This window comes from Azolla caroliniana, unplaced genomic scaffold (assembly GCF_043228905.1).
Source record: "Azolla caroliniana isolate FFs.n. ecotype wild unplaced genomic scaffold, voAzoCaro1.0.p SCAF_3, whole genome shotgun sequence".
Classification (NCBI taxonomy): Eukaryota; Viridiplantae; Streptophyta; class Polypodiopsida; order Salviniales; family Salviniaceae; genus Azolla; species Azolla caroliniana.
The window spans coordinates 585,878-729,074 of record NW_028230438.1 but is presented as its reverse complement, the minus strand read 5'-3'; the positions used below and the strand labels follow the sequence as shown (position 1 = coordinate 729,074).

At 40.7% G+C, this 143,197-nt stretch overlaps 11 protein-coding genes across 20 annotated transcripts; 8 read left to right on the top strand and 3 right to left on the bottom strand.

Annotated features, from left to right (window-relative positions):
* The first annotated feature begins 48,810 nt into the window (after window positions 1–48,810).
* LOC147865726 (uncharacterized) lies at window positions 48,811–68,927 on the top strand. 2 transcript variants are annotated; one of them, XR_015529432.1, is made up of 5 exons: window positions 48,811–49,094; window positions 51,017–51,411; window positions 58,181–58,363; window positions 58,616–58,772; window positions 68,380–68,514. XR_015529432.1 is itself a non-coding variant. In XM_087316077.1 (4 exons), exons 1-4 carry the CDS (start codon window positions 48,902–48,904, stop codon window positions 68,791–68,793), a joined length of 1,185 nt encoding a protein of 394 aa, XP_087172203.1. In that variant the 5' UTR covers window positions 48,811–48,901; the 3' UTR covers window positions 68,794–68,927. The 2 variants fall into 2 exon arrangements, 1 of the variants encoding a protein (XP_087172203.1); XM_087316077.1 differs by lacking the exon at window positions 58,616–58,772 and having other exon boundaries at window positions 68,380–68,927.
* Window positions 68,928–70,151: 1,224 nt separating this feature from the next.
* LOC147865725 (uncharacterized) lies at window positions 70,152–73,612 on the top strand. 2 transcript variants are annotated; one of them, XM_087316076.1, is made up of 2 exons: window positions 70,152–70,614; window positions 71,433–73,612. In XM_087316076.1, exon 2 carries the CDS (start codon window positions 71,482–71,484, stop codon window positions 73,531–73,533), a length of 2,052 nt encoding a protein of 683 aa, XP_087172202.1. In that variant the 5' UTR covers window positions 70,152–70,614; window positions 71,433–71,481; the 3' UTR covers window positions 73,534–73,612. The 2 variants fall into 2 exon arrangements, with proteins under 2 accessions (XP_087172202.1, XP_087172201.1); XM_087316075.1 differs by having other exon boundaries at window positions 71,402–73,612.
* A 2,897-nt stretch (window positions 73,613–76,509) lies between these two features.
* LOC147865724 (F-box/kelch-repeat protein At5g43190-like) lies at window positions 76,510–78,157 on the top strand. The gene has a single exon (XM_087316071.1). The coding sequence runs from the start codon at window positions 76,815–76,817 to the stop codon at window positions 77,895–77,897; it is 1,083 nt and encodes a 360-aa protein (XP_087172197.1). The 5' UTR covers window positions 76,510–76,814; the 3' UTR covers window positions 77,898–78,157.
* A 247-nt stretch (window positions 78,158–78,404) lies between these two features.
* LOC147865723 (DNA ligase-like protein) lies at window positions 78,405–82,690 on the bottom strand. 2 transcript variants are annotated; one of them, XM_087316072.1, is made up of 7 exons: window positions 82,455–82,690; window positions 81,290–81,378; window positions 81,018–81,113; window positions 80,513–80,610; window positions 80,025–80,065; window positions 78,767–78,850; window positions 78,405–78,689 (listed from the first exon to the last, which is right to left on the bottom strand). In XM_087316072.1, exons 1-7 carry the CDS (start codon window positions 82,572–82,574, stop codon window positions 78,537–78,539), a joined length of 681 nt encoding a protein of 226 aa, XP_087172198.1. In that variant the 5' UTR covers window positions 82,575–82,690; the 3' UTR covers window positions 78,405–78,536. The 2 variants fall into 2 exon arrangements, with proteins under 2 accessions (XP_087172198.1, XP_087172200.1); XM_087316074.1 differs by lacking the exon at window positions 81,018–81,113.
* A 1,448-nt stretch (window positions 82,691–84,138) lies between these two features.
* On the bottom strand, window positions 84,139–85,938 carry LOC147865722 (uncharacterized). Its single transcript, XM_087316070.1, has 2 exons — window positions 85,781–85,938; window positions 84,139–85,596 (listed from the first exon to the last, which is right to left on the bottom strand). Exons 1-2 carry the CDS (start codon window positions 85,867–85,869, stop codon window positions 84,456–84,458), a joined length of 1,230 nt encoding a protein of 409 aa, XP_087172196.1. The 5' UTR covers window positions 85,870–85,938; the 3' UTR covers window positions 84,139–84,455.
* Window positions 85,939–100,322: 14,384 nt separating this feature from the next.
* Window positions 100,323–101,827, top strand: LOC147865721 (uncharacterized). Its single transcript, XM_087316069.1, has one exon. It carries the CDS (start codon window positions 100,429–100,431, stop codon window positions 101,443–101,445), a length of 1,017 nt encoding a protein of 338 aa, XP_087172195.1. The 5' UTR covers window positions 100,323–100,428; the 3' UTR covers window positions 101,446–101,827.
* Window positions 101,828–104,931: 3,104 nt separating this feature from the next.
* On the top strand, window positions 104,932–108,466 carry LOC147865720 (gamma-secretase subunit APH1-like protein). 3 transcript variants are annotated; one of them, XM_087316067.1, is made up of 7 exons: window positions 104,932–105,104; window positions 106,644–106,796; window positions 106,907–106,992; window positions 107,093–107,218; window positions 107,635–107,762; window positions 107,845–107,999; window positions 108,093–108,466. In XM_087316067.1, coding segments are annotated over exons 1-7 (762 nt in total). In that variant the 5' UTR covers window positions 104,932–104,991; the 3' UTR covers window positions 108,094–108,466. The 3 variants fall into 3 exon arrangements, with proteins under 3 accessions (XP_087172193.1, XP_087172192.1, XP_087172194.1); XM_087316066.1 differs by having other exon boundaries at window positions 107,845–108,466; XM_087316068.1 differs by lacking the exon at window positions 106,644–106,796 and having other exon boundaries at window positions 107,845–108,466.
* Window positions 108,467–111,027: 2,561 nt separating this feature from the next.
* LOC147865719 (uncharacterized) lies at window positions 111,028–112,707 on the top strand. The gene has a single exon (XM_087316064.1). It carries the CDS (start codon window positions 111,043–111,045, stop codon window positions 112,585–112,587), a length of 1,545 nt encoding a protein of 514 aa, XP_087172190.1. The 5' UTR covers window positions 111,028–111,042; the 3' UTR covers window positions 112,588–112,707.
* Window positions 112,708–113,181: 474 nt separating this feature from the next.
* LOC147865718 (uncharacterized) lies at window positions 113,182–121,102 on the bottom strand. 3 transcript variants are annotated; one of them, XR_015529431.1, is made up of 14 exons: window positions 119,479–119,511; window positions 118,906–119,079; window positions 118,600–118,650; window positions 118,173–118,256; window positions 117,988–118,062; window positions 117,848–117,901; window positions 117,369–117,467; window positions 116,906–116,944; window positions 116,713–116,835; window positions 116,531–116,608; window positions 116,349–116,418; window positions 115,943–115,990; window positions 113,576–113,665; window positions 113,182–113,485 (listed from the first exon to the last, which is right to left on the bottom strand). XR_015529431.1 is itself a non-coding variant. In XM_087316062.1 (14 exons), the coding sequence occupies exons 2-14, from the start codon at window positions 119,077–119,079 to the stop codon at window positions 113,371–113,373; spliced, it is 1,122 nt and encodes a 373-aa protein (XP_087172188.1). In that variant the 5' UTR covers window positions 120,969–121,102; the 3' UTR covers window positions 113,261–113,370. The 3 variants fall into 3 exon arrangements, 2 of the variants coding, with proteins under 2 accessions (XP_087172188.1, XP_087172189.1); XM_087316062.1 differs by lacking the exon at window positions 119,479–119,511 and adding an exon at window positions 120,969–121,102 and having other exon boundaries at window positions 113,261–113,485; window positions 116,349–116,440; XM_087316063.1 differs by lacking the exon at window positions 119,479–119,511 and adding an exon at window positions 120,969–121,095 and having other exon boundaries at window positions 113,261–113,485; window positions 116,349–116,440; window positions 118,906–119,089.
* Window positions 121,103–131,892: 10,790 nt separating this feature from the next.
* LOC147865717 (FT-interacting protein 3-like) lies at window positions 131,893–135,871 on the top strand. Its single transcript, XM_087316061.1, has 2 exons — window positions 131,893–132,010; window positions 132,453–135,871. Exon 2 carries the CDS (start codon window positions 132,486–132,488, stop codon window positions 135,633–135,635), a length of 3,150 nt encoding a protein of 1,049 aa, XP_087172187.1. The 5' UTR covers window positions 131,893–132,010; window positions 132,453–132,485; the 3' UTR covers window positions 135,636–135,871.
* A 2,382-nt stretch (window positions 135,872–138,253) lies between these two features.
* LOC147865716 (pyruvate dehydrogenase (acetyl-transferring) kinase, mitochondrial-like) lies at window positions 138,254–142,889 on the top strand. 3 transcript variants are annotated; one of them, XM_087316060.1, is made up of 7 exons: window positions 138,254–138,392; window positions 139,537–139,835; window positions 140,915–141,173; window positions 141,255–141,435; window positions 141,529–141,676; window positions 141,753–141,966; window positions 142,602–142,843. In XM_087316060.1, the coding sequence occupies exons 2-7, from the start codon at window positions 139,587–139,589 to the stop codon at window positions 142,658–142,660; spliced, it is 1,110 nt and encodes a 369-aa protein (XP_087172186.1). In that variant the 5' UTR covers window positions 138,254–138,392; window positions 139,537–139,586; the 3' UTR covers window positions 142,661–142,843. The 3 variants fall into 3 exon arrangements, 2 of the variants coding, with proteins under 2 accessions (XP_087172186.1, XP_087172185.1); XR_015529430.1 differs by having other exon boundaries at window positions 138,256–138,392; window positions 139,197–139,835; window positions 141,782–141,966; window positions 142,602–142,889; XM_087316059.1 differs by having other exon boundaries at window positions 138,257–138,392; window positions 139,197–139,835.
* Window positions 142,890–143,197: the final 308 nt, after the last annotated feature.

Sequence of the window (143,197 nt, the reverse complement as noted above, 5' to 3'; positions counted from 1 at the left end):
TTCTAGAGCGATTTGTTGCAGATCCCCTATCAGCCGTTGGTTTTCTTGTTCCAGGGGAACAAACTTTTCTTTTAGGCACTGTAGCTCGGAGAAAACGGATTGGTATTCTTGGGCGCTAACAGTAGCCATAGTATAGGGAAAAGGGTAGGAGGATGAGGGAGAGTGACAAGTAGGCTAGAGGAAAAATTGGTTCAAACTGTCAGGAATAGTACTAAAACAGAGATGGAATTAGTACTAAGAACAACAGTACTATTAGTACTAAGAGGACGGGACTGCGTAAGATTCCCGAGAGGAAGTGAGAAGAGGAGAAAGAGAGAGATAGCGAGAGTGAGAGAGATGATGACAGCAGCTATATATTATGTGAAAAGATAAGTACAAGCGGCTAGGAGGCTTAAGACTGGCGTTGAACCAATTTGGTTCAAAACAATGCCTTGTGCCTCCTTTTATAGTGTTTTTAGGAATAATCTTGAAGCTTCTAGAATGTTCCAGAGAGATCTGGAATATACATCAATTTTCTATGATAAAGTATAAATGAAAATAATATCCTACAAAATACAATTCCTAATCTAATGGTAAGAGCTCGACCCATGTAGCATAAAGTCATGGGTTCGAGTCTTGCCATGACAGTCGCCGGCCATGAGGTCTATAGCTTAATAGACGGATTCAGCGGGTATAATCAAATCCGGATGCACCCCGAGGACCAAGAGAAAATGACTTTCGTCACCGAATGGGAGGTGTTTGTGGCCGTGGTGATGATGTTCGGACTCAAAATGGCACCGGCAACATTTCAACGAATCATCATGGAAATCTTTGGTGAATATATTCCGGCTTTTATGCAGGTTTTCCTTGACGATTTCGCCGTCTATAACCGGGAGGAGGACCATTTTTAGCACCTCCGTCTTTGTCTAGAAAAGTGTAGAGCGTACTGGCTAAGCTTGAATCCGGCAAAGTGTGTATTTGGCGTGTCCAGTGGAACTTTATTAGGACATATTGTGAGCCAGGAAGGAATTGCAGTCGACCCGGACAAAGTGAAAGCCATATTGGAAGCACCGGCGCCGGCAACGACAAAGGCATTAAGCCGGTTCTTAGGCCAGATCCGGTGGCACAACCGGATGCTCCAATACTTGGCCAACCTGGCTACACCGTTGAATGCCGTCGTACATCGGACACCATTCCAATGGACCGACATCGAGGATAGGGCGTATAGGGCCCTCAAGGTACTATTGTCGCAAGCACCGGTAGTGCAGCCTCCGGATTGGAGTAAAGAATTTCATGTGTTCATGGATGCCTCCGACATCGCAATTGGAAGCCTACTGATGCAGCTTACGGAGCCAATGTGGTACCGGCCAGTGTACTATGCTAGCCGAAAGCTATCCCAAGCAAAACGGAACTACTCTACCACTGAACGGGAAGCTCTAGGGATGATCTATAGTGTGACAAAGTTTCGGCATTATTTATTGGGAAGGAACTTTTCCTTCCATGTAGATCATTCAGCACTCCTTTACCTGGTGTCCAAAGCGTCACTCACCGGCAAATTGGCCCGGTGGACCTTACTGTTACAGGAATTCGAGTTTGAAATATTCCATCGACCCGGTATACAGCATGCCGTGGCGGATTACTTAAGCAAATTAGAGTTCGGAGAGACAGGTGATGGAGTAGCGGATGAGTTTCCGGATGCAGGCTGTTTCGAGTCACTACGGAAACGGCAACAGATGAGACGGTGGCACAGGAAGACAAGTGGCTCACAAATATGCACCAGTTTCTGAGCACAGGACTGCCTCCGGAAGAGATGAACCGGGACGAACGAAAACGCCTGGCGGTGCAAAGCCGACATTTCTGCTTACTGCAAGACACACTTTACCACAAGGGCGCAGACGGCATATGGAGACGGGCTGTGCGCAACGATGAAAAGAACCTGATACTGAGGGAAGCTCACTGCGGAGTTGCCGGAGGTCACTATGCCAGAGATGCGACGGCCAGGAAAATATGGCAAAGTGGCCTATGGTGGCCAACAACATTAAGAGATGCAGTACGGTACGCAAAAGAATGTGACCTATGCCAGCGAATGGGCCAGCCAACGGAGCAAGCTCGTATGCCACACCAGTCGGTACTACCACTCGAGCCATTCTAGAAGTGGGGGCTAGACTTTGTTGGACCGTTCAAACCACCAGCAATGAGAACGGGTAATCGGTACGTCATCGTTGCGATGGATTACTGCACGAAATGGGTGGAGGCCAAAGCCTTAAGAGACAACACCGTTGCGTCAACGGCGAAATTTCTATACGAGTACATCTGGTGTCGTTATGGATGCCCAATCGAATTAATAAGCGACCAAGGGGGGCATTTCTCGGCCAAGTAGTTGAAAGCTTGACGACATTCTATGCCGTTGTCCATAAACGGAGCACACCATACTATCCGCAAGCAAACAGGTTAGCGGAATCGACGAACAAAATGCTCCAGAATATCCTCCGGAAGATCATCAACGAAAACCGAACGGATTGGGATACCAAGCTACATAGCGCGCTTTGGGCATACCGGACGGCATACAAAACGAGCATCCGAACAACACCGTTCCGGTTAGCGTTCGAACTAGAGGCGGTAATGCCGGTGGAATTCCAAGTACCCAGCTTACGGATCCAGCTACAGTAACGGTTGAACGAGAAGGAGTCGGAGGCAATACGGTTAACAGCGCTGTGTGAACTCGAGGAACAACGACTAGCAAGCATCCTGCACTTAGAATTGGAACAACAGCGACGGAAAGCATTTGTCGACCGGCACAGGAAAGGAAACGAAAAAATGTTCGCAATCGGCAAACCGGTGTTAGTATTTCAGACCCGGATGGGCAAGATGCCGGGTAAACTACGGTTTAGATGGACCGGACCATATTGGCTAACACGTGAATATAATGGGTCCTACCAGTTAGGGACACTTGCCGGCGAAGTGCTAGGCAAATGGGTCAACGGATTCCGATTGAAGCCATATAGAGGACCGATGCCTAAGAACCCATTTGAGCAAAGGACCGACACCGATGAGGGAAACGGCAACCACCAAGACAGCAGAGACGGCGAGCCGGTAACTGGGGAGAATGAGGCCGGTAAGGGTCCGAGAGGACCAACGGACAAGTAACGTCACACTAGTTATCATGCAAAAAGAAAAAAAAAACAAAACGAAGTAATCATGCAAAAGCGAGGAATGAATAGATGAAAGAGCCAGGAGCGAAAAGGTACGTAGTGGGCATTTAAAGTGCCACCACAGGACATAATGCTATTTTAGTACACGACATGCACACACTCGAAAAAGGCGCCAGAATGCACAGAGAAAAACCACTGCGTGTGGAGACCCTTTACTTTCGCGAACTTAGGAGCACAGAAGCACCAAGGCGCTGCAAGATCATTAGACGAGAACCTACGCACACAGAACCCCCGCCTTCTGAATTCTCTCTCTCTCAATCTCACTCTCATCACCATCCAACCTCACCACCGCAATCCGACCTCGACACAGACATGGACCCGCAAACGCTGTCGGAAGCCGCCAAGACATGGCTAAAGCAACACGGGCTCGAGGGCTTCTTGATGATGATGGAAGTACCGCCACACAAAGAAGCCGACAAGGTGATCAAAGAAATCGACACAGAGGTCATAACGGCGGAGGCGATTCGAGCGTTAACAGGCCTCCTAGAGGGAGGCATACTCACGATTGACAATCCGACCCCGGAGCAACTCATCAGGTATTTTGGTGAGTACTCCCTAGCCAACAAGGGCTACCGGACACAGGGCGGCGAAGATATGTTGTTCCGCGAGATTGCTCGTGTGCTCCACGAATACGGCCATGTGTACCCTAGACCCCCTGTCATGCCGCAGAACCGGGCAGGGATGATCATCACCACCTATGAAGGGATCAAGGTGGATTGGCCGGTATTGATCGCATACGGGTTGTGTGCGGCGATCAAGATCGTCAGAGGCAAAGACGGCAAAGAAGGCCGAGACGGACGGAGGATATGGCACGCCGTAACGCAGTGGTTCACCTTGCTTGTGCCACCCGTCCAGCCTGTCCAGCCCAAGAAGCGAGGAAGAGTGGCGGACGACACCCCAAAGACGGCTTCCAAACGACCACAGTTGTTGGCCTCTAAGGCCACTAAGGGGCCAACGGATGCGCAGGAGGAACCACCGGCACGGCCCGTAAAGGTTACACTCCGCTGACCGGTGAATAGAGAAGCGGACCCCTTGGAAGCAAAACTCAATGCCAGGACTCAGGAAGGAGCCTACGGAGCACCTCCAGCGATGGTCGTCGGCAAGGACCGTTGAGGCAGTCGGGAAACGTTCGGACCCTCAGACGGAGGGAACACCGGCTCCCCATGCTGAGACTCCCACGCCAAGGGAGGAACCGGAACCGGTGCGCATGGTACCAGAATCAGAAGCCCCGGCACCACCGGCACCACCGGCAACACCGGCAAGTCCCATCCCGCCAAAGCCGGAAAGGTCAGTGCAGCCTCCCTCGGCCAACCAAGAAAAAGCGCAAGGGGAACCAGGACAGCAGGGTGGTCCACGGGCAGAAACGAAATTGCAACTCGGTGCAACCAGGCGGGACCACCCATCTACAAGTGAGCCCATCTGTCAAACCTCCGTGCAAGCACAACAATGCACCGGTAGCCTGTGGCTCCGGTGGATAGGCGAACAGATAGCCGGAGCAGTGGGGTATATTGAGGCGGAAGAAAGAGCACAAAGCGAACGGTTGCTTGTCACAACCGAACAACTAGAGACAGCCCGGTTCAGAATCCGGTGCCTTGAAAAAGACTTGGATCAGGTCACGACAGAGATGGCCAAAATGGCCTTAACGGCAACACAGATCCAATCACCGGTGACTCCGGTAAGTCTACAGAATAAAGAAACAGATCGACCTGTACATACCAATAAGACTCTGGCAACGGAAACCGTTCCGGCGAGAGATGCGGCGCAAGCCCAGGAGCTTGCGGAATTGAGAGATGAACTTGCCGCACAAGAAGCGTTAAGGAGCCGTGAACGGGAATTGAAGACAGCGGCCGAAGCCAAATTAAAGAAGACTGTTGAGAACCTCCGCCGGGCAGAGGAGAGCCTCCGGAAAGGCCATCAAGCGTACGACCGGCTAAGGGAGGAAAAAGACAAAGTGCTGAAGGAAAAGGACAAGCTGCGGAAGACGGCGGAAACGGAAATTGAACGGCTAAAGGAAGAGCTCCGCCAGCAGAAGGACCGCGAGGACCGGGCCCGTCGACAGATCAACGCACGGCTCAAGCAAAAGACAGATGATTTTGAGCACCTACACTGGGACTACAAACGGCTGGAAACGGAGCATAAGGAACGGATGGCCGAGCTCCAGCAGGAAGTTGATCGGGCCGCGACGGCGATCACCGACGAATGTGCGGAAAATACAAGACGCTTGGACGAGGCGGAGAAGGTCCGGATGGAGCTCAAGAGGCAGCAACAGGAAGAAAAGGAGAGAGCGTCAACGGTATTGCAGAAATTACAAAGCACATATCAAAGGCAATTGACGCATTACAAGGAGCAGGCGGAAGACAATGTCAAAATCATCAAGCAACTGAAGGAGGAACGGCAAGCGGCGGAAACCAAATCGCCATTGGGAACGGGCCGGATTTAGTCCATCCTTCGGGCATGGCTGAATCAGACAAAACACTTGATTGACGAAAGCTCCGTAAGATGGTGGACAAAGTGGGCACAAAACGCGGCGGAACTCCAATTGCTACGGGCAGACGTGGCAAACCAGCGGAAGGAAGGAGATGATTGTTATACGTTGACTTCTGAGGACTTCACCGCCATACGGGACGAGCTGGCCGACGACTTCCAAGTCCTGGCGGATGAACAGCTGGCGCAGGTCCGGCAACTCGTAGCTCAGCTAGACGATGATCAAATCCAGTTTGAAAGCTACGAGCGGTCCTGGGTTCAGGAAGAAAAAGCACGGGAAGCGGCAACGGTTAACCTTAGTGATGAGGAACCGTCGCCGGCCGAGGGCCAGCCCGGAACCAGTCAACCGGAGACCACTACGACGGAGGGAGCAACGACGGAGACGCCGGTGTCAGAGCAACAAACGGAGAAGCAGCCGCAGTAGCCACCAACGGACCCGTCGCAGCAGACATCAACAGAGCAGCAACAACAACAACAACAACAACCAATTCCAGATGAACCATTGGAGACTCTCGAACAAAGCAATCTGGATATTTTGGACGAAGAATAACAAGGGTCGGTTGTGGAAGTGTGCAGTATGAATGCTCAAGGGGGCTTACACCCCTATGTATCTACCCCCTCCTGTACTATTTAAAACCCCTTATGGGGGGGAGTGAATGAAACATGAATAATCATTCTCTCTCTCTCTCTCTCTCTCTCTCTTTGTCATCTCTCTTCCTCTCTCTCCCCTTAACGTTGAACCCCCTTGGGAGGGGGGTGGAGCCATTCAAGGCACCACCCCCCACCCCACAATGCTTCTCAATGCTTGTCGTCTCTCTCACCATCGATCCCATAACGCTCATCATCCTCATTAAACACACCATCTCCATCACCAATCATCATTACCATTAACCCTAACCCTAAAACGTACAACACCTTTTGGCGACCACTAAGGCAACCCCCCTTTGAAGACGAAGTCGAAGACTACTAAGTGGCAAAGACATGACAACAACGAAATATGCAAGAAATCAAATGGACGACATGTAGGAAATGGTGATGGTGATTGGAAGTCATCAAGGTCAATGAATGCAACACGATGATGTTGTGCGAGAGGAAGTCTGTGCAAGAGAACCCGCAATGGAATCAACAAGAGTGCGAGAATATCAACGACGTATGTATGAGTGTGCGTTTAACGACAACATGCGTGTGCAGAGGAAACAACACATAAATTCCGGATAGAAGGGAGTTGCTGCCAGCATGACCTGATAGAGACGCCCACCAGGAAACTGTGGAGGAAGATGTAGTGTGTGGAGCGGAGGCCGGCATGATGTGCTAAGAATGCATGGGACCGAAATCGGAAGTGTTCACAGTGTCCAAAAGAAGCAACGCGGTGAGAGTCGGAACCAGAACCAGAGTTGGTTAGCACCGAAGCGGCCGTAATGGCCGAACAACAACCAGATGATTACTGAACAGACCGTCAGACATTAACAGTCGCATGATAACTGGATGACGACTGAAGCGGCCAAGCGACGAACCTTGGCCAAAATAGACGGCCGAATAGCGTCGACAAGGCTGGCGACAGAGACATCTAGAGATGGACCAGACAGACATGGCCGGATGGGCCAGACAGCGGAAAGTGCAGCTAGAATGGCCGGAAACTGGTCGAAATAGTCGGAGAGTGGCTAGAGCAGCCGAAGCGGCCGGAGGGCTGGAGAAGGCCGAGGAAGCAGACATGCCGCTGGGATGATGGACGGGACGCACGACTAGAAATGACGGGTCGTAAGCCAAAAAGACACGACCGAATAGCGATGAGTGGTGACCAATAGAGATGGAGAGATGGAGAGATGGAGAAACGGTGAGAGAAGGCCGGAAAGATAGTGATGGCAGGACGGGCCGGATGGACAGGCACCGGACAGGGATGATAGAGAAGTTGGTGCCGCCGGATAGGAGCGGAAGTGCGATCGACAACAGCCATAATGGCGACATCGATAGATATGGAGGAGAGGCCAGAAAAGCACCGGCCGGAGAGCGACCGAAGAGCAGTCGGAGCGGCCAGACCGAGCGACGACCGAAACAACGAAAAAACATGGCTGGAACAGTCGTGATTGGACAAGCGACAAAGATAAGCGATGGCAACCGAAACACCGAACAATGACAGAATACAGATGACAGAGATGGAGAGAAAGGCGGCTGGGACAACGGCCAAACAAGCCAGACAGAGCGCCGGAGAGATGGCCGTAAGGGCTAGAATGACAGATGGCGATGGAGCAGCGATCGAAGTTGCAATGGCCAGACAACAAACAATCAGTGGCCAAGAATAACCAACAACCAGATCCAACTAGATTGCGACGGCAGAACAGGCGTGGTTGTGAGAATGGCCGAAAATCCTAAAACAGCGGCGAAGGCCGAACAACCAACGGCCATACAGGGCCAAACGAAGAGAAAAACGACACCGTACAGGGAAACGATGAAGCAAAGAGGAAAGAGAAGCAGGGTATCATAAGAGAGAAAAAGAAGAAGAGAAAGGCATGGACAGACAGACAAGAGCACGAATGACAGAGATAGAAGAAGAAAGAGAGAGGAGGAAAAGAAAGACAGGAAGTGGAGAAGAAACAACGGTTAACACCAAGAAGGAGGGAGAAGACCACAGAAACACAAATAAGAAGGAAGAAAGAGAAGAAGACAAAAAGAAGATGCGGACAACACGCGGGAGAAAACGTAAGAAGACAAACACGAAAAACGACCTAAAAACAAAGCTCAAATAATAACAGAACAAAACTTTAAATGAGAGGAAAAAAGAGAAGAGAGAGGCATGCGAGGTTGTGAGTCTATACGTATGTGAACACATGCACACGTGTGTGCATTTGGATGGATACGAGGAGGTGTGAGTGAGTGTCCAGTATGAATGCTCGAGGGGGCTTACACCCCTATGTATCTACCCCCTCCTGTACTATTTAAAACCCCTTATGGGGGGGAGTGAATGAAACATGAATAATCATTCTCTCTCTCTCTCTCTCTTTGTCATCTCTCTTCCTCTCTCTCCCCTTAACGGTGAACCCCCTTGGGAGGGGGGTGGAGCCATTCAAGGCACCACCCCCCACCCCACAATGCTTCTCAATGCTTGTCGTCTCTCTCACCATCGATCCCATAACGCTCATCATCCTCATTAAACACACCATCTCCATCACCAATCATCATTACCATTAACCCTAACCCTAAAACGTACAACATAAAGAATCAAGAGATGGATTCTTGTGAAGCGGAATAGGTGTGAACTGTGTGTGTATGAGAGTGAGTGAGTGAGAGAGAGAGAGAGAGAGAGAGTGACAGAGACAAGGAGTAATACACAGAGAATACGCAAGATAAAATTATATTAGCAAAGGAGAAAGACTCAACATTATACAAGGTGGGAGGAGGGTGCTTTATGTAGTCACCCTCTCTCTTCATTAACTATAAGCCTCATGGAGCATGGGGAATGTGGAAGCTCATAAGTTATGTGTCATAGAATATGATTCTATGACTCATACTAAATGCTAGAATACAAAGTGGTGACATAATGGTGACTCTTGACCGCTGGAGTGTCTCTTCACTCTCAAGGTGAGTTCAAAAGCTAGACTAAGTTGAGCTTGATTCTCAACACGCCCCCTCAAGCTCAAGTCGGGTCGGTTTCATACTGTATCCGAAATCCGCTTCAACTCGCGTTCTAGAGTCTGCGTCAACTCGTGTCGACTCGCATGTATGCGGAGTTGCAGAATCCGCGCTCCAGCTTGCGTTGTGCGTAGTTGCGAAGTCTGTGCTTCGGCTTGCGTCTTTCTTCGCGGCTTTGTTGCGTGGTTGCGGAATCCACACGTTATTGCGTAGTGCGCGGTTGCGGAATCTACGTGTTATTGCGTAGTGTCTTCAGTACTCCCCCTCAAGCTTGGCAAGTCAGGGATCGTCAATCCGAGATCGGTCATGAATTGCCATAACTTGTCGGCTCCTAAGGCTTTAGTGAAGATGTCGGCCGTTTGAAGATTGGTGCCAATGTGTTGTAGGTCGACATCGCCAGCCAGAACGCGCTCTCGGATGAAGTGATAGTGCACTTCGATGTGCTTTGTCCGCGCGTGGAACACCGGGTTCCGAGCCAAATAAATACTGCTCATGTTATCGCAGTAAAGGGGAGTCGGATCCTTGATGGGAACGGTTTAGGGTGGTTGATCTTCTATCAGCTTTGTAGCCAGCCCAATCGGCGTCGGTGTACCCCTCGAGTCGTATTGGCATCGCAGTCTTGTAGAGGATGCCGCAATCCATTGTGCCACTCACGTATCGTAGAACTCGCTTAGCGCAATCCAAGTGAGTATCACGCGGTGTTTGCATGAATTGGCTAAGGAGACCGACCGGATAACTGAGATCGGGTCGTGTGATCGTGAGGTAGATGAGACTCCCGATGAGTTGCCGATACTGAGTCGGCTCACACGCTTTGGTGCCGGAGTGCGCATCTAGTTTGAGATTACGATCAAGCGGGGTTGCCACGGATTTGCACTCTGCCATCCCGAATTTGTATAACAAGTTGAGGATGTAGTGCCGTTGAGAGATCATGATTCCGGCCGGAGTTCGAATTACCTCGATGCCGAGGAAGTAGTGGAGCTCCTTCATGTCCGTCATCTCGAACTTGGCAGAAAGGAGGGATTTGACCTTAGTGATTTCGACGAGATGCTCACCTCCAATGACTAGGTCATCCACATATAAGATGATGACGATCAGACTTGCGGAATCGCTTCGTATGTAGAGGGAGTTGTCCGATTTTGATATACGGAAGCCGATTTGATGAAGATATTGTGTTATCTTCGAATGCCAAGCACGCGGTGCTTGCTTCAGGCCGTAGAGTGGATTCTTGAGTCGGCATACGGCTTTTGGAAGAGTGCTCGAGTTAAAGCCGGGTGGTTGGATCATGTACACCTCCTCTTCTAATTCGCCTTGTAGAAAGGCGTTCTTGACGTCCATTTGATGGAGGTGCCACCCTTTCGCCGCGGCAATCGCAATTACGGTCCGTACCGTCGTCATCTTTTCCACCGGGGCAAAGGTCTCTTCATAGTCAACGCCATGCGTCTGAGCGTATCCTTTCGCTAGGAGTCAAGCTTTGTAGCGGTTTACGGAGCCATCGGCGTTATACTTCACCTTGTAGATCCATCTGCATCCGATCGCCTTTTTGTGTGGTGAGGTGGGAACGAGATCCCACGTCTCATTCTTCCGTAGTGCCTACATCTCCTCGTTCATTGCTTCGATCCATCGCGGGTCCTTCGCGGCTTCCGAAAAGGTTTCCGGTTCCCGTACTGTCGTAACCTTCATCATAAAGGCGTAATGGTACGCCATGTAATCGTTGTAGCCGAATCGACTTACGGGGTTCTTTTCACGAGTGGATCGGCGGAGCTTTTCATTTGCAGAGATGAGGGCCTTCTTTGCTCCGATTGGTACCTCGAAACCGCCAAACTCACTGTCGAGTGAGTGAGTTGACTCATCGTCGGTGAAGCGATCGTCTTCGTATTCCCCCATTTTCGCCTTGCCTTTGTCCATCTTCGGGCTAGGCCGTGATATGCTTTGATCGCTCAAAGGCTCTTGTGGTCCGCTCAGTCAGGTCGTGATCAGACTTTCTTCGAACATGCGCGTAAGGTGATCTTCATCCTCTATCTCTTGTTCGGTGGATTCCGGGTCGAGCGGGGTCGGAGTCGAAGTTGTCTCTAGTGCGTACCAGGATGCAGACTCGTCAAAGACGACGTCTCAACTTACCCGTAATTTTCGAGTTGAGGGGTTGTAGCACTTGTACCCCTTTTGTTCCAGTGAGTATCCTACGAGGATACATTTCTCCGACTTCGGGTCAAGTTTTTGACGCTTCTCGTCGGGGATGTGCACGTACGCTATCGTGCCGAATATTCGGATATGTGATAAGTTCGGCTTCTTTCCAAAGAATCTTTCGTGCGGAGTGACCTCGTGCACGCCGGATGTTGTGCACCGGTTCATTAGGTAGACGGCCGTATTTGCCGCTTCGGCCCAATATGACTTGGGCATATGCTTCTCGTTCATCATGGCCCACGCTACTTCGAGGATGTGCCGATTTTTGCGCTCGGGTACTCCGTTTTGTTGCAGAGTGTGTCGGCAAGTGAATTCTCGCCGAATTCCTTCCTTTCAGAGATACGCCGTGAAATCGTCCAAGAAGTACTCCTTGCCGCCATCCGATCGAAGGCATCGTACATGTCGGCCCGTGGCTTTCTCGACTTCATTCTTGAAATTTTGGAAGTGTCCGAACACTTCGCTCTGTTGCCGCATCAGATAGATCCAAGTGTGCCTAGAAAAGTCGTCGATGAATAGCACGTAATATCGGCATCTGCCGAATGTCGCCGTTTGAGCCGGACCCCATACATCGGAATGAATTACGTCGAGTACGCCTTTGCTCACATTCCGCTCTTTCGGAAATGGGTGTCGGTGTTGCTTGCCGAATTGGCACGCTTCGCATACACCTTCAATCTCCTTCTCTTTGAATGTCGGGAGTCCGATGACGACTCCTTTCGATTTCATTGCTTTGAGTTTGTTGAGATTGATGTGGCCGATTCGCTTATGCCATAGCTCTATGTCGGAGTCGGCTTTCGTGCTTTTCGCGAACATGGCGGATTTCATCTCGTGCGAATCGAGAATGAACATCCGGCCCTCTCTTCTTCCGCGTGCGATGATTCAACCTTCTTTTTCGATGAAGCACCCTTCTTGGTCGAATCGTACTTGCATCCCTTGCTCAACCATTTGGCCGACGGAGACCAAATTCTTTGTGATGGTGGGTACATGCAAGACATTTTTAATGTATGTTTGCTTACCTCTTTCGCCGAACGGAACATTGCCGATGTGCCGAATCGGGTGCGTAGTGTCATCTCCGGTTTCGACATAACCGGGTCGCTCCGGCTCTCGAAGTTCGAGAAACCATTCTTTGTGGAATGTCATATGGTTTGAGGCTCCGGAGTCAACAAACCATACGTCCTCCGGATTGAGGGCACTAGTTGAGGTAGAGGCCGACATAGACTTTGCTCTATGTTTCATCATGAACATTCCGCCACGGTCGGAGTTGTATGCGTACATTCCGCCACGATCCTCATAGTCAGAGTTGTGCCCGTACATTCCGCTATACTCTTCGTAGTCGGAATTGTGCGCGTAATTCGTGAGTTGTCGGCTTGTGGAAGCCGATTCACGCATCTTCTTTCGGCACTCTTCTTCGTGGTGGCTGAGCTTTCCGCAATATCTACATTCGGTTGCATTTTGACGGCTCGGGCCAGAGTGGAAGCTCCCCCTTCTTGCGAAGGTTCCTCGTTGGCCTCCATTTTGCGGCCGAAATTGGGAGTTGTTGTCGTAGGTCGGACCTCGTCCGCCTTGTCCTTGGCCGAATCGGCCTCTCGCTCGTCTGTGTCCTCTTCCTCCATTAGAGTGCGTGTAGAGCATGTGACCTTCCGACTCATTGCTCCTTGTACGCACGTGGTTTTCTTCGACCAATAGCATTGATTGGAGCTCAAAGAAGGAGGGAGATTTCTCCCGTGCTAGAACGGCGGTTCGCATCGCGCCGAACCGTGGTGCGAGGCCGTCGAGGCATATTTGCACCATCTCATCATCATCTATACTTACTCTTATTGAGCCGAGCGAGTCGCAAAGCTCCTTGATCTTCAAGGTGTATGTCATGATGGACATGTCCCTTTGTTGAATGTTGTTCAACTCTTGGCGGAGTTGAAGCTTCCTCGCGGTCGTGTTAGCGGCGAAAATCTTTCATAGATTTTCCCACGCTTCCTTCGGCGTCTTGGCTTCTCGAATGTAACCGAGCATGTGGTCGTGAACACATGTTGCCAAACAATACATCACGCGGCTTGCGGCTTGCTCCCATGTCGTGTATCCGGGAGCCGCTTCGGCGGGTCAGTCTTCATGCGCTCCTTTGATGTAGCTCCAATAGCCTTGTCCGACAAGGTATTGATGCATCTTGTACTCCCAAGATGCGAAGTTGTTTCGATCCAACTTCTCGGTAGGGAGAGCGCTCCCCATTTGAGTATTCATTATGTCGATTCTTCTTCTTCTTCTTCTCTCTTCGAATGCGAGCTATGTAGCGAAGCTACGATAGCTATGAGCCGGTTCTTGGTCGTCGGCGTAGATCACAACGCACGATCACAATGAGGCGAATGGGCTAGATCGAGCTACCAAATCGCTCTGATACCATGTAAAGAATCAAGAGATGGATTCTTGTGAAGCGGAATAGGTGTGAACTGTGTGTGTATGAGAGAGAGTGACAGAGACAAGGAGTAATACACAGAGAATATGCAAGGTAAAATTATATTAGCAAAGGAGAAAGACTCAACATTATACAAGGTGGGAGGAGGGTGCTTTATGTAGTCACCCTCTCTCTTCATTAACTACAAGCCTCATGGAGCATGGGGAATGTGAAAGCTCATAAGTTATGTGTCATAGAATATGATTCTATGACTCATACTAAATGCTAGAATACAAAGTGGTGACATAATGGTGACTCTTGACCGTTGGAGTGTCTCTTCACTCTCAAGGTGAGTTCACACACTAGACCAAGTTGAGCTTCATTCTCAACACTATCGAACAAGTCATAGCGCGGGTTCTCGCCCTCGATCGGACCCAGCACGGCGCGGCCTTCTCGATGACATCCTTACAAAACGCTCTTCCCCAAGAGGACAATCGCTTTCGCCAAGCTCTCCAATGCACGTCGTGTTCAGGATCAGGGCACCTGGCCCTCGAATGTCCCCACCGACCACAGTGTCCGATCTGTCAGTCTCGAGCTCACACTGTCGAGCAGTGCGAATATAATATGCTGAACCGCACAACGGCGGCACCGGTCCGCCAGATCGAGCCAAGAAATACATACTCTCGGCAGGACGAGCGATATGCCTACCGAGACCAGGATAACAACCGACCGCGATTCCCGGATCGACGGCGCCGAGACGACAACTACCGACGTGATGACCGTCGTGATCACTATCGCGATGATCAGCACGACGATTATGCTCGATATGATGACGATCGCGATGACCGGTATGACCGACAGAACTCACGCAGTGATCGGCGAAACGGCAACCGCAACTCACGCAACAATAGAAGACATAACGACAACCGCCGACGAGACGCTCCTCAAAATGACCAATGCAACTCCAACGCACCTTGGACCAACCCACCACCAAACGAGACTGGGAATCAACAGCAACAACTTCCACTCACAGACCGAGCGGACACCAGCAGCTCGGCCAACGTTACGTGTTTTAAATGTAACCAACCAGGCCACTACGCCACGCAATGTCCAACAACCGACTGTGGCAAGGCACCCGCGGTGAACAGTATCATGGCCGATGTTCAAACCGTCACTACCCGGAGTAAAGCTCCTACTCCAACTCCAAGAGTTTGATTTCCTACTCCAAGAGTTTGATTACCAGATTCAGCATCGACCCGGGGTACAACACGCCGTCGCCGACTACTTGAGTCGTCTTGAGTCAGGGGAACCGGCGAAAACAACGTATGACGAGCTACCGGATGCCAGCCTATTTAACCTGACCATGATGCCAAACGATAACGAAGATGAATGGATCACGAAGATGACCCATTTTCTCACTACCGGTTTACCTCCCGAGCACATGCCCCTTGACACGAGAAAACGCCTAGCAGTGCGTAGCCGGAATTTTTGCCTCGTCTCGGACATTCTCTACCACAAAGGCTCGGACGGCATATGGCGCCGAGCGATTCGGCAATTCGAGAAGAACGTCGTTCTTCAGGAAGCCCACCAGGGAGTAGCTAGGGGGCACTACGTCGGGGATTCCACGGCAAGGAAAGTTTGGCAAAGCGGATTGTGGTGGCCGACAACGAAGAGAGACGCTCACGAGTTTTGCCGGCAGTGCGATTTGTGCCAATGATTGGGGCAACCAATGGAACATTCACGCATGCCACACCAGCCGATTCTTCCGTTGGACCCATTTCAAAAATGGGGTTTGGATTTTGTAGGCCCTTTCAAACCACCCGCGGCCCGTACAGGGAATAGGTATATTATCGTTGCCACGGACTACTACACCAAATGGGTCGAGGCTAAGGCACTCCGAGACAACACGGGGGCATCCACGGCTCAATTCATGTACGAGCAACTTTGGTGCCATTACGGATGCCCAATTGAGCTCGTTAGTGACCAAGGTGGGCACTTCATCAATCATATAATACGTGAGCTTACACACCACTACGCGGCGGTACACAAGAAAAGCACACCATACTACCCGCAGGCGAACGGCTTGGCGGAATCAACCAATAAAATCCTCCAAACCATACTGAAGAAGATCGTCAATGAAAACAGGACCGATTGGGATGACAAACTCTAGAGCGCGTTGTGGGCGTATCGTACGAATTTCAAAACAAGCATCCAATCAACCCCCTTTCGAATGGTGTTCAGGTTAGAAGCCGTAATGCCCGTCGAGTTCCAAGTCCCGAGCCTCCGAGTTCAAATCAAAGCACGGCTCCCCGAGGCCCAATCCGAGCAATACCGGCTGGAACAACCCCTCGAACTCGGCGAAGACAGGATAGAGAGTATGGCCCAGCTCGAACAACGCCAACGACAACGCAAGGCTTTCGTGGATTGACATCGAAACGGGCTGGAGAAGGAGCTCACCATCGGCAAACCGGTTCTTCTTTTTCAAACACGACTCGAGTCAATGCCGGGAAAATTAAGATTTCGGTGAACCGGTCCATTCTGGATTATCGACGAGTTCAATGGGACGTTCCAGCTCGGCACACTCGCCGGCGACACTGTCAAAAGTTGGGCCAATGGTTTCCGACTTCGACCATATCGAGGCACTACACCACCCAACCTGTTTACCGAGCCACACGGCACAAACGAGTTTCGGGAGACCCCCACGGAGGAGGCCACGTGTCTCCCTTAATAAGGACTCACCCACTTTTTGAAATTAATAAAATAGGTAGGAATAACCATAGTTTAGCCGCCGATTAGCTACACCTACACCACCCACCTAGGCACCCACAATTTAGGAGCACCCCTAGCCACCTCTCATTTAGTACCTATTTAAGCACATGCAAAGCACTCGAAGCACCCCACTCACCTTCAGGACACGTGGCGCTAGTCACTTATTATGGCACCCACAACTCAGAATCTTCAGGATTCGCTTCGGGCACAAAACCCTAGGAGTAAGTTACTAAAACTGTTTCCAAAACGCAGCACATACACAAAAGTGCATTATCGCTTCCAACCTCCATCGCTCCCAAGCTCAGAAGCCCCTTCTCGCTCTCATCTCTAAACGCTCTTGCTCTCAAGCCCTCTTTCACTCTCATAGCCCCTCTTCCGAGCTTCCCCTTCGTACTATTCCTCCTCTGTCTCACCCTCGCCTCATCACTCTTCCTCACTCTTCCACACAATCAAACCCCGTCTCCATCTCCACCATGCCTCTTACCGCTTCAACAGAAACCCGCGCCTGGCTCCAGTAACGAGGAATGGGCGGTTACCTGAAGATCATCGATGCCCCCGCGCACCCGGATGCCCAAGGAGTGGCTAAACGTATTTGTCCCGAAGCCATCACCAACAACGTGCTTCGGGCTGCTTTGGACCTGCAACGGGGAGGGAACCATGAGGTCGACATACCCCCGGTATCGAAGCTGAAAGAGTACTTTGGTGAGTACTCAGCCTCAGGGAAGGCATATCGCACGTATGGCGGTCCCAACAGAGCTTTCGGGGAGATTGCTCGTATATTGATGGAGTATGCGTTCGTGCATACGAACCCAACGAGCATGCCGTAGAACAAGGCAGCCATCATCATTAGCGCATATGAAGGAAACAGAGTCGATTGGGGAATCATCACAAGTGAACGCCATCGCCGACCCGGTGGCTCTTCCTTTGTCCGCCTTGTATATCCTCCGGATGCGCTCCCAGTCGCATGCCGGATTCCGCTCTTTGCCTGCCGCACACCTCGGCGTGCCGACTCTCTTCGCTCCGTGCTTGCCTTCCGTAGGCTTTCCCCGTATGTTGATGCTCTCCTCCGAATGCATGCTCGTGCTTCGGTCCTTCAATGACCCCATCACGCGCTTTTCGCTTTCCCCTTGTTCGTCGTGCTCTCTCGCGGTAGAGCGTGCCATCACCCCGTCCTTCTTCGTGGCTCTCGTTACCGCTTCGCCTCGACCCGCGCCCTCTTGGCCCGATTGGCCTCACATGTCCTTCGGGACACCGCATTTTCTCTTCCCGGTCCGTAGCCCTCCGTTCTCCACGCACCTCCTCCGTTTTCCTAGACACGACTCTCTGCTTATGCCGATCGCGCTCGGCCCACGTCGTCGATCTTGGTGTTTCGCCGCGTCGTCCTTCGTCTCGCACTTGCCTCTCGAAGGCTTGACCCGACCGTCATCGTCGGTCAATCGTTGTCGCCCATTCGTCGTATGCATGCTTGTGTCTTGGCCCTCCACCAGCCGTATTGCATGCGTCTCGTGTCGCGCTTCCGCCGTAGACCCGACCTCCGCTTCGGTCTCCAACTCCTCGCCGCCATCCACCGTTTCTTCAGTCTCCCTTCGATCCGCGACCGCTGATGCCTCACGGGTAGGTGTGGAGGGTTCCTCCCACTCTTGGTCCACCACCGAGTCCTCGCCTCTCAAAGGCTCAATCGGTCCACCGTTTCCGGTCACTCGTTGACGCTCCCCCGAGTGCATGCTTGTTCCTTGACCCTCCACCGGCCGTAGTGCATGCTTCACTTCACGCTCATCCGCCGTAGACCCGACCTCCGCATTGGTCTCTTCATCCTTCCCACACCGGGCATCCGCTCCGGTACCCGATTCCGCATTGTCTTCCAACTCCTCGCCGCCACCCGCCATCTCTTCGGTCTTCCGTTGATCTGCAACCGCTGAAGTCTCAAGCATAGGTGTGGAGGGCTCCTCTTGCTCTCGGCCTCTCACTGACCCGTACTCGTCGTGCCCGGCTACGAATCGATCAAGCAATCCCGGTCTTGCCGGCTTCCTTCGGTTCGGGCCCGGTTGACCGGCCCCCGCTTCACTCTTCTTCTGCTCCGCCTCCCGGTCAGGTCGGATTACCGACCGGCTCATCTTTCGGTCGGGTCGGTTCCCGACTCGCTCCTCGATGCCGCTCCGGACCTCTCCTTCGGTCTTTTCGCACGTGCCCACTCCGGGCCTCTCATCCTCTTGGCCACCGCCCATCTCTCCGGGCTTATGTCTGCGCTTGGGCGCAACCACCGAAGTCTCCGGCCCCGGTGTCGAGGGATCTCGCCTCCGTCCGCTACAAACCTCCTCTTCGTCATTTCGGTTGCCCGCCTTGCCGCCACCACCGTCCATCTCTCTAGGTCTCACACCGGCTCTCGGGCTGGTTGCTGGAGTCTCTAGGACCGATGTCTGGAAGGTCGCGGCACCGCCGCTCGTCTCTTCTTCTTCCTCGATTTCGCAAGCCTCGAGTATGCTCGCGAAATCCTCGTAGAACGTTTCGGGCAACCGCGTCCCGAAACTTTCACCCACTCTCGAAGTGGCGTCCATTGCTCCGTAGATATCGGCCTCATCCATGGCCATCCTCTTTCCACAAGTCGAGAGGGTCGCTCGCTCCGCACCCTCTCCCACGTTGTCGCCGTGTTCGCCCACCTTGCCGCCGCCACCACCATTCGTTACCGTAGGTCTCACGCGGGCACTCGGGCCGGCCGCCGGGGTCTCTTGAACCGGTGCGTGTAAGGTAGGAACGCCGCCGCTCGTCGATGCTATGCCCGTAGCCACCTCCATTCAGACATCGTCGTCCGTGGCTACCCCGCCTCCGTATATGCAAGCATCAATTATGCTTGCCGCCTCCTCTTCCACGGTCTCCATACCGTTGTCTCGGTTGCCCGTCTCGCCGCCGCCGCCGCCGCCCGTCGCTCTAGGTCTCACGCCGGCAATCGGGCCGACCGCCGGTGCCTCTAGGGCCGGTGTGTGTAAGGTCGCGGCACCGCCGCTTGTCTCCTCCTCACTCGATGTTGCGGGCCGCCATGTCCCGAATCCGTAGTTACCGGCCTCCATGGCCGTCCATTCGCCGTAAGACGAGAGAGTCGCTCTTTCCGCACCCTCTCCCATGTCACCATCGTGGTCGCCCGCCTTGCCGCCGCCACCGCCCGTCACTCTAGGTCTCACACCGGCTCTTAGGCCGGTTGCCGGAGTCTCTAGGCCCGATGTGCGTAAGGTCCCGGCACCACTGCCCGTCTTCTCCCCACTCAATGTTTCAAGCCTCCATGCCCGAACTCCCTTATGTCTGCTCGAATCGGCGATCGCCGCCTCACCGTTCCCGACCTCGTCCTCAGTCGATCTTTCTCCGCATGTCGAGAGGGTGGCTCGCTCCGCACCCTCACCCATGGTACCGATGTACCATTCTCTTTCGGCCTCCTCATCCTCCGATCCGCTCCGGCCCGACTCCGCAATAAGCCCTTCTTCAGCTTCGATTTGTGCCTCTACGATCTCGTACGCTTCCCGCACCAAGGCTTCGATGTCGAGCTCCTCCGAACCGATTTGCGTTGAGCTTTCTTCCAACGGTAGTGCGTAGTCGGTCGCCGCTCTCTCTTCTCCGCCGCTTGCGGGCCGCGTTGTGGCCAACCGCCTCTCATCGCATTGTATGCACGCCCATTCCACCTCGTTCCAATCTTTGGTGAGGCCGTACGCCCCTTCATCGTCTTCGAGGTAGGGAAAAATGGTCATTCTCCCCCTTTTGTTGACCGACTTCAAGAATAGTGGGACCTTGTCCGCCCCCACCGATTCTTGATCCCGGACCGAAAGTTGGCAAAACCGGAGATTGAACTCCCAGAATGCCTTCATTGCGCTTCGAGGAGCCTTTGCCGACGACACCCATAGATCGAACTCGTGTCGATCGTACTTGTACGCCTCTTCCCGTCTTTCTCTCCTTCTTGCGTAATCCCTTCCCATTCTCGTAATTACTTCCGCGATGTCTCCGTCTTCCATCTCCTTCCTCCCTTGCTGCCTCTTCACGTCGGGTTCACCAAATATGTCGCGTTGCTACGCGCGTGCGTGGAGAAGGGCGGGACCACAGGGGTCTTGGACTAAGGAGTAGAGGAGAAGGAATCGGACATGGAATGGAAGCTTTGTTCAAGAAGAAGAAGAATGAACAAGAGATTAGATCGAACAAGAGGAAGATGGAGACAAGATGATCAACAAGATGTATTAAAACGAAATGAACGATTACAAAATGGTGGCCGCATAGGCCGCACCAAACAACTACTCGAAACCCTAACCGACGAAGATAAAGATAAAGATAAAGATAAAGTAACCCTAACCCTAACCCTAACGCTCGACCTATGTGGTATATCTCGCACACTCAAAATAGGCAACCCCCACAATGGTGCCTTCCCTCTCCTTTTATAGCACAAGGAGGGAAGACCGTTTACAAAAGTGAGACTAAAATATCCCCTTTCATTCAAAGGGGATATTTGCCTTGATTTGGGGAGGGTGAGATTGATGGACCCTTAACTCCCACCTCCACACAAACAACTAGGTACCTATGTACCGCATAGTACCTCTCTCTCTCGCGCGCGTGGATGTGCGCATAAGACCACATCACCTTTATACCTTAGGGATCCTATGGGGCATTTCTAGCACCATACACTTTACCCTTATTACTATTACAAATACATTATGTACGTGTGCAACGTTGCACATCGCTCTTTGGCTCTCGTTGCTCAGGTTTCCGCTTGTGGACGAAAATCTTCACGACAACGAGCAGCCAAAGACATGGCCCGAAAGATAAAAACATCCCAAAAACAGGCTAAGGTGGCTACGGAATTATGGCACGCTGTGAAACAGAAACTGGCAGCCTGGGAGCAAAACTGGCCGGAACAACAACTCTTGAGCCTTCTGGCCACGACCACCGAGGCCCTCCCAGCCCCTCCACGCATAACAATGATAGATGAAAGCACCGTCACGGATTCAATCCTGACGATCCAGACCAGCACACTAACGGACTCGTTACAAATGGTCGATGTCTGCACAACAACCGAGGCGGCCATGCCCAGGGAGAAGACCGAGATACCACCCCCTCGTCCACCCAAGGAGGTGGCAACCCAGACAGAACCCCCGCTCCAGGATTACCGAGCGGAGCTTAAAGAAGAACAACAGTGGACCGAGAGACACGAACAACAACATCAAGAGGCCATGGCTCGCTTTAAAGAAGAAGCTTCCAAACAGATGGCCGAGATTAGAGCCCAGGCCAACCAAAGGATACACGAGCAGAACGAAGCCCTGGGCCGGGTACAAGCGCAAGCCGCGGGCAAAGAAGCAGAACTCAAAAGCAAGTTGGAGGAATACGCGGCCACAGTGGCAGAGAAAGAGAAGGAGGTCCTAGACCTACAGGCCGCACTCGACAATGCGAAAGACTGGAACCACCGGCAAGAGGAAAGAAATCGCCAACGGGAGGAGAGAATGATCGCGGAGAATGTCGAGATGCAGAGTTAGCGTACGACCCTTAAAGAAATGGCTGACGAGTTTTTCATCAAATGCAAGCTACTTTCGGAGCAAAAAGACGAATTATCTGATTCCTACTTCGCCCTACAAGAAGAGAGAATCGTCGAACGGGAACAAGTCCGGGCCGCGTGTCAAAAAGAATGGGAGAAAGCTACCGAAGAGCTCACCAAGCATTACGAGCAGTCTATCCAGCTCATAACCGCAGACGCAAAGAACACTCAAGCCACCTATGAACTACTCGCAAAGAAGCTTCAGACCGAGGTCAACGGCTTAAAAGAGGAATTGGCAGCCGTCCGAGCACAACCTGGCATGGATGAGACACGCATCAGAATATTGATCGAGAAACAGCGCCAGCATCTCACCAAAAAGGTTGAGGAAACATTATGTCGCACAAGAGAAGAATGGGCATCCCAAGCTGTTGAATTGCATATTTTACGCGCCGACGCCGAGAACCAACGGAAGGAGGGCCGCGACTTTTACAAAATGGACGAAGCCAGCATACAAAACCTACGTGCAGATTTAACCGAGGATTACCAGTCCTTGGCAAAATCTCACACCACGGCAATCGAGCAAATACTGGAGGACTTCAATGACGATCAGATGTTGTTTCGCCTGGAAGCAGAAGCCTTCGAACGAGAACGACTCGCAGCCATCCCAACCAGCCCTCCAACGGCCACAGAGCAGAAGGAAGAACCTCCCAGCGAGGAGATCACAGACACGGCACAGGAGGAACTCGCCCCGGCCAACAGACCTCCCGAGGACTCCCACACAATACCAGATCCAGTCGAAGTAGAGGTCAGCGCCCTCGAACCCACACCACCACTAGAAGAATCGGTCGCACCTGAGGCGGACGCCCGAGAGGATATGACACCCCCGGACCAAACTCAACCCCCCGCACCGACAGTCTAACCAGACCACCTTGCCACCACCCCGGACCCTGAAAACATCCTCGACATCTTAAAAGAGGAATGAAACGAGGATCACGCCTAAAAGGCAACTTTTGTAATGTTGTTAGTATTTTGTAAGTCATGGGTCCGACGGACAAGGTCCTGTCCCACAGGCGTGCCAGGTGTTGTCCAGAGGACAGAAATGTAAAATTAGGAAATTAGCAAACAGCGGTAGTGTAACCGAGTAGGAAAGAATGCCAGCGAGCGCCGAGTCCGAGTATCACGGGCCACCGACGGCTCGGTTGTGTATTAGGGGAAACGTTATTTAAACGAGGTTCAGTACCTCAGAGCGAGAGCAGAAAATATAGGCGGAAGCACTAGCTTAGTCCATCGTAACTAGATAATCCTGTAAGGTCACCGGCCGTAGGCCGTGTTCTGTAATCCTTTTGGTGTTGCAGTAATATATCTGATTTGTGCCCATTTTGCTCCATGTGTCTGTGCTTTGTGTTACGGGCATGACCATATAATATCCCGTGGTGAGAATTGTCGTAGTATTCTATACACGTGGATAAGTGTGAGGGTTAAACAAAGAGTCTAAAGAAGGGGAGGATTACTTTTAATCCTCGGGATTGAGACAACCCATGAGGCCAAGTGTGAACATGGCTGGGGGCCTTGAGAATTACTATAAATAAGAGGCCTAGCTACCCTCATTGGGGCATGCATCGACTACGTCGAGACTCTGTCCGTGAGTGGAACGACTCTTGTAGCAAGCGCGCTATCGTCCAGGTACGACTCGACGCCAAGGCGGTGGTATGGGACGCCGATCGAGGCTCGAGTCCGTCTCGATCCCTTCGCTTGGGGGTGGTCGGGTGGATCGGCACCCTTCTTTCTCTCTTTTCTCTCTATTCTTTCTAGATCTATCATTGATATATCCTTATTTTATGCTTACTTTAGTACCTAATCTCTAATATTTGGTATCAGAGCCTATGTACTAACGTTTCTTTTGGTTTTCTTTTTGTCTTCGCGTGGGATGGCGATTGATCGTTGTGCGGTCGCCTTCATGCAGACAAGGATTAGCGAAAGAACTTCGGTAAATTTTCCTTAATTTTTTATCTAATTTTTCTTCTCCCTTCTATACATGTGTATACTTAATATGTAGTTTTTTTTTCATATATTCAATGATGTTGACGTGGTATTTAATTGGTTATCTTAAACATTTACATATGTCCACGAGGTCAATACCTCGTTTGACATATAAATCATATGTGATGAGTGTCGTATGCGTACGAGGTTATTACCTCAATTGCGTATTACGTTCACGAACATATGTTACGTTCGCGTACGAGGTCAATACCTCGCTTCGTTCGAAATGATATGCGTTGGATTTACTATGCGTAAGAGGTCAATACCTCAATTGCGAATTACGCTTAACCTTATTTTCGGATGTTTCGTGTGCGTAGAGGTATATGCCTCGATTACGTATCCCGAATACATCATTGTTGGCTATATAAAAAAAACGATTCATTTAGTATACGCATATGTGGTCACTTATATACGTCTCTGATCGTATATATGTGATATATTGACATATGTGTATATTTTAGATTACGTGATCCATATCAAATGTTTTCCTAATTGGGGAGAGGATTTTGGTGGCCGTCCTCACATTTTTGTGAGAATGGCGTTGTCACCATCCCTTTTATCAACAATTTTTATTGTTGAAATTCCCGTTGGTCACTTTGATCTTTCGTTACGTAACGAACCTCGTATAGCCAAAATGATGTTGAATACGTCGGGCTTGATCCACATCAAGTAGGGTCGCTCTAATGACACACGTATCCAACATCTCCCCTCGTTACATGGATACGATGCCACCATGAGCTCGTTCTTACGAGCGCCATTCGTAATGACGTGACCATGTGATGGGCCACATGAGCCTACGAAGACACAAGGGCTCATTCGGCTTGACCATTAGGTTACACTTTGGCATATGCCATTGTACTTACGAGGCTTGAGGGTAGGTAGCGTACAACCATAGTGGGTAATAAATGAGGGAGAAATAAGGCCACTTGACCTATATGTTTCTTTTAAAAAAAAACATATAGGGGCAAATGCCTCGCATATCTCGAATACGCCTCAAACATTAAACATTCAAGACGCGCAATCTACTTGGTTGGCTCAAGTGTTTAATGTATTTGTCCTCGAGGTCTCGAGTTCAAATATGACCAACACCATACAACATCGTTGATACATATGACTATAATACATGTTTAGACTTTAGGTCTAAGTGCACTTTGGGGTCCTCGTAATAGGACTTAAAGAGCCGAAACCACATATGTGGGCACAGAAACATAGTTATTGTTAACATTTTTTTCGTGTATAAACTATTCATGACGCGAACATACATGGTTGAGCCTCGGGGAGCCGCCATGAAAAAAATCGATATAGAGATCAGGGAAAGGCATTCATTTGTCACCCCCATGGTTTTTAAAACACCTCTGTGTTACCATAGTAACCTGATCTTGAACCTCATCTCATACGTCTAGAGGGGTATTGACGTGAGATCATGATATCGATTAATGTTTGCCCATGATATGTTTACACCACGACAAGATGTTATGACTATTTGTCTGACCTTATCTTATTTCTTTGCCAGAAATAATCATTCAATGGCTCAGAATAACGACCCGATGCCCTCCGCTCAAGCGGAAAGACCTCAAGGAAATCCTCCTAGGACAATGTCCATTGAGGCGTATATTTTACAAGTACAACATTTCCTTAGTTCAACCGCGCAGCAGTTGACCGAATTTCGGCAATCTCAAAGTGCTCTCGAGGCACGAGTCATTAGTCTCCAAAATGAGATTAATAGACCTGATGAGCGTCAGGGTGAACCATCATTTGTCGTAAAGCCATTTACGGGAGATAAAAAGGAAAGAACCGAAGAAGCAATCTGCACGTGGCTGGGCCGATGGGAGTCTCATTTTGAGCTCTATCCCACGCCAGATAGTACGAAGATTGCATATGTCGGCCGAGAACTAGGGGGTAAGGCCGCCGCTTGGTGGCGTGGGCTCCGAACTTTGGGGAGATTGCCCGAGACCTGGACAGACTTTGTCACAGTTTTCAAGGGTCAATTTCTACAACCTCCCTCTCGAACCGAGGCAGCACAAGCTTTAATGAACCTCTCTAGCAGGAAGTTTTCCTCGCTAGAAGATTATGTCCACCATGCTAGAACCCAAATCCAAAAATCGGGTCTAGAAGGGGACAATTGGTTAATAGCTTGTTTTGTCAATGGCATCCCCAATTCGGACTATCACTGGATAGTGCACGATAAGGATCCAAAATCCTTCGAAGAGGCCGTTGAGATAGTTCTTCGCTATCAACGCACTTCGAAGAAGGACCATAACAAACCCAACGAAGCGCCCGGGACTAAGCAGTCGCAATTCGTTGGGAAACGCAAGACACCCAACGAATTCATGGATCGCGATTATAAGCGACAACATCCTTTTTGCGTATTCTGCAAAAAGAAGGGTCATACAAAAGAGCAATGTCGTAAGCTCCAACGAAAAGAGCACGACGCCAAACCTAAAGCTACAGACCATAAAGGTCAGATTCCTAATGTCCTTCAGGTCTATACACATCATTTGAGTAATTGTCAATGTTCTTTCCCTCATTATGTATTGGGTCCCAATGATTTACTACGTGCAAACGGGTATATCAATGGATCTCCCGTACAATTTTTATTTGATTCGGGAAGCTCACACAATTTTGTGAATGATCGTTTGGTACAGATATGGGGAATCCAACCCACCGTAAGTGATCACACCTACACGGTGCACTTGGCTGATGGAAGAGTACAACACATCAACGGGGCGATTCATTCTTTAGGAATTTCTATTGATACCTATATAGAGGAAGTAGACTTCCATGTAATGAATCTTAGTACCACCGATGTAATACTCGGTTATCCCTGGTTTTATAATAAAAGCTCTTCTTTATTTATTGATTGGGTTCGCCATTCCATTTCTTTTGTACTCAACGATTGTACGCATTTTATTCAATGTGTAACAAAACAATCCCTCTCGATTGTTTCCTCGTGTCCATCAATATCCGAGTTGTCTTGTTCTACGTTATTTTATTGTGTACTTGATCCGGACATTCACGTTTACAATATCGATAATGTCTCGGGTCAATTAACATATTTTGAACAAAAACAACTTGATGAAATCGTAAACGATTTTCGTGATGTTTTTCCGAGTGAACTACCCGATGGTTTACCTCCTAAACGTAATATAGACCATCGTATAGATATTGTACCTGGCATTGCACCCATTAGTATACCTCCGTATCGCCTAAGTCGATCTGAAGAGGATGAGGTAGCTAAGCAACTTAAGGACTATTTACGAATGGGTTATATACGTTATAGTAAATCTCCATGGGGTGCACCAGTTCTCTTGGTTAAAAAGAAAGAGGGCACATGGCGTATGTGTATTAATTACCGACGCTTGAATAAAGTGACGATCAAGAATTCGTACCCATTGCCCCGGGCTGACGATCTAATTGACCGTCTCCAGGGAGCTCGGTATTTTACGAAACTTGATCTCCGTACTGGCTACCATCAAATACGAATAAGTGAGGACGATGTTCCTAAAACAACATTTCGTACGCGCTACGGCCATTATGAGTTTTTGGTTATGCCTTTTGGTTTGACCAATGCTCCGGCTACATTTCAACAAGAAATGAATGACATTTTCCGAGAACAACTTGGAAAATTTGTCGTTATCTTCTTAGATGATATTTTAGTTTATAGCCGTACATTACAAGAACATGCTAGACATGTCCGCTTTGTTTTACAAATATTGCGTGACAAACAATTTTACGCGAAGATCTCAAAATGTGAGTTCTTCAAGAAATCAATTACTTATCTTGGACATCTCATAACCGAACGAGGAGTTGAAATTGATCCTTCTCGCATCGAGAAAATCAAGCTTTGGCCCACTCTTCGGAATATTCGAGAAGTTCGATCATTCCTTGGTTTTGTCGGATTTTTGCGAAAATCTCTTCGTAATTACTCACAATTGACGACGCCGTTTACTGATCTTCTAAAAGGTCAAACGCGTAAGTCTACAAAACCTATTGTGTGGAATGCTACACTAGACCTCGCCTTTAAGGAACTCAAGGACTTGGTATGCAAGGCTCCTTCACTTCTTTTACCCGATCCTTCAAAACCTTTTGAGGTTGAAACCGACGCAAGCGATTATGCTATAGGTGCTGTCTTGTATCAAGATGGTAAACCAATAGCATTCGAGAGTAAGAAACTTGATTCTGCTCAATGTCGGTATACCGTTCAAGAAAAGGAATTATTTGCGGTTATACATGCGCTCAAAACATGGCGCCATTATCTTTATGGAAATCGCTTTGTGGTAACTACGGACCACGAGTCCTTGAAATATTTTTGTGACCAACAAGACCTGAAAGGTCGTAAGGCACGATGGGCTGATCTCATCCAGGACTTTGATTTTTCCATACGATATCGTAAAGGTTCCATGAATACTGTCGCTGATGCACTAAGTCGCATCCGTGAAGTTAACATGCTTAGCTTCACTGAAATAACATCAGATCTTTATGATCACCTTCGAGGAAAGTATCTTGATGACAATTATTTTGCAAAATACTGGGCAAGAGTCGAGTCTGGAACAGACACCACCACACCCTCGAAGGAATACTTCCACATTGCTAACGGTCTGCTCTACCGTAATGGGAAGGTTTGTGTTCCAGATTTACCTGAGGTCAAAAAGAGAATTCTTTTTGAATGCCATGATGCACCCTCAGCAGGGCACCCTGGAATACATCGTACACTCGTTCTCATCTCCACTCAATTTTATTGGCCTAAGATGCGTCCTGACATACATAGCTATGTGACTAAATGTCACCAATGTCAGGTTAACAAAGCCGAGCGACTTAAAGCCGCAGGACTTTTACATCCCTTGGACATTCCCAATAATAAGTGGGAAAGTATATCCATGGATTTTATTGTTAGCCTTCCTCGCACCCAAAAAGGTCATGATGCCATATGGGTTGTGGTTGACAGACTAACTAAAATGGCCAGATTTATTGCTACTAAAACCACGGTAACAGCTCCTGAATTGGCTTACCAATTCGTTGATGAGTTATTTCGTTTTTACGGGTTACCGATGGATATCGTGAGTGACCGAGATCCGAAGTTTACTAGTGACTTCTGGACGCAAGTCTTTAAGAAGTTAGAAACTACGTTGAGCATGAGCTCCACGGATCATCCTCAATCCGATGGACAGACAGAACGAGTAAATCAAATTATTGAGGACATGCTTCGAGCATACGTTGGTGCAAAACCAACAAAATGGGAACGTTACCTCCCAATTTTGGAGTTTGCTTATAACAGCTCCAAGCATACGTCGACGGGATATAGTCCTTTTATGTTGATGTATGGATTTCAGCCACGAGCCCCGATTGATGTTAATATACATCATGATGAGTTGCGAAGTACGCAAAACTTTCTTCGGGATATGCAAGATATGTTGCATATTGCACGGGATAATATAAAAACAGCTCAAGATAGAGCGCGTTTTTATGCCGATCATCACAGGCAACCTCGTGTATTCAGCCCTGGACAGAAGGTATTTTTACGTGTACCTCACAATTCTAAGACATTGTCTACGGGTAAGTGCGCTAAGTTAGCCCCACGGTTTTGTGGACCTTTTACAGTCCTCAAACGCATTGGATCATCAGTCTATCGTCTCGCTCTTCCCGATGGTGTTGGAATCCATCTAGTCTTTCATGTAAGTCGTCTAAAAGAACTTCTAGGTTCTGGCGACAATACAGTTACAACTGAAACTCTGGTTACTTCTGAAGATTTATCTTCTAAACCACATGTACCAGAAAGAATTCTCGATGTTAAAACAAAAAAATTACGTGCTAAGGAAATCCGAGAATTTAAAATAAAATGGATGGATAAATCAATCAAAGATGCCACATGGGAATGCGAAACGACTCTCAGAACTAAATTCCCTAACTTTCCATTGCAAGAGTGCAATGTTTTAAAGAGGGGGAGTATGTTACGGGCATGACCATATAATATCCCGTGGTGAGAATTGTCGTAGTATTCTATACACGTGGATAAGTGTGAGGGTTAAACAAAGAGTCTAAAGAAGGGGAGGATTACTTTTAATCCTCGGGATTGAGACAACCCATGAGGCCAAGTGTGAACATGGCTGGGGGCCTTGAGAATTACTATAAATAAGAGGCCTAGCTACCCTCATTGGGGCATGCATTGACTACGTCGAGACTCTGTCCGTGAGTGGAACGACTCTTGTAGCAAGCGCGCTATCGTCCAGGTACGACTCGACGCCAAGGCGGTGGTATGGGACGCCGATCGAGGCTCGAGTCCGTCTTGATCCCTTCGCTCGGGGGTGGTCGGGTGGATCGGCACCCTTCTTTCTCTCTTTTCTCTCTATTCTTTCTAGATCTATCATTGATATATCCTTATTTTATGCTTACTTTAGTACCTAATCTCTAATACTTTGGCTCATACTTATGATTTCAGCGCCGCCCACGCCTATCAAGATCTCGCTAGTGTTTTATCTCTGATCATTTTCTCCCTCACGACGCCTCTGTTACGAGCCTTCACGTACCACGCCCTTGGATACCGATAGTCGCAGGTCTATTGAAGGTGTTCACCCAAAGGAACGGGTAACACATTGCAACTATGAGAAAACGAATTGATATTCTTGAGCGCTAACAGTTGCCATAGTATTAGAGAAAGGAGGGACAAGTAAGAAGATAGAAGGAAGGACAAAATCGGTTCAAACTGTCAGGAATAGTACTAAGACAGAGAGGGAATTAGTACTAAAAGATGAGGATTAGTACTAAGAGGGGTGTAGAACTTGGTTGATGTGGAGTGAATGAAGAAATTTTTTCTGTGATAAGGATGAGTGAAGATGGTGGGGGGGTCGAAGCCGACTATCATTAGTGGGTGAGGAAACTTTTAGATTAAATTTTTGTTGTTAATACAGGATTTTCGTGGACATTGGCAAGATGCTAATTAGCGAGATGGCTGATGTGGACTGAATGAAGAAATGTTTTCTATGATAAGGATGTGTGAAGATGGTGGGGGGGTCAAAGCCGACTATCATGAGTGGGTGAGGAAACTTTTAGACTAATTTTTTGTTGTTAATACAAGATTTTCATGGACATTGGCAAGATGCTAATCGGTGAGATGGCTGATGTGGACTAAATGAAGAAATTTTTTCTGTGATAAGGATGAGTGAAGATGGTGGGGGGGTTGAAGTCGACTATCATGAGTGGGTGAGGAAACTTTTAGACTAATTTTTTGTTGTTAATATAGGATTTTCATGGACATTGGCAAGATGCCAAGATGGTATACAAAGAGTCTGACAGATCATCCCTAGATGAACGTATGTTGTTGCTATTGGAACATGCCATGGCCGTAAATGGAACTGTTGATTTACATGTTAAGGCATCAAATGGACTTCTAGTTGTTGCTGCTCAGTCACCAAAGAAATTTGCAGAAATGTGTATGTTGGGAGAGTAAGTTGGTTAAGACAAGTACACGTGAGATAACAAGAAATCCTCTCCTATCAGGAACTGTAGTGGAAGCAGTTGGTCATATTGGTTTATGGGGTTGTTTACCTCTATTTTTTGATGGTGATGAGTAGTATATAGGTGTAGAAACAGTATTTTCTGGGCATATCTTCCATGATGGCCCTGAAAAGTTACTTTTGGAAGCAGCGTTGAATGCGATATTTGCATTGAGCAACACTACGGTGGAGGAGGTGTTGTTTTCTGTAGGTGAAGCTATTTGTTTTATATGGGGTGGTCTTGATTAGGCCAAAATCTTGAGCCCAGTGTTGTTGAGACTCTTAGAGTTGTATGAGTGTTCAAAAGTTTTCTAGTTAATTATGTTGCATTTTTCTTTGTAATACTAGACTTTTTTGTAAATTGCCTTTGGCCACTTTATGTTAATACCAATGGAGGATATTTTTTATGGAAAAAAAAAAGAAAAAAAAGAAAGAGGGGTGTAGAACTCTCGGGAGAAGGAGAGAGAGAGAGAGAGAGAGAATAATGATAACAAAAGATATATATTATATGAAGAAAATATACAGGAATAGCTAGGAGGCTTAAGATTGGCGTTGAACCGATTTGGTTCTCAATAATGCCATGTGCCACTTTTTATAGTGGCTTAGGAATACTCTTGACATTTCTAGAATGTTCCAAAGAAATCTAGAATATACACGGATTTCCTAAGTGAAATAATAAATGGAAATAATAATTTTTGTATTACAACATATAGCTTAATGGTAAGGCTTCAACCCATGTGACACAAGGTCATGGGTTCAAATCCTTTTGATGCCGTAACATGCTATATCATGACATGAAGAAGCAAAAGTGGAAAAGTTATCATTACACCTTCCAAATAGTGAAAGTCCTGGTCGTGATTGTATTACAAATGAAGTCTTGAAGAAATATGGTTACATTCTTAAGAGGCCAATATTCACAGCAAATGTTTCAACAATGTGGGGATTTTAGTTTCCAGCTTGAGTGTTGGAAGGTGGGCCTAATCAAACTAATGCAAAAGGTACCATCTCCTTAGTTGTTTCATCAATGGAGGTTGATTTCATTAATAGGAGGGTTGCATGAAGTGTTTGCAAAGACATTATCCAACCTACTTCAGAAATACCATCTCAATTTATTCATCCATCCCAGTATGGTTTGATTCATCCTAAGAAATACCGCAATTTATTCGTCCAGCTCAATATGGTTTTATTGTAGCCAGAAATATATTTGATAACGCATTGGATGTTCAAATGACTATTGATTATGCTCAACATACACTGCAAGAATCCATCCTAAGAAATACCTCAATTTATGTTAGGAAACATGTCCCTCCGGATGGGAAGAGGAGCACGAGTTGAAAAAAGAACTGAATCGGTTGATAGCAACTCGGTTGGCGCTGAAAAATCAAACCGATTGTTCGATTCGGTCGTGGCCGAATAATTGAATTTGAATCGATTCGGCTAATAGCTGAATCGGTCGAAGCCAACTCGGGGATATATTTGTAAATAGCCTAGATGTGCCTATTAAGGCTATATTTGTAAATAGTCTGTTATTTATATGAGTATATATATACTTAGGGCAAGTAGTTAGGTTGTGGTTGTTGATCATTATTGAACAAGTTATTGTTGGTCGATGCCACTGTAACTAAGGGGGTAAGAGAGTGAGAGTGAGTAACTTCTCCATAGCCGTCTGTCTAGATGAAGAAGAACTCAATTTCGGTGCCTTGTAGGTTCTTATTATATTCCTCTTACAGTTAGTGACTTACTTCGGAGTCAGTGGGCTCCTGTGGTTTTTCCCTTTCGGGTTTTCCACGTAAAACATCATGTCTTTCTATTTATGTTCTCTTTTGTCTGTGTACTATGATCACACGATCTTTGCACCCGCATTCACATACATATAAACCGGTAGTGGTCGGGTCGATTCTCAACAATTTATTCGTCCAACTCAATATGGTTTTATTGTAGCCAGAAATATATTTCATAATGCGTTGGATGTTCAAATGGCTATTGATTATGCTCAACATAAGCTACAAGAAAATAGTAGGGTAAAATTGGATTTGGAAAAGCACATGATTATGTTAAGTAGTCTTTTCTCCAATGAATGATATATATATGGGGTTTGGTCCACATAGGTGTTGACCTTTTTTTAAGGCAAATTGCAATGTCTCAAGTGATGCTTAGTCCATTGTTATTTACTATTTGTACACATCCTTTGTCAATAATGTTGTCCAATTATGCAGCTAGGGGTGATATTATGGGTTTGCATCTTGCTTCTGGTGGACAAATAGTTGCTCAAGCCTTTCCTAATGATTCAATTATGTTTTTACAAGCCTCAAAAGAAAATCTTGGAAGGACTATGCAAATTTGGGATCAATTTGCCTTAATTTCAGCTTACATATAATTTGGAGGAAGTCTCGCATTATGTCTTTTTACAAAGAGTCATTTGGAATATTTGGAATGGCAAGGGTTGGGATTACATGAGGCCAAGGTATACATTGGGTGTTGATGTTGTGAATGTTCAATTAATTAACTGGATTCGTACTATATTTAAGAACAAATTTATGTATCGAAAGTCTCAATTATGGTCAATTCATGTGCGACTCAAAGTGGTGCAATGTATCATGGTACCCATGTTATTATATTTTTTACCATTGCTCCCTTGTACTACGAGGGATACAAACATTATCGTAACCTATTCAATCCATGTTATGATAGAAGAGAGAAAAGATCGGGGTTACATGAATTTCATGGGATCATTTGGCTACTCCCAAACGGTTAGGTTGTGTTGCAATATTGAATTTGGAAACGCATTTGATTTGCATCATTACAAGATATGTGTTAACAAGATCAACCATGGATATCTATGATGCAATGTTTTATTCATCATGAAAGATTGGTGCATGGAGAAACTAAGATTCAAGCATCATGGTGATCATAGCTCAATAGATGTAATCCTCTTAAGATTCGACATTTTGTATGTACTCAACAATTGGTTAGGCCTTGGCAAGATGTCTTATCATTTTTTGAGTGGGCACCATCAAGTAATTGAGAGCTTTGTAATTCATTACAAACTAAATTACTTGTTTATTCTTGATTGTTGTATTAGAATGGAAAAGAGAAGTTGAAATAAGGGGTGTGGTTGATTTTATTTTTATTTTATTTTTTTCCCCTAAAAAGATGCGCCTTGGTATTATTAAATCATAAGAAATACAAAAGTTGTGTTGGATAAACAAATATACCAATTGATTCCCTTGTACCCTCATCATAGCCGATTTGTTGAGCATAGCCAACAATAAGGGGTGATCAAGCAATAAGGAGAGATGCCCTCGTTTTGCATCTTTTTGAAGCTTTTAAAGCTTCATAAACTCGGCCTTCTTGTGCATAAGCTTATCAATGGCTGTTTTTTCCGAATTACTGCTTGATAAAACTGACATAGAAACATTATCATTGTAACAACATCTGTAAGAAGTGCTTCACTTGAATGCCAGAAAGTAGAAATGTTTTTAGTTAAACTTCAAGCAATTTGCTATTTTTGTTTCTGGATTTCTGCTTTTCAAACTTTGACGGATGCCCCTCTTTCATAATCCATCTTGCAACTTGTGCAACAATAACAACTTTCCAGCGTCATTCCTCATAGTCAATTTGATGTGTATATGCAAGAACTACACATATTTGTACACCATATCTCCAAGATTTTTATCATCTACTCCCCCCAAACTGCAATTGAGAATTCAATGTAACCTATAGCACCCAAAATTTGTAACAATAGGATGTCCATAAACAAAGTTAGTAGACATGGTTTCCCAAAATGACGGGAACAGTATACATCCAAATTATGTGATCTCCATCTTCCCTAAAAATGAGCATAGAGGTCCATATCCTTTTAAAATGCATTTGTTTCCTGAAAATGGCATCAACATTGCCTGTGAAACTTTCATATTGACCGCGTAATGTATAAACAAGTAACAACCAAAATTCAGCAATTATAACTTAAGCATCTTGAGTGACATTATCAAATATTGATGTGCATTGCGCCTTCCAAATTACCCACATCAGAATAGATGAAATTGTCTTCCATATAATATCATTCCTAAATTGCAAACTATCACTTATAAAAGGTTGAACCATTTGTATATGAGGAGGAACTATGTGAAAAGCTTCCACTATATCCTCCTTTTCATATAACAAGAGTTGTCCCTCTAGAATTCCCCACCTAACCGCACCCCAAGTGACCACACAATTAGCATGTATCAATATCAACAACCTTAATACTCTCTGCCATATTTGCATAATTTTAGGAAAAGACCACAATACATGCTTAATTGATTCTATCATACATCCACAACCAAAACCACATGACTTACTATCTAATTGCCGCAACCAAGCCCGAACCGGTAGTGCATAATGGATCAATAACCAACGAAAAAGGACAATCTTCTTGGGAATCTACATACTCCATAACCACTTCCAATCTTTAGATGCATCCATTAAAGATGCCCCATTCACCAACCACACTTTCATAGCGAATGGCGAATGAAATTTCCTACTTAAGAGCAACTTTCGTCCCAACTTCACAAAATATTGAAAGGATTTGTATGTTTCCAAAGATAATCTAATGGATCCCAATGCAAGTCCGACAATGAATTTTTTTTTAAAACCCATAGTTGGCAAAATAACATACTATCAGAAGGAGAAGGATCTAAAATCCATCTTTTACCCAATTTACCAATCACTCTCACCGGATGTTGCAATGTCGTTTGCCAAATTGACGATTCCACATCAGTTTGCCATAATCTTCCTTCCTTAGACATATCAAAATAGTAACAGTTTCCTTGAGATGTTGTTCCTTTTACTCCTATAATAACACCAATCGGAGTAAAATATCCAAACCAAACATGCTCAAAAGAAGGTGACCAATTAGAGAGAAAATTCCCTAAAGATATTGAATCTCAATAGTTTTCATAATTTGAAGGTTTTAATCAATGATTATGTATTCCCCCACATTATGGATTTATTTGGGAGAAATTACAAGATGTGTCATTGTTGCATGGATCTTTGGCAATGAAAGTAAGTGATGCCCTTAGGTGGATTGGGAGTTAAAGGATGGTACACTCTTGTTATATGTTACTACAAATATATAATTGTATCATCATAAAATGGCATCATTTTCTTAGCTATTACCTAAAAAAAGGTATGTGACTCAAATACAAAGTAGTGGCAAAATATTGCAATGTGATTGGCTTTCACATTTGTCGTTCCGTGCAAAGGTATTCATATGGAAAGTTATGATTGGTGAGCTCCCATTAATTTTCTCCTTAGTTAAACAAGGAATGTGGTTAGGTAAATGCTTCTTTTGCACCATTTCATTGGAAGACAATACACACAGGTCTTAAATGTCCAATATATAGATCATAGCATTTGGAAGTAGTTATCAAGGATTTGGCAAGTACTCATCTATCTAGCTAATACTTCCATATGAGTGTATCCCCCGACTGCAGCATTGGGTTTGAGGTGGCACGGTTTGTGAAAAACTAGCCAAATAGACGAGAGCACACCATTGTGAGTAACGTAAAAAATTGACTAGGCTCAATGATGAAAGAGGGGGTAGAGTGTGGGTTGAATAGGGACGTGTGGTTGATTTGTTGTGAGTTGGCGATGGAATAATGACCTTTAGGTGTTTTGGTGAAGAATGGGAGATGCAAATGTGGTTGCGCCCACCGAGCCTTAAGAAGAGGGTCGGTGATGGTGTGAGACCAACCTTGAGGCATATCATTTTTGTCTCATTGGGGTTCCAAGTGGAGTTCCAATGCTTCATGTTGGCTAAATTGCTTGAGTCATCCTAGGTTGGGGTCTAGGACCTGCGGTTGATTCTGTTCACATGTTCCCTCAATGTTATGCACAAGCGTCTCCAGTAATGATTCTCATTGGAGTCAGTTAGTTGTTGGGAAATAAATGGCATGACCACTTGATGATATCATTCATTTTCTCTCTTAGTACTAATCTTGTCCTAAGGTGCAAGATTCTTTCAAGAATTCCCATGGCATTACTCTTGTGTGGACAAAGGTTTATGTTACCCACATCTCAATGGACAAAAGTACCTTCATCCCACCAATGTCCACAAGGTTGGGAGGTAAACATTTGAGACTCAACAAGTTAAGTAAAGGAGTTTGTGTCGCTTGATTCATTATGTTGTATTGTTTATAGGATTCCCATGATGTTTGAGCTTAGCACATTTATTTGTGTTAAGTCTATGTTTAACTATGCCACGATTATTATTGCATTGTCTGGATTTTTTTGAATCTAGTCTTGTCAAATGGAGAGTAAGATTTCAAGGGCAAGGAACCATAATACCTCTTCAAAGTAATTCCATTGACAATAGGAAGATCTTGCCCATTGAGGTTCGTCAACTAACAAGCATTAATCTTTGTGATGGGAGTCACTATGTGTGGGCCTTTGCCTCTAAGCCTTAGTTTTTCCTTATGGCACTTGGAAGAGAGCATGACTGTCATACGCCCTTCATAGAGTTCCTTATCCTTAATTTTGTTTTCATGTCATAATTTACGATGTTGTAGCGTTTGTGATTGGTGCACTGAACTGCTAGGGTTATGAACGAGGAGAGTTCATAAAAGAAAGGAAGAAAAATAAACACAAGCAAGAAATGGAGATAACGTTATGTGAAAGAAGAAAAAATATAAGATAAATATAAGCTCTATTAAATTAGGAATACAAAATTTTATATGCTAGAGTACAATAATCCACCATAAGGATGACATCTTATCTTAGCCAAACTCCGGCCTGAACCTCATTGACACCCATCTCACTTCTTAATTTTACGAGAGGATTTTGTGTCATTGACACTCATCTCACCTCTTAGTGTAGCTCTGCGTATCTAAAAATATTGTGGCCCACCATAACACAACTCATAAGACCTTGCATGTAGTAATTAATTTGCGGTTCATGAATATAAAAACTCACCATCATTGTATATGGCTAAGAGATAGAAAGACACCACAAAAAAATGAAATAACATAAAGATGATGGAATAGTATAGATATTGTTGATGTACTATAATGATCTTTGTATAATCAAAGTGAAACTGCACAAATAGCCAAAGAAGAAAGGAAACACCATTATAGAAGCTCCAATCACAATGGGATATACTTTGTATTAAATATTAATAAGCTTTCATGCAATTAAGTATAGATTGACCCATGCATGAAATTCGTAATATTCGACATCCGTAATATTCAGAATATTCGAGAATACAAAATGACCCCAAGAATATTACAGAACCATTCGTTTATTTATTTATTATTTAAAAAAATTATTTTATATATTATATATAAAAATATTATTAGGCTAACTTATAAGGTCCCCTTTTTAATGAACCTTTTATTTTATTTTAATTTTTTTATTAAAAATAAAACAAATACTTTAAAGTTTTTCATTTATCTATTATAAGAATATTATTAGTGTGAGGTCCCCTTTTTAATGTGAGATAAAAATATAAAATTTTGTGAGAACCTTTTATTTATTCTATTTATTTTTTTTTTTATTAAAAATTAAAATATATACATCTAAGTTTGATAAATATTATAAAAATATTATTAGTGTGAGTTCCCCTTTTTAATGTGAAATAAAAATATGAAATTTATGGGAACCTTTTATTTAGTTAATTTATTTACATATATTTATTTATTTTTCGTTTTATTTAAAAATAAAACAAATACATTTAAGTTTTATATATATTATAAAAATATTATTAGTATGAGGTTCCCTTTTAATAACAGATAAAAATATCAATTTTTGTGGGAGAGTAAAGTGGGAAATTAATGAACCTTTTATTTATTATTAAATATTTTTTATATTTATTAAAAATAAAACAAATACTTTTAACTTTTAACTTTTCCATTTATTATATAAAAATATTATTTAGTGTAAGCCTCCTTTTTAATGTGAAGTTAAATATCCCATATTTAATGTGAAAATCTCTTTATTATATGATATATATATTAGAAACTAAAAAGTACGAACTCTTTTTTTTTTCTTTTTTTTTAAAGAATATTTTTTCATGTATTCTTATGCGTATTCGACTGAGGACGAGGTCGGGAACGGTGAGGCGGCGATCGCCGATTCGAGCAGACATAAGGGAGTTCGGGCATGGAGGCCTGAAACATCGAGTGGGGAGAAGACGGGCGGTGGTGCCGGGACCTTACGCACATCGGGCCTAGAGACTCCGGCAACCGGCCTGAGAGCCGGTGTGAGACCTAGAATGACGGGCGGTGGCGGCGGCAAGGCGGGCGACCACGATGGTGACATGGGAGAGGGTGCGGAAAGAGCGACTCTCTCGTCTTACGGCGAATGGACGGCCATGGAGGCTGGTAACTACGGATTCGGGACATGGCGGCCCGCAACATCGAGTGAGGAGGAGACAAGCGGCGGTGCCGCGACCTTACACACACCGGCCCTAGAGGCACCGGCGGTCGGCCCGATTGCCGGCGTGAGACCTAGAGCGACAGGCGGCGGCGGCGAGACGGGCAACCGAGACAACGGTATGGAGACCGTGGAAGAGGAGGCGGCAAGCATAATTGATGCTTGCATATACGGAGGCGGGGTAGCCACGGACGACGATGTCCGAATGGAGGTGGCTACGGGCATAGCATCGACGAGCGGCGGCGTTGCTACCTTACACGCACCGGTTCAAGAGACCCCGGCGGCCGGCCCGAGTGCCCGCGTGAGACCTAGGGTAACGAATGGTGGCGGCGGCAAGGCGGGCGACCACGACGACAACGTGGGAGAGGGTGCGGAGCGAGCGACCCTCTCGACTTGTGGAAAGAGGACGGCCATGGATGAGGCCGATATCTACGGAGCAATGGACGCCACTTCGAGAGTGGGCGAAAGTTTCGGGACGCGGTTGCCCGAAACGTTCTACGAGGATTTCGCGAGCATACTCGAGGCTTGCGAAATCGAGGAAGAAGAAGAGACGAGCGGCGGTGCCGCGACCTTCCACACATCGGTCCTAGAGACTCCAGCAACCAGCCCGAGAGCCGGTGTGAGACCTAGAGAGATGGACGGTGGTGGCGGCAAGGCGGGCAACCAAAATGACGAAGAGGAGGTTTGTAGCGGACGGAGGCGAGATCCCTCGACACCGGGGCCGGAGACTTCGGCGGTTGCGCCCAAGCGCGGACATAAGACCGGAGAGATGGGCGGTGGCCGTGAGGATGAGAGGCCCGGAGTGGGCACGTGCGAAAAGACCGAAGGAGAGGTCCGGAGCGGCATCGAGGAGCAAGTCGGGAACCGACCCGACCGAAAGATGAGCCGGTCGGTAATCCGACCTGATCGGGAGGCGGAGCAGAAGAAGAGTGAAGCGGGGGCCGGTCAACCGGGCCCGAACCGAAGGAAGCCGGCAAGACCGGGATTGCTTGATCGATTCGTAGCCAGGCACGACGAGTACGGGTCAGTGAGAGGCCGAGAGCAAGAGGAGCCCTCCACACCTATGCTTGAGACTTCAGCGGTTGCGGATCAACGGAAGACCGAAGAGATGGCGGGTGGCGGTGAGGAGTTGGAAGACAATGCGGAATCAGGTACCGGAGCGGATGCCCGGTGTGGGAAGGATGAAGAGACCAATGCGGAGGTCGGGTCTACGGCGGATGAGCGTGAAGTGAAGCATGCACTACGGCCGGCAGAGGGACAAGGAACAAGCATGCACTCGGGGGAGCGTCAACGAGTGACCGGAAACGGTGGACCGATTGAGCCTTTGAGAGGCGAGGACTCGGTGGTGGACCAAGAGTGGGAGGAACCCTCCACACCTACCCGTGAGGCATCGGCGGTCGCGGATCGAAGGGAGACTGAAGAAACGGTGGATGGCGGTGAGGAGTTGGAGACCGAAGCGGAGGTTGGGTCTACGGCGGAAGCGCGACACGAGACGCATGCAATACGGCCGGTGGAGGGCCAAGACACAAGCATGCATACGACGAATGGGCGACAACGATTGACCGACGATGACGGTCGGGTCAAGCCTTCGAGAGGCAAGTGCGAGACGAAGGACGACGCGGCGAAACACCAAGATCGACGACGTGGGCCGAGCGCGATCGGCATGAGCAGAGAGTCGTGTCTAGGAAAATGGAGGAGGTGCGTGGAGAACGGAGGGCTACGGACCGGGAAGAGAAAATGCGGTGTCCCGAAGGACATGTGAGGCCAATCGGGCCAAGAGGGCGCGGGTCGAGGCGAAGCGGTAACAAGAGCCACGAAGAAGGACGGGGTGATGGCACGCTTTACCGCGAGAGAGCACGGCGAACAAGGGGAAAGCGAAAAGCGCGTGATGGGGTCATTGAAGGACCGAAGCACGAGCACGCATTCGGAGGAGAGCATCAACATACAGGGAAAGCCTACGGAAGGCAAGCACGGAGCGAAGAGAGTCGGCACGCCGAGGTGTGCGGCAGGCAAAGAGCGGAATCCGGCATGCGACTGGGAGCGCATCCGGAGGATATACGAGGCGGACAAAGGAAGAGCCACCGGGTCGGCGACGACGTTCAGGAGGACCGAACGGGGAGGAAAGCACGGGCATCGGATACGGCGGGTCGGATGTAGTTGGTGGTTCGAGGACCCACGGTGGACGTGGCGGATCGGGTGGAGGCAACGACTCGGCGAACATCGTCGAGTGTGGCGGATCGGATGGGGCCGACGGTTCGTGTGGATGGGGTGGTCTTGCTCGAAGTGGAAGACAAAACCGGGCGGGCCCACGAGGACACTAAGGACTCGGTCGGTCGTCGTGGCCGAAAATCTCGTGTTCTCTCCCCTATGTTTGGCACATACCGGTGGATGTGCGGTTAGGTGGGGGCGGATGTCGTGAAGATTTTCGTCAACAAGCGGAAACCCGAGCGACAAGAGCCAAAGAGCGATGTGCAACGTTGCACACGTACATAATGTATTTGTAATAGTAATAAGGGTAAAGTGTATGGTGCTAGAAATGCCCCATAGGATCCCTAAGGTATAAAGGTGATGTGGTCTTGTGCGCACATCCACGCGCGAGAGAGAGAGAGGTACTATGCGGTACATAGGTACCTAGTTGTTTGTGTGGAGGTGGGCGTTAAGGGTCCATCAATCTCACCGTCCCCAAATCAAGGCAAATATCCCCTTTGAATGAAAGGGGATATTTTAGTCTCACTTTTGTAAATGGTCTTCCCTCCTTGTGCTATAAAAGGAGAGGGAAGGCACCATTGTGGGGGTTGCCTATTTTGAGTGTGCGAGGTATACCACATAGGTCGAGCGTTAGGGTTAGGGTTAGGGTTACTTTTTCTTTATCTTTATCTTCATCTTCGTTGGTTAGGGTTTCGAGTAGTCGTTTGGTGCGGCCTATGCGGCCACCATTTTGTAATCGTTCATTTCATTTTAATACATCTTGTTGATCATCTTGTCTCCATCTTCCTCTTGTTCGATCTAATCTCTTGTTCATTCTTCTTCTTCTTGAGCAAAGCTTCCATTCCATGTCCGATTCCTTCTCCTCTACTCCTTAGTCCAAGACCCCCGTGGTCCCGCCCTTCTCCACGCACGCGCGTAGCAACGCGACACCGCGTAGTGCGATCCAGGTCCCTATATGCCTCGATAAGGGCCGTGTTCAACTCGGGGACCTCCATGAGGAGAGCGACCTGTTTTGCTTGCTTCTTCCTCCCTATTTTTTGTAAAGCCCTGTCATCTTGGGGCTCAATTTCACCTAATAGCGCGTGTTGAATCATTTTTGTTTCGGCGTGCTCTTCCACCATTCGAGCGGCTACCGCGACTTGGGCTCTGGCGAGGAAGTCGACCAGCTCAAATGTTGTACCGAGGCGTAGGAGCGCACTAAATTCGTAAGCCTCCGCAGGGAGGTATTTATAACCGAGGACTTTATCCTCCGAGATCTGCGTTGTCTGCCCATGCTCGATCTTTCCCTGGTTCAACGATGCCTCCTCAGGGATGATGGCCAGGTTGCTCTGGCTGACAACTAAGGCTTGCTCTTGTTGTGGCTCTTTCTGTTCTGCCGAGGACTCGCGATTGAGTCTTCTTCTCTTGCTCGGCTGGGTTTGCGGTTCCGGGGCCAGTAGTGTCGTTTCCTCCGCCTGCTTCCTTTTCTGGGTCGTGATGGTGCTGCTTGCTGTGTGTTGGGGCGTGGGCTAGGCCCTGGGGGAGTTACCGCGGGGCGCGACGTTGGTTGTCGAATGGTGACATCGTCTGCCGTGTTGTCCTCTGTGGCTATCTCCTCCTCCCATTCTTGGCAGGTTTCGGAAATTGCCCTTTTTTGTTGGGGTTGGGTGGGTGGTGGTGCCGATGCGGGGTTTTGGTCGGCGGCAGGAGGTGAAGGCGATGTGGGCTCCTCCCATGCTTCGTGGCTGATGGCAACCAATTTCTCTCTCTGCCTGACTGGAATGAGGCTAAGGCGGCGCGGAGTCCTTCACTTGTGATGATTCCCCAATCGACTCAGTTTCCTTCATATGCGCTAATGATGATGGCTGCCTTGTTCTACGGCATGCTCGTTGGGTTCGTATGCACGAACGCATACTCCATCAATATACGAGAAATCTCCCCGAAAGCTCTGTTGGGACCGCCATACGTGCGATATGCCTTCCCTGAGGCTGAGTACTCACCAAAGTACTCTTTCAGCTTCGATACCGGGGGTATGTCGACCTCATGGTTCCCTCCCCGTTGCAGGTCCAAAGTAGCCGGAAGCACGTTGTTGGTGATGGCTTCGGGACAAATACGTTTAGCCACTCCTTGGGCATCCGGGTGCGCGGGGGCATCGATGATCTTCAGGTAACCGCCCATTCCTCGTTACTGGAGCCAGGCGCGGGTTTCTGTTGAAGCGGTAAGAGGCATGGTGGAGATGGAGACGGGGTTTGACTGTGTGGAAGAGTGAGGAAGAGTGATGAGGCGAGGGTGAGACAGAGGAGGAACAGCAGGAAGGGGAAGCTCGGCAGAGAGGCTATGAGAGTGAAAGAGGGCTTGAGAGCAAGAGCGTTTAGAGATGAGAGCGAGAAGGGGCTTCTGAGCTTGGGAGCGATGGAGGTTGGAAGCGATAATGCACTTTTGTGTATGTGCTGCGTTTTGGAAACGATTTTAGTAACTTACTCCTAGGGTTTTGTGCCCGAAGCGAATCCTCAAGATTCTGAGTTGTGGGTGCCATAATAAGTGACTAGCGCCACGTGTCCTGAAGGTGAGTGGGGTGCTTCGAGTGCTTTGCATGTGCTTAAATAGGTACTAAATGAGAGGTGGCTAGGGGTGCTCCTAAATTGTGGGTGCCTAGGTGGGTGGTGTAGGTGTAGCTAATCGGCGGCTAAACTATGGTTAATCCCACCTATTTTATTAATTTCAAAAAGTTGGTGAGTCAAGGGAGACACGTGGCCTCCTCCGTGGGGGTCTCCCGAAACTCGTTTGTGCCGTGTGGCTCGGTAAACAGGTTGGGTGGTGTAGTGCCTCGATATGGTCGAAGTCGGAAACCATTGGCCCAACTTTTGACAGTGTCGCCGGCGAGTGTGCCGAGCTGGAACGTCCCGTTGAACTCGTCGATAATCCAGAATGGACCGGTTCACCGAAATCTTAATTTTCCCGGCATTGACTCGAGTCGTGTTTGAAAAAGAAGAACCGGTTTGCCGATGGTGAGCTCCTTCTCCAACCCGTTTCGATGTCAATCCACGAAAGCCTTGCGTTGTCGTTGGCGTTGTTCGAGCTGGGCCATACTCTCTATCTTGTCTTCGCCGAGTTCGAGGGGTTGTTCCAGCCGGTATTGCTCGGATTGGGCCTCGGGGAGCCGTGCTTTGATTTGAATTCGGAGGCTCGGGACTTGGAACTCGACGGGCATTATGGCTTCTAACCCGAACACCATTCGAAAGGGGGTTGATTGGATGCTTGTTTTGAAATTCGTACGATACGCCCACAACGCGCTCTAGAGTTTGTCATCCCAATCGGTCCTGTTTTCATTGACGATCTTCTTCAGTATGGTTTGGAGGATTTTATTGGTTGATTCCGCCAAGCCGTTCGCCTGCGGGTAGTATGGTGTGCTTTTCTTGTGTACCACCGCGTAGTGGTGTGTAAGCTCACGTATTATATGATTGATGAAGTGCCCACCTTGGTCACTAACGAGCTCAATTGGGCATCCGTAACGGCACCAAAGATGCTCGTACATGAATTGAGCCGTGGATGCCCCCGTGTTGTCTCGGAGTGCCTTAGCCTCGACCCATTTGGTGTAGTAGTCCGTGGCAACGATAATATACCTATTCCCTGTACGGGCCGCGGGTGGTTTGAAAGGGCCTACAAAATCCAAACCCCATTTTTGAAATGGGTCCAACGGAAGAATCGGCTGGTGTGGCATGCGTGACTGTTCCATTGGTTGCCCCAATCATTGGCACAAATCGCACTGCCGGCAAAACTCGTGAGCGTCTCTCTTCGTTGTCGGCCACCACAATCCGCTTTGCCAAACTTTCCTTGCCGTGGAATCCCCGACGTAGTGCCCCCTAGCTACTCCCTGGTGGGCTTCCTGAAGAACGGCGTTCTTCTCGAATTGCTGAATCGCTCGGCGCCATATGCCGTCCGAGCCTTTGTGGTAGAGAATGTCCGAGACGAGGCAAAAATTCCGGCTACACACTGCTAGGCGTTTTCTCGTGTCAAGGGGCATGTGCTCGGGAGGTAAACCGGTAGTGAGAAAATGGGCCATCTCCGTGATCCATTCATCTTCGTTATCGTCTGGCATCGTGGTCAGGTTAAATAGGCTGGCATCCGGTAGCTCGTCATACGTTGTTTTCGCCGGTTCCCCTGACTCAAGACGGCTCAAGTAGTCGGCGACGACGTGTTGTATCCCGGGTCGATGCTGAATCTGGAAATCAAACTCTTGGAGTAGGAAATCAAACTCTTGGAGTTGGAGTAGGAGCTTTACTCCGGGTAGTGACGGTTTGAACATCGGCCATGATACTGTTCACCGCGGGTGCCTTGCCACGGTCGGTTGTTGGACATTGCGTGGCGTAGTGGCCTGGTTGGTTACATTTAAAACACGTAACGTTGGCCGAGCTGCTGGTGTCCGCTCGGTCTGTGAGTGGAAGCTGTTGTTGTTGATTCCCAGTCTCGTTTGGTGGTGGGTTGGTCCAAGGTGCGTTGGAGTTGCGTTGGTCATTTTGAGGAGCGTCTCGTCGGCGGTTGTCGTTATGTCTTCTATTGTTGCGTGAGTTGCGGTTGCCGTTTCGCCGATCATTGCGTGAGTTCTGTCGGTCATACCGGTCATCGCGATCGTCATCATATCGAGCATAATCGTCGTGCTGATCATCGCGACAGTGATCACGACGGTCATCACGTCGGTAGTCGTCGTCTCGGCGCCGTCGATCCGGGAATCGCGGTCGGTCGTTATCCTGGTCTCGGTAGGCATATCGCTCGTCCTGCCGAGAGTATGTATTTCTTGGCTCGATCTGGCGGACCGGTGCCGTCGTTGTGCGGTTCAACATATTATATTCGCACTGCTCGACGGTGTGAGCTCGAGACTGACAGATCGGACACTGTGGTCGGTGGGGACATTCGAGGGCTAGGTGCCCTGATCCTGAACACGACGTGCATTGGAGAGCTTGGCGAAAGCGATTGTCCTCTTGGGGAAGAGCGTTTTGTAAGGATGTCATCGAGAAGGCCACGCCGTGCTGGGTCCGATCGAGGGCGAGAACCCACGCTATAACTATTATTAGTGTGAGTTCCCCTTTTTAATGTGAAATAAAAATATGAAATTTATGGGAACCTTTTATTTAGTTTATTTATTTATTTTTCGTTTTATTAAAAAATAAAACAAATACATTTAAGTTTTATATATATTATAAAAATATTATTAGTATGAGGTTCCCTTTTAATAACAGATAAAAATATCAATTTTTGTGGGAGAGTAAAGTGGGAAATTAATGAACCTTTTATTTATTATTAAATATTTTTTATATTTATTAAAAATAAAACAAATACTTTTAACTTTTAACTTTTCCATTTATTATATAAAAATATTATTTAGTGTAAGCCTCCTTTTTAATGTGAAGTTAAATATCCCATATTTAATGTGAAAATCTCTTTATTATATGATATATATATTTGAAACTAAAAAGTACGAACTCTTTTTTTTTTCTTTTTTTTTAAAGAATATTTTTTCATGTATTCTTATGCGTATTCGTATGTCTTCGTATGGTAACCCCCGCGAATATGTCAATCTATATTAAGTTTCTTATACTAAGATACACAAGTTCATTCATTATATGTGGGCAAATGGGAGTATTTTTTTACGCATGCCATGTAGATTAACTTAGATCTACTCACTAGCCACAATGTTTTCCATGCACACAAGACGTTAGAAATGTGTGCATCTTATTACAATACCTTCTTGGCCTAAATGGCAATGTCTAAATCCTAGCTAGTAAAATCGATAATATGCTATAACTTCCATGGAACCCAGTCATTTTCCTGATAATTTGTCAATGAGCAATATGTTTGGAAAATTCATTAATCATGTGTTTATTAATTTGACATTAGTGAGTCAATGATAGTTCATGGTGTGATACCTACTCATTCTCGTGTCACTTTCCATGCAAATCCTGTGATATCAAAAACCAAAAACCTCATCAATAATATCGAGCCCGCGATTTCTTGGTTTGCACCTTTACTTTAGAAAGACTTTGGAGAGTTAGTTGTGAGATATTTGAAGGCCGTTGTGCAACATAAGTTTGGACTCATAGATAAAAAGACAAAATGAAGGCCAAGACTAATCGAGTTCCATGTGAAATATCGAGCACACCATTTGTTGGTTTGCACCTTTACTTTAGAAAGACTTTGGAGAGTCGGTGGGATAACCAGAGGCCATTGTGTAGCATAAGTTGGACATGTAAACTTCCAGGCCACGTGGGCCAAGATTTACAACCATCACATCACACCTTTTACCTTATGGTTGAGACAACAACCACTGAAGAATCATTATGCTCGTGGGCCAGAAGATTAGCAAGGCATTTATCGGAGACTTGTACCCCCACGTTGAGAGACGTGAAGAGAATGGCCGATTCATTCGTGGTAGAGACAAAGTTGGACGAACCGTTTAAGCCTTAAGCGGTTTAGGAACTGGTGTGACCTTAAAAGGTTTGGTTTGTCTTGAGCCTTGCCAAACCGAGCTCGAACTGGTTAAGGAGGCTCACGCTTGAGCAGAGCCTCCAAACCTCCAAACCGCTCAACTCAGCTCAGCTGATCATGGCTATGGCCGCATAGTGGACCCATCATACCCTAGTGAGTGATGGGTCCTTACGGCCTTACCGCCACAGACGCTGCTGCTGGTGATGCCTCGAAAGCCATCTGGCAAGGCTCCGTCTATGAGTTCGATTCCCTTCATGACCTTCTCAGCGCTCCCCACATCTACCGCAGATATGGTTGCCCTAATTCTGATGATCTTGCAGCTTCCATCGCCTCCTTGGAGGGTGCGGAATCAGGTTTTTTTTTCTATCCTTTCTACCTTCTTACTGTATTATATGATGTAAAGAAACGTCCGAGTTATCTGGTTGTGTTCTATTTTGTTTATTTATGAATGAAACAAAAACACCTATTATGTGCCACAGCGATGTACATAGCGCATATATGCATAACAAAATTTTGTGATGAACAAGCAACAATGCATGCAATATTTTGTTATATGTGTCAAATTTGTTTGACTAATGGAGCCAGCGTGCATAATGCGCATGTGCAACACCACAGATATGAGTAACCAAATTTTGCGATGAATAAACAACCAGGCATGCGATATTTTGTTATATGTGTCAAATTTGTTTGACGAATGGAGCATGCATAATGCGCATGTGCAAGTTGCAACACTAAGTATGCTTGCCTCGAGTCACATACATGACACATGAGATGGTGCATTGCTATTCTCTAAATGTTCTCATGCATGAATGAAATTACATACATCTACACACATATTCCATGCAATCCATATACATGAATCTGTGGTATGTGCTAATGTTGTAAATGAATTCAGCAAAATGTATGAATCACACATGCCACACATTATGTGCATGGTGCCTTTTGTTATGTACACAACTGAAAGATGGAAATTACGTCTGCTGCAAGAGGAGAAGTTGTAGGAGACATGTATGGTAATGCTAATTCATGACGACCATTAGAAACTTGATTTCTTTTTCCTCTTTATTAAATTGGTTAGAAGAGAAACTTTATTCTTTTTTCCTTTCTCAGTAACTTGTGAAGAACATAACATTAGAATTGGCTCTCCATACAACAGATAGAAAGAGAGAGAATTATTTTATTAACTTGGAAAACAAGATAACAAGGATCAGCCCCAAAATACCACTTGGTACAAAGATGGCCCACTATAAGACGCACTTCTTACATACATCGGAGGATGGATTCGTCATCAAGCCACCTTATATGGACATACATCTACCCTATGCGCTGCGTAGTGTGATAGGGCCGCTAGGAACTTCATCATATCAGCTACAGATTGAAGTAGGCAGATATACACGACTACCTCTAGAAGAGAGAATTTGCCAATTGTGTCATCAAGGAGTGGAATCTGAGGAACACTATGTTTGTCATTGTAGTGTCTTTTATGAAATCAGAGGGAGATACCATTGCCTCTTTAAACAAGGCTTTGGCCAACTACGCAAGGTAATGGAATATGAGGACCAACGATGCCTAGGACTTTTCTTGCTAGAGCTCAAGAGACATCGGGAAAAGTTGAAGAATACAGCCACACAAGCTCATCCACAAAGAACAATCACAACTTTCTTTAGCCCCATCACTCCTACTACTCCTATAAGTTCATCACGGGATACACAAATGGGCTCCAGACCAGGACATAACAAAGGGGTTACAATTGATCGGGCAATAACAATTTGTCGTGCACGTAGGCCCCGCCCCCATGGACCACGACCTCGACACCCTTGTCATTGACAAATAAAAGCCATTATCTCCTGCCATCGTAGGTGCTTCCCTCACTTCGGAGACATTTCCATTCTGGATCGACCTATGCTAGAGATCTTTTGAAGACAAAAGCTACAATATACCTAACTTGAGAATCTCATATGTGCCAAAAACCAGATTCCCTCATTTCTTCTCTTTTCATCTTATTTACTTTTATATTTACTATGTAGTATTTATTTTATTTTGATTTTTTCTCAAAGACGAGACAACACTCAAGATGTAATCTCTTATTTGGTCTTATAGGCCATTTTGGCCTCCTAAAAAAAGTTAATATATCTTTCTTTCTTCTTTCTCTCGTTCTGTCTCTTTCTTTCTCTCTTGTATGGGAGAGCCAATTCCAATTCCATAATTGGCCATATTCCCTTGCTCAACTCTTGTTTTTATTTCAATAACTCTTTATAATGTACCCTAATTACAGGATTCGCAACTTCTTCGGGAATGGGGGCAATTGTTGCTGCAACCATGTCAAATTGCAAATCCGGAGACCTCATTATTGTAAACTCTGGCATTTATGGTGCCACATATGAATTCTTTAATGTTGACATGCGACGCCTTGGAGCTGATGTAATACTTGAAGATGTATTTGACGTAAATGTGCTTGAGAAGATTCTGAAAGATGTTTCAGGTTATCAAAGGTATATGGAGAATGATACATCGCAGCGGAAGGTAATGGTTTTCCTGGAGTCAATAACCAATCCTTTGGTGAAGGTCGCAAATATATTATGTATAGCTGAGATATGCAAAAAGTATGGAGCAATGCTTTTGGTGGATAATACTATGGCAACACCCTTGAGGATGAAGCCAATCCTGGAAGTAAGTTGAATTTGTCTTATGATAATTTTTTGCAATAAATGATATTAACTGGACAATATCGTTAATTATTTCAATTTGAGGCTCAAATGGAGTATCATCTTGATGTTTGTTATTTGCTAATTTAGAAAGCATAATCAGTTGGATGACTATCCTAAACATTTAACATCTATAGTTTAAACTTAAGGGCCTCAAGTTCAAACCGTGGTTCCATTAACACCGAAGCAACAATAATGGGTTATTCACACTCTCTTCCATGATGATAATTTAGTTATGGACATGGATGTAACACCAATATGCAATGATAATGCATCCTCTTATCCTACATGGGCATATATAATGAGATATGTATTGGCAGCCAAACGGAATTGAAACATAGTTTTATGGGCATTGTTGGCTCGTTAGATGTTGTGTCTTCTTCATACACTTGTCCTTCTCCCACATGACATCCTGCAATAGAGGAAGTAGATTGGATTGGCAGAGGTTTGCAAGCACTTTAAACTTTATAGATTGTAGAAAGTTATTCCTCACATATGGTTATGTGCAACAGTTTAACAGATATTGGGACACACATGTGCATATGTGTCCATGATTGCGTAAAAAATTGAACATTGAAAGATGTTAGGTGATGATAACATGGATTTTCATGACAAAATAAAGGATTCAAAAGGAAAACTTACTATCATTGATGAGATCATGCATAAAAGTCCAACTACATCCACCATTGTCAAGTGGATTTGCTGGTCTTTTCATGGAACCAGAAGTGATCACCTTGAGATATACTATTGATTTGTCAACTACATTCTTATTGCAGAATTTGATTGGCGTCCTTGATGAATAATCATCATGGATAGGTAAAAGTAGAATTAGGTCACCATCAAGGGACACTTTCTAAAGAGAAGTAAAGAGAAACTAATGATCTGAAGGATAATGCTTGAACTCTCTCTCTCTCACACACACACATATTGCTTGTATCTTCTAGGAAATATGCATTTGTTTTATGCTATAAAGATTTCCATCTCATCTCTTATTTTAGAAACAGAGTGAAGATGGGTCAATGGTGCTCCTGAACACATCAACTCATGATGAGATGTTTTTGCATAATTGGCTGATATATTTAAAGTATACCTTCAGGTCTGAAGAGAATCAGGGGCTTGTTAACAGACAATGTAGAGCTTAGGCTAGTAAGCTAAAGGGGCCTCTGCCCTCAGTTTCAGGTGTTTTTTATATTTCTGAGATTTGATTAGCTGGATTAGGATGACCTAACAGGTGGTTCTTGGAATTCAAGGAAAGCAAAAAACTCTCCATTTGGATGATTGAGACTGGATAATTGAACCACTCGATTTACACTCTCAGATTGATGACTGATTAGTGTAACCTGGCCTTTTCAACTATTGGAGCGTGCAGTCTTTCGTTGTGTCGCACTCAGATTGATCTGGTCCTGGCTGTACAGGTAATGATGATGCATCAAGGGCCTAAATTAGGCTGACCCAACTTGATGAATTAGGCCAACCCGGTTACTACCTCATGTCCACTATTGGTTTTCTTTGATTTTAAGTGGTTACGGGCAAGCCTTAGAATGCACGTTAAAAATTACTGTGTAGATATTATTCTATGTTAACCCTTTACTCCGAAATGGTCCTAAAGATTCGGATGAGTAGGTTCAACAGGATGTAGCACACCTCCCCAGTTTTCATCACTCCAACCTTCATAAAATGTTTGAAATATCTATTTAAAGGATTATAGTAAGCTTTGATTGGGGTTCCAATTGGATTTTAGTGTCTACAAATATCTCTGTACAGCTGACAAGTGGGAGAGACATTCAAACTTCCATCTCTCATTACACTCCCTAATCCACAGATTGTCTTTATGCATTGATTGAAGGATATGCATGGTTTATCCCATTATTTTCAATCTCATTTAGCGTATATTTAGTTTAGTTTAATGCAAATTCTTTGTCTTGTGTCAATGATAAGGAATAGGTGTGGATGTGGTTTAAGGTCAAAGGTCAAAATTAGGTTAGAGATTCAGGCTCCCTATGCTTTGTCTTTGACAGATTATGGGTGGATTGAGCTTGCTGTCCATGGATTCACAACGTCCCTATTAATCTAGGTATTTGTATGTCAGGGTTTAGATTTTTTTATCTCCATTGTTTTCTAATTTATCTTTTTTCTTGTAACTTCAATCCTATTCCTGCTTGGACGATGTTGATCCACGAATGACACATGAATTTGGTGTAATGGGGGGACTCCATAGTAATTCTAATATTTCTGCAGTCACTCAATTTGGTTCTATATGCAAGGGGTTAATGACAAGAAATGGTGGAAGAAGCTCCAATTGAGAAGTATGAATGCCGAGTAACAAAGGTATCTAATAGAATGGTTGATACATAGATGAAGTTCTTGACACGAAAAGAGAAATATGAGAATGAAAGACAACGCAGATCACAAGTTGTAAAGTTTTGATACTTATTTCAATGGGAATACTAATAGAGAAGAAGCGATAAACATATGACAAAGACAATGGACAACACTTTGCTGTCCATTGTGCATGTTCACATCAATATCTTGTATATCAAGGTGTGTTTGGGTGTCAGACTTTGTTATTGCTTTAACAGATCAAAGAGGTAAAAATGTGCTCTTAGGGAAGTGAAATTACAAATATCACAAGTCACTCTATTTGAGATTGTAAGTCATTCATAATTTTGAAGAAAGTTCCAGAAGGTTGTGTTATGAATTGAAATACTAAGATCAGCCATGAATATTTAGATTAACAAAAGAATAGTTTAAGGGTGCTTAAACCACAAGGACCAACCCCGGGAAAAGGACAAGAGACAAACATAAAATACAATTAGTGTCCCATACCACCAAAGATACCTTATGTTATTCCTTGGAAGTTGAGATGAACAGATTCGAAAGAAGAGAGTTAAGCCTTACCAATGGAGTCTCAACATCTCAAGTGCCATAATGAAGGGGGTAGTTAGTGCCCTTTGTATAGCCTAACTCTTAGGCTCCTAGACCACCATGTGTCATAGGTCCTTATGGGTTTGTCTTAAGTCCTAGGATAACTAGTTTCCCACTCATCCTACACTTTAAACCATTAAATTGGCTTTAGTTTGGCCCATAAGGTTATAACTTATACCTGTAATAGGCTACATATTAGTTATGCACTCAGTGTAACTTTTTTGATAATGATGCAAGAGACTTATAATTTGCAATAAGATGGAGTTTGAGTCTTGATTCAAAATCACATATGGTAAACAAAAATGTTACTTTGTGTGCTTAAATGATATATTGGCTATTTGGCGTTCTTTATAACAAAAAATTACCTTGAATATCAATTGCTCTATTAAACAATGGGATCCTTGAAATTTGCCACATTTGTCATCCATACTCATAATTGTGATACTTATGATTTAACCAATTCCTATTAAATCTTCCATCCCAAATGTATCACATTGGAGAATTAATTAAGAGTTGCCATATGTCAACATGAGTATCCAGGGGTCATATTTATGCTATCCAAGCTCGGGGATTGGGAGATTCCCAAAAAACATTGTTGTGTTAACAAGAGTGCATGTGCTACTCGAATGGGACCATAGGTGACCTGAATTGGGAAGATGCGATGTCATTGGAGAGGTACTTGTAGTTGCTCACCCTTTTTTGTAGGCTCGTTTTTGTTTATTTCTCTCATGCAGTGGCCTCTGTGCAATCCTGTTGTAGATTGCTTCCGTGGAACGACTTTCCTGCAATGCCTTTGTGGATTGTTCTTGTGGAAGGGCCGTCGTTTGATCAGTTCACGGATTGGCCTCGTGTAAACCCTTTCCGAATTGAATAGGCGGTTGGGGAATTCTCCTCGTGGAATGAACTGGCGCTCAAGGAATTCCCTCGAAGAATCTCTTCGGGGAATGAATGGGCACTTGCAGAATTTCCTTTGGGAATCCTTCTCGTGGAATGAGTGAGCATTCGGAGAATGAAGGGGCACACATGCAACGAAGGGTTCTTGTAGAATAAAAGGGGTGTTCAAACAATGAATGGGCAATCACGCAACGAAGGGGATATTGTGGATTTGGCCTCCACTTTTTGGCCCTCTCTCTCGACGATCTCGCGAGTCAACCTCTCTCCCTTGGTTGCTCAACTTAGTTACATGATGAGATTAACAAACATAAGATAACAATTTAATACTTTCACAAATGTAAGTTAAGAACAAAAAAAAGCTTGTTTCGATTACGAGAGACCCATATAGAATAGGGTAAAACAATGGTGGTATTACAAGAGGTGAAGATAATATTCAAGGAGGAAGGTCCTCGAGTTTGGTGGTTCGAGCTCCTGATTGATGGTCGTGCACCTTTTGTCAATGTAGCTTCTCACAAATCTTGTATTTGAAGTTACCCAATTCAAGTGTCTCCTCTCACTAATAGTTGCACTCCCCTCCCAAGCAAGAACTAACCTCCATATTCCCTCTTAGCACTAATAGAAACCTTTAAACTTGACATCCCATCCTCTTTGGTTCAAGTCCTCGGTGCTCTTGCTTAATTTTCACACGCACGTGCGTACCTTTGCGACAACGTCACAAAACCAATGACATGATAGACCCAATGGTAGAATGAAGAGAAAGAGAAAAGGGACAACCATAAAAACAATGTAAATATGTAAATATAAAAAGAAAGATAGAATAATAAAAAGTCAATGGCCAAATGATTAAAGCTATTGATAATGGGAAAAGGTGAAAGGTTTGAATCTAGACAGATGCATATATAGGAGTTACTTACCCCTTTTTGTATCTTGATGAGAAGGGGGGGTAGGTGAGCATTTATTACAATAGGTGGGCCTCTTCTCTCGTTATAAAAACTGGAGAGGAGAGTTTATTTTGGGGTTTGATCATTTTTTAGGGTTTGATGTTTTGGGGAGACTTATGAGAATAATTTTCTTCTTTTTCTTGAGGATTTGGGGTAGAGTAACATCATCTTCCTCACCATTTCTATTAGGGTTATTATTTTAGGGCTTTCTAAGTGTTGATTGCCCGTGTGGATATTGGGCCACATCTCTCCAACTTCTTCTTCAAGGGTTGGGTTCTGGGGTCATTTTTTTCTCCTTTACTAACATTCTTTTAGAGTTGTGAGAGATGATATTTAGGTTTCTTCTTGGTTGAAAGAGGGGTGGAAGAGGACGTGAATGAGGGAGTGCAAATCCATGATGACAAAAGGCATGCCGGTTGTCATTCGTGAGCTCTGGCCACTGAAACTTGAAGATCTTCCCCCTAGTTTATTTCCCCTTCTTTTCTAATCCCGCTTGTTTCTACCCTATGTAAAAAAGGATTCGTGGTTGTAATCAAAATTGTGTTTTCAATCTAGTATTTGTTGTACAAGAATTTGTTAATCTTAATCTTCATTGATCTCGTCAACATTATTGTGTCAGATGACCAATAGGAAGATGTTAGCTTGCAGCCTAACTAGATGGGAACGCTCAAAAGGGCCATGCACCTTAGGATGCATGAGTGGATGGCTCGCACTATCTAGAGGCTGACAAAGTTGAGATGTTCATGAGGGACATATTGAGGTGAGGCGGTTGAGTAGCTTTGCAAGGGTTGTAATGCTGAGCCTACATGTAGAGATCCTCAAGCTGCAAGGAGAAAGCCGCAATTGAAGGAGTTCGAGAGAGGGTTTCTTGAAGTATATGGCTTGGATGACTCCTCAAAGATGACAAAAAAGGATTTAATGGATTCGGTCAAGTCACCCAGAAAGGCTATGAGCATCACAACACTAGTTCAAGAAACAATTTGGGCTTCTCTTGACACTTGATGGGACAGTACTTGACTTGAGTAAATTCCTATTATTCCTCAAGGCAGTGAATGAGAGATAGGAGGGAGTCAAACCTCCTTCAAAATGATGATGGGCTCACATCAGATTGGTCACCCGTTAAAAGGGCGTGCATTTGCTTTGACAAATGGCTGCAATGGGATGACGAGGCCTCCTCAAGCGGCCAAAATCCAATGGAAAGAATGCCTTATGACATGAAGGTCATCAGAATGACGGAAAGAAGTGGCTGAATGTGAGCTTGGAGATCCTTGATAACCTTATTTGATGTCAAATGATTTGATGCTATGGAAAAACTGATTGTGCACCTTGTTTAGAGTTGTAAATAGGAAACCATACAACAGGAAATGTATACGAGACCATGGTCAGAATGGTAGAGGAGCTGCAAAACACAGCCTAATGAGAATGAGTATGGAAAGAGATCCTTGATAGTTGACAAGAGTGTGGTAGATACTAGGTGTGAGATCAATGTCAAGGTCAAGTTATGAACCAGATTCTATTGCCATTCAGTTAATCATACATGCATAGCAGGAGAGCTTCAGTGTTGAAATATCAAGTTCTTATGGCCAGGTTGTTTTAAAGAATTGATGGTACATTGTCTTCTCAAATGTGCATCCTACTAGTGCATTGCAATGGTTCATCAGCAAAAGAAGATCCCACATGGACAGGGATCATAGTGTTACATTGCCTACTTCTCCTGGACTATTATTGTTTACCTTGTCATTATTGTGATTTTGTGATTCATGTTGAGTAAGAAATTGATTAAGTAATGACATCTCAGATTGCAGAAACATTGAAATGTGGAATTTCATATTTTCAGGCAAGAGAATCTCCTATACACATGATGATTGCATCAATGGCTCATATGAAAAGCCCCTGTGAATAAAATGTTATTTTTGCAGCTTTTAAGAAGCTTCACAGAGATTAAATGAAATAATTTTGGAGTTTTAATTACAGGGCGCAACTTTGGTGATCCACTCAGTTACAAAGTACTTAGGAGGGCACGATGATCTAATGGCTGGTGTGATTGTGGGTTTTCCTGATTACATTGATAGAGCTAGAAGTCTTGCAACACGGTGGGGTCTAATTGCAACTCCATTTGATGCATGGCTTGCAGTTCGAGGACTTCATACATTACAGGCAATGAATGTTCAATGTTCTTTTTCTTTCTAGCAACAGGTTATTCTATTGATGTAAATACAATGTGAACTGGCAACCTACAAAATTATTACAAGAAAAGAAGATATTAACGTCTTTTTTAAGAGGCCAAAATGGCCTATAAGAACAAACAAGAACAACAAACAAAATAAGATAAAAAGTGATTAAAGAATCTGGTTAACGGTACATGTAAGATTCGGAAGTCAGACATATTGTGATTTTTGTCTTCGAAAGATTTCTAGCATTGGTTAATCCAGAATGGAGAGGTCTCTGAAGCAAGGGAAGCACCTGCAATGGTGGGAGATGATGGCCTTTATTTATCAATAACAAGCGTGCTGCGATCATGGTCCACAAGACTGGTGTATGACAAATTGATATTGCCTAGTATATGGTAACTCCTTTGCAATGTCCTGGTCAGGAGCCCATTTCTGTAGCTCTTGATTTACTTGTAACATGAGGAGTGACGAGTCTATAGGGTAGTTATGGTTTTTTTCGTTGATGAGCTTGTGTGGTTGTATTCTTGCCTTTTAATGTCTCCTCGTGGCTCTTGTGTTCTAGCAAGAAAAGCCCCATGCACCATTGGTTCTCATATTCCAGTACTATGTGTAGTAGGCCAAAGCAATGCTTAAAGAGACAATGGTTTCATAAAAAATAGTACAATGAAAACCATAGTGCTCTTCAGATTCCACTGCCTGATGACACAATTGGCAAATTAATTCTTCTAGAGGTATTCATGCATATCTGACTACCTGAATCTCTAGCTGATGTAATGAAATTCACAGCGACCCGATCACACTGTGCAGTGTATAAGATAGATGTATGTCTGTATAAGAGGGCATGATGATGAATACCTCCTCCGGTGTGTGTTAAAAGTGTCTTATAGTGGGCCATCTTCCCTATCAAGTAATGTTTTGTGGCTGACCCACACTATCTTGATTTCAAAGTTAATAATATGATAGGGACTTTTCCACTCTATATTCTTTTCCACTTTGGTAGATAGATAGATCTTTTTAGCGTCCATAGAGAGGCCAACCCATAGGACCTAAGTACAAAAGTTATCTTGATGTGTGTCGCCTACGAAGGAATATTCATACTTTGAAGCACCAAGTCTCGATGTGTGAATAAGACATACACATATGAACTCAATCTTCTAGGTATTCTCTTTAGTATGACACTCTTAATATATATCATTATAGCTGTCCCAAATTGCACTATATGCAGAGCATGTAAAAAGCAAGTGCTGCCCATCCTCTACTAGCCCTTGCATACCTTACATGACTATATATTTGGTTGACTTTGATTCCATAATATAACTTCAATACCTAGGTTGTTAGAACTTTGTGTGATCGAGTGGGAAGGGGTGTTAGGACTCTATGAGAGTAAATACTCATATTAGTAATGAGGTAAGATTGAATACAATCAAGAGGCCTTCTTGGCTTATATAGAACCCAACATTCAGGATTGATGTTTGCAATGTAATATTCTAAGTTTGTCTTTTTAGCATCTTTCCACTCTTCCTTAGTGGGTCCATTAATCTTTCCCCAATAGCTCCATGTTTCAATACCTAGGTTGTTAGAACTTTGTGTGATCGAGTGGGAAGGGATGTTAGGACTCTATGAGAGTTAATATTCATATTAGTAATGAGGTAAGATTGAATACAATCAAGAGGCCTTCTTGGCTTATATAGAACCCAACATTCAGGATTGATGTTTGCAATGTAATATTCTAAGTTTGTCTTTTTAGCATCTTTCCACTCTTCCTTAGTGGGTCCATTAATCTTTCCCCAATAGCTTCATGTTTCAATACTTAGGTTGTTAGAACTTTGTGTGATCAAGTGGGAAGGGGTGTTAGGACTCTATGAGAGTTAATACTCATATTAGTAATGAGGTAAGATTGAATACAATCAAGAGGCCTTCTTGGCTTATATAGAACCCAACATTCAGGATTGATGTTTGCAATGTAATATTCTAAGTTTGTCTTTTTAGCATCTTTCCACTCTTCCTTAGTGGGTTCATTAATCTTTCCCCAATAGCTTCATGTTTCAATACCTAGGTTGTTAGAACTTTGTGTGATCGAGTGGGAAGGGGTGTTAGGACTCTATGAGAGTTAATACTCATATTAGTAATGAGGTAAGATTGAATACAATCAAGAGGCCTTCTTGGCTTATATAGAACCCAACATTCAGGATTGATGTTTGCAATGTAATATTCTAAGTTTATCTTTTTAGCATCTTTCCACTCTTCCTTAGTGGGTCCATTAATCTTTCCCCAATAGCTCCATGTTTCATAGCATCACTTGAAAGCTCTAGGAAATCTTCCATATCTCATCTTTTGAACCATTTTTTGATGTCGACTACCCAATCAAATGAGAGTTTTTTGTTCTTGTGATTCTTTTGTAGTTTGTATCCAACATTCCAAGCAAAGATGTGGTAATCTATGATTTGGCATATTCTTGACTTTTGTAATGTATCTATATGCTCTGTAGTGCCAATATATCTATAGACCGAACACCTGTTTCCAAGAGCATAACTTGATAGGAGGTGGTGGATTTAACACTAAATTTTCTCCTTAAAAACATCTTTTGAATCTTCTCAATCTCATTCCATGCATTAAGAGAGATAGTGCCTCCCCACACTTCTACTCCATAAAACAAAACTTGTGTTACCATGGCATTAAATAACATTAGTTTCACTTCCCATCCGTGAGTATCACTTTGGTTGCATTTATTTTCCAACATATAATAACTTTTCCAACCAGCTTGAAGTCTAGACTCAAAGCATACGCTCCATTAATTTGTGGCAGGTACATTGATACCACGATACTTAAATCTTTGTACAAATTGCACATGTTCTCCTTATATGTAAGCATAGGGTATTGGTGAGGCTGGCTGGTTCACACCACCTTCATTTTTGTTTTATCCACATTTATAGTTCGCTACTTGGCAAAATGCTTCTATTGCTCCAAGTAAACGTTGCATACCATCAACGTCATATGAAAAGTTAACCATGTCATCCGCATATAAAAGCAATAAGATAACTTGTTGCATAAGTTTAGGGGCATTTAATCCTTCTTCTCTTGCAACCCTATTCACCACTTCTTCCAATTTATCAATCATAAACCAAAGAGTGTAGGTGATAGTGGACATCCTTGCTTAACCCCCATGTTAAAAAGTGTTTTGAGAAACCATTAGATAGGGACAATCCAAGCTATATTGGAATGGGTATGTTACGGGCATGACCATATAATATCCGTGGTGAGAATTTACAGTAGTATTCTATACACGTGGATGTGTGAGGGTTAAATGAGAGTGTAAGGAAAGGGGGAGGATTACTTTTAATCCTTGGGATTGAGACAACCCATTAGGCCAAGTGTGAACTTGCCTGGGGGCCTTGGGTATCGCTATAAATAAGAGGCCTAGCTACCCTCATTTGAGCATCTAGTTGTGAGAAAAGCTGTTAATAGCAGCAACTGAAGAGTTAGAACAAAATAGACACAGCCAAGCTGTGAGAAGGCTGTTAGACAACAATAGAAAAAATGGTTGCAAAGAGTAGAGACACAGCCAAAGAGTTGTGCTTGTTTCTAAGTAGCAGCAAAAAATAATCTTATTACAAAAGAGGCTAGTATAAGCCTATTTATACAAAATTGGGAATGGTTATTTGGTAGTTAAGAGACTCTTGTACTACCAAACAGGTACAATAAACTAGGAATAAAAAGGGAATATCTTGGAAAAAGTGGAAGAGACAAAAGGCATTTAAAGCATTGCAGATTCTAGAGAGAGAAGGCATTTAAAGAGTTGCAAATTCTAGAGAGAGAATGTAGTACAGAGATAATAAAGTTGAAAGAGAGTGCAGGTCTGGAGCTGCCACCCTCCAACACCTCTCAGCTCCAGAACGGCCATCAAACATTGAGTCGACCGAGGAGCTGATTAATGGCATGCCTTGGAAGCGGGAAAAAAAAAACATAGAGATTGTTGTCAGCATAACAGTTCTGAAACCCAAGAGAGATAAAAAAGGTGTCAATTTTTTCATGCCAAGCTTTGGGAACTTGCTTTAAGCCATACAAGGCTTTGTGGAACCTGTGGACCATGTTTTTTTGCTCTGAAATCTCAAAACCTATAGGCTGTTCAACATCCTCTTTCAAGTCACAATTAAGGCAGGCTGACTTGACATTCATTTGAAAGATGGTCCATTTGTTGTGAGCAGCAAGTGCAAGCACACATCGGATAGAGGTGTACCTTGCTGTTGGAGCAAAAGTTTCCTCATAATCCACTCCTTCGACTTGTGAGTAGCCTTTTGCCACTAAACGTGCCTTGTGCTTATCCAAAGTACCATCAACATGGTATTTGGTCTTGAAAATCCATTTCAATCCAATGACTTGTCGATGTAGAGGCCGTGGGACTAGCTCCCATGTATGATTCCACTCAATGGAATCAAGTTCAACTTCCATTGTTGCTTGACACTTTGGAAGAACAAGGGCCTCTTTTGCTGTTGTGGGTTCTTTTGATTGCACAACAGTGCACAATAAGGCAAAGTTGCATGAGTGAGGAGGCTGTTGTGACTTACGTGTTCGAGAACCACATGTATACTCATGAAGTTCAGCATCGTAGAGATGAGAATCACGAATGGTGGCTTGAAGCCACTTGGGAAGTGGTGGAAGCTGGTTTGTAGAGGGAGTGGAAACAAGTGGAGTTGAGGGAGAGGATTGAATTGTCGGCGAAGTTAGAGATTGAGTAGGAGGAGATGGGGGGCTTGAAGATGAGACATCTTTGTCTAAAATAGGAGATTCCGAAGGAGCTGGGATTTCAATCATGAACTCAGGTGAAATCCTAGAATCATCCGATTGAGACTCCACAAAATGAACATCCCTAGAGATGACTAGGGACTTTGACTCTAAAGCCCATAACCTGTATGCTTTAGATTGTGTGTTGTAACCAAGAAATTTGCATTTCTTGGTTTTGGACTCAAATTTCGTCCTTTTATGATCTGAAATGTGAACATAAGCATCACAACCAAAGACTTTAAAATGAGATACTGAGGGCTTTACACTTGTAAATGCTTCTTCAGGCGTCATTCTAGCAACTGCTTTTGTTGGGCAGCAGTTGATGATGTAGACTGCTGTGTTGACAGCTTCACCCCAAAACGAGAGAGGAAGATCAGATTGAGATAGCATCGTGCGAGCCATCTCTTGGACTGTCCGGTTCTTCCTTTCCACGACTGCATTTTGTTGAGGAGTATTGGGTGTAGAAAATTGGCGAGCAATGCCTCGTTGAGAGTAGAAATGGTGGAAAGCTTGGGAGATAAACTCTCCACCATTGTCCAACCTGATCTTTCGAACTTTCTTCGATGTCTCGTTCTCCACGAGAGCTACCCATTCTTGAAATTTTGTGAAGGCTTGGGATTTTTCTACAAGAAAATAAACCCAAACTTTGCGGGAGAAGTCATCAATTATAAGCATGAAGTAGCGTGCATCACCTAGAGTAGTGGTTTTCATGGGACCACAAAGATCCATGTGCACTAACTCCAAGATAGATGTTGCCCAGTGAGTGGCTTCATGAGGGCAAGGCTCTCGATGTTGCTTTCCATGAAGACAAGCAACACATGGGGTATTGGGAGATTTGAAAATAGGAAGACCCTCAACTAGTTGGGAAGAGGATAGCTTTTGAAGAGAATCATAGTTGAGATGACCAAACCTAGCATGCCACAACGTGGGATCTTCTTGTGCCACCAAGGCATGAGAGCCTTGAAGAAGATGAGGAAGATGAGATTTGGAGTTTTCCAAGGGGCTATGGGAGCTTTTTAGGCGATATAAACCCCCTTCTTGTGTGCCACTAGCTACAATTTGTAGGTTGTTGGTGTCAATCACTTCCAAAACTGAGCTATCAAAGTAGACTCCATAACCTTGCTTGGTGATTTTGTAAACTAAAAGTAGGTTGGTAGAGATGCGAGGTACATGTAGCACATCTTGAAGAACGATAGGTTCTTCACTTGACGAATTGTCAAGAAACACATTACCCACACATGAAGCCTCAATGCTTGAGGCATCTCCTATAGAGATTTGGGAAGAGCTAGGCTTCACATCATGCAAAATGGATTTGTCATAGGTCATGTGTGAAGTGGCACCACTATCTACTAACCACTCATCGATGGTTGAAGTAGTTGTTCCAGCCAAATGTGAAGTATGTTCCTCAATGCCAAGGAAAACTGTTTCTTTGGCTGAGTGGGCCGAGTTGGATTTCGGTGTAGGTTGATTTTTGGTAGAAGAAGAGTTCTTAGCATTGTCCCTTTTCTTTTTCCGACAATCTGGCTGAATGTGAACTTTGTAGCCACAATAACGACAAGTGAGCTCCTTGTAAGCTGGGTTGTTTGGCGGTCTTGGATTGGGTTTGTTGTAGGAGTTACCATTTTGCTTCCACTTGCCTTTACTTGTCGCATGTAGAAGCGTCTCATTGGAAGTTTGAGCACTTTTCTTCCTTGTTGCCCTATCTTGTAGCATACCAAGAAATGTATTCATATCAGGTGTGTTGGGAAGAAGAGAAATTGTGTCACAAAATGCTGAGAATGACTCAGGCAACTTTATCATCAGACGATGCACAAACTCAACTTCAGTTGACTTGCTTCCCAAAGAAACTAGTTCCTTTTGGAGAGTAACAAATTGCGTTATTTGATCCATGATGTTGGGAATGTCATGAATCTTGAGATTAACTAGTTGGTTCTCAATAGCTATCATTTGAGCATGATTAGCTCGATGGTACCTCTTTCTGATGGATGTCCATAGTTCATTGGCTGTCTCTTCATCTGTATCTTGAAATTGACGAGCGATGCTCGGTTTAATATTAAACATGAGGAAAGCATGGGCACGAGAATCCTTATCTAGCCAAGCTTCAGTCTCAGTGTTAGATGAACCAGCAACTGATTTGGTTGAAGAGGATGAAGTTGCTGGTGGTTTCTTGTCAGTACCATTGACTACATTCCATAAACAATGGTATTGTAGCAAGGTCTTTATTTGCAGCTCCCAATCCAAGTAATTGTTCCCATCCAAGATGGACTCTTTGGGGAGTTGGGGAATGGTTGATGAAACAATGGTGGTATGTGAGGCCATGGATATCCTCCTCTTGAGCTACAACTGGACAATTTGCAGTTGTAAGTAGATGCTCAGGGTCGTTCTACTTCTCCCTAGATGCTAGGTGAGGCTCAAATGAGGGGAAAAGAAAATAGAAGAACCTCCTTTGGAGGTTGGGAGCATGGCTGCTAAGAGAACCTCCTCTATAGGGTTGGGAGGGAGGGATAAAAGAAGATAGGTTTGTGTGCTCTTTGGCAAAAAAAATCAGGCTGAGGGTATGGAGACCTCACTGCTCTGATACCATGTGAGAAAAGCTGTTAATAGCAGCAGCTGAAGAGTTAGAACAAAATAGACACAGCCAAGCTGTGAGAAGGCTGTTAGACAGCAATAGAAAAAATGGTTGCAAAGAGTAGAGACACAGCCAAAGAGTTGTGCTTGTTTCTAAGTAGCAGCAGAAAATAATCTTATTACAAAAGAGGCTAGTATAAGCCTATTTATACAAAATTGGGAATGGTTGTTTGGTAGTTAAGAGACTCTTGTACTACCAAACAGGTACAATAAACTAGGAATAAAAAGGGAATATCTTGGAAAAAGTGGAAGAGACAAAAGGCATTTAAAGCATTGCAGATTCTAGAGAGAGAAGGCATTTAAAGAGTTGCAGATTCTAGAGAGAGAAGAATCTGGGAAGAGAGAATGTAGTACAGAGATAATAAAGTTGAAAGAGAGCACAGGTCTGGAGCTGCCACCCTCCAACAAGTTGACTAACCACAAGGGTAGTGCATTTATGCTTAGGCCATATGATTCAAACCATTGTTGCATTTCAGCATACCAACAATGAACATCTCCATGCTCAGCAAGTTCTTTTGATCACGTAAGTGCCAACCTTGAGTACCTTCATAGCCATTGGATATAGGTCACTGATCAGAATAATGCCTGAGTCAAGACGACAGACAACATGCAGGCAAGGAAATGACCAGAAGGTCATGATATTCAAAGTAGACAACCTGACCTATTAGACCTAACAAAGATTAAAGCTTTGTATGTTTACTTGTCAAAATAGCAAAAGGAAATTTTGTTTTAAATCTAAAAAAACAAATTCTGGAATAGGATGATGTTAGCCCTTACATTGATCAATGTAGGGACCAAAATCACTCTGATCTAGAATTGTTTTTATTTTTGTTATACATATATAAACTTGTACATAAATGATGTTTCTACAAGTTTTACGCCTATTAGGTTAAACCAAAATGCAATTCTGGAACAGGGCAAAGTCACCATGTTCTAGAATGATATTTTTTTGTTGTAACATACTTTGATGTAGGGATTCTGGATTATTATTGTTATTTTAAAGCTATTATAATCTAAACATGGTTAAACAAATGTAAATATATGTTTGCAAAACAAAAGTATAATTCAACTGAATTGTATGATATTTATAGAAAATTATAATGCTATTAATCCTGGAAGTACAAAAAGAGGATAAAGCAAACTGAAAGAGCGATGGCAACCTGTTTTGCATGAATGACACAATGGTCACTAAAAGTGCTCCCGTGCTTCTTGCAATGCCCCCTAGTGCAAGACTTTGCCTCCATAGGATCTCACTGTAACCTTGTGGATCTCTTGCACTAGTTGTGGGAAGGACATTTTCAGAAGTAGGAGATCCACTGGCTTCTAAAAGAAGTGGAATTGTCTCAGAGCTGTAATCTTGTAGCTCTTTTTTGCCTATGGTCTTCGAGGTGGTATGGGTACAGACTTTGCATTTTGTAGATCAATAGTAGGGTTTACAGCTTCCATCTCCTCACGCCAAATGTTGTGTGTTGATTCCATTGGACAACCAGTTGGGGGACATTGATGATTGCATGAGGTGATGAGGGGTTGCATTCCCAATTTAACATTTAGAATCCCAAGTTTCTCCATTGGCTGGTGCTCTTGCCCTTGTATTTGTATGTACTTCTCTTCATCCTTGTTGGATAGTCGAAACTCCAGATCTTGGAATCCAGATTGTTGTGGACCCTCTGCTATGCTCTTGTTTGATGATTGTAAACTCATCTTCTTCTGATTCTTGATTTGTTTCATCATCATCTGATTCTTGATTTGTTTCATCATCATCTGATTCTTGGTTTGTTTCTTCACTTGCATGCCTGGTGGCTCGCTTTCCTCATATTGGGGGTGCAGTGTCTGTAATGATTTCAATCAGGACAGAGGACGGTCTGATGATCCCAAGATGAACCCTATAGAAAGGGATTTGGGATTGGGTTGTCTTCCTGATGTTAATTAGGTGATGTTAATGTCCATTCTTCTTATTATGAGCCATTGCTTGGAGAGAAGAAAAGAGAAAAAAATAAAGCGAAAAGAAAAGGGATTAAAAAAGTATGAAAGATAAAATGTAAAAGCAAAATACAAAGTAAACCAATTTTATCATTTGCAAAGTTGGCCAGACATGACCACGATATGCAGAAGTTGTGGATAGTAAAAGGACATGACCATACTAATTTGAAACATAGTAAGCCTGTAAAAGATTACATGATTAAAATCCTCAATTTTCATTCTGGGCTGGAAGTAGGTTGAAAATGTGTGTTTAATCTAGCTTGCTACAAATAAGGGGACACTGAAAGATAGCAAGCTTGTAAAGATTGTGTGATTGGAAACCTGAACGTTCGATTTGATTGGGAGTATGTAGACAGATAATCAAAGGTTAATCAAGCTACTCCTCAAGACACTGATTATATGTGCGGTATTAGGTCTTGCTGATCTCTTTGAAAGAAGACTGTATATATGGTCCTCAGAATCCCTTCAAATGAGTGGAAACGTCAATGTTCGATATGAATCCATTGACAATAGTGAAGTTTCAATTACAAATGAATTGAGCTACTCCCTGAGCCATGATGAACTGGTGGGAATATGATTCTAATTATGTGTGTAATTTCTTTATGCGGTTAGGTGCGGATGGAGCGAGCATGGGCTTCAGCGAGCACACTTGCATTGCGTTGTAAAGAGAGTGGACTAGTTTTACACACGTTCTCAGCACCCTTGTGTGCAATCATATGCATTGAAGTTTATGGAGAATTAGAAGGGGCCAAGAAAGCTATTGAAGTGTTCAGGCTAATCAAACTCTCACCAAGTTTTGGTGGCACTTCAACTACAGTTTCACACTCAGCAACAAGCTCACATAAATGTTTAAGTGTAGAGCTGCGACAAAAGCTTGGTATTAAGGATGGCATTCTTAGGGTATCAGTGGGGTTAGAGGATGTTGATCAGATATGGAAAGATCTTTATAGTGGGCTATTTGCAGCCTTCCAAATTGCTCATACATGTGGTGAGAAGACAAAAATGAATGATATAAGTTCTATATAAAATAGAGTGAAACATTTTTCTCTACCTCACATTAATGTGGTCAAAACTCACCATTAATTCCTCTCCTTAGCCTTGGTAAGGCTTCTGTAACCTTTATTTATTTATGCATCAAGGTTTATTTCTTATGTTCATGATATAGGTAATTCATCTTGATTGTGATTTCCCTAAATCACTACATGAGACCTAATATAATTGTAGGTGTTATTTGTGGACTGGACATCGTTTAGTGTACTGTGGACATCATTCTCAATATCTTTCCAACAAAAAAAATTCCATATTGTTTAGGCCTTACATAATTCTAGGTTTTTTTGCTTGGTCCAAATGATCTGCTATGCATTCCATATCCATGTGTTAATCCAATGTTCATTTTATGATTTATCTGGCTGGTAGAGAGTAGTTCATTATCTAGATTCGATGTAACAAGTGGGAAATGGATGCGTCATGATATAGAGCATGGTATGCATTGCAACTATTGTCTATGCCAACGCCCATTATTGTGAATTTGCCTCAGACTTAAATAGGTCACAAACAGGCATTTTAACTTGAGGATGACCATCTATTAATGGACATTAAAATTAAAGCATGGGACTTCATATTACATCAATTTGTCCTAGTCTATTTATGCATGGATTCATGAACGATTGACCATTTCAGCTAAGGATAACTCTTGTTTTGTAAACAAACAAAAAGTAGATGAATGGCTTCAGTCTACAAATGTTTCTGTACCTAATTTGTTTAATCCATCATATATGCTAGATGTGAACACCAAACTAGAAGAGCAAGAGCTCATAAGGAGCTTGCAATGGCGTGTTAACAATGTGCATTAATGACATTAGAAATGTAATATAGTTCATGGGAACAAGAAAAAAGCATTTTAGATGGTTATCTTCCATATAAGCTTAGTAAGCATTGAGCACAACATTGCAAGATGCAAAAGATTGCTATTAATCATTAGAATTGATTATTACACAGTTGTAATGGATTGAATTTTATCCACTTGCAAATACTTGAACGAAGATTGACATATGCTTCCTCACTTTCTCAAGATTTATTTCCTCTTTTTGAATGGGAGCAATCAAATGATTACATTTCTTGAGTATAGTATAATATCTTATCATTAAGAGCGAAACATTATTATCTTTCCATGTTACATGAGTGGGAATACTTTTATTTGTTTGAGAGTATGCAGATGAAAAGAATATGCACTTTATACAAGTGCCATTGTTAGGAAAAACCAAGTAGAAATTTTGAGTAAGTTTGTGTGAAGCATTATTAAAGTGACGATGTGTTAAAGACTCATTCAATGCAAAGTCTTTAAAATATTGGAGTTTTAGATGTACATATTGGAGAATCTTTTAAAATCAACAACAATTGACCATTGATTGGATTTGAGTTTTATCCAAAAATGCTCTAATGTTGTGCTATATTTGCTTATTGTGTCTATGACAAACGGTGTACAGAAATTCATTGTTTTGTTAATAATATGCATCTAGGTTTTGTCCCAACTGACCACTACTTGGAAGAAAATATGGGACATGTAGTTAGAAATTTTTTAATACAATACAATTATATATTTACAATTTCCAATCTTGACAAACTACAAAACCTGTATGTTTCCATGACATACTCGCATTCGTGGATCCAACGAATTCATACGCATACGAATGCATGAAAACGTTTTCGTTTTTAAAATTATTCATTTGGAGAGCAGCGAGCAGGGAACAGGGAACAGCTGTGCGTGACGCCTACATCCTCGCCTCCTCCTGCATCTTGTTCCCTGAAAATTAGGGTTTGGCTGAAATTCATGCCACTTTGAAATCAGTAAGTCTTTCTTCTCATCTCATCTATTTCTTCTGTATCCAATCTTCTATTCGGAAATTGTTGTTGTACATTGTTGTTAGTTTTTATCTTCATTAACTGTTGTCTTTTAGTTTCCTAGAAGGAGCTCAAGAGAGCTAAACAGAGGTTTCTGCTGATTATTGACACTTACAATTTTACCTCGCTATTATTAACCATTTCACCCTTCTGCTGATTATTAACCATTAAATTCCACATCCCAACTGAAGACTATCTTGTTTCAGGTTGGATAATAGATTCTGTAGGTGTCTGAAACTGGGATGTATCTGACTTGCATCTCATGCCCTTGGCATGCTTTGTCTTACACTTAGATAGCTAATCAATAGAAGAGAATCTACTAGTAAGAGGATAAATTATTATTATTGTCATGCAATTATGTGAATCGTTTCTTTGGAGCTTCTGAAGAGTCCTGGAAAACTCCTGTGTCCATTCCATTTGTGTTTCTCTTATTCAAATGCATAGATATATATCTTATCTAGTTATAAGTGACATTATGAGTGTGACTGGAGAGATATTTACCGTGATAATCTTTTGGAATGTAAGTGTAAATCTAGAGTAACTGTAATTATTTGGAGGATGCTATTGGAAATGTAAATTTGTGTATACTTTATGTAAAGGAGCTAGAAATGTGAGTGGTGCAACAGAATCAATTGTATAACATTTCTTAGTAAAGTTTGGTGATTGAGATGACATTTCCTTGAATCTCATGTTGAATTTTATTTTTTTTATGTATCAAATTAATCTCTTCCAGGATCATCTGAAGGTAATCATTTTATTAACAGGGTGAAATTTCTGCTGATTATTGACACTTACAGAGGTTAATTTACTGAAATGGTGAAGCAAAAGGGCTTTGAATGGGATCATGTGACCATTGTGAGAAAACCTTATAAGGGTATGCCTGTCGTTCAATGTAAACATTGCCACCATGTATTTGTTGGTGGCCCCTTTCGAATTAGAGCTCACCTATTGGGCTTGAAAGGTTCAGGTGTTGACAAATGCCGTCGAATTGATTCTGTCATAAAAGCTGAAGTACAAAAAATGGTATCTGCTATTAGTTGTGCAAATGTTGACGTGAATGTGAAATCATCAATGGAATGCAATGCTGAAAATAGTAGTGCAAATGTTGATGTGAATGTGGAGTCAACATCTATCATTGAAATGCCTTCATCTTTTGTTAATGCATCAACAAGTAAAAAGATGAAAGTAGACAATGCCAAACCCTTGAAAGTGTCATGTCAAAAGCAACTGGATAAAAATGCAGATGAAGCTATCAGGAGGTTTTTTTTTGTAGAGGATGTACCGTATGTAAAAGTGGGAAGTGCATATTTTCATGACCTAATAAAAGCAGTAGCACTTGCTGGGCCTTCTTATAAGCCACCATCTCCTAATCAATTACATAGAAGGAACTTGAATGAAGAGGTGAAAGATGTTGAAAATGAGATTATGCAAATTAGAGAAAAATGGAAAACTGTCGGATGTACTATTGTCAGTGATGGTTGGTCAGATACCAACAATAGACCTATAATTAATGTCATGGCTACTTCTGCATATGGCACTGTGTTTCTGAAATCAGTTGACACCAGTGGAGAATGTAAATCAGAAGAGTATATCTTTAAAATTTTAAAGGATGTTATTCTTGATATTGGCCCACCAAATGTTGTGCAAGTTTGTATGGACAATTCTACAAATTGTGTGGCAGCTGGGAGGATGATAGAGAGAGAGTGGCCCATGATCTTTTTCACTAGATGCACATGTCATTGCCTTGATTTGTTGTTTGAGGATATAGGAAAATGTGCTTGGGTTCATGATGTTTTGAAATTAGCTACAAAGATAATCATGTTTATAACACGAAAACAATATTCTTTGGCAATGTTCCGTAAGTTTAGTGAGAAAGAACTGTTAAAGCCTTCCACTACTAGGTTTGCCTATAGTTTTATCATGCTTTCAAACTTATTGGATGATAGAGTCAAAGGTGGATTAAGAAGAATGGTGGTTAGTGACCAATGGTGTCAATGGAAAGGATCGAAAACACAAGAAGGAGAAGAAATAGTTTCAATTATATTGGATGCTTCTTTTTGGGCAAATATAAAGAAGATCGTAAATATATGCAAGCCAATCCTAAAAGTTCTAAGATTGGCAGAAAGAGAAGGTGCAACCATGGGTTTAATTTATGAATGTACTCAACGTATGATAGAAGAAATAAACCACATTGAAGATGTAGATCATATAATGCTTGATGAAATTAGAGGAATATGTATGCAAAGATGGACAATGCTACAGTCACCATTGCATGTAACCGGCTTTATGTTGCATCCAATTTGGAGAGAAAAAATTCAAGATATTGATGACAAGGCCAATACAAGTTGGATGGAAACTATTACACGTTATACTAATGGTGATGTACATCTATGTGGTGTTTTATTGGATGAATTCTATGCTTATAGAACTCAAGAAAAGAGTACATTTCAAGTTCCTATGGCAAACGATCCAACTAGAATGCACAATGCAATTAAGTGGTGGGAAACATTTGGAGCATGCACTCCAAACTTAAAAAGACTTGCAATTCGTGTGCTTTCTCAAGGTTCATGTGCATCTTCTAGTGGAAGAAATTGGAGCACATTCTCATTGATACATACAAAAAGAAGTAGATTGACCGATGCTCATGTTGAGAAATTGGTTTATATACATACAAATCATTGTCTCCTTAGACAAATAAGGGAAAGGGGATTATGCCTCATTGAAGTAACATTAGATATGATCAACAAAGAAGATGATGATGAGAGGCTTTTGAGATTGCAAAACCAAGCTATTGATGAAAATGATGTTCATGAGGATATTTTTCATGAGCTTGAAGATATGGATGATGAATATGATAGTGCATAGACTCTTCAATTTAGAAGTGTTACTTAGAAGTTACAAGTTACAACTCTTTAATTAAAACTTTTCTTATGTTGGTGTGATTTTGAAGCCCTTTCGTATTTCTATAATGAGTGATTATTCTAGTGAATTAATTAACTTTTATTATGTAAATTTATTTTTCAAAATGAATGGTTTTATAATATTCTTGGAATCCATTTCTAATAATTTATTCTCAAATATTGTTAATATCAACATGTCAAATATCATGCATGTGTCAATCTATGTTTGTAATGGAGCATTGTTAATATTATCAAGAACAACCATATGACTTTCTATTTAGATATATTCGAATTTGCTAAACCACAAAGCACTTGTATTGAAGTTATTTGAATACTAGGTTCTTGGCCACTTGGAGTTATTATTTTAGATGATGAATGAAGACTTGTCCATAAAAACTTAATGGTTTGAATACATTTATTTATTGGAAACATGCCTTATTTGCTTTATGGTGCCCATTAAGCATTTAAACCATGATAATTCATATCCAAGCATTGAAGCTATTTGAATACTAGGTTCTTGGCCATTTTGAAGTTATTATCTTAGATGATGAATGAATGCTTGTCCACAAAAACTTAATGGTTTGAATACATATATTTATTGGAAACATGCTTTATTTGCTTTATGGTGCCATTAAGCATTTAAACAATGATATTTTAAATTTTGATAATTTACCTTGGTAGGCCCTTACTCATTTCGTGCTTTGTTAGGTTATTAATTTATTTTTGTGTTCGTTATGCTATTAATTCATTTTCATGTTTCTTATACTACTAAACGTGTTACTAAAATTAAACACACCAACTTCTTAACCAACATCATATGTGTGAGCAATAACGACATCCAAGGATTTGTATTCATAATGATACTCTCGAGTCTCAACTAAGACCTATGAAACTAATTGCAAAAAGAGCTTGAGTGCTAGAGCATTCTTATGTGCCAATGACCATCGTATTAGTTGGTGTCCTCATATCAAGATGAAATAGTTGATACAATTAATCATACAATAAATCATGGCACGACAGTGATTTACCTTTTCTAGGTAAAACATTAATATCATGATTTTAAATCAAAAGCTCAGTTGGAAAACTTTTAAACGTGTTCATCTTCCTAGCCATGGTGCATCCGTTCATCACCTACATGCACGACCCATGCATAAGACACCTTCGACACATGCACGATACACCCATGACCATATATACCTTTCCTTGTCAACCATGCATTCTCCTAATCATACCATATCTTAGTCGATTAATTAAAAAATGTTGGTGTTTCAATGAATACGAAAAAAGTAGGTTTTGCTATTAATAATTAATTGATTATGCATGAATACCTAAGGTCTCACTCAGAGCAATGTTTTTTCTTAAATTTAGTTATTTGGAGAGAAATACGTGAAACCCAATCTTTTTCTAGGTTCTCCTTAGGACAGATTGAGATTTTTTCTAGTTATTTTTTTCTTTAGAAAAGCACCATAGAACCCGAATGTATTAACAAAATACGAAAATACCTCTATTGTTTTACAAATTGCCAAAATACCCCTACCAAACAAACAAAAACATTAATGCTCCCAAGTTTTCTTTATGCTACACCAATTCAAACTACCTGAATCTTATATATTTATGCCCCTCAATACGATAATATAATATTTTAACAAGCACCTGTACAGCAAGTACATGTGGTATTTGCGCATTTATATGGTCAATTTGTTAACCTTTTCTCAAATGTATGTGCTAGTTCAACATGAAGTACATTGATAAATGATGCATGGGTCATGGAGAGAAGAAACACTCACTCTTAAAAGATCGCAAACACAAGTTGAAACCTTGCTATCATGGAAACAAAACTCAACTGCTTGGCTGTAAAAAGTTGATCCCATTTTACATCAAAACTATTTATGCTTTCATCATGTACACCCTAAAAGACCACTAAAGGCAACTTTGAAATTGAGTAGATATCAATAAACCTTGAAGTTGACTTTGAAGATGCCCAATAGTGTGTTCCAATGCAATATTTGAAGATATTACATGCAAGGCTTATTTATATGAGGGGATGGTGCAATTGATTTGAAGTACAATTCCTTTAACCCCAAGCCTTGGCATGATACAAATATCATTTGGAAGTTCACTTTGTTTACCACTAAGATGTTAGGCCCACGTACAAGTTATCTAGAAAATAAAAAAACAATCCACATTGGCACACGTTTCAACTCTTGATGCTCGTGTTATTTTTTTTGCTTTGGGAATCATTCTTTATGCAAATCCAATAAGACCATGTAGCGCCATAACCATCTTTCAACCCAATCTTATATATGCTCATGGGATCTTTCAAAAAATATTGTTCATATTATCTATAGGTAGGTAGATAGATATGATTTGTCAACACAGCCAACATTTGTCTTAGAAGAATATTTACGTGGATGAACTAAGTCACAATTGACATGTAACATTGGTAGTTCCATGTTGCAAAAGCACAAACAAGTGGATTTGAGGCTCGTAATGTGAATGGGAAGACCTTGACGATAGGGCTAGTAGTAACCTTATGGCCAATTTAGAGACAGCGGGCAAGAAGATGTCTTCTATTGGGCAGAAGGGCTACAACACTCACTTCTTAAACATGGATGCCAAAGCAATCAAGAAAGAGGAAAGCAACCCCTAAGCACCAATGAACACTAAAACTTTGCAACTATCTCTTTCACAAGAATGTAGTAAGCAAGCAAATTTGCATAGCTAGGTTGGATTATGCATGTAGGGCATAATACATGTTTGGCTATGGATTCCTAAGTACAAGAGGCTATGGCTAAACTGTGCGGCCAAATGCCACAAAACATTATCCCTTATGGTTTCTCTGGCATGAGGTCCATTCATGGGCCTTTCTTCAATTTGATAAAACGAATAAAGGGTCAAGTTTGCATTAAACCAAAACGTTTTTATTTATTTTTTCAGCACTTCCTATAAAATAAGGCTGAAATATCTTCCGAGGAATTTCCGGAAATTTGCGACAATCATAAAGAGATTGGATCGATTCTGATTTACCAAATACTCCAAAAATATCGTACTTCTAAGTCGCCCAACTATACATACAAGAAGAAGAAAAAGACGTGAATTCTATCGATTTCTTCTTCTTCCTCCTCTCCAGCAGACTGTATCTGGGTCTCAGTGCTTAAGAATCTTGCGAAAAAGACCAATCTAAATCTCTTATCGGGCGATAGAATATCCAACAATAGATCAGACCTTATTAAGGTTTCTCTGAGCATGAATCCTAATATATGGAAAAAGCTCCCAGACCACATACTAGAGGTGTCAATTCTACCATATCTTCCCACCCAAACCTTGCTTCTCTTTAGATCTATCTGCAGAAAATGGAAGAAACTCATCGATTCTCCATCTTTTCTCGATAATCACCATAGCCGACAAAGCTTGAGAAGATTTGGGAAACAGCCATGGCTTTTGATGTTCAAACAACAAGACAAAAGCTGTTGCAGAGTATATGATGTTCTTCTAAATAAGTGGGGAACTCTCTCCTTATCATTTCTACGAACAAATCAATATGTATTAGAAGTGGTATCAGTCTCTCATGGTCTTATTTGCTTTAGATATGCCATCTCTGGAAGCTTGATGATCTGTAATCCTATCACTAAGATGTGGAAAATGTTGTATTACAAGCACCCGAGGAAATCACCCATTTCCATGGTCTATGAACCTTCCTCAAAATCATTTAAAATACTCGTCACAGGCAGCGAAAATGATAGCTTTAGCACTGATACCATTTTGTACGATTCCATTACTGATAGGTGGAAAAAGGCGGCAAATCTTCCTTTCAAGACCGAGCTAAAATCTGAAGCACCATATTGTGATGGCACCTTCTATTTTACAACATCAGAGCCAATCCTCATTTTAGCTTATGATGTCAGCACAGACATTTGGTTGGACATCCCTGCCCCAACATGTCCTGGTCAACGCCTCACATATGCCAGTGTAGCTGCAAATGGGCGCTTTGTTTTCCTCATTGCCGGCCTTGGTGTCCATGGCATCGTTAAGAGCCTTAGCATTTGGAAGCTTCATAAAAGAAGCATGGAATGGATAGAGGTCCTTCGCATGCCTGACACCATGTGCAAGAAATTCTTGTCCATGTGTTATCACACTTACAAGCACATTTGTTGTATCAGCCATGACGATTACATTTGCTTGTTCTGTTCAACCTCACCGGAGGTGCTTCTATATAAGATTTCTAGGGGGACATGGCATTGGCTTCCAGAATGCCCTTTCCTTTCGGCTAAGAAGAGTGGAGGTTTCAGCTGGTATTCATTTGATCCCGATTTGAGAACTTTTCTCTAGTAAAGAATGCAAGTTACATTAGAGGAATTTCAAATCGCCATAGTATGCTTGGAAGTTATGAAGAGGAAGTTTCTTGTGAGAATTGCCCCACAGAATATATGGTATTGGCTTCCAAAATTTCCATTTCTTTCTGGTTTCAGTTAGTATTACCAACTTTGAGCTGATTTGCCTCATGCCTAGTTCTCATCGTGATAAGAATGATTTTGTTGTAACCCTTTCTGTTAATTTATTTATAACAATGAAATTCTGATTTTTCTTTACCTTTTGCATAATGGTATGTGCCATTTGGGGATGCACAGGGTGTGGAGATGCTCATCTTGTGTTTTTCATCATGTCTAGCCATCTGTGGATGAGCATCTAGGCATCTGAAATGCACTGATTGAGATCACTCAAAAGAAAGAGAAGTCTTATTTTAAAGATCATCTAGAAGATCTTATGTAGTTTTTTTAAAGACGTCATTGCTTTCACCACTTGTTTTGCTTGGAATTTTCATCTTGCGCAAAAACCTTTGTGCCCAAGTAAGTCACTTTCTCCATACATAGACTATTATTTACATAGTGTTTCCTTGATTCACGTTTTCAGAAAAATGCTCAACGAGGATTTATATACATTTATACAAAAACGAAAATGCATAGCATGTCAAGGGTTAGGGAGAGGTGTCATGTAATGATCAGGATCATTGAAGAATCTTACTATTGCATCAGCTTTCTCAGCAGATAAATCGGTGCATTCAAGTATATCTTCCTTGCTAGCTTTAGAAATCTCTTCTATAGAACCAATGCCTTGTAATAGCTGTACAGGATAGGTATGGAAGCATTTCATCAAAACATCCTCCACAAAAGAAAGAAAAATTACAAACAAATCTTTACCGTATATGCTTCATGAGGACTGATGCCCCTTATAGAAGATATTGCTGCAATAAATGCCTCTGAAGAACATACTAATTCTTCTCTCTGAAACAAATGAAAACAAACAAATGTGAAACAAAATATAAGAGAGATTAATAGGGGATGGAAGTCACATAAATTGAAGAAAGAAACAATTCGCTAATTGATAGAAATCATTCCATGGTAGACAAAATAGAAAAAAGTAAATGGTAGAGTAAGAGAAAGAAAGAAAGAAAGATATATTAACGTCTTCTAAGAGAGATATTAAAATAGAAAAAGAGAGATTAAAATAGAAAAATAATAAGGAAAATGGAAATTCCTAGTTTCACTAAGAAAGTGACTGCAGAGGAAAGTTCTATACTTCTAGTGTAACCAAATACTTATCAAAGGATTTGGCAGTGATGTCCTTTCACTTCTAGGTGAAATCAACAGGATCCTTCATAAACTGAATGTTATTAACATGCCCCATCTATGAAACTTGTGTACTAAGTAGACATTCTCTAGCAACACACATAGATGTAGGCACACATACAAATATATACAACATCGATGTACATGTGTGCGATTGTGTATATGAACACATGCACACATAAAAACAAAGAAAGGGGAACAGACATCGGACAACAGTGCAACAACATTGACAAACAATAGGTTATCACTAACCACAGATCTTATATCTAATGATAAAAATGAAGACCAACAAACCATTTTTATCACAGCTGAAGGGTCGAAGATATGAATGACTACTAGAATTTGACTTTAATATGAGACTGACTAAAAAGCAATTAACATTGAGAGTGCTAGGAACCAAATACAACATAAAAGTGTTGTTTACCACAGCCTACCATGGAAATATAGACAAAATAATTACCCTAAAAAGATTAAAATAAGATAATTAATCCTTATATTCCAGCAAAGCATATTATGTTAATTAAACAAAAACTAATCATACAGAAATATATCGAAGGGATGTAATGTGCAGACATGGCATTCCAATACTCTCTTTCATTGCATTACAAGACCAATTAATATTTTTTATTCAGTTCAACCTTACTAGCGATGCTTTTCTATTGACAACCTACTGATCAGGTGAAGATGTTAGATCATTGCCTGATTATGTTCACCTTTCGTTTTCAAAGCTGTTTGTCTGTTCTATATTTGAATATTATCAGACAACATTAAGCAAGATAAAAATCAATAGAAAGAGAACATCAATTATCCATACAATAATCTGGCATACCTCTCGATCAAATTCTTTAACCATTCCTTGTCGTTTACATTCTGAAAAAAGAAACAATTGGCTTTCAAAAACAATCTAATTTGAAGATACTGCTTTTTTTCAATTGATTGTTTATGATATATGTAAGCTGGTTAAATGGTTGAATCAGTTAAATTATGAAGAGTATCCATGTTTATTTTTAAATAACACAATTTCACCAAGATCATGCTACAACATTATTCATATAGTGTTTTATGTAACTGGGAATAAAGGAATAAAGCACACTATTCACCCGAAGGTACACACTTACGGAGAACTGTAGGTATGAGAAGCCATTTTACAATCTAGATGATGAATTAATATAAGATTAACTATGAGGAATATCGACTTAGTATATGTAAAGTTTTACTAACCATATTGTTTACAGCCAATAGATGTATCTTTCTCAACTTGCAATCATCAACACTCCAAAGAAAAAGAGAAAAATATGTGTTTATGACATTAACTACCTGCATGCATGTATGCAAGATTTAGCATCCTTTCAAGGGCCATGGGCCCATCAGCTACAGGAACAAAAGGTGGTCTCGAAATAGCAACTGTGTTGCTCCTATATAGAAAATGATAAGATGAATTTTTCAAATAAAACAATCAACTGGATTCTCCAGTAGGAGTTTATGAAATATGAACAGATCCACTTATGATCAGGCTAAATGACCACGATACATAATTTCAATACTGAAATGTTATAAACATATTTTGATTCAAACACAATTGAATCAATCTAAATATTTTGACCAAAAGGAATAATAAAATAAATATATAAATAGATCATGATTCAGTACCAACAAGATACTCTAAAATAATCTAGCAAAAACAGCTATCCAGGTGAGTTTACATTTCAAATCAGAACGACATGGATCTTATTACTTGAGTATCTATGTTTGGAACCAAAAAAGTCAAAAAGAGGATCTAGTTTATTTGCAAATCTATGTCATTTTATGTGAGGATTATTACCTGAAATATGCATCCAGGAAACATCGATTGGCCTCATGAGACGTAACAGTGAATATGACATAGCAATTCCGGAAAATCTTTCTGAGCTTTCCAATTCTGATGCAACAGGGATCATCTTTACATTCTTATCGAAGTTCATAATGTATCTTTGTATGCATATATGAATGCATGGAAGCACATGGATGCATGTGTGTATGTATGCATGACATGCACACATAATTGAATGTATGCATGCATGCAAAATTGTGTGTGTGTGCGTGTGTATATAAAACCTGTCAAAAGCAGCAGCTATGGTGTCTTCGTTCCATTCTGTCATCAGAACAAAGGCCACAGACACTCCCATGCTGTTGAAAATGAAGTCCTAAATACATAGAAAGAAATTTGTACAGAAATGGTAATTGAAAGAAGATTACTCGTTTTTCTGTGGATAAATGATAACAAAACAAGCCTGTCAAAGAATTGTATTCATTTTTTTGTACAGATATGGGCACTAAATATGCTTCAGATGAAGTTTATATTTTCTTCATGTGGAAATAGCAATAAAGGAAATGTTTAAAGAAGTCTATATGTGTGTTGGTTCAAAAATTACAACAAAACAAGCCTGTGAAAGAATATTCTCATTCTTTTAACAAACATTTGAAAGAAAATTATACATTATTTGAAGCACAAACAGTAAAAAAACAACATTGAAGGAAGAACTATAGATTCTTTTGCACAGAAATGGTAACAAAACAGCCTTTGAAAGAAGTTTATGAATATTTTAGAGCACCAATGATAGAAAACAAGACCTTTAGAGAAAGTTATACATACTATCGTGCAGAAATAGTGGCAAGGGAATAAAATTTATGATTTTATGCAGAAATGGTAAGAAAGCAAACATCTTGCAGGAGGTTAAACACACTTTGGTATAAGTCAAAACAACCTTAAAGGATATTATACATTCTTTTTGTTTTACAGAAATTGTACCAAATGCAAATTCCACATTATTTCCGGTTAATAAACAAAGTTTTGAAATGATATACATTCTTTTGTGAATAAATAATAGCTTAAAACAAGAATGATAATAATAATAATAGTAGTAATTGGAAGAAGATTACATATTCTTTTGTGCAGAAATAATAACAAAACGATTCTTTCGAAGAAGAATATATATTCACAAAACAAAGATTTGAAAGAATAACATATTTATTTGTGCAAAAAAATGGTATGCGCAAACAACAACTTTAAAGAATTTAACAATCTTATTATGCAGAAATGTTAGAAACAATATACTGTACACATTTTGCGCAGAAACGTTAGGAAGAAAACAAACTTTCAAAAGAAGCTCATACACTCTCTTGTGCAAAAATGGTAAGAATACAAGCATTTGAGAGAAGATTGTACATTCTTTCTGTGCATAGATGACTAATATCAAAGAGGTAAGACTTAATTCTTAACTGGATCAATGGAGAGGAACCTGAGGCGATATCCCGACGATCCAAGGATTGAACTTAAGAGCTGAGCTAGCGATGGATTCGAATTCTTCCAGTGAACATTACCGAGACACACTCCCGCCATTAATCTCTCTGCGATGAAAATAGAACTGCTCTCGAGAAGAATGGATCGACTTGACGATCATCAGACGCGTGATCGATTCTTTGAGCTACTGTTCGTAGAGAGAGAGAAAGAGAGAGAGAGATTCGGGAAAATGTTTAGCATAATTACCGAAATACCCCTGTCCAGGATTTTGTCTGAATTACCAGATTACCCTTCTCTATATTTTCCAAAATTACCATAATACCTCTCTCTGTATATTCATACTTACCAGGATACCCTGTATTTTCCATTACTACCAGAATACACATCTAGTCATACATAAAAACAAATAGGGAAAAGTACCAGGATACCCCTGGAAGTTCGTCTATTTACCAGAATGCCCCTGGAAGTTCCAAATTTACCAAACTACCCCTATGTCCAAAAAATTACACTTTATAAAGTAATTATACACTCAAATCTTTGGTAAATAGGGCTAGTTCGGGTCCATTTCTTCCATCTTTAGTAAATAGGGCTTGTAGATTTGAGTTTATAATTACTTTATAAAGTGTATTTTTTTGGACATAGGGGTAGTATGGTAAATTTGGAACTTTCATGGGCATTATGGTAAGTAGACGAACTTCCAGGGGTATCCTGGTACTTTTCCCAAACAAATATACCCTCCTCCCTTTTTGCAACCATGGAGAGGGGTATTCCCACCATTTGTTGTATGTATGTATGTATGTATGTATATGCAAGTACATACTGATTTATGTATGTGGAGTGTGTGTGCGTGTGTGTGGGCATCTGCAAGTACATATGTACATGACCTCCTCAATTCATTAAGAAAGACGTTCTTGTGTATCTTTCTTCGGAAAAAACCATACACATAAATATACAAATATTGTACGAGTTGTTGAAACAAGTGAACATGTGGAGACTCATAGGCATGCTTCAGTGTTTGTTGACAAAACAACCACTCCTAGGCATGCTTCAACGTTTGTTGAATACAATGCACATAATTTTCCTACTCATTCACTCTATGATATTGTTTAATTACTACCCATGGCCTAACTATCCAGACAATAATTTCAACTTTGGGGAATATAAGTTTTAAGTTTGTCTCACTCTCCTCTAATGTAAGAAGAGATTGATCCACATGTTAATGAACATATTGTGGCCTAACTAATGGGAAAGTAGCTTCTTTTTGGGAAAAAAAAATGAACACATTGTGGAGAAGCGAACAACTTATTGTACTAAGTAAATTCCTCACAATCAAATATTCTCCACGACATTGATAACAAGGGATAATTATAAGTTTTCATTCTTCAAAGTAGTGGGTACTTACTTATGTATATGATATACATATCATGTACTATTTCTTTCAACTATGCCCTAACGACATGTCACCAATACGCCAAGCAAGGATCATTCCACTCGTTTCTAGACAAATCATTTGATTCTAAAAAACAAAAAGAAGGTATAAATCTACAACAACATAATTGTCAAACTTTGCATATGATATGCTAAAACATCACATTCTCCTCCATGTGAGGATTGCATATATATTTGTATTTTAATGAGAAAAAAATACATATGAAAAATGCATAAGGGAAACATGCAAATGGCTCACACCTAAATGACATTGTTTACGACATGCACTAGCTCACATTTAGGTGTCCTTTTGGACACATTAATAGGTCAAACATAAAAAAATAGCACAAGATGTTGAAAGGTTTGATTGATAATTACAAGTTACAACATGTTCCAACCATATCTTTCAAGGCACAAAAAGCCTAGTACAATTGTATGTAACAAAAGTGGTTAAAGATATCAAAACATTTTCTCTTGTTTGATATGTTACCCTTTATAGGTACACCCTACATTACTTAATGGGTCTAGCTCTAACTTTAGTAGTAGCGTTATTTATTCTTCATGCCATAGTCTGTCCTCGTGAATGTAGAGATCATGGCACATATCAAGAGAGGAGTTAGCAACGAGAAATGGGAAGGTGGTATTAATATTATATTCATGAGGGTCACAATTTTGCATGAGTGTGTATATTGAAGCATCATTGTCAATCATGTTATTGTAAGAGGGCATTAATAGGTTATCATCTTGAGCAAGGTACTTCAAAGCTGCAGAAATAGAGGCCAAATGAGGAGTTGAAGTGGGAAGTACATCGTTAGTAGTATCATGGTTACTTATTATATAATGTTGGTCACTATTATCATTATGATAACAATGTGGTGGTAGTGGTAGTGGATATATCGCATCATCATGATCACCTAGAGGTAAGTTAATGAGATGATCCTCCATACTTGTATTTTCTATATTGTTATAAGATGAAAGTGGAGAATCAATTGAGTTGTAATTATATTGATCAAGTTCGGAATCTGGCAAGGAATTATCATTAATCGAGTTACTAGAACGATGAATATTTCTGGATGAGGGTGGACTATAATTTGTAGTTGTAGTAGTGGTGGTGGTGGATGGGACGTGAAGCATTGTGACCCAATGAGGCATTGGGTCTGAGCTAGCATGCCACATCACACCCAAACGATCTTCAACATCATCGAGCCGAAGACAAACCAATGTCTGTTTACTAGTAGTCTGACTAATGAGTTGTCGACCAAGCGTATTGTTGTAAACCTCTGGGTGGTTGTCTGTTGAATTGTCATCGTGAACATCATGATGGCCATTTCCACGAACATTGCACCTAGTAGTAATCAAATGGCTGATATTTGACCTCCCATGACATTGTAGTGATGTAACCTTCGAACATTGTGCATATGTAGTTACATATTTAGCCTTGGATCGCGTAATATTACTATTGTTATTAGATGTTGGGCTAACTAGTGTATCAATGCAATTATTGCAATGCATTAACTTTGCTCTCACCGATGGAGAGAGCAAACAACTTGATGATGATGCATTACGAGATGATGATGATGAGAGTGGAAAATTCGTTTTTGCATTTATGCCATCCATTAAACGAGCAGCCTCATCATATGCTTTGGCTGCCTTTTTTGCGGTGTCAAATGTACCCAACCAAATCCTCGTCTTCCTACATTTGCACAAATTAGAAAATGGAACATGATTAATAATATTTCATTGTCACAATGAAACTTAAATTAAGGACACTACGGTATATTAACAAAAGAGAGAAACAAATTCTCATGGAAATGATTGATGAGTACATTAGATGGGTAGCAATAAAAAAGAGTTAGACTTGAATCTCGAATGCTTACGAGGTGGTGTGCCGAATTTCGGAGACCCAAGAGCCCCACTGCCTTTGCCGAACGCCCCGATACCTCTTAATTCCAATAGAAGAAACCATGTTGTGTTGGAAGGGAGATGCTTGATTAGTGTTGAGTTGGAGGGGTGTGAGAGTGAGGGAGGGAGAGCAATTTGTTTTTGAAGGGTGAAAGAGTTAAAACGAGAGCTTCTTATAGGTATAAAGGTGGGGTTGGGTTTGATAGAGCGGCCCTTTACCACCCTCAAATCCCCATAAAAAAAAGGAAGTTTTTTGGCACAAATTTTTGAACATCCAATTGGATGCTTACAATTATAACACCCCCTCCCAAAACTACATATATTTCTTTCTCCTATTCAATTCCACATAGCATATAAGCACTACTCCCTTGACACACATGCACATTTGCCACACCAAGTATTCGTAAATCAATTCTTTGCAAATCCGCCGAGTTCCACTTTTTTTGTCCATGAACTAAACCGTAGGAAATAGCGAGGACATCCACCAACCAATTACATGAATTTTAGCATAATGTTTTTTATCTGGTTATTTTGGGTTTTGATGTTTCGTTTGATCATTAATTTCAATTGACAAGGTCGATGAATGCTTTAGTGAATAGTAGAATATTTTTCCTAAACATTTCACACACACACACACAGAGGCTCCAAATTCATACATGATCTACAACATGTAATTGTGTTGGTGTAGCACCGCAACCTTATAATCCTCTCAAGCATCTTGCTCCTATAAATATTCCTCAAATATGTTTGTTTAGTGAGTGTCCTTCTCAATCATCTTTAGAGTTGCACATAATGATATACATGCAAGTTTGCAACAATGAAGCATGTTTTTCAAGTGGGATATTTTTGTCTAATATAGGTACACATTCAACTTATCTAAATTTATATTTCTCATGCAACACAATATTCAATGTACACCAAGAATTCCAATGAGTTATTCGTGATCCTTACACTATCTTATTATCACGATATTTTTTTTGTGAGTTTATTGGTTGTTGAATGTTCAATGCACATAAGATATCCTATAAGCTCTACATATTTAAAGAGTCCATATTAACCACATAGGTTCATGTCTTGCATGGACAAAAATACATCAACATGCAAATGCGGGGACTCCCAAATGACAAAGTTATGTTTGTGCACTAAACACTTGCAATATTCAAATTAAGTCTTTATGTTTTCGAACATAGTGAGTTCAACTCATAAACAATTACTACACGCATACCTAGTGTTTGGGGAAACTTTGCCTATCCTATTGACCTAAATCCATTTCCATGCATGATTAAGTATGAAATGATAGAGAGAATGCTTCACACTATAAGATTTTTTAATCAAATCAATGTATTATTTTGGATTTGGTTGTGGACCTAAGTAAATATTTCCAACTAACAATAACAAGTATTTGACTAACATTTTAGTGCATGAGGATACCTTTCCGAGAACAATGCACATCAATGTGTGTGACCTAAGGATCCCAATTGTATGGTGTTATATGGTTCTTCAAACTCATAATTTTCCAAGAAAAGTTCATGATCAAATTGTTTAGATGAAAAGTCCTCATATACCACTTTTTTGTACATTTGCATGTTTAACCTATAGAATTGAACACATTAGTCATGTGCATGCAATCATGGAATCCGTAAGACAATGATTGTTGAAATCTGTAATGGATATTCACTCTATATTATACGTACACATTCAATAAATCCAATTTATTTGAAAGTTGCAATTCTTATGTAAGACTATATCATCAATGTAATAAGGAAAATCCCAATAAATTCTTCTTAATAATTATCAAATGGAACCTCTTCAAACTTACTCTTTTTCTTAGTTTATTTGTGGGTGTGTGCACACATAGTTGTATGGTGGAGGAGGTGGTAGATTGCGTGGTTTGTTCAAGTTGGCTAGGGTAGAGATAGGTTTTGGAGTGTGGAAATCTTACAGCTAATGTACAAGCTTAAAGACAATACATGATACAGTGACCTCTAAGGAAGGTTTCCCAACTATTCATATAAATGTGATGTTAAATTATGGATCACTTATTGATATGTTTATATGCCTTTGGACCAATTAAGTGTTTCCCAATCTTTGAGCCAAGCATTAGACAATGGAAAATCTCGTTGAGCTCCCTCCCTTTCGAATTATGACATGATAGCGCTCATAGTTGTGAGTTTAAGTGTGTATGTGTGGAATTTAGTGTGTATGTGTCTGTGAGTTCAAATCCTCACGATGCATAATTCAAATGATGTCGATGCTTAGACTAAGAAATGTATATTATATCACGCAACTAAAGTAATTGATTGCAAACATCTTATCTTGGAAATCATGTCATGATTCTAACTAAGGATATATAGTTTTGAGTTATTGGTCATCTGTTTTATTTTCAAATTTGATCAAAGCCATAAGTTTGAAATCTTTGTGCCTACTATCTGTCCATTTTATGATGGTACACACGTCAAATGATGTAAAACTCCATAATTAGCCAAAAAGAAAGAAAGAATATGAAAGATTTTAAATTCTCAAATTATTGAAGCAACTTTGTATATTGCAACTCTTGGAGCAACTCCATGAAGGAAGCACACAAGCATGATCTATTTCTATATATACTTTTACTATATATTGGGTCATGGAATTGTAATTATGAAAAATGAATGTATAAAAACATTGTCCGACCTATCCAAACTTCAAGGATAGGGTCATTAGGTTAGCAATAACTTTCATAGGAAAAAAGGGGCTTCATTTTCATGGTTTTCTTATTTGAATAAATCCCAACATCTATATGTATTTCTTTTGTGATGTCCTTGGAGTTGATTTTTCTTAGTAAATAGAAGTAAATAAATAGAACTTGCAATTTCTTTAAATATCATGTAACCGGAATACTTCAATGCACAAGATTTTTCAAATATTCCTCATTTGCGAATATACCCTTTTTGCCTAGAAGATGTTGCATCGAGCATCAATGTTCCAATTTTAGTGTACAAGAAGATTCATCACATCTCCCTCATATAAAGACTTATGTGTTTTCTTAATTTCTCTTTCTTTCTTTGAGCTCTCATACTAATCCATAGGGATATGTATATAAAGTTTCATTTACATTCAAATCTCTTATCAATTTAATAAGCTTTTTTTCCAAATTTTACACTGGTCGATACTACATAGATTTGATTTGATTAGCATTGATTGTCTTTATAACTACCTGATATCTAGACCTATGGTTCTTTTATTATCATCAATGTTTGAAGCCAACAAGATTTTCTACTTGTTGTATAATTAATAACATTTGCTTTTTGTACAAATAAACATTGTGTTGAATAAGATCCATCTTGGACAAAAATGTTTACATAACTTCCATCTCCACAAAATATACGGACAGCTAACCATTACATGCTTTTTTTGTGAAGAAGTATATCAATAATACCCATGCTCACATCGATCAATGAAGAGCTCTCCTTCACCCAACCAAGACCTACATTTTTGGAGTCTTACCACAATCATCTTTGTACTACGGATTGACATTACATGTGCTATATGTTTGAATGCTATGGACATCCAGCTTGACCATATCCATTGTTGAGCAGTAACACACTCTAGGTGCACATAGTCATACATGACTTGTAATGTTTGACCAAGTAGTAGGCGAATTTTGGACTCAAGTTTGGGACATGTTGTAGAAAAGGCAATAAAAAACTGAAGGAAATTGAAGTAAAGTGATTATATATTATTGAAAATAGAATTGGAGATTTAGTAGATTAAGCTTAAAATGTAGATTTTCATGCTTTAAATTAGATTTTGGAGCATTTAAGCTATGATACATTATATTGAAAAGGCATAATTATAACATGTGCCAATCATCTAAAGTGTCAATGCACAATTCTCAAAATGTCATACGGTTAATGGAATCTTCCAATTTTGCGGTAAACTTAATGGCATGTATACAAGTAGGTCCAAATTCTTTTTTTTGCCCACGCTATACATCAACACAAATAGATATTCTTTGTGAAGGCAATTTCAAGATGTGGTTGTTTTAACCCACCCTACCTACCAACAAACAAGTGACATTATGTTTGGTTAATGAAAAATTATTACTTTGCAGTCCACTTTTACCGAATTGATCAAGTCCATCCAACCTTTAACATGAAATAACTTCAAGAAAAGTAATATTGCAATAATACTTCATGAGCATTTTACAAGTTAACTTATAAAGGTCTTCATCCTCCCACATAATTTGTTACAGCTATACACTTACGCTCAATTATCAACATCTACTATGTCAAAATGATAACCATATTGTTCAAAGGATGCATCCATTTCATATGTTTTAAAGTGAAATTTTGGTTAGGTAACCTAAGCCAAAGTTGATGCACAATTTCATCTTCAATACAATCCCATACTTGATTATATATTTTGTAAAATATATATTTTGCAAACTATTGTTTATGATTCTTGAGTTATGATGACAAACCAAATATCCAATGCAACAAATCATGGGCACATGGGAGGCCCATGGTGACCATGATATAACTCAAAGAGTTGTAATGTCGTTGTAATGTGGATTGTGGGAAAGGGAGAAAAGTGTCTAAAGGCCAAGTTTGAGATAATGGTCAAAGTGATCAATGGAAGAAAAACAAAGGAGATGAAGATTAAATCAACATTATCATGTATCTCAAATGTAAAGAGCTAGCCATTAGAACAATAGCCTATAGGGTCAAGAGTGAACCACACTAAGGGCAACACAGGAAAAAGACAAGTCACAATGCATAAGGGATGTCAACAAAGTGAGAGGTACATATAGACATGTCAATGAACATTTTGTTGGCATTAGGCATTCCTGTGAGGATAAGGTTAAGTGCATGCTAAAAGAAAAAGTAGTGATGCACATGAAAAGAGGCAACACTATTGTTTATATGAAAAGAGAGTTCTTGAAATCAATTGAATGACAAAGACAACTCAATTTTTAGTTCAAAAAATGTGGGAGTAGAGCGCCTAAACTTTGTTGACAAACAAGATTATGGGATAATGAATCACAAGGGTGTGTGGGAGGCCTATGATGACCAAGGTGACTTGTTGTCAATTGTAGACTTGCCATGCCAAAACTCAAGGATATTCCCCTAATACATTTCTTCCTTTCAATTCCCTCACCTTCTGTAAAAGACAAAAGTACTATAAATTGTGTAACTTGGATTTAATCCCCCTTATTGTAATTTGCAAAAGCTATAACTACCTAAATGATTTAATCACAAATTTGGAAGGATTTGCAAACCATGTGCTTGATGCAATTTTTGATGCTAGGAGCCATTTTTTATTTTATTTTATTTTATTTTTTCCAAACAAAACTCCTTCCATTAGTTATAAAATTTTACATATGAGATTAATATATACAAATTCATGGAGGGACGCGATAGGTCCACCTTATGTGGATGCCCATCGACTCAATAAAGGGGGAGGTCGACCATTTCTGGATGAAGGCTAGTCGTTGTCTTTCAACTCTATCGGAGTCGCCCTTGAGGCCATCATATTGGCTTTTTAGAGTGGCTACAACTTCACTCCATATCTCTTGCATTAACATTGTTGGTTGGAGAAGACCCGTCTACATCGCTGTTTCCATAGAGTCCAAAGAGTTATTGGGTTGACCAATTCCAACACAACTTGAGATTTGACATTGATAGGAGTTGAGTGGACATTGTCGATGGTGGAGAAAAAAATCTCTTATGCTTTTATCACCAAAGCCATCCCCTCTTGATGCTCGTATATGTCAATTGGGGCCTGTCATGATAACCAACATATATTTTCCCACATGATTAAGCCTTGCACTTGGCATAATCGCAATAAGTGACCAACCCCCTGCCATATTCGATGGGCCTCTAGGCAGTCCCACAAAGCGTGACAGATTGATTCTATTGCATTGGGGCACACTGCACAATTAGGAGAGCTAAGGTTCCCACACTGCCATGCACCAACCGGTAATAACCTATGTATTAATAGCCATTGGAAAGTGGTGATTTGTCGTGCGTGTTGTTGTTTCCATATTTTTTTCCAAAACTTGATGATAATTGTGTGAGGAACCTAATATGTGTGCCAGACCTTTGCAACATCCGGCTCTCGGGCGGTTTGAGCAGCTAGAATATGGCGACCCAATCTAGTTGTGAATTGAAAGAAAGGGATGGGTTTGCTTCCTTGCCCCGCGTAAGGATCATGCCATGTCCATTGCAAAGGGTCCCAACTAACCTTACGTGGCCATGTGTTTTTGTGAGTACATATGTGCCAATCTGGTTGTACTTTGACAGGATCAAGATCTACAATCCATTTATGCCCAGTAAACGCTAGTACTCGAATTGCCTTATTATGTGTTGGTGTCTCATTGTCTTGCAATTCAGAGCTTGCGATCCTGTCTGGTGTTTCCCTACCTCTTGGGGATCAAAGAACCCTCCTCCTCGTAGCTTATCCATTTCTCTATTGTCGTCCTTTGATGAGCAGCTTCCCTAATCAGTAAAGCATTGATGATTTCAGATCTCATAACCCATCCGCCCCTGATTCCATGGAGTATGTTGGCTTGGTCTTGTATTGGCAATGACATAAACCGTCTCCAACATTCTATACTTTTTCCTGGACCTTCCGTAGTGTATCCCCATGACAACCCCTTACTTGATCCAATTAATTGATTAGATAATTTCATCTCTGATACATGGGTTCCATAGGATACGTTGACTGAGCCAAGAAGGTTCAGAGTTAGGTTGATCGCACTTGAGCCCTCGTCTAATGTCACACCATGCCTTCCACATGGATGCACTGAATCTATCCTCCAATTGGTAGGAGAAACTAGGTTTGAGCTCCATGTTTAGAATCCATCCAGTTTGGGGGTCCTAATTGGTCCCTTTTCTTTGCTTAAAGTAAGCGAACCGTAACCGCAACAACAGTTTCCAGCAATCATTCCCTGGTTGGAGTCCTCACACCACAAATTTGGCGAGTAGGGCTTTTGATTGTGAGAGGGGATCAATAAGACCCAATCCTCCTCTCGACTTAGGTGATATGAGTATAGGCCACGCCACCTTGGCCCGAGTTGCATGATCTTCCTTACCAGACCAAATGTAGTTGAATACCAATCGTTGAATCTGGTGTATACTTTCCTTGGAGATTGTCCAACATGATAGGTTGTACCACGCTATTGCGAGTAATACCTGATTTGCCACTATGATGTGCCCCGCTAGCAAGAGTTTTTTCGAACTCCAATGTATTAGCTTTTGTCGAATGGAGTGAATAATTGGTGCAATCATAGTCTCCGGAGGTATGCTGAACCTAATTTGGAAACCCAAATATTTGGTGCTCGCTCCTTGATTAATCCACTTGAAAGCGGGATGGGGGTGCCACACAAGATGTGCTTCATGAGAAAGCCATATTGCACAGGATTTGTGCCAATTGATCATGGCATTGGATCTCTTGCAAAATACATCTAAACCACTTTCTAGCTTTTGTAGTTTTTCCAAGTCCCCTTGTAGGTAGACTGCGGTGTCATCTGCAAATTCTATATCTAGGAGGCTTTGGTGAGAATGCCGCACACGAAGACCGCATAGGTTTAGTTGTCGCGAGTTGAGAAAGCTAGAGCGTGCTTCGGCGTATAATAGAAATAAGGATGGAGTTAGTGGGCATCCCTATTGTACAGACCACGATAGTCGGAAGAAGGGGCCCCTTTCACTTGCTAATAAAACACAACTGTTGGTGTTCCTATAAAGTCTTGTAATGCCTTGGATCCATGACTCTTGAAAGCCGAGTTTCCCCATCACACTTTCTAGAAAGTTCCAGCATACCCTGTCATATGGTTTCTCAAAATCTAGGAGCACCATAGCTACCTTGTTGTTGGTACACTTAGCAAGGGCTACTGCTTCCCAAAACGAGAAAAGGTTGTCTAGGATACTCAAATTTCTAACGAAACCTGTCTGGGACGGATGAATGAGTTGAGGGAGAAGTGGTGCTAAGCGGCGTGCCACGGTTTTTGCAAGCAACTTATAGACAGTATTGAGAAGAGTTATGGGCCGCGACTTACTAATGTCATTGACACTCCCACCACTTTTAGGAATGAGATGTATCATCCCCTGTCCAAATTCCTTCGGCATGTTTCCAGAGGTGATTATCTCCTCATATGCCTGGAGGAGGTCTTCTTTAATAGTGTCCCAAAGGCACGTGAAAAAGTGAGGAGTGAGTCTATCGATTCTGGAGCAACTATCTACATCCAAATCGGAGAGGGCCTCCCATATCTCGATGTTTGATAAGGGACGCACGAGCCATGTATTCATTTCCATCGTGACTTTCGCGGGTATGCTCTGGAGGATAATATCTTCTCATGTGTCATCCCTTGTGGCCATATTATCTTCGGTAAGTAGTCGCTTGTAGTAACTTGTGACAATAATCCTCATTTCGTCGTCATCCTCAGTGATCGTTCCATCCTCTCGGTTGAGGCTACACATCATTGTTCTAGCGTGCCTTAGTCCCTTGGATCGGAAGAATCCCCTCGTGAATTTGTCCCCTACTCGAATCCATCAAGCCATGTTTCCATGAAACTCCATGTCATAGATTGTCTTTTCCACCATGATGAGTTCATGTTTGGCCATGACAACTTGTCCTGCAATCCAACTACATGACGAGTATCTTTGTTGGAGTCATTGTAAGATTATTAATCCCCGTTTTGTTCTTTGTCACTTTTCCTGAGCTTCCTTGCTTCTGGTCTTGACAATCTTGTGTAGTAGAGTTGCAACTCTTGTTAATTTAGCTAGAAGTTTGTCAGATGCTAATGAGGCATTGACCAGTAATGACCATTGGTTGGCGAGTTGTTCCTTCACCTCTATGACTGCGTAGATAGTGTGCGGGATTTGAGGTTGAAATGGGCCCCACTTTCCGTGTAATTGAAAGTGATCAATTACTTGGTAATGGTCAGAGAAAGTTGTGCCAAGAGTTATGCGGCACCACCCTCCCTTCGCTTCTAGGGCCTCGCCTACAAAAATGCAGTCAATGTGAGATATGGTGGGTCCACTATTTCGCCCATCTGATCAGGAGAATAAGAGTGAGTCCCTTTTTCGTTGGAAGTTGTCCGAGTGCCATAGATCTCTCAGGTTAAGGTGTAGACATAACTTCTCCCATTGTTTTCGTTCCCTTCCTTGTATAACAATGGGATTGTTGCTAGAGCTATCGTGAAGGGATTCGATCATATTAAAATCCCCTCCAATGCACTAGTCATCCACACCTGCTACTTGTAAGCGACTGCGCTCCCTGAATGTTGCCATTTCTATGCTACTATTTGGAGCATAAAACATTCATGAAATTTCAGTGTTGCCCTTGGATGGCCAACATGCAAAAATGTGCCCTACCAGGTATAAGTGATTCTTGATGTATTAAGCCTTGGGCTAGATGTTCTCGAATCAAAGTGCAAATACCACCATGATTTCCATCCTCCCCTATTGTTGGCTCCCAAATTGTTCGCCATGATCATGGTAGAAGGTCTCTGACTTCCTTTGAACGAGTATTATCGAGGTGGTGTTCTTGCAACATGATTATGTCAGCAACACCCCCTAATATATATTCCTCAAGATCCCTTCTTAGTTTCCATTTGTTTTGTTGGTCTAGTCGATTCATGAGTCCTTGGACGTTCCATGTTACGATTTTCATACTCATGGAATAGGATGGGGGAGTGCCAGTTGTTCCTGATGCTTTTCACAACAGGTCGTGAGTGGAGAGCACTCACCATTTAGGCATCTAGTCATTTTCACTGATGGGATGATGGCCCAAATCCATGAGTGGAGTTTGTGGGGTATCCGGTGAGCTTCAATCGCCCTTTCCTGCATCTCATAGAAATAGAAAAAACCTGGAGTTAGATGGGTGTCTATAATAGTCCGCAGGTGGATGTGCTAGAGATGAGGTTCCTCTTCATCCATGGTGCACCAAAATTCAGTGTTATTCCAATGCCTTTTTAGTTCATTCATGAGGTCTTCGTCTCTTATTTTTGTTACAAAACATGTTGCTTGTCTACATAGAGTATCATTAATCTTGGATTTGGACCAGTCTTCTTGTGCCAATAGCAAGAGTGGAAAGGATATTGAGGTCGTTGGTACTCCATTATTGTGTATTGCCGATACATGTACCCTTATTTTTTTCCATTGTCTTATGCCCGATACCTAACCATTTCAAGGTGTTTTGTGGGTGTCGTTCAAGGTCCTAACTAGAGGTATCACACTCCGTTCAAGGTCATGACTAGGAGCCATTTTATACTCTCGAGAGTGACAACTTTGAGAACATATTTCTATTTGCCTAAGGAATTATGGGATCATTTAAAGGTAATTGGTGGAAGGCGTGATCCAAGCCTGACTTTTGACCTTAATAAGGACTCCACTAGTGCCAATTGATTGAACTCTCCATCAATGTTCACATGGAATGCCACACGCTACTACTTCGCAAGCAACATGACCGAGTTTTCCAAGGATTCTAGGCTAATTGATGAAGAGATTTGGAATGATATAGAAAAGGGCATTGTGTACCCACGAGTGTGAAAGGGGACAAAAACAAATGCTCATAAGTTGTGAAAAGATATAAAACCTAATGAAGTAACTCCTCTCAAGGATTCTTCTTCTTATCTTTAGACTTGAGCTTTTCTTAAATTTCTTTCTCTCTCACGTTCTTAGAGGATTAGTGCTAAGTGATTTACTCTAAGCCTTTAAATAATATAGTTTTCAAGCTTAATCTCCATAATTAATAGAAATTTGTCATTTCTAAAGTATATGTCTTACGTGTTTAATGGGTTTAAGTTCATTAAGTAAATGCATATTTGAATTAACTTGCTATTAAATAATGAAGTGTGGTGACACACTTTGGAGTGATTTTTCTTAGCACTTTTTGTAATCATTAGTTAGTTTAGAGTGATTGACAATAGTTTTTGCTCTTGTCACTAACTATTGGGTAGAATGGTTCTAGATAAATCATTGGTCATGAAGTCTAGCATGTTCTACTTAAAAGATGAAAACCATTATTTTAGATAGAATTAAATATACTCCATTTTGCATCACATTAGAGTGTGTGACATCGTATTATTTAAATGCTAACCAAGACGTCTTTCTTATAAAACTAGGTATTCAAAAAACGCCAATTTGAAGCACATAACATTCACATTAGTGTCTATTTTCTTTAGTAGAATATTTCTTTGTGCTTAATGGGATTATGTTTACGCATTCTTAAAAGTTAAGATTAAACAAACTAGAATCTCATGCCTAGATCTAAACATTTCTAAATGTTCATTTTCTTTAAAGAATATTCTATGTGCATGATATGATCATGCAGGTGCATTCTCAGGATTAAATGAACTAGATTTGATACTACGATCTAAAAAGTCTCGCAACTCTTACTTTACTTCTAATTGCTTTTCTATCATGTATGTATCGCTTGCTATCAAAATACAAATAATATCGAGTCTCTATAACATATTCATAGGTGCCCCACGAGACAACACATCTAAATTATGGTAAACAACTATATTATGATGGGAGTAAGAGGGTCAAATAGATGGTTGGATTAATTAGATGGCAATGTTGCAAAGAATGCATGGAGTTGGCTCAAAGAAACTTCTCCATTCCTAGGAGCCTATTATGAACATATTGTTAGAGGATCATGTGTTGTTGCAAAATGAAAAGGGAGGCATTATGTGGTGACTTACGTAGGGCTTGAGAAGCATAGAACACTACACATAGGGCAGCCACAATGTGATGTTTGAAATATAATGGTCCTTCATGGTTGTGGAACCAAACGATGAAAAATAATTCTCTCAATTAAAAGCAAAAATCTAGTGAAGGAAATGGACCTCGATCACTTAGAGCATGTTTGGTTTCTAATAAGATAGCAACTAATACTTAAATCTTCTTCTGGTTTGGGCTAAAATCCTAGCTATTGTGAATTAATCTTCATAACATGAAATTTGTTTAAAGGTATGCTAAAATCCTAGCTATTGTGAATTAATCTTCATACCATGAAATTTGTTAAAAGCTATACAAATATGTATGCATTGAATTTTAAATTATAAGTAACTAGGGTCATATATATGTACATGATTCTCAAAACAAGCATGCATGCTTTTTGAATTTTCTAAGCCCATAACAATGTGTTATCAAATTCCCCAATCATATGACACAATAGATATAACACCTTGCAATGAGGGGGTGTTGATGGACAAATGTTGTTTGTTGAAATTTATGAACGCTAATCATGTGCAAGAGGAGCATATGGGGGAAATCACCTTGATGGAGACATGATGTAGCAAAGAATCAATAATGATGTGCATGCATGAGTGCGAAAAGGATACAATCCGGTAAACCAAATGTCAAGAATGTATAGATATGGAGAACAAAACTTGGGGCAATCGGTAATTGAATCTGTTTTGATGTTTACAAGTGATGGTTGAGAGTGTGGAAAGAGTAGGCTAGAGTAGGATGTACATTTCATTACAAGCTATAAACCAAACATGAATTATACAGCCATTACCACTCGGGAATCGAACCAGTTTCGATGTTTGGAGGTGCGATGGTCATGACTCATGTGTGTGCAAAGGATAGGCTAGGATAGGATGTACATTAAATTATGTATATAACTAGACACCAATTGTGAAGTGTCTCTAGATAGCCCTGACGCATGTATAACTAACCATAAACCAAAAGTGAAGGAGCCATGGGGATCTACCTCCCCCTCACACGTTGGATGTTAAGAGATTGTGGTGATTGAGAGATGATAAGGGTGGCCTTTTCTTACAATTGGGCGGATCATGAACACGAGGCCGTGTCGGGGATCGAGGCTCATTCGGGACGAACACCATGCATGGATTGGGGGAGTAGTAGGGTGAAGAATACCCCAAGTTCCCGACCGCACCGCTCATATCACACATGAACCGCACATACGAATCCGAAAGGGCCGATAGTGGCCTCCAAATAAACGATTCGTGATGAGGATTGTGTAGATTTCCTCCGTGGTCGTGAGATCGAATCCCACCAGATTCCAATGTCTTTTTCTTTGGATCTTCATGTTTGTTATGAGAAGACTCCTTCCTCTCCTCCTCCTCCTCCTCCTCCTCTTGAATGGTTTCTAAGCCATCTGCCAGAATGCTATCTATCCTGCGCATATTATTGATGGGCTTTGTGTGGAGGCATGGTGCAACCACATTCAAGATAGCTCTCTTCAGAGTCATGGAGAGCTCACAATAAGATTCGAATCTCCCTCTAACTTCACGTGGTGATCTAGAAGTAAATATGGATCAATCGTGATCTAGAATTAAATATGGATCAATTGTGATATAGAATTAATAGGAATCAATTGGAAATCCAATGTTACAAAAGAAGAGATTGAACATTTTTATTTTTTGTATTCAAACCCTCTGTTCCTTCACACACGTATATATACACGCACACAAATTGATGGTATTTGGTTACCCTTATCCTAGAAGTCAAGTGTCCACCTTTGTGGGTCCTCATCACATCATGGTTTCTCTAAACTTTTACCTCTTTGTTTGTTTGTTGCTTTTTTCTAGCACTTTTCCCCCACCCACTTGATGCTTATCGCGATTGCGCGCTTTCGGGGGGCGTCGCGTGCTTGTTTTATTGTCGCCACTTGCTTTTTGTTGGTCTCTTTCTTGACTCATTACCATATGCTTTCGGACAGTTTTTATCCATCTTTTTCGGGTGCCATCGTGTGCTTCTTCTTCTTCTTCTTCTTCTTCTTCTCGCCACTTGGTTTTTTAGATCTCTTTCTTGACTTCATAACATCTGCTTTCGGACGGTTTTTATAAATATCTCTTCCCCCACTCTCGCCCCGCACCTTGGTTTCCATATCACTTTGCATGATGTCACTCTAACTCATCCCCACCACATCACCAACTCATTCCTTTCACTTCCGTAGGGAAAAAAGAAGAAGAAAAACTCACGGGTTCTTTGACACCCCTTTTGAACCTATGCTTTTCGCCCTCTTTTGCCCATATTGTAGTCCCATTGAATTATTTCTTAAATTTGCTTTTTTTACTAAAGAGTTCTCGGTAAATCGAAAACATGCACTTGCTATTATATTTACTCCACAAAACTACTTCTTGCTTTTTTATTATTATCCAGAGATGGGATGTGTGCGCTTTTTTTCATGAGCAAGAATAGGACAAGAGGGTTCTTGAGAAACTGAGTCTACTATGCTAGGTAATTGAATCAAGGGGGGCTATGGCACTATGATAGAGCCTGACGGAACAACGAAGAAACTATTGCGAAATGTGGGTAGAACATGCACTCCTAACTCATGGAGGAAAACTTACTCATATGTAACCCTGAGAGAGAGAGAGAGAGAGAGAGAGAGAGAGAGAGAGAGAGTGTGTGTGTGTGTGTGTAGAGGGGTAGATTTATAATTAATCAAAACATAAGGGTATATTTACATCAACACGTAAGGGCATTTTTTAGAATTAATACAAAGCCAGCATAACTGTCTGTTTTTCGCAGTCTCAACTTCCTTTCGTATGTTTGAAACGACGATGATGCTCTCTGCAGGAAGACGAGGAAATGCTAACACATTGTCAGAGATCGCATGGAAGCTTCATCTCTAGTCGCAGGGGAAGAAGACGGAGAAGAAGATGAACGCGGAGAAGAAGGAATTGAAAGGAAGAGAACGGAGAGTTACGAGTGAAAGAGGGGAGGAGGAAGAAAGGAAAGAAAGAGAAAGAAGAGGCCTTTGCGGAAGCATTAAAGAGTGCCATTATTGCTTGCAGAGAGGTCATTGGACCTTTGAGTGCAGGAATTCTAGGGTTTATGTCTCTCGATCCGTCTTTCTTTTCCCAAGTTTTCATGAGAATCTGCCATCCTTGCCGAAGGAGGTAACGAAAGAGACAAATTTCCCAAAAAGTAAGGTAAATCAGAGAAGGATAAAAAATTCTGACGCTTATTCGATTCATTCTTCTCCTTCTTCTTCATCATCCTTTTCTTCCGTCAGTAGTTTCTCTTACTCGACTGGCAATGGGAATGAATCTTCTTCCTCTTCTTCATCAGAGTTTGTATTTTTGAATAGATATGGAATAAGAAGAAATCGTCATGATCAAAACAACGTTTCGTCTTCGTCTGAGTTTGAAGGTTCCCAGAGATGCGAAAGAAGTAGAAGAGATCATTCTTTACGAAACAATCTTATGTCATCATCAGAGTCTGAAGCTTTGAAAAGATGTGGAAGAAGAAGAAATAATTTATTTCATAGACAAAAATACGGTTCAGCTAGTAGCGGTAATAGTTTAGTGTGTGATAGTGATTCAGAAAGAAGCATTTACTCAGAATCAGGCTCAGAAGCAAAGTGTGGAAGAAGAAAGAAAACGTTTCTTGAAAATAAGTGGTTTGTAGAGAAGAGTTCTGATTCAGACTCAGAAAGCGGTGGGAAAGTTTTCAGGATCAAAGAGAGAAAAGTAAGAAAATCTCAACGAGCAAGATTTTCGTCTTCTTCTTCTTTTCCAGCAAGAAAAGATTGGAGAGCAAGTTTTTTATCCACAAAAATAACTCAAAGACCACGTTTTTCTTCTGCAACAGTAATTAGAAGGCCAACTTCTGCCTCACATAATTCAGCATCTGAGGATGATGATAGTGATGATGCAATTGACTGCTCTTCATAGAGGTAGATCTACTGGTGACACCAGTTTTCCTGATAAATCAATAATCATCTTTCTAAAGATGATTTGAGCTGACTATATCATGTGTACATGGAGTAAGCTTAATCATTCAGTGCTCAACGTTGCAACATGAAGAATGATTAAATTTTAGGTATATCACAACATGATGATTATGATAAAAAAAGAAGCTCTTCATTCATCTCAGATGATAATAGTTTGCAAGATAAATCAGTTATTTATTTTTGTCAAGATGATTTGAAATGAGAAATGGGCAAAGGGAACGTTCATGAATGATTGAATGATTGAAGCCTCAGATTCTGTATATCTCAACATTATAAGAAGAAGAGGATGACTGCAAAAAGCTCTTCAAAGCCTAGCCTTCACCCAGATGCATTTGTCTTGGATAAGATTAATTTACAGATTTGATTCTTGTTAAGATGATTTGAAATGAGTGAAATGTGCAAATGGGGTATTTATGGGTAACCAAAACCATTCATTTTTTATGGTAAGGAAAATGTTGAATGATCAAAACCTCGGTTTCCTTGTGTAGCTTCAATATTAAAAGAAGTGGAGGAAGAAGTTGATCTTCGTAGCATTGGCTTTATCAAGATGCATTTGTCGTATCCATCAAAAGAAGATGATCTTCATAGCATTGGTTTCACTGAGATACATTTGTCTTGGATAATATTAGTTTAATGCACAAACCCACAACTTTACAATAAATAGCTCTATGTGGTGCAATAGTAAATCTTATGCTTGATGACCTTGGCTTTGTTAAGAAACTTAACGAGAGCTTTTATGTCATAGAAAAAGATTTTGTTTTTATGACCTTGCCTTCCTATGAGATCTTAGGAAGCTGATTTGAGGATTTTTTTGAACCTTAATTGTTGTCTAGATAGCCCTTTCCATGAACATGATCTCAACGCAATGGAAGTGATTCAGTCTAGAGAGAAAAAGAAATATGTATTAACATTTACTAGAGGCCAAAATTTGTGTAAGGTAAATCAGGATTATAAATACAGTTAAATTCATGTGATCCATACCAAAACAAAAATAAAAGCTTTAGGTTGCCTTCTGCAATATGATCATTATTTGAATGCATGTGGTGGAATTATTTTGAGTTAGTTTGCAAATATAAAGTGCATAGCTAATATTTATGGAAGTGGTGATTGGACTTCATATCTAATGGTGGTTGATGTGGTGAAATAACGAGGTGATGAAGTTTAACAAGTCCATTTTCTATTCTCGTGTGGATCAACCATGGTGGGCAATTATCTCCACAATTTTGTGATATCTTGTTACTTGCAGAATTCTCCTTCGTCATCTGCTCTGCATGTTTCAAGGTTACTCCTTGCCACATTATCTGTGGAGGTAAGGAGCTATAGAAGAAATCATTGATGTACGGTTATCATCACAACCCACAAGTTAATGGAAGGGTTCATTCCCTATGCCGAACAACATTTGGCCAAATGTTGTGGATTAGACTTCTCTATCATTTGTCAAATGATGGAGTTTGCGAGGAGGTTGCATGCTTCTTTCTAATGTGATTGAAAGTTGGGAACTTGTACACGAAAGTTTCATCCCTTTCAATCTCTCCTTCACATAATTTGCAAAATCTTTCACCTCTAGGTATGCAAAGAGCTAGCTGGCCTTGGCCTTGATTTGTAGTTGGTGGGAGGAAACTTTGAGTTGGCCTATTGCTTTGCAAACATAATGGGGCATGTAGACATCCATGTACCTTGGTTTCTCTATATAAATTCATCCTTTGTAATACCTTATTCATTTCGTCATTTGGAAGAGGTGTACAATATTGAAAGGATGGCACACTCTCGATATCAATGTCATTGTTGTTGAACCACTATCATGATCCCTTTGTATGCTTTGTGTCGGCATTTGCTTCAATGCTTCAAACACCTTGTAATTCTTTTTGGGGCGATGAGTTAATTTTGGTTGATAAGGTTTATTATAATGTTTCCTTTGATTATTAGGGTGGCTTCCTTTGAGCCGAAGATATAGTCAACTTTTCTTGCATTGTTCCCTAGGGGGGAACATATAGGGCCACATAGAATTTGGTCATTAGTTAATATGATTGTAGATAGTGGGTGGTATCAAGACCCTAGCTATAATAAATGTTTTCCATATCTCATGTTGTGAAATGTTGAGTTGATCAAGCTTCTACATGTTCTAAGTCCTCCAAAGATATCAAATACACGGTTTGGGTCTTTTGATTCATAGGTATCACATTGTCTATTTTGTGCCATGACTTTGAAGTTTCCCATTAGGAATACCTCATCTACACTCGAGAATTGCATAATGCTCTTAGGTAGGACGTTACTATAGGGTGATTCAATTTCTTTGACTCTATTAGCTCCTTGATGTTTACTTCTACATATTTCGATCCGAATCCACATGTATATAGCCATTGCATCCCATTCCGCTACTTGTATTATGTATAGTAATACATTGTCATGCATTGCTTCATGACGACGTGGATTAAGGTCGATTATAAGAAAATTGTGATCCCACTCAATACAATGTACTTTATCTAGTGGTTTGCATGTATAATGGCTTCCATTGAAAATCCTCTACATTTCTTTGGGTTTTAGTGTGCCTCTATAATGAGGAGCATATCATCCCAACATGACCTCTTCCATTTTTACTAAGTGGTACACTTTTAATGTTTATAGTAATTGCCGATGAAACATCATGAATGTGATGAATTGGGTTTGTAGTGTCATCCGGTATCTCCACATAGCCAAGTCTTCGATGTCTACAAGCCATGAAACCATTATTCACGACTTGTCAAATGATTGGATGTGCTTGAGTCAAAGAATCGCATATGTCTACGCCATAAGTGTGTTCTACCATTGAGTTTTCCTCCTAATTCTCATTGTCAGTGTTGGTAATATCACTCATTTTCTTGAGATGATCCATTTCAATGTGGTCGACATTACTACAATAGTAGCATTTTAGTTTGTTATGACAATATATGCTTCATCACTAACTCCCTCTTTTTTTAAAGTTTTCTTCTCCACTCAAGCTTAATCATCCACTAGATTCATGATTTTGTGCCACATCAAATCATTTTTCTAGCCTTAGTAACTTTTCTTTCAACCAAAATTTCCAACGTTAGTAACTTACAATTCATGACGGAAAACACTACAACCTCATCTAAATTATCTTATGCTACCCAAAGATTTACATATTGAATGAGGAGAGTAGATTTGAAATCGATAATGGAATTGTGACCGAGTTCTTCTTTAATGCACGTGACATAAGTTTTTTTATTTTTACGAATGGCCCCAAGTCAATTGCCGTCTCTCAAAGTATATGCTCAATTATATGTGCTACTTACAACAATGATATATAGACTCATCTCATACATATCCTACAAAGTTTCTTCTCTTTGGGAGGAGGGGGCATTGGGGAAATAAGGACATGTGTAGGGGCATCCGTTGCAATTATGGAAAACCCATTCATGTTTGTTTCGGGAACATCTTCTCATTCTCTCGAGACGAAGGCGACCTTAAGGAAAGCAAAGTTCTAGCGATGGCGATCTCTGCTGGTATTGGCTATGCCTTGCTGGCCCTCGGACCTGCCCTCTCACTTTTCGTATCAGTCATTGCATTGAAGCCCTTCCTTGTCCTGACTGTTCTAGCCAGGTATGTTTTATGTTGATGATCGAGGAGGATGCCAGAAATAAGATCCTTACTTGCCCAATTGCTAAATCCATTTGGGTTTTCATGTAGCGATTTTAGGCATCGTTAATTGGGAATACTTTGTCACTTTTTCAGTGGATTTTTAGCTCAATGAGCCAGATTTTCAACCTATCCGTTGTGTAAGGTTGTGTTTGACTACCTTAGGTATTATTGTCTATGTTACAAACAGACGATTACAAATGGGTTCTTGTTTTATGGCCTCCAGAAAATACCACAACATGTAGAAGCTGAAAAGAAATTTGATTTGGTTGTTTTCTCACTGATCTTGCAGCCACCTTGTCTTGGAGGAGTTTCTGTTATGTCCAATGCCTTAGAGTGGTTATCTTGCCATAACATCCTCATGATTGCTCTGTCATGGCATGTTAATATATAAACGAATTTAACAGAGAGATATGAGATGACATAAAATATTATGTTACATCTCTAAAATGATTGAGATTGGGTAGTAAGATGGAGAAATAGAAAGTATGATGATATTTGATAATAACAAGGAAAAATAAAGGAACGAAAACAGTGTGTAGAGGAAATATATCTAGTCAAGAGGCCTGGTATAGTTCTACTAATTCATTGTGGAGATGCCTATCTGAGATCTACAAGAATATGAATGAAGGGAGATCACACTCGTTAAGTCATCTCAAAAAGGTTTTCATGGGTCTCTCTAGAATGACATCAGTATCCTTGTTTCAAATTTCCCACCTAAGAGTCCTCAATTAGCCAAGGGCCCAGGTGAAACACTGCCCTTGCTTTTACTCAGAAAAATAATGATGTACAATTGATGCACAGCATTTACAATGCTATATGGTGTGGCACATTCTGCTCTCCATACTGTAATCCCTCAGAAAAACCCAGTGATATGTTTCTTGGTTGGATCTTTGTGTATCCACCTCTCGCGGTGAGAGTCATTCTGGATGTTAGCATGGTGGTTTATATCGTAGCAGAAAAGACATAAAATTGAGGAAGTGAAGCACAGCCCTTGCTTTTACTTGGAAAAGTAATGATGGACAATCCACACACGATACAGCCACTATATACTACGCTTTTCAGTCAATCATTTTCTTGGTAACTCGATTTTCTAATGCATCTGTATGAGCAATGGAGGTAAAAAGGATTTTCTCTGAGCTATCTTGTATCAGATACCATTTCCTAGTATGATTTCCCAATCCTGTTGCAGGATATTTTCTCTGAGTAGGTAGATACCTATATGTAGGTACTTGGTCATGATGTCTCACATATGATCATCCCTTTATAAATCGCGATGCATCACTGGACCATCCATGGAATTCCCCACCTCACACTCCTGTGCTCTCTCATACATAGCTGACTCTGTTTTGAAGTTTTGAAGTTCTTTTGTCTGCTGCCAATGTATATAGTGTGGCACTAAAAGATCCCAACGGTTCATTGAGCTTCATAGAATAATTGACTAGATATTGTTTATCCTTTCCTTTTTCCACTGTTAATATGCTACATTTTTTGATATTACAGTGCTCTTGTGTGGCTAGTAAGTCTTATCATCTTGTCAGCTGTTTGGAGAGCATTCCTTCCGATAGAATCTTCTCCTGGATTGCTGTTCGTGCTACTGTTTACTTGTATTGCTTTCCAAGAAGCTGTTAGACCACTTTTCTGGAAACTCTACAAGTATGCACATGGTCTCTTTAAGTCCCAAGCTTAGCATTTCTTTTGTTGATGTTTTCTGTAAGAGTTTCATTTAATGTCTTAGAATTTCGTTTGCTTTCAAATATTGACAGGAAAGTGGAGATTTTCTTAAATCTGCTGGCTGCAAAAATGTTGAAGCCACAACTCCAGTTCACAGAAAAGATGCAGATCGCGCTTGGTAAACTAAAAACTTTATGCATTATATCATATTAGAGCTTGATCCCAGTCATAGATAAGATAAAAATAAACATCGGTCATTGGATAATTTGTCATTGCAGCTGGTGGTTTAGGACATGGAATAGCACATGCAGTTTTCTTCTGTCTAAGTCTTCTAACTCCTTCATTTGGACCAGCTACATACTATGTGGATTCCTGCAGTCAGATGCCTTTATTCATGGTGGCAGGTAGTTTCCCTTATTCCCTCTAAAATAGACGATTCATAAATGTAGAAAAGGGGCTTTATAACACATACTATGTCATTTATTTAGAGATATGGCTCAACAACTGTTTGGCTGCACATTTCTTAGTTTACATAAATGGAAGGCAATAATTATCTTCAGGTTTTTGTTAGTTTTACTATGTGATGGTCCAATTGTGAATGGAGACATAGATTCAAGCTTATGACTTAAAGTAATTTTATTACAGTTAGGTATGGGCACAAAGATCACTTTTCTCACATGCAACTTATACGAAACTTGCGAGTGAATTAGGCCTATAGTATTTATAGCATTCAACATTCTTGGTGGTGATTTGAGAGAGAGAGAGAGAGAGTGAATGATAGTATGATATATTGATTTGTTCCTCTGTTTAATTTTATCAGCACTCATATCACTAGCCTTCCTCGTGATTCACACCTTCTCCATGATTATTGCTTTCAACGGCTATGAAGATGGGAAGAAAAATCTCCAGTTGTTTCCTCCAGCATTGCACTTCACAGCCTCTTTTCTCGTGAGTCAGAAAGATGGGAAGGATTATGTGCTATGTGAGGTCTTCTTATTGGTTAACTATCTTGTTTATGTTTCTTATGCAGACACTTGTGAATCTTCTTCCTGGGGGTTGTGTTGCTGGAGTTCCATTGACTCTTTTGTGTGCATCTGCGGCTCTATTATATTGTGGAAAGGTTGTTTGGGATAAAACAGGGCAAGAAGTCATCACTTTAGGTGGACTTGACATAGTGTCATCATAGTATGTGGCTTTAAATTGCTGACAAAAAATGTTGTATCATAGTCAATCTATATAATCATAAGCATGCATCAGATCACTTGTCTTTTGTCTCAGGAGGTAGGTCCACATATCCGTAAAGATGGAAATCTAGAAAAGAAGAAACAAAAGATCTTCTTGAGTCCAAGAAATTTTCATATCTGGTGCCAAAGAGTGATGGTGGATATAGGGGTACAGGGATTCATGTTTGGGGAATGGAAAGTCTATCCATTTTCTAATTGGCTTGTTGCCTTGAAGGGATTTGTATAACAAAATCTTTTAATGATGTATAACAGGTGACCAGATCCTTACAAATATTACAAATGATTTCGTATTCTTCAAATGCAAGCCGAAAGATCAGCCATGCTGACACATTAAAATGTTGTAGTGGACCATCCAACTTTGATGGTCATAATATTGCTTTGATCTATATGGTAGATGAGGTTTATGGATGTTAATTTAGGAAATTTAGGTTCTTATCATATATAATTAGTGCATTACTCAAGTGTTTGCTGAAGATGAATTTTGCTCCAATGCTTCTTTCCTATAAGGTTGCTTAAAGATGCAGTCGGAGAGTTCTTAATTTAGGCTTTGGGTACAAGATTTGTGTCAATGAGGCGGGACACCTCACACATTTGTTTTTGCTTGAGATGATGATTCGGTCCAAGACGTCTTTTCCATACAGTTGCTTTAAGATGCAACCAGGGAGTTCTTAATTTAGGTGTTTGAATGTATTTGGGTACAAGTTGTATGTCAACAACGGTGTGGTATGCATCACATGTTTATTTTCGTTTGAGATGGAAGATTCATTTGAGCACATCTTTTCCTCAGGGTTGCATTAAGATGCAAGCAGGGGTTTTTAATTGAGGTTTTGGATGAATTTGGCTATAATTTTTGTGTCAATGGTGTGGGGCTGTATGCAACTTTTGTTTTGACTCGGGATGAAGATTTTGTTCCCATACCTTTTTTACATGTGGTTGCTTTAAGATGCAAGTGAAGTTTTTTGGATGAATTTGAGTACACGTGTTACTGGTGTTTGAGAATAATTTCAAGACCACATGAAAGTTGCTATCCGTGCTGAAGTGTGCAGTGCAGTATCTACAAGCCCTTAGCCAACTCATTAACAAATTGCCAAGGATCATGACTAAGATATTGGTTGAGACCGTAAGGATGCATTTGTGATTGTATGCACACTATGCCACTTGCCTAGAAGGCAATGGTAATAACCTAGAATCTAGGTCATTGTCACAACCAGGAGGAACCTCCTTATATGAGGTTTAGATTGAAAATTTTCATAGACATTTACCTATAACCACATTCAAGCTCATGATATTTTAGCATTAGAACTTTGGTCCATTTCCATAGTTCAAATACTACCCTCCATGATGTTAACACATCCACATTGAGCTATATTTCGGATCTAGGTATTGTAAGGAATCTTTGGATGATAAATAAATCAAGTAAATCTGAGTTCATGTTATGCCAACTCATATGCCTTGTCTACAATCATTTTAGCCTCACAAATGCTTTGTTTATTGGTTTTAGTAACTAAAACAAAAACATATATGAACTTATGGCTAAGAATGCATTGTTTATGATGTGCCCTCCATATTTTGTCACTGGTTGACCTATATATTAAAAGGAAAAATCATGCAAATGGGTTGTATGATATATTCTTATGGAAGTGATAGGAAAAAGGATACCATGCATGTAAACATTAACAAGTATGCAATTGGCAAGACTTCTAGCTGAAGATAGGCAGTCTTCTAAAACTATCATACAAGATCTACATATGGAGGGTGTACTTATGCCCTTGTTTCTTACGAGCCCTTTATTTGTACACATGCAAACACCCTAAATTATTCTACCATTGAAAATAGAGATATGCATGTGCATTTAACGTGCTTGTCTAGCTATACCAACTTAATGTTTTTAATTCCTTTTAATGTGGAAAGTCCTTATATTGTAGTGTACCAACTTAAAGTTTTTAATTCCTTTTAATGTGGAAAGTCCTTATATAGTGTGTATGTGTGATGCATATAAAGTTGAAAGGGTCCACATGAACTATTACAACCTTGGTTCAACGGAGGAATAATTTGCATCTAGGCCCATGAACATATTCTATACTACACAATAAACAATAACATGGCCATTCAACTTTTCATATTGAATTTGCGATAATTTGTTGGATTTTGGGGGTTGATGATTTTCAACTCTAATAAGGATTTATTTATGTACATACTAGATTTTGAACATTCTAGTATGTAACTGACTAGTCTTATAAGGATAAAGTTGAGAACCATGGACATGTTGATTAGCAAAACTCGAAGCTCCTCATTTCATGAAGATGGTGCAAATCACAAACCATCAAAGGCCTTTTAGGTCCAATATGCATGTTTGACCGAGAAGAGATCATTGAGAGATGAGCGCCAACCAACTTGAAGTTCATGTGGTTGTGCAAACGATGGTGAGGAAATAAAAAAAATGGCACGAATCTGTGTGTCAACTTGTGGGATGGGATTCCTAACGGCATGGGGTATTAAGTCTATTGTATTGTATTGTGTTGTTGTATTCTATTCTATTCTATTCTACTATATTGTTCTTGTCTTGTCTTGTCTTGTGTTGTATTGATTGTGGGTATACATAGTATGTATTCTATTCTGCGCTACTATAATGTAATGTAATGCAGTATTGTATTGTATTGTATTGTATTGTATTGTGTTGTATTTGTATTGTATTGTATTGTATTTGTATTGTATTGTATTGTACTGTATCTATGTCCATAGATAGGATGACCGATCTTGAAAATGGGCAAGGTTGGCAAGGAGCTCATTTGTGACATTGCGCATGACCAACACATTGGTGTTTAAGGGGAGAGAGCCTTGGCCCTAACACCAAGCCATCCATCACAATCATATGATTTGACAAAGTGTTTCTAGAAAAGGGTATCACACTTTTCTACCTAGTGCTGCCTTTCCTATTCTTCATCATAAACAAATACATAAATAGGCCCACAGGCACAAGAACCATGGCAAGCAAAGTCTTCTTGTTTTGCTACCTCAATCTTTTACCTGTCTCTCCTTCTCCTTCTCCTTCCTTCCTCCTTTGTATCTCAATCATGAGAACTCTCCCCATGGATCTTCTCCTTAGCATCCTCTCCTTCTTGCCCCTCATCAAGCTTTATCAGCTCCGCTTAGTCTCCAAGGCATGGAATTCTGTGCTCACATCACGTGAGCTATGGCACATATGGTCTTCCCATCAATCCCTTGTGCATCAGTCTTCTTCTGGACAGGATCATTCTCCATGGCTCCTCATGTCTGGACGGGATAAGAAAACTGAGGCAAGTCAAGATTTCTTTGTATACGTATGCAGCAACAGCACTGGTATGCATACACCACAGGCATGGTTACCACCGCCTGCACCAAAGTCGATTAAACCACCCTTCTACCCCGGTAAGTGGTTTTCGTTCCACCCCCTGGCCAATGATGGATACCACCAGCTCCACAACAACACCCTCATGAGTGCCGCCGGAAACCTAGTGTGTTTTCTTGATGCCCATGCCCGCGAAGAAGACTACCACGAGGTTCCGTCGGCGGCCAACAGGCCATGTGGACTCACATTGGTAGACATTAGCACTAGAGATGTTTGGTGGGTAGACTTGCCCCTTGATTTTGTTGGGCAAAAGTGGGACACAATCCTCAAGCTCGTCCGCACTAATCGTAACACATCTTGTGATGCCATCATCGGTGGTGGAGCATCATCATCGGGAAATGGGTACCGCATCATCCTCATGTCCTCTTTTTACTCTTGTGTGGACATCTACGATCCTAGGACCAAAGTGTGGCGCAAGGGACGCCCTATTAGAGAAGCCAAAGATGCCGACGTGCCCACCTTCCGTAAGGCCGATGTTTTCCACGTGGACATTGCATCCCCCAAGTGTGGCTACGTCTTCGGATATCATGTGGAACTTGATGCTTGGAGTAAGATCACTCTTAATCCATTGCCTCAATTGGCTCATGACTCCCATGTTTTTGTTACAAAATATAAGGATCGTCTTTTGCTCGCCTCTGCCCTCATGGAGTCTACCAGTATCAACCAAGGATTGGGAGGTCATCGCCATCGTCGAGAAAATGGATTTGGTGTATGGGAATTATTGTCTCGGTCTTTGATGTCATCAGCCATGTCATTGCCCCATGAGTCATCGTCCTTATTGTCGTCGTCATCTTCATATGATTGCCCTTTATCCTCATGCATGGACGTATCTTCAAATGGCCCTACATTAGCTCCAGTATCAATACTAGAAGCTCCTCACTTGTTTTCTATAGAAAATACCTCCTTGGAGACTAGTAGCAATATGTCCCCTAATAAAACATACAACTTCACGTTCATGGCATCTGAGAACATCATTTGCATGACCGGGGTGCTTCATGGGAAGGATGACAAATACATGAGCCCAATTATTTACGATATTTCAAGTAATTCATGGCACCAAATACCAAGCTATCATGATCATTCTGATTTCCTCGGCATTTGTGCATTCACACCGAAGTTCCAAACCTTGGCATCATTATAATCATTTCCATTGAAGCATGGAGATAATATATTAACAAGAAATTGTGATACTAAATTAAAAAATAGATACATGCATATATCAACCTTGACTATTCTAGTATTGACAATTGGCAGACTACATTGTAAAGAGTTTTCTTTAATTTTAAAGATGTAATCATTATTATTATTCCTTTTCTACTTCGACAAAATTCAATAGTAAAATAATGCATCTATTTTTTCCTTATCCATTACGTGCATTTTTTTTGTTTCATTTTATGGTTAAATAGAAATTTGATAGCATTGGCTTTCGTGCCCTCAAGATCATGTGGTAATTTTATAGCATTATTAGTTCTAGAAACTTGGACATTGTTGTCAAAAAATAGGTCATGTGTGGAATTCGAGGAATTTCTTAAAGCTTTTTGACCATTTGCCAACATTCTTCAAATATTCTTTGTGTGGGCCATATCTATTATGGCACACAAGCCACTTGAAGAGAGTTCAATTTCAATGTTACTCAATTCTCTGGACTTGTCTAAGTTTGACCTTCAATAACAATATCTTTTTGGCATCAAACTCTTTAAGATGTAAAGTTATTTGGCGCTTTATTCACTTGATGCATATAAATTACTGTTATTTTTGTCCAACCATGCACAATGTTTTTGTCCAAATATCTTTTTCGGTACAAAATTTACTCAATTCATAAAACAACACATCATATAAAGATGACTTGCTTGAAGCACTAAGTTTTTACATCTTCGTTCGTGTTTTGTTTAAACCACCAAACATGTCTAGCAGCTCAATATTTTCACATTTTATGCTGTTGCAACCAATCCCTCTCTGTGATTGGCCTTAATAATCCTCTGGTTCTCTCATGTCCAATTGTTGTATATGGACCTCCATAGTCATGACCCGGATAGACCCTGGTTCTCAAATTAATGAAATGTAAGAAGAATAGATATCAAAAATCTTCGTACTGAACAAGAAAAGGGCGTTGTGGTAAAGGGAAGCACCGTGTGTTGTCTGGTAGACTTGCAAGTTTCTTTTGTAAGCTTACATACATTGCTTTTGTATCGCAATCTGGCAAATCTAGCCTCCCACAACTGTCAGAAAGAATCCACGATTAAATGAATTTAGGTAATTTATATAACTAAAATACGTTCTGCCAATCTTTATTGTAACTTGTAAAACACCCTCTCTAGCATGAAGGGAACATCATGGAGTCTGCATCATACCTCATTACATTCTTCACCATTGCACCTATCCCTATTAAGCTAATCATGTTTGTTTGTCTTTCTCCTTCACTAGAGCTTCCATCTCTCTCACACGCATATTGCATACACCCTGCACCCCACCATACACTTGACCCACGAGGTAGCTGATATAATCTCAGCTGAGGTTTGACCAGGGGATTTGCCTACTTTACTCACATCAATGTACAAACTCACCACACAAATAACATTTGTTCTCCACAAATCCACCATCTCCTTCCCACACAATATTCGCACAAGACATATCCTTCCCCTAAAACTATGCCCCAAAACCAACCGCATGTTATGAGAATTCAGAAAGCACTACAAGAGACTAGAGTGAGGCTAGACAAAGATGAAGAATATTGCAGTTGGCAGAATAAAAGCTTGATCTCTATCACCTACTCATGAGAATGGCTAACACTACAAACTGGAGTGATGGATATATGATGCTTGAGTCGTATATCTTGTGCTATAAAGGTATAAACTGGTGCACCCTCAAAGAGCCTTGACGGACTATGCATATCAAGGACCCACTAGCATGGACTGATTAAGGAGACGGCAATATGACGTTTCCTCTGAAGCCCCTGATACCTCTACCACTGAAGCCATGACATCCAACTCTGCATTCATCACTCCACGCATGGAAGTCAGAGATATTCATTACTTGCAGCATGGTAAGTCCATCTATCACATTCTCATATAGCACTACTGAGTGAGCACCTCATGTACGTAGCCAACACTAAAGACCCATACATAGCACACCTTTTCAACTAGGCTGTGGTGGTGGGTTGCCAAGAGAAGTGGACAAGGCATGGTTCTGTATATTCATAAATCTGGTGAAAGTATAGATTCAGTCTAACTATAGAAGAGTGTGGTTTTCTTTTTTCTTGTTTTTGGCGGGGGGAAGGGGGGTCTGGGAGCTAGGGCCAGAAAGGCATTATACAAGCATTTTCTACCATCAATAACATCTTTGTTCTGTGTTGCCTCATTGGTGGGGCGGGCAGAGGCATGGAACAAGTACCCACATTTTGCTGCAAAGCTTCTAATACAGACCGGATCATGAGGATCTTCCAGAACATCAGATGATTGGGGTATTATTCAAGATAAATTGGACAGTGTATGCTCTGTACAAGAAAGTGAATGGCAAGTGTTGGGACCCGAAGGCCTATCAACGCTAATTACTAGCACCATCAGTTTGAAGCAAGGGTGCACAACTTTTTGGATTCTATGTTGATGATCTCAGACCATATACTGAATGCAGAAGGAGAGAGTAAAGACCTTGGGGTTGGTCTAGGGTATATAATGCTTACTGATAACGTCTTGATTTTAGAGCTGCAGGTTAGTCTTCAAAGCCACCTCATGGCTAGTGGTAAGTTTTGCACCCAGCAAAGGCTTACAGTGAACTTTGGAGAGACCAAGGTTAACAATTTTTCGCGCCTTCAGACCTGTCAGGTGAATGGTACTTGCAGCTCAAGAAAGAGTGATCTGGAGTACATATAAGACTCCCTAGATTCTTAAGCAATAGGTCATGGTCACTTCATGCTTGAGATACAGTGGCATTGTTAGATACCACAGCCTTCTCTATGGGAGCAGACAATTATCAATTGCAAATTTCTTTCAAAGTGTGACATCACCCCAGTTACATATGACTAGGTCACCTCATAGCAAGTGCGGACATATTAGAGGCAAGAGAAAACCACCAGCTCCAGGGCAAAGGGGCCCCAGACTCCATCATAGAGAAATCAGGAGATCAAATCCCAAAATTCCCATGGTGCCTCCAAGTAGATAGCCCAGATGGGCACAACCCCTGTGGCATTCATGCAACCCCCTCTCCCCCCCAAATCACACTCACCCAAGTATTTTCATTCTACACTCTTTGATTACTAAAGGCTGGAGTTAACTATAGTTTAGAGGCATTGCATCATTACACTGCACTCTAGAGTCGTTCTAGCCTGAGCATATAGGCATTAGCTAGATAGGAGATCATATCAGCATCTCACATTCCATTGCTATCATTCTTGTACCATTTCCGATTTTGCAAACCTTTGTACATATTATATGCCTCAGACCAATTTTGAACATTGACAAAATACCTTTCTTTTCTCAGACATAAAATGGTATCCTCACCTTCCAATAAAAAGTGTATCTCCAGAAAGTAAATAATCTTGAGAAGGTCTACAACACATAATAAAAAGAAGTAAAAGTTAGTGAAGTTACAATATGCATTACTACAAATAAGTACAGATTATTAGAAAGTGCAAAAAAGTTCCATTTGTTAAAACTTCACAAGATAGATAGGCAAAACGACATGCACAACTCTAAAGGTTTTTTAATCTGTTATCAATGAACCTTACACTTTGTACTGCATCAAAAATATGAAATTCCTAAAAGACTATAGTTTTCGTTCATGGAAATCAGCAATATCAGATCAGAGTGTTTTAAGTCAAGGTTCTTAAGACCATATTTGATAAGAATGCATGAACATGTTGACTTTTCTGAACAGGATTAATTTTACTTTTTTTATGATCATTACCTAGAAATGAGCAGACATTGACTTCCAGGAGTATGCCCAGGTGTATGAATAAATTGCAGCTGTATAGAGCCTACAGATATGATAGCAGAGTCCTGTTAATAGTAACAAAGTTATTAAGTTCTAGAGGTTAAGTCATTCTTCATTTTTCATAAACTGTCCAAAAAATACACAATTCGAGTTACTTCAAGTTCTATGATGACATTGCTTGGAACACCATTATTCTTCCTCACACTAGCTGCATCCAACTTATTGATGTAGACCTAGAATGATTTTTGTCCAAATGGATACCCAATTCATTTTAGCATTAACCTAACCTAATTTGTTTTAGCATAAACCACACAATTCATTTTTGTATAAACCTTACAGGAAGATTCTCTTCAGTAGCAAATTCTCGTACACCAGGGACTTTGATTCCCAAGGCATCAAAAGGTGGGGGTGGGGTACCCCCAGTATGATCGAAATGATAATGTGTTACAACAGCTCCCACCTGTTCAGATTTATTTATAATGAGCTTTCTAAAGTAATTGAGTAGAACATTGTACACAATATATGCTTACAATCTTCACGGAGTCCTGAGCTGCAAATTTTCGAATTCCCTGTTCAAAAGCAGAAGCATATAGTGTCTACAGCTATCACCATCACAGAGTGTGGAAATTTTTATTCTCATAGGAACTATAATTTATTCAACAGAAGTAGAAAATAAACTCGACTAGTTTTGGCATATATATATATATACTCACTTCACAGAATGCAATGAATTTGACATAATTGTCCCTGACAAGCTGATATATAATTATTGAAAGCAAAACCCCTCTCTAGATTTATAACAAATTAAAGTTGAAGCTAATATCTTATTATTAAATATTAAATGTCATAAGTAGAATTGATCTGCACACAATCATCACTGCAGTTTGCAGTCTTAAAAAATTATGAGATGAAATGTTGTTCAAGTTGGATTCTCTAAAGACCATTTTAAATCATAATATATTAATGGAAAATGATGGTATGAAAAGCACACACCTTGACATCCCATGCTGCATCTACCACAACCACTTCACGTGTTTTGGCATCTCCAACAAGATATACAAAGTTTTTCATCTGTTCCGCACTGCTAAAAATCTGTCAAATTTGTTCAAGTCATGTGACAAATCTCTTCATTTAAGGGAAGTATCTCATTATAGCTAAATTGCAAGATAAAAGAATCCTCTGTACATTAGTCAGTGATTAGGAAATGCCGGAATATGATGTTAACATGTGTGATCAATTATAATAGTTGACTGCAAGCAGCTTTTTAGAGGTAAAAAAGATATCCTTATGGAGTTTGAATCGAGCTAAGAATGGCAGATCAAGATATCCATTGGCATGCCAAAGGGTTTTGATGACCACAACATATAAATTTAGAATGTCACAGTCTCCATAGTCCAAAAGTACACCTTTTTTTTACTTTGTCTCAAACATTTATCAATTTATCTAGGAAGCCAGTAGTTTGAAGAAAAAACCTGTCGTTCTATAATATCCGAAGGGTTCAGACAAAAGTCACGACCTGGAAACAGCTGTATCAAGAATCCACAAAAACAAATATGAACATATAGCAAACCTAGTAACCAAGAAAGGGGGAAGTCAACATAGATCAAAGAACCTGGCGGAAGTAGAACCCATCTATTGCTTCACGTGTCAAGATGATGCGTCTTTTAATAGTTTGATCATCTGGAGACTGACAATGTTAAATAAATTATGACACGAAATTAATGAGTCTAATATTGTGTAAAAAAACATTTTAATTTAAAGTTTGGAAAGAACAGTTTATATTATTAAGATCCTGACCAACATAGATGCTTTTTCATATGATTTCTCTGCATTTGCATAATCTCGTAAAGCAAAATATGCTTCAGCACATCTGAAGTGACCCTAGAAGGAAAGATGGCATTTAAATAAATAAAAACCAGATGTAAGAAATAAACACAAGAAGCATTAAACAAATCACAAATGAACTTACCCAAAAGAAAAAAGCAACATTATTAAAGTAAATGCATGACAACGTCTAAACGTAGTAATGAATAATTGAGATTACTGTTATATGAAGATGCATAAATTAAATTTATGTCACTATTGAAGTACTCTGAAATTTTGAGAAAATTTCCATTCTCCTCTATTTTGTGTAGGAGCAAACGCTACAAGATATTACTTGTATCCTCCGCACACATGTGTAGTTTATTGAAAATTCTCAAGAAAGCTATTTCTAAAGACATACCTTACTCCAATCTGGCTTTAATGCAATACATTTACTTGCTTCCTCCAGGGCCTGCAGCATCAAGTGTTTTAATGGAAACTTCATAGGAACTCAAATTATAAGTGATGAACTGGCCATATCTTTTTCCGATAGCACATATAATTGAGAAAATTAGCATGACTTGGCCATAAATTGCCAAAAGGACAAATTAAAGGGATAAATTGACCAAATGTCGGCCAAGGGTATTTGGGGATATGAAAAAACAAAAGATGATTTCAGAGTTTTTCCCAACTATAAATATCTTAGACTCTTGCATATGATGCTGACCTTTGAGAATTCTCCAAGCTTGAGATGTGCAAATGAACAATTGCTATGCAAAGCAACAATATCATCCACTTTGTCCTCATCTGCTGAACTGATGGCTTGTCTGTAAAAATCAATTGCGGACAAATAATCTCCTTTTCGAACAGCTTCATTCCCAGATGCTTTGAGGGCATCCATCTGTGAGTTACTTAGGATAATTAGAAGAGCTAAACATATTCAAATCGCGAAAGGATTGAGAAATAAAAATATGCTACAGATAAAATTTCTGTGACCATGGAAGCACACAAGCGATTACTTTAATAAGCCCAATTTTGGCACTACCCCTACAGGTTTTAACCAAGTGGAGGGTTCCAAAGCATATTTTGGTAGTTAGGGGATGTTAGACTTTAGAAACAACAAATCTTGAATAGGGGAATAAATATTCAGTATTGTAGCTACCAAACGTCAACCAGTTCATCAATTGAACTTGTTAAGATTAATGCTTTTATTGCATTTTTTTTCTTGGTCTCAATTTCTAGCAAGGAATTTATTATATATAGATAGATAGATAGATAGATAGATATCTTAATCAGCTACCTTGCCCAGTTCTTCCATGAAAACATATGAAGCCACACTTCCCTGATTCAAAAGAGTGTGGAATCTATAATTCTTTACATGATGATTAGGTAATTGTTCAAATCTCCAGAGCTCAAAATTTTACAGAAAAACACTTTAGTTTACTTCCAAAGGTTCCTCAGAAAAATTCATTCATACAGATTAGACATTTACCAATTATTACTGTCATTGATCAAGAATGCATAACAAGTTTTTCCAAATCCCTTTTGATTTTTTTATTCCTTCTGAAACATACCTATCTGAATGTACTCCTCCTTGTTCCATAGTCAGAAACCTTTAGAAACTGTAACGGCCTCAAAAATTAAATGTTTTTTATAAGATTCATGCTATTATGAGTTCAACAAAGACCTTACTATCATTTGCCCTGAAACTTCTCAAATGCTCGGTGAAAAAAACGCTCTAAGAGTATACTTACTGAAGTTGGGAAATTTAGTGCGAAAGGCAATTCATTTTCTGCTCTAAATGAAACCAAAACAAAATTCAAAGCTTCCAAGAGGAAACTCAAAGAAATACCCCAGGTTGAAGAAACTATATATAAATATTAAACTTTGTAGCGATAACTTGGAGTATATACAAAGCAATTGAGGTCCATACTGATTTTGAAACTTCATGATTGAATGCAAAGTTTCATGCCAAATGAAGCTTTGCAGTGTGTTAATTTGAGGCCCAATTTGGGCATGAAATGAAGTTTGAAATCTTTCCATATGTTGCAAAAATGAAACTCAAACAAATGCCCAAGGTTGCAAACTCTATATATAAATATTAACTTATGTATTAAAGAAAAAATAAAATTTTGGATGTACATATTCAAATTTGAGGCCTCACAACTGAATATAAAATTTTATGTAAGTAAAATTCTACCTTGAGCTTCAAATTTAATGCATTTTAAGGCACTGATTATATATGAATTATCTCCAATGTAAACCAAAATATATCCTTAATGACCAAAAAACAATAATCATTGATCTAAATCAAACCTACCCGTTTCTTACAAATGCCTCTAGGTCAGTCATCATCAGTCTAAATGAAATTTATTTTCATAATGGAAATCAATTACTAATCTCAAGAGTAAATCAAAGTCTGTCCTTTTTTCTTCAAAATGGCTACCAATCACTTATCCTCATTCGAAATAAATTCTATCCATTTCTTCCAATATTCGCCATTCTAAATCCAAATCTGCCCTTTCTTCAAATTTTCTATAAATTCATAATCACCGGTCTAAATTTGAAATTTACCATTTCTTTCCAAAATGCTATAAATCAATAACTACTCATTCTTCCAAAAATCCTTCCAGCTTCTAAAACGAAAAACATCACTCTCCTTTCATAGAAAATGAATTCACTCCATTTGATCTTCCTCAACAACAAATTCATGATACCAGGGAGGGAAACGTGTAAAACATTCCGACGCACTTGACCGAAATCGATGATCTATCAAATGAGAACGCATACCTTTCTTCTCTTCTGCTAGGTTTACGCAGAAGGGCTTAAAGAAGACGCGTGGAGCATAAGAGAGTGACAGAAACTATGAAAAATGCCACGCTACTTGTGCACAACTCCAAAAATGCCCCACCGGTTTTCCATAATTCCTAAAATACCCCTGTCGATTGTCATCATTCCTAGACATGCACTCTTTCAAATCACTGGATATCCACCTTGTGATGGCTAATCTTTAAGATCTATAGTTTACGGAATAACTTAACTCTTTCACGACTAGATTTTCAAGTTTTTGAAAATTAATCATCAAATTACATGCATTTTCCAATTTATGTAACTGTGAAAATGCCCTTCGTGTCTAGCAATATCCCATCCTGTGATTATTAATCAAGTAGAGATTTGCAAGAACACCAAATTTTAGGTCTTCTATGAGATTCAAGTTTTTTGAAAGTTAATCAATTTGATTGATCAAAAGAAGAAGAGCATTTGCGCATTATTGATTATCTATCTTTCGACTAATTTTGAGGCTTGACATTATGAAGTCAAGATGCATGTTAATGGGTAATTGAAACATAAGGATAGGATAGAGAGCAATTCATTGTTTTCCCTCCTAAAAGTAATTCCTTTGTATCAACCTAGGGCAACGGTTCGATGATTTGTGATTCCATATGTTTACAACCTTTACTTTATTTATTCTAACATGCATATTGGTTTCAACAATCCAAGTTTTGTGGAGGATCCAAGTGTATACAGTATACGTACAATGGAGTGGATTTGGTTAGATACGAGTCATGTATCGTGTGCAAGAAGGAGACAGATAAACAAAGACAAACTAACTAATACTGAATATACCAAAGGAAATAACTTATATCCATAAATGGGGACCATGATAAGATCATTCTTAATCAAATGTTAGTATGATCTACATAATAAACTATAATAGATTTGTACACACAAGAATGGGGTGTCCACCTTCTCATTATCTTGTAATTGCTTTCTTGTTACCTTGTAACTACTTCCTTGTTGCTTTCCACGATGAGAGTTATTAGGATATGAGATCTCCTTACATTGAATGCAACACATGTTCTCTTTGCATATAAGAAGGGTGTTTACATTCTTTTAATTAAAGGAATGATCAACATGGGGTCATTAATGCACATATGTACCATACCATACTTGTTCATAACAATTTGAATGGTTGAGCTTGTCACTTTCAACATTTATGAATTGTGAGTTGTGACCCATGGAACTCCTTGTCAAAGGAAGGGGGAAAATTATCAAGTCATTCTAAATCATTGCCACTCATTGACTACAAATGTTTTTGCATTGCACTATTTGAAAATAACATGTTACAAAAGAGCTTGATAACAATCTTTAAGAGGATGGACAAAATGTTTGCTATGTTGAACGAATGATGAGAGCCTAGAGAAGGACAACAATTCAAAAGAAGAGACGATAAGGAATGTAGATACTTTTATTTCGAATGCGTTTATGGATTATAACTAGAACAAGTTTATTGAGGATTTGAATAACACTATAGTTGCAGAATAGGTAGTGGTTTAGATACAGGCTACAACCATAGATTGACACATGCGTGATATTCTCCATGCGCAATATTCTCAATATTCGAGAATACAAAATGGCCCCAAGAATATTAAAAAACCATTCGTTTTGTAAAATAAATATAAAAATTTATTTATTTATTTAAATAAATGTATTTCACCGAAAAAAAACAATTATTCATTAATAGATTATAGTGTCAAGAGAGTTTATGAAACTTATTTTAATTAATTAATTTTTTTTAAACAAATATGATTAGTATGAACTTTGAAGATATGATTAGTTTGAAGTACCATTTTTAATGTCAAGATAAAAATATTCATAAATTTTGAGGAAATAAAAAATGAGAAATTAATGAGCCTTTATTTTATTTATTGTATTTATTAAAAATAAAACGACTATACATTTATTATAAAAATTTAGTAGTGTGAGGTCCCAAAGTCCCTCTTTTATTATCCCTATTTATTGTTAAGTTCCTTTTCTTTTATCTTAGGATTTTGTTTTTTTTTGGGGGGTGGGGGGGGGATACTTGACTACCCATTCGTATTCGTATTCGTTTGCATTCGAATGGAAACCCCACGAATGCGAATATGTCAATCTATGGCTACAAGAGCCTACAACAAATGTGTTGGTCTGTCAACAAGTGTGCAAACACCTAGAAGGCCATAAAATATATATTAAGTAGAGGGTAGGTGTAAAACGGGAAAATAAAGACTCCTTAAACAAGAAGAGTGTCAAACTTTGGAGTTGAAAGTGATTGATAGTGAATTGACAAACATATACAACTTTAAAGCCAATTGTTGAGATCACAACCCTCAAAACAATATACAATTATAATGTGATTCCTTTTGCAAATTATCTTTTGTATCATTACCTAGTAAATATTTATTATATTTTTCTACCTCTCCGTGTTTCTAATTTAAGTAACACTGAAGTGATTATTTAGCGATAAAGGTATTGTTCAATTATCAATAAGCATACAATCAAGGTCGTGGTCGTTTATATTAAACACATGCAATAATTGAATTCTAACCACACAAGACAACACATTATCAAACTCAACGTAAGTATACGTTACCAAAGCCATGACCTGATGAAGTGCATTTTATGCATTGAGAGGCACAAAATACATGGATAAGAGCAAATCCTTGGGAAAAACACTTCTTGCGTGTCACATATAAGGAATTTATTTGAGTGGACTAACTAGTGATTTTGGTCAATGTTGTGTGTGCAAATACATAGGCTCAAAGAGACACAAGCAAAAGGTCAACACATAATAGTTAAAAGTCATGAGATTAACCAAAAATGGGCCAAATAACGCTTGGTGAGTCGTGACCAGGATAGACTTGCTTCCACATAATAGTGGAAAGCAATGCACATTTGACAACTTTAACAAAATTACCTTTTCCCAACTAACCACTAGCTTGTTGGTTGACATGGACATTGACAAATATCTACTAGGTATCAAACAACCTCCGTGAATCCTTTGTCTTGGATGAGGACAAGCTCCTTAGTGAGCCTATCGATGCTACTGTGGGTTTACTCCTTAACCACTCATCACCTCAACGAAATCAAACAACTCACCTAGAGGTTGAGAAATTACCAAATGCCTCGCTTTAACTTCCCTCCTCACCAGCATCTTATCGTCGTAACAATCTAAGCTTAAGATTCCATACCCTTATTACAAATTTTGTGAAGGCACAAACCCCAAAAAGTTTTTGTGAACCACTAGATGTTTTCGTACAACTATCCATTTTGTTTGAGAAAAGAACCGTCACAAATATCTACTCAATATCAAACAACTTTCTTGAATCCCTTATCCTGAATGAAGACAACATTTGCCGCATGTCTAGTGATTATGTTGTGGGTTCACTCCTTGATTGATTGTCACTTCTATAGAATCAAACAACTCGCCCAATGGCCAATAAATTACAAATAGAATCACTCCAACTTCCCTCCTCCCCACCATTTTACTTTCGTATAGAATTTAACGAAGTTTGGATCTATCTATCTAATCTCTTAGCAATCTTACCGAGCTCAAGGTGTCATATCCTTGTCGCCTATTTTGGAACCACCTTCCCAACACCTCAATGGTGTTTGACACAAGCTCTATAAGATAATGGAGTTTGGCCCCTCCTTTGTTGACTACGTGTCAAGTTGGTAAATTCAAATCCCATTTAGTCATTTCCCCACCTTTGACAATCTCCATGCCACCTTCTATTGCATGTTCAATTGGACACTCTCAATTGAAAAAAAAAACGATTTTACATGGCATGCAAAATTCTACATGAATCTTGCAATCAAGAACTTTAGAAACATTAGATCTTCATGAACATCAAAAGGCTTGTGACTATCAAAAATCCCCAATGTCAGCTCCATAAGATTGTGCTGGACACATACCCTAGGATGCTTGCCATAACCTAATATGATTGATTATTCCAAAAGTCACCTAAGACCCCATCCTTATCACACCAACCCCACAAAAATGCAATACTTTTGTTGCAATGGCTTTGGGAGTTTCATAAATCAATGACCATTGCATTATACCAACCTTATAAAGGTAATTGTCTTGTGCCAACTTCATTGGGACCACCACAAAAAAAACTCCTTCCATTAGTTATAAAATTTTATAGATGCGAATGTTATATAGAAATCCAAATAGGGATGCGATAGTTCCATCTTATATGGAGGCCCAATGACTCAAGAAAGGAAGAGGATGACCATTGTTGGATGAAGGCTAGTTGTTGTCTTTCGACTCCATCGGATCTGCCAGTGAGGTCATCGTATTGGCTCTACCACTACAAGAGTTAACACTATTAACATGTACACTAACACATCTACACTTAGTACATACACATAACCTTGCACGCATATGCCTACATAAAACAAACATACTTACCCACACATTTGCACATGTAAACATTGCGACACATATTGTCACGATACAGTGACACAAAATACATAGTTGATGATGATTGAACATGCAACCTCACATCAAGAAGATGTCATGCTCAACCATTTTCATATGACAGGTATTTGTATATAACGTACTTGATCTAGAAATACTCTCTTGTGACATACCTCTAGTCTAAAAGTTTTAGAATATGAATGTTCTAGAGGGTTCTAGAATATTCTAATGCATGTACTTCAACTCATTGTATAAATATGTGTAATCTCCTCGGTCCATTTCAAGGGACTCAACACCAGTCATTGACACATCAATCTAGTATTCTCATTTCATGTCACATTGTCTCTGTGATCTTCATATTTGTCTTCATGCTCTCTAGTTAATCCTCACTTCCTAAGTTCATAGTCTCATCACTCACAACTTTTAGAGCTCCTAGCCTCGTCACTTCCAGTTCCACGGTCGTAACCTTATTGGTCTTAGCCTCGTCATCCTTGCTTCGTCATAGTCCATGGTTGGTGTGTGCTTGACGCATACTTATCAAGGCAAATAAATAAAAATGATAGCCAACAAGTTTATATAATATTATAGTCAATTGGCAAGATGGCAACCTATTAAGCATGTATAAAATATCTCGTGATTTATCCATAAGATTGTAAATTATCTTCTAAATCATTACCAAGCAAATCTTAGTCTATTTTGTGATTCTCAATATTGTCAATTGAATTAAAACAAAAATAATCTATTAATGTCATGTGTTCAATTGACTGGCATTTTGTGTGTATATAATCAACACGATCAATCAATCGAGATTGTTAGGTTAGACCTATAGGGCACATCAATGATTGAATTCTAACCATGAAGGGCGATGTGTCATCCAACTCAAGGCAATGGTTCAATGAAGCACATGTTATGCATCAAGTGGCATGAGAGCCATATGTTGGGCGAGACATCGCTCACAATGACCTTACAACCCTCTCGGTCATACAGTAGCTAGGGAGATCCTTTTGAGTAGTGTAGGTATGTAGGCTTGACTATATGAGAGATGATGGTTGTCATACACTAATTGAAACTCAAGACATCAACATAGAAAGGGGTTGATAACACAAGGAACTTTTAATTCTTAGGGCATCATGCTATGAGATTTATGATCAAGGAGTGAAACTTACTCCAATAATCTCTCAAAAATTTTGAGCAAGGTCATCTATCATTCTATACATGCACCCAAAATCCATTTAATTCGTCATAATTGTAATTATCACAACGTTTATTTTTTATGTTTTAAAATATTAATCCGACCAATATGTAGAGTTAACATCGATTGTCTAAATGTGTTATTTAATACAACATCTTTAAAGCCAATGGGGGCCTAATTGAGATGGTATGCTTCCCCTTCCCAAGGTACGAGTATATTGGTTTTATAGAATGTATAGGTAGAGATGCAAATTTGCACAATTATAGGTAGATATCTATATATGTTAGTTGTCACTTTTCACCAAACTCGAGAAAAACTTCAAATTGCTCCATATAGACTTTGATGCACCAAGTAGGCATACGATAATATCATCTTTAGGCTTCTATCCTTGTATTGGGAGGAGTCAGGACCCCAACATTGAGCTTTTATATCAAAATAAGCATTCCTAACTTAAAAGGCCAAGGTTATTTAGTTTCATGATGCCTTCGAGATCATTTGTTTTCTTATTCTCCACACTTTCGAGAAACTCACATTCGGCAAAATCACATTTATATGAAGTTCTTAACTTGAACACTTGTGTTCAAGACTCCTTCCATCCAAGATCATATTTGTGACATCTCCAAACACACACACATCATTATTTCCATGTATAACATTTTTTTACCTATGTATTTCCACGAGATTGACATGACTAAATTGTCACTAATGAATCAAGGTAAAAATTCCACGTTATCCAAGAACTTGATCCACGAGACACTTTAATGCCCGAAATGTTCACTTTGTTCAAGTGGTAGCTTTAAATGAAAGGAGGCAAGCTCTTATATTAGTTTCAATGAAAGAACTTAATGAGAGAAGTTGTTAATGAAACTATAAAAATGCATGCATGGAGGGAATATAAGGGTAATAGGAAAGGAGAATTCACAAAGAACAATACTTGACAATAGTTCCTCTTCAAAAATCAAGTTGTTATGATACTACACTCGATGTATCAACAATACAATACATCGAGGCAATTTTGCTGCTCAAGTGCTTGGAATGTGGGTGGAGAATAGATAAGATTTAATATATAAATGTGGTAAACATCTATCCTTGGAGAGAGAGAAGAAAATGTGCAACTAATTGTCTTATATCATTGGATATTACATGTTTATCTGTAAAATAGTTGCTCACTCTCCATGTCTCTATATCAATTTTCAAGGGAGATGTTTCTCATATTATCACTCAGGACAATAAAAAAAAAACACTCCTTGTATATGGTGCTAATTCTAGAAGTTTTAAAAATATCAATGTTTACCCTTGTAACGAAGAAAAGTATACTCAATAAATGTTGTTCTCCTTTATTTATGCTTTAACTTGTCAGAAAGTTAAAGTTATTATTGCAGTGATAGAGTGATCTACCATCATTCTTGATTTCTTTATAATTGAAGGTTCATAATCAAATTGTATGTAATTAGACTCAATTAGGATGAAATTGAAATTGAAACCTAACTCTCATTACCCATCAAAATTTGTAAACTATTAATTATATGTGGCCATCTTAAACTTTTTTGAATTGTTATTGGGATGAATTTTATGCATTGAGAGGGATTCTTGTGTTGTTAACTTATCATTCATTACCAATGAATGTGAATGGTTGGAGGCCCTACAAACTTCTAAACATTGTTTGTAAACAATGTAGTTTTTTTGTCTTTCATCTTGTAGGGAAACACTAGGACATTATATTTAAAGACACAAAGTAGGGAATGTGTCAGAGTTTCCAACATTGCCAACATTATAAACATTACACTAAATATCTACATGTCCTTTTATGATGTTTTTTTTTTCCCCAAAAAAACTCCTTCCATTAGTTATAAATTTTTACAGATGAGAGTGTTATATACAAATGCCTCTAGGGACGTGATAGTTCCTTTATGATATTTTGAGAGCAACCATTGTAAAATTGTTGGATATACCGTTGATAATTTAATGTTTGAGAAAAGCTATCATGTAAATTTCATAAATGGAGTGTTCTTCTTCGATCTTTCATTGTCCTATCACATTCAAAATTGTGTCAATGTAGTAATCTACGAGCACACATTCCATGACACCCTTCAAATTAGGTCTTATGTGGAGGGTACCCTCACATGTTTCAGTAATATCATTATATTCTCTTGGTTATTCTCTTGGTCAAGATCTTTCCATGTCAACTTGCAAACCAATTCACATACATGTTTTTTAACTGACCAAGTGTATACGGATGTTTTCAAAATGTGCAAGGACATGTTTTGAGTGCCATTTCCCTGATTTATCCCATCCTATCCTCGAATGTAAATGCCATTTAACATCATCCCATGTCACTCCATCTATCATTCAAGCAATTGATATTCTCTAGAGAAGGAAGGCTATTGAGCTTCCCCATGTTCACATTTTTTTTCAAGGCAAAATCATGACAAGTGTCACAAAACTCACCACCTTATGGACCACCTATACCTTTTTTTATAGGAAAACATCCATCATTACATTTTCGTGTGCTATGGTGGGATATGACCTCCTTCAAAAGATTTCTTCTAACTAGACCTCGATCCTTTGTCCAATGTCAAGTGTGAATGTATGAACATAGTACATTATGTTTAATGGGAGTAAAACCAATCTGAATAAACCCATTAAAGTTGATGGTTCTTGTTTTGCATATTAATTTGGGCATTCTGCATCAAGTGATTGTCGATGAAGTCATCAATCACTTATAGTAGAGATAATGATCAAGGCACATAAAAATGCCATTGGTTAGCCTCAAGATATAGCTTCGTATGCTCTTAATTACGGCGATGGTCTTCATCGAATGTTAGTTCGATGAGCATTGTGCAATTTGTTGTTTATATATCAAGTTATAGACTCATATTTTCTTAATTAGATATATCTTCATCAGATGCAACTCCATCGAGGCTTGCTAATATTTCATGATGCACGAATATTACTTTGATGAGCATCGTGCAATTTGTTGTTTATATATCAAGTTATAGACTCATATTTTCTTAATTAGAGATATCTTCATCAATATGCAACTCCATTGAGGCTTTTCCTTAACATATCAAAGGCTTGCTAATATTTCATGATGCAACTATCATGCTTTTCTTAACATGTTGCATATTGTGGCAACATGCAAATGTCAACATTCCATGGAGGAAATTGGTTGGATTGATGTGTTCTTACCACATATAAAGGGCTTCCTGGACTTATTTTTTTACAACTTTGTAAATGATACGGCAAACAAGTATAAACACGAAATCATATGCAATTATGGTGGCACATGATCTATTGGTTGTGTACATGTAGAGAACATGACACGAGTGGAGTGATGTTGAATACACACAAGGAGGACCAAGGAAATGGTAGCGGAGTGAGAGCAAACACATCAATTCATGCCTTTTACCCAAATTGTTTGTGTAGGTAGACAATGACCAACCTCTCTTTTCTTGGATGCCTCCAAAATTTTACTATCAACTTTGTTGTGACATCATTACTTTAGTGGGCAACCTCGAGGTCTATACACGAGAGTTCATGCAATACGAGACAACATAAAGCATACCGAGGCTAACAAATCCCAGCCACATGTGGATGAGTTGAGCCTAGTAAAATCTGATTGAAAATGTTTGAACTAGTAGTAGAGCTTTGGAGGTGGTGACAGTGGGCTCCATCGTCAATGGAGGGGGGGGGGGACAACAAACATCCAACAACAAACATCCAATACCATACTTTTGAACAATTGTGGTTTTCATTCAAATGGCAGGAGATTCCAAAAAGCTCGTGAAATCGGAACCCAAATTGCTACATTCGAAATTGATACATTCACATGCAAGCGAATCCTTTGTTAAAGAAATATTGGGGTTGACGGATATGAACATTGTGAGGGAATTTGGTAACCACGGACATTCCGAGGCAAAAATGGGCCAATTTGTGAATGAAAGGAAAATATATTGTTTATGTGAGTGAATTGTACATATTCGTGTTTGTGTGTGTATGGTGGTGGTGTTGGGAGGAGAGTAAGTAAATCCGTGGAGTTCCCACAAATTATCCACCATTTATCCCACGGCAGAAAATCCACTCCCAAATTAACATTAAAATTCCCCTTCTTCCTCTCTTCTCTTTTATATATTTATCCTTGTTTAATTAACGTTAACCTTAGATTCGAATAAATATTAAAATAACACGAAGAAAGAGAAACAAAGAAATATACGTTGAAAAAAGCATTTAAAAATATATTATTATATATATAAATAAATAAAATAAAATAAAATAATGTATGGCTGCTGCCCCTCCCCTCCCCTCTAACTTTAATTCGTTCGTTCTTCATTTCGCGCGCAGTTCGATGCTCTAACTAAGAAATTAAAAGGGAATAATTAGAAATAATACATATATTTTATGGCCACGAAAATGCCCCATAAAATTCTTCCAGAAAATAAATAACAAAATAAACAAATAAAACAAAATAAAAAACAAGAGAAATAAATAAAACAAAACAAATAAATAAAACAAAATAAATAAATAAAACAAAATAAATAAATAAAACAAAACAAATAAATAAAACAAAACAAATAAATAAAACAAAATAAATAACAAGATAGATAAATAAATAAATCCATTCGAATTCATTTTTGAAAAATGCATACACGTACGCAAATTATTATTATATTACTGTTTTTGAATTCCTCCTCGAAAAATCAGAAAAGAGGGAGATCGTAATCCGCGTTAGGGATTGGCGGACAAACCCTGGTCAACTATCTAAGCATGGTTAAGGATTTAACCGTAGTCAAACCGCGGTTAATTGCTGACCAGGGATTGAGCTTCGCCACCTTCTCATCGAAACCACCACAGGGTATTTTTTACACAATCCAGCCTAACAAACCATGGTTAAGACCATTCATTACATTTCCCCCACTGCTCTAACCATGGTTAAAAAGGGCAAAGGGGTGCGGTCAAGTCATTGTCTGTTAACCATGGTTAAGCCAGGAGGTAGGAATGTACATAATGGTTGTTTTTCTAACCGTGGTTAAGTTAAGAGGTGATGGGAGGTTTAAGCAATGGTTTTTTATACAGTGTTTTTGCAGGTGCCTGTCTGTCTGTATCAATCACCATCACTCTCTCTCTCTCTCCTTCTATGTCTGAGTTCTTCTTCCTCTTCTGCGTTTCATTCCCTTCTCTGCAGACATTATTTCTGTTAGCTTTCCATTCCAAGTAGACGAAAATGGCTAGACTCTAGGAAGAAGGAAAGAAAGAAAAAACAAAAACTCAGAAAGAGAAGCAACACTGCAGCTCTTGGTTTCATATACACGCGCAGCACACCAAGGAGAGAATCGCCATAGCTGCTTTTGGCTCAAGCTCTGCTCCTGAAGCACTGCGGTACTCACAAAAATATATTCGGTAAGAATTATTCAACTTGCCTTTCTGCTTCTTCTCTCACTGTACAGCTCGTACTGTTTCATTGCTTCCTGAAGCTACGGCACTATCCATCGCTATTTTCTAATTCTGTTCTTCTGGAAGCTTAAAGCATTCAGTTTTAGCTTCAATGTCTGCATGAAGCTTTTGGATGGATTATAGCTAGCTCCATGCTTCTCCAATTCCTGTATCATCATCTCCCCTCCTGTTTGCATATTTTTTCTTCCCTTCCTTCCTCCATTCATCCTTCCTTCCTTTTGGCTGTGCATATATCTTCTCACAGACCCCTACTCCATCTTCGTCTCAATGGTTTCTCTGCGTTCTGCTGTTCTGTTCAGAGGTTTAGAAGAGATTAAGAGAGGGAAGTCATTTATTTACCTCCATTACATCTCCTTCTGATTAGGTTGTCTGTAACTGTTTTGTTCAGAAGATCAGTGCAGGAGATTCAGAGAGGGAAGGCATGAAGAATGAGACTGCGGGTAGCGGTAATCGGAATCGGACGGTGGTGGTGGAGGTATGCAGTGCGAACAATCTGATGCCGAAGGATGGGCAGGGGTCGGCGAGCGCGTATGTGGAGGTGGATTTCGACAGCCAGAGGAAGAAGACGCGGGTGATCTGCAGGGAGCTGTCGCCTGTGTGGAACGAAACCCTGCGCTTCCCTGTGTCTGATCCCTCCGTTCTCGACGAGGAAGACATCGAGGTGAACATCTACAACGACAAGACGCTGAGCAGAGGCAACTTCCTGGGACGGGTTCGAATCCCAGGCAAATCGCTCGTCAAGGAAGGCGACGAAACCCTAATCGGCTATGCCCTCGACAAGCGCAGCCTCTTCTCCAACATTAAAGGAGAGATTTACCTGAAGGCCTATTACACCTTCGATGATGGCTCCAATGGAGGAAAGAAGAACAACGCGAACAACAGCACTAGCTCTGCTGCTAAAGATGGATCGAAAGGCTCCTCCAATGGCGTGCTGGAGGAGAAGCAGCACGGCAATGGCTTGGGCGATGAAGTTGGCATGGTGAAGAAAGGTGTTGTGAATTCTACGCAGATTATAAGCTATGCTCAGCAACAAGGCTCGGAAATGAAGAAGGTTCAGCAGCAGGTGCCGCAAGGAGGTTATCATAATTACCCTCAGCCGCACCATAACTATAATCCTGGTTCAGCTATGGCTATGGGGAAAGGATCGAACCATAACAACTACAGTAACTATACTCATCATAATAACAGCATGAATGCGCATGACTTTAGCCTTAAAGAGACTCACCCAAGGCTCGCTGCAACTGCGAAAAGATCATCCATGCTCCATGGAGAGAGAAGCAGCGCCTATGGCCTTGTGGAGAGGATGGAGTATTTGTATGTAAAGATCGTGAAAGCTAAAGGTCTGTTATCTAAAGACATCACTGGAGGCTCAGATCCTTACGTTCAGATTAAGGTAGGAAACCTAACTGCGAAGACAAAAGTGATCGATAAGTCTCTGAATCCTGAGTGGAATCAAGTGTTCGCCTTTGGTAAAGAGAAATTCCAAGCTCCTTTGCTTGAGCTGACAGTGAAAGATAAGGATTCAATCAAGGATGATTTTCTAGGGTATGTTTCGTTTGAAATCTCTGAAGTGCCTGCACGCGTGCCTCCGGATAGCCCCTTAGCTCCTCAATGGTATAAATTGGAAGGGAAAAAAGGTGGGAATTCAAACATGGGCGAGATTATGGTGTCTGTTTGGCGTGGAACTCAAGCCGATGAAGCATTTCCTGAAGCTTGGCAATCTGATTCACATGGCCACGCAGCAGCGAAATCAAAGGTTTATCTCTCCCCCAAGCTATGGTATCTCCGTGTGAATGTGATCGAAGCGCAAGACCTTTTGCTGCCTGGGGACAAGAACCGTCTACCCGAGCTTAGGGTTAGGGTTCAATTAGGGTTCCAGGTGTTTGGTACCCGTCCATCTGCGAGCCGTTCCGCCAACCCATTCTGGAATGAAGACCTGATGTTTGTGGCTGCGGAGCCCTTCGAAGACCTGCTTGTGCTCACGGTCGAGGATCGAGTTTCTGCTAATAAAGATCAAGTTGTGGGCAAGGTTCAAATCCCTGTGATTTCAGTCGAGAGGCGTGTAGATCATCGGCAGGTCACGTCAAGGTGGTATAACCTTGAGAAACAGAATTCACAAGAGAAGCAAAACAATGATGGATCAGGGAACCAGAACAACAACAATAACAACCAGCAGGGAAAAGGAGGGAAAGATGGAGGCAAGTTTATGAGTAGAATCCATCTGCGGGTGTGCCTGGATGGTGGTTATCATGTGTTGGACGAGTCAGCACACTACAGCAGTGATATGAGACCGAGTGCGAAGCAAATCTGCAAGCCTGTGATCGGAGTGCTCGAGCTTGGCATACTGGGGGGACATGGCCTCCTTCCTATGAAGATTAAAGATGGCCGGGGAACAACAGATGCATACGTGGTGGCGAAATACGCAGAGAAATGGGTCCGAAGCCGGACCATCGTGGACAGCTTTATGCCTCGATGGAATGAGCAATACACATGGGATGTCTACGATCCTTGCACTGTGTTATCGGTAGGAGTGTTCGACAATGCACATCTGAACTCGAACGGAGATCAAAGGCCTGGGGCCGGCCCTAAAGATGGCCGGATCGGGAAGGTGCGGATCCGCCTCTCGACACTGGAGAGTGACCGCGTGTATACACACTCCTATCCTCTCCTCATCTTGCAACAGAATGGCGTGAAGAAGATGGGCGAGCTCGAGCTCGCGGTTCGATTCACATCATCCTCGACCATGAATGTGTTGTGCTGCTATACAAGGCCTCTCCTCCCCAAAATGCATTACCTCCACCCCCTGGGTGTGGCTCAGCTGGAGATTCTGAGGAGTCATGCCATGAAGATAGTGGCAGCTAGGCTAACAAGGACTGAGCCACCCTTCAGAACAGAGGTGGTTCAGTATATGCTAGATGTGGACAGCAACCTGTGGAGTATGAGGAAGAGTAAAGCAAATTGGTTCCGGATCCTGGGTGTCCTGTCCGGCTTGATAGCCATAGGGAGATGGCTAAGTGACATCTGTCAATGGAAGAATCCCATGACCTCTGTTCTGGTTCATTTCCTCTACGTGATCTTGATATGGTTCCCTGAGCTCATACTGCCCACGTTGTTCCTCTACATGTTTCTCATTGGAGGCTGGCAATACAGGTTTAGGCCGAGGAACCCGTCCCACATGGACCCCAGGCTTTCTCACGCGGACATGGCCGAGCCCGATGAGCTTGATGAGGAATTCGACAGTATACCGACCTCGAAGCCCCCTGAGGTCGTGAAAGCGAGATATGATAGGCTCAGGGCAGTGAGCGGACGGATTCAGACTGTGCTTGGTGATATGGCCACACAAGGAGAACGGCTCCAAGCCTTGCTTTCGTGGCGTGACCCTAGGGCCACTTCCATGTTCATACTCTTTTGCTTTGTTTCTGCCGTGCTGCTCTATGTCACGCCTTTCCGAGTCTTTGCGGTTTTGTATGGCTTCTATGTGCTCCGCCATCCGCGTTTCCGCGAGAAGGTTCCGAGTGTCCACATGAACTTCTTCCGTCGGCTCCCTGCCCTCTCGGACCGTATGCTTTAGACTAGTGCGTGTTTTGTTTTCTTTTTAACCCCTTGCATCTTTTCAACATGGAATTTTTGTCCTTTTAAACAACAGCCTTTGTTACCCAACCCAAGTTTTGGCTTATTTTTGTGGCAGGTACCCATCTGAGGTCGGTAGCCTTACTTCCCCCCACCTCCCTTTTTTTGTGAATTTTGGCCATTGGAACCACTTTTCATAGTGATATATATATGTATATGTATATCTCTTGTCTTATATATATATATTAATATATATTCCAAGTGGGCTCTCTCCCCTTGCTAATTGATATGGTGATTGTTCCAAACTTTGGAAACCGATTGAATTGTGGATGGGGTTCCTTGTATTATTTTCCATTGTTTTTAGAGTCTATCGTAGACTTTCAATGAAGCTTATTGTAGCTCCTCTCGGAGAAATGTGAACTATGTATGAAACTTAAATTCATACATAGTTTCCTACTTTTTACCTGATGTGTGTGCTAGAGTGTGATGTTTGAATTAAGAATGTAATCGAGATGAAGTAGGCTCCTAGAGAGTGGTAGAGTTATTCATTTTGGTAAATAATAGGGTATATTTAAGTATGTAGTCAGCATATTCAAATATATATGAGTATCCATGTAATGATCCTTTTTGTGGTAAGTGAACAAAGACTTGTCAAGCAAGCATGCTTGAGTTCCATTCATTGTACAAGGGAAAAAAACCACTCCATTCTCTTCAAATCCTTGTAATGATTTTGCAATATCCTGTTCAACTTTTGAATTTCTCTTGGCATTAAATGAGTCCGTGAACGTCTATAGTACAAGGAAAGCAGTTTTATTTTAGGAATTAAATGTTGGTTTTCACCATGCATATATGCCTTATTGGGAGTTGGGATCTCACATATTTGGAGGTTTTATCAAAACCCAAAATGCATTTATTTATCTTTCCAATGTTTCATGTGTTGAATTTCTTTGTTCATTCTTCCATGTACGTTTGTTGTGCCCTTGTCAATTTAATAGTCTTTTAATGCATTTTGATTCTTACAACTCCTCATTGATGTATCTGAATTTGGCAGCCATTTCAATTTCCTTGTGCCTGTTTTATGGAGGCCATAAATAGCCTTGAAACACCCTCTAATTCCATTGTAAGTTGTGCATGTCAGCTGAAAACCAACGTAAAACGATGAAGAGTTGAAACGTTGTATGCCTACGAAATTCTAATCATTTGCCAATCTGTGAACCCAAAAATGTGGTGGCTTTTCGAGATGCACCTTTTGATACCAACAAAACTTGTAAACAACATCGTCCAACTTGGCCTACACTTTGAAATGAATGCTTTGAAAATCTTGTTGCCTACTGCTTTTTAATTATGATTCAATCCTACAACATGTAAGTATGAGCTTTGATATTGTTGGGTATGCACATATGATTTGTTATGGTGTGTACTTTTTTTTAATGAATAAATAGTTATGATTTGTTATATGTGTGTCTCTCGTCTTCAACGCATCACATTTAAAAAGTTTGATTACATATTTTGAAGCAAAGAATAAGTACATAAACAGGTTTTCACCTTTAGTCGTTCATATCAACTACCTTGGGTGAATCCAATCGAGTTAGGGTACACTTATCATCAAAATACACAATATTTGTCTAAGTCTTCCATACTTTGACCATTCAACATGCTAATATTGAGAAAAAGAAGAAGAAAAGGAAGGATAAGAAAAGCACAACAAAGTTAAATGTAGTACTCTTGCATGGGATATGAATGCATCTAGTAATAATATTAATCAAGAATGACCACCGTATGCATCATACACCACTCTATACCATAATTATGATTAGGATGAAAGGCTATTATAATGTGCCAAGTAATGGAAATGTTGAAAAATGGGGGTTGAGAAGATTGTAGAGAATCATGAGATTCTTTGGTTATGCAAGTTTAAAGCAAAAACCATAGTTATACTTATTCGCGCCTTGTCAAAGAACGTAGAAGAATGGAAAGAAAGCGTTGAGATGTGGTTAGATGAAAATATGGAGAAACACCATATTTTAGGATTCGAAACAACATAAAGTTTGGAAGTGTAGGGCAATAATAGGTTCCCAACTACGGATGTTTGCTCACTCCAACATACAATAGTGTTAATAACAATTGTTTTACTATCGTCGAGGTATGGATATGTCAGACTACCATCTAGACTCAACATGCGTTGAATGATTGGAAGATTGAGAGACATGTCCCTTAGAAGATTGATATATATATATGGGTTTGTTTCAAGATTCTCATGGGGTAGCATGCGTATAGTTACCGTGCACAACACAGAGGACAAAGACTAATCCCCCATGTTTTCTGTAGTGGCATTCGTGGTAATGATTATGAATTATCGTGGATGTGATTATGTACAATCTTATAGAAAGATATGATCTGAATGGTAGTCTGGAATGGTATGATTCATGGATTAGTGGACAATGAAGAGAAAATTATACACAATTAGAATGAATGAATGAAGGGCATTTATTGATATAAATAAAAAACTACGGAGCGTATTTTTGTTTGGACATGACCGTATATATACGATGTGTCTGTATTTTTCCTACTACTCGTTATCCTATATAATATACGATGTGGATTGCTACTGGTATTATATTTTGCTGTGCTTTTTTGGCTGCTTTCTCGATATGGCCTTTCTCTCCTCCTCTTTCCTTGTAACTGAAGATTTAATGGCGATTTGTAGCAGGCGATCCACCATCTCTGCACTCTGCTAGGGTTCCCGAACACCCATCAGGTTCTTAAAAAAAGTTTGTTTTTTATGTTTGTTCTTTGCATCTCTCAGACAATTCGAGTTCCAGAAACAATCCACGCCTTCTCTTTTCTGGACGTATACTCCCGAGGGTTTAGGGTATTTGAAAGAATCCTCGTATTTTTACTGGTCTTTGTACATCTTTCAAACGTTTTCTTAGGCTTTCTAAATTCTCAGGTTGTAGCTTATTTGCATCCTTCCAGACGTTCAGAGGTTTTAAACTCACCAGGTTAGCAGCTATTCCTGAATATCATCTGGTACTATCAGTTTCTTCTGCATATTTCCTCATCGCATTGATCAGATATTTTAGGGTTTCGAGTCTGAAATGATGAGAATACTGTCTTCCAATTTTTTTTTCAGATGATTTAGGGTTTTGAAACTGTTTTCTGCAACATTCAGACGGCTATAGTTTTGTGAAATCATCAGTTTTTTAATCATTCTCCATATGTCAGATGTGTTTGGGTTCAAAATCCTTTTCCTGTATCTCTATCGTTTTGAAATTTTTAGGTCACAATGTTAATCCATAGTTTTCAGACGTTTTAGGGTTTAATTGCTCAGTTTACAGTTTTCCTGCTCGACTAGACATTTTCAAGATTTTCAAATCCTCATATTAGCATGCGTTTGGCAACTTTCTGCGTTTTATTGTTTGGAATCCCCAGGTTTAAGAGTCATTCTACATCGTTTGGACAGAAAGAGTTTCCAAAATACTTAATGTAATATCTTTTTCCATATTATCAGGCAATTAGAAATTGAAAGTACTCAGTTTTCAGTGTTTTTGCATCTTTTCAGGTGACTAGGGTTTCAAATACCTGCAGGTTACTCTGTTTCTGCATTGATTGGATTTCTAAATCTATAAGACATTCATCTTCGTTGCGGTCATTCGCATTTGTTGGCTTCAGATTTTTTTGCTTTCTACTGTCTAGAAATCCATTCGAGTCTAAACATTTCAAGAAGATAGTTATATCTGTGATTTCATCTCAGTCAGAATTTTCTTCCAATTCCTTCATCTAAAACTTATTTCAGTTGTCAAATTGAAGAAGGTATACATTAGCTACTGAGATTTCATATATGTCTCATTTTATGCCTCCATAAACCAGAAGTTCATTCAGTTTTGAATTCCATTAAACAGCAGTAATTTTACCCCAGTTATGCATCATTGCTAGACCTTTCTTTGTTACTATGGCTCTTCGAAGACTCGCTGACACTGTATCGAGACATCTTGTGGAGGATATCCACAAATGCAGTCTGAAGAAACAAACAGGTGTAAGCTTAAAGTACATGATGGATTTTGGCGCGTTTCCAACCGAGAAGAACCTCCTCATGGCAGCTCAGTTTCTTCACAAAGAATTGCCCGTTCGCCTTGCTCACAGAGTCATTGAGCTTGAGAACCTGCCTCATGGTCTTTCAACCAAGCAGCCTGTACTTAAGGTTGGTGAAAATGGTTAAATTGAATCATTCAGAGATTAATACTTAGGACATCTAAATTGCAAATTATACATCAGGCATTCCATTTATCGGCCAAAATTTATCCAAATGGCAATAACTGCTATAATTCCCAAATTGCCACGTAGATTTAAGAAACTCCTAGAATGGCACACACCTTGGCAATTTGGTAAATTCGAGTAATAGTGTGGTATTTTAATAGGACTACATCATATACCTTTTTTTCTCACAGAATTCATTTAATCTTTTTTTCTCACAGAATTCATCTAATTGTGTCACATAATCTAAGTAATTTAAGACCTGGTGCATTACCTAAAACATAATCATCTAGCAACATAAGTAGAAATCCTTTTGTTCCACAGATTTCATTTAATCCTTTCAAATTGCGTCACATGTCGTTGGTAATAATTCGTTTAAGAACTTTTCCATCAGCTAAGCCATAATCATTCGAGCAAAATAACTAGCAAGCTTACACCTGAGGGTAGAAATTGAGAAGGAGATAAAGTTTTGATCCTATGAATGCACACATTGTTATCAAAATGCTACACTTTCACTCAGAGTTGCTAAAATGCGAAAGTGTGGCATTTTGGGGTCTCTTAAATCTGAGTGGCATTTGGGGAATTATGGCACAATTATATGACCTCTCAATTGAACTTCTACAAAATTAATTTTATGTATGTGGTCACTTAAGGAGTAAAAAAATAAGAAACTTGGTGGACTTACTTGATAGGAATGGTTGGCATAATTAATATGTGATTGCAAGTTGAACAGACATTATGTGCTGAAGCACGATTGGCTTTATATATCATATTGGTGTAGTGGTAAATCTTGTGCCTTGGAAAATTAAGGTTGTGGGCTTGACCAATGTTTTGATGTCGAGTTTATATAAAAATCTCTTCATAGCTTACGTTGAGATCATGCACACTATCAATATGCTACTAAAAGAAAGATTTAGAAGTTTTGATATTCTTCTTCTCATTCATTACTTTGAATGGATTCCACCACCATCATTTTATTATATTAACTAATGAATAATTTGATGTTAAGCACATGACTGGTTTCAGGTTAGGGATTGGTATGTCGATTCATTTCGAGATCTGCGTGTTTTTCCGGAAATTTTTAATAATGAGGAGGAGCTAAAATTCACAGATTTAATACATCGGATTAAGATGCGGCATAATGATGTTATGCCTACTATGGCAATGGGCATACAAGAATTAAAAGAAGATTTGGGCCGAAAAGTGGGTCTAAATGAACTTCCGGAGATCCATCAGTTTCTTGATCGGTTCTACATGTCTCGTATAGGTATACGAATGCTAATAGGTATGTGGTTGACAACAATTTAAACAAGTGCATGAATGCTCTTTTTCTATTCAAAGAGCATAAAGATGAGATCTTGTCTAGGTCAACATGTTGCATTGCATCGGCCCGATCCACCACTGGGATTTATCGGTCTGATATGCACACGAGTATCACCGGTAGAGGTTGCACAAAATGCAATTGATGATGCCCGATCAGCTTGCATGCGTACATATGGGAGTGCTCCAGAAGTGCATGTGTATGGAGATCCTAAGTTTACATTTGCGTAAGTCCTCCTTTGATGCTTATGTTGTTTCCTGGGAGTTTGTTTGTCTGAGCTTTAGATAATGCTGTTATGTTGCCATTGTTCTTTTCACAGCTATGTCCCCACACACTTGCATCAAATGGTGTTTGAGCTAGTTAAGAACTCACTTCGTGCTGTGCAAGAACGGTATCAGGATACAGATCAAGATTGTCCTCCAATTAGGGTTATAGTTGCTGATGGCATTGAGGATGTCACCATCAAGGTAAACTTGGGAGTGATGAGTCTCAACTTCTGTCCGTAAATGTGACCTGTGGTCCATTGGATGCTTTTTTTTCCAGATTTCTGATGAAGGTGGTGGTATTCCTAGGAGTGGAATTTCCAAAATCTGGACCTACTTATACAGTACCGCACGAAGTCCTGTTGCAAATGATAGACAGCAATTACAAGACATGCCACAAATAATGGCAGGTTATGGTTATGGCCTTCCTATCAGTAGGCTTTACGCAAAGTATTTTGGAGGAGATTTGCAAGTCATATCAATGGAAGGATATGGTAATATATATTTCCACCGTCCCTTTTCAATGCATAATACCGGGAATCTCAAATATATGTCTTTTATGTCTAATGCATGAAGGTTTTAATGCTTATAACAGATGTTTATTTTTCTACTATTAAGTGAGAACATGCTGATGGTTAGGACATATACTTTGCAATATCCTAATTTGTTCCTTAACAATAATTTATGCTTCTTAGTATTTTTCGTCAAATGAAAAATAGTTAAGTTTAAGATGGATATCTTTACTGGAATAAATATAGTACAATGTAGATTGCATTATATCAAGAATTCAGAAAAGGGCAAGTAGCATATTGGTTGCCTTCATGCTGGTTTTGAGAGGGCAATTAGTCTGACAGCTTATTATTTAATAATTATTTCCTTCAAAAAACAATCTTTCTATTGGGATTCTATTCCATGTCCATGTATTTTGATTAAAGACTTTATGCACATATTTAAAACTAGCATTTTCTTGGTATAGACGTTTCATCTTTTTGGTATTTGTCTTGTTATGATTCATTTACTCTTTTTTTGTGAGATAAATATATCAATGGAAATTAGTTTTTTGGTTGTCATTTAGTAAATATATTTATTTGCAGCTTGAAATATAATAAAATCTTTTTGAAAAATGCAGGTACAGATGCTTACCTTCACCTGAATAGACTGGGTAATGTGCAAGAACCATTACCATGATGTATATAAAAAATGTCAAGCAGGTCGCATGATCTTTATGTTCCAGTTTCCAGGTTGATGCAATTTATCCTGTATATTGTGGTCAGATGATGATTTTTTTATGTTAATCTAGTGATTGTATAGAGAACTATTTCTCTTATTAAAAAACTTTCGCCTCTTAGCTGCAAGGCATCCATTTGGTGATACCATTTCTTCTCATTGTGGAATAATTGACCTTATTTTTATAAAATTTGAAAACTTTAGATAATAAGAAAAAGTTTGGAATAATCATCCACTTCCAAAAATTATAAAATTTGAACAGATGTTCTAATTGAACCATATTCAATTCAAAGGCTTATGTTTTATTCTTTACCATTTTCTTGCTGTCTGATCATTTTTTACATATGTGAGTTGCCAGTCTTATGTTCGTATACTGGATGAGATGCTATCAAGAAGCATGTAAATCGAACCTTGCAGTAACCTTTCTTGCCCAATGAATTTTTACAGACGTTACCTTGGTACTAATTGTAAAGATTAATTTTCAATGGGCTTCGTAAG

Excerpts from the sequence above, each read along its gene's own strand:
- LOC147865726 (XM_087316077.1), top strand. The coding sequence starts at position 48,902 with ATGGGTCCTTACGGCCTTACCGCCACAGACGCTGCTGCTGGTGATGCC. Across the intron at positions 51,412-58,180 it reads GGATGAAGCCAATCCTGGAA|GGCGCAACTTTGGTGATCCA; the intron begins GTAAGTTGAATT and ends TTTTAATTACAG. Across the intron at positions 58,364-68,379 it reads GAGGACTTCATACATTACAG|GTGCGGATGGAGCGAGCATG; the intron begins GCAATGAATGTT and ends TTATGCGGTTAG.
- LOC147865725 (XM_087316076.1), top strand. The coding sequence starts at position 71,482 with ATGGTGAAGCAAAAGGGCTTTGAATGGGATCATGTGACCATTGTGAGA.
- LOC147865724 (XM_087316071.1), top strand. The coding sequence starts at position 76,815 with ATGAATCCTAATATATGGAAAAAGCTCCCAGACCACATACTAGAGGTG.
- LOC147865723 (XM_087316072.1), bottom strand. The coding sequence starts at position 82,574 with ATGGCGGGAGTGTGTCTCGGTAATGTTCACTGGAAGAATTCGAATCCA. Across the intron at positions 81,379-82,454 it reads GGTTCCTCTCCATTGATCCA|GACTTCATTTTCAACAGCAT; the intron begins GTTAAGAATTAA and ends CTATGTATTTAG. Across the intron at positions 78,851-80,024 it reads TTAAAGAATTTGATCGAGAG|AGAGAAGAATTAGTATGTTC; the intron begins GTATGCCAGATT and ends CATTTGTTTCAG.
- LOC147865722 (XM_087316070.1), bottom strand. The coding sequence starts at position 85,869 with ATGGTTTCTTCTATTGGAATTAAGAGGTATCGGGGCGTTCGGCAAAGG. Across the intron at positions 85,597-85,780 it reads GAAATTCGGCACACCACCTC|GAAGACGAGGATTTGGTTGG; the intron begins GTAAGCATTCGA and ends GTGCAAATGTAG.
- LOC147865721 (XM_087316069.1), top strand. The coding sequence starts at position 100,429 with ATGAACGCGGAGAAGAAGGAATTGAAAGGAAGAGAACGGAGAGTTACG.
- LOC147865720 (XM_087316067.1), top strand. The coding sequence starts at position 104,992 with ATGGCGATCTCTGCTGGTATTGGCTATGCCTTGCTGGCCCTCGGACCT. Across the intron at positions 105,105-106,643 it reads GTCCTGACTGTTCTAGCCAG|TGCTCTTGTGTGGCTAGTAA; the intron begins GTATGTTTTATG and ends TTGATATTACAG. Across the intron at positions 107,763-107,844 it reads ACTTCACAGCCTCTTTTCTC|ACACTTGTGAATCTTCTTCC; the intron begins GTGAGTCAGAAA and ends TTTCTTATGCAG.
- LOC147865719 (XM_087316064.1), top strand. The coding sequence starts at position 111,043 with ATGGCAAGCAAAGTCTTCTTGTTTTGCTACCTCAATCTTTTACCTGTC.
- LOC147865718 (XM_087316062.1), bottom strand. The coding sequence starts at position 119,079 with ATGGATGCCCTCAAAGCATCTGGGAATGAAGCTGTTCGAAAAGGAGAT. Across the intron at positions 117,902-117,987 it reads ATGGGTTCTACTTCCGCCAG|CTGTTTCCAGGTCGTGACTT; the intron begins GTTCTTTGATCT and ends TTCTTGATACAG. Across the intron at positions 113,666-115,942 it reads GATACACTTTTTATTGGAAG|TTGTGGGAGGCTAGATTTGC; the intron begins GTGAGGATACCA and ends TCTTTCTGACAG.
- LOC147865717 (XM_087316061.1), top strand. The coding sequence starts at position 132,486 with ATGAAGAATGAGACTGCGGGTAGCGGTAATCGGAATCGGACGGTGGTG.
- LOC147865716 (XM_087316060.1), top strand. The coding sequence starts at position 139,587 with ATGGCTCTTCGAAGACTCGCTGACACTGTATCGAGACATCTTGTGGAG. Across the intron at positions 141,174-141,254 it reads AGGTATACGAATGCTAATAG|GTCAACATGTTGCATTGCAT; the intron begins GTATGTGGTTGA and ends GATCTTGTCTAG. Across the intron at positions 141,967-142,601 it reads CATATCAATGGAAGGATATG|GTACAGATGCTTACCTTCAC; the intron begins GTAATATATATT and ends TGAAAAATGCAG.